This window comes from Tursiops truncatus, chromosome X (assembly GCF_011762595.2).
Source record: "Tursiops truncatus isolate mTurTru1 chromosome X, mTurTru1.mat.Y, whole genome shotgun sequence".
Taxonomy (NCBI): Eukaryota; Metazoa; Chordata; class Mammalia; order Artiodactyla; family Delphinidae; genus Tursiops; species Tursiops truncatus.
The window spans coordinates 73,900,575-74,040,293 of record NC_047055.1 but is presented as its reverse complement, the minus strand read 5'-3'; the positions used below and the strand labels follow the sequence as shown (position 1 = coordinate 74,040,293).

General features: G+C 38.6%; 1 protein-coding gene and 1 pseudogene across 4 annotated transcripts; both read left to right on the top strand.

Annotated features, from left to right (window-relative positions):
- The first annotated feature begins 18,147 nt into the window (after window positions 1–18,147).
- Window positions 18,148–87,158, top strand: EDA2R (ectodysplasin A2 receptor). Of its 4 annotated transcripts, none has more exons than XM_019949090.3 (7): window positions 18,148–18,314; window positions 33,370–33,466; window positions 79,593–79,771; window positions 80,326–80,411; window positions 82,053–82,217; window positions 85,025–85,417; window positions 87,022–87,158. In XM_019949090.3, exons 2-6 carry the CDS (start codon window positions 33,380–33,382, stop codon window positions 85,414–85,416), a joined length of 909 nt encoding a protein of 302 aa, XP_019804649.1. In that variant the 5' UTR covers window positions 18,148–18,314; window positions 33,370–33,379; the 3' UTR covers window position 85,417; window positions 87,022–87,158. The 4 variants fall into 4 exon arrangements, with proteins under 4 accessions (XP_019804649.1, XP_019804650.1, XP_019804648.1 ...); XM_019949091.3 differs by having other exon boundaries at window positions 86,674–87,158; XM_019949089.3 differs by having other exon boundaries at window positions 85,025–87,158.
- Window positions 30,073–30,894, top strand: LOC117310280 (centromere protein N pseudogene; annotated as a pseudogene).
- Window positions 87,159–139,719: the final 52,561 nt, after the last annotated feature.

Here is a 139,719-nt window from a genome sequence, read left to right as displayed (position 1 = left end):
CTGCTTGTAAAATTTGGAAATTAATCCTCTGTCAGTTGCTTCATTTGCAAATATTTTCTCCCATTCTGACGGTTGTCTTTTGGTCTTGTTTATGGTTTCCTTGCTGTGCAAAAGCTTGAAGTTTCATTAGGTCGCATTTGTTTATTTTTGTTTATTTCCATTTCTCTAGGAGGTGGTCAAAAAGATCCTTGATGTGATTTATGTCACAGAGTGTTCTGCCTATGTTTTCCTCTAAGAGTTTGATAGTTTCTGGCCTTACATTTAGGTCTTTAATCCATTTTGGAGCTTATTTTTTGTGTATGATGTTAGGGAGTGATCTAATCTCATACTTTTAAATGTAGCCTGTCCAGTTTTTCCCAGCACCACTTTTGAGACACTGTCCATCTACACTGGACATTCCTGCCTCCTTTATCAAAGAAAACGTGATCATATGTGCGTGGGTCTATCTCCGAGCTTTCTATCCTGTTCCATTGATCTACATTTCTGTTTTTGTGCCAGTACCATACTGTCTTGATAACTGTACTTTGTAGTATAGTCTGAAGTCAGGGAGCCTGATTCCTCCAGCTCCATTTTTCGTTCTCAAGATTGCTTTGGCTATATGGGGTCTTTTGTGTTTCCATATACAAATTGTGAAATTATTTGTTCTAGTTCTGTGAAAAATGCCAGTGGTATTTTGATAGGTATGGCATTGAATCTGTAGATTGCTTTGGGTAGTAGAGTCATTTTCACAATGTTGATTCCTCCAATCCAAGAACATGGTATATGTCTCCAAGTATTTGTATCATCTTTAATTTCTTTCATCAGTGTCATATTTTCTGCATACAGGTCCTTTGTCTCCTTAGGTAGGTTTATTCCTAGATATTTTATTCTTTTTGTTACAATGGTAAATGGGAGTGTTTTCTTGATTTCACTTTCAGATTTTTTCATCATTAGTGTATAGAAATGCCAGAGATTTCTGTGCATTAATTTTTAATCCTGCAACTTTACCAAATTCACTGATTAGCTCTAGTAGTTTTCTGGTACCATCTTTAGGATTCTCTATGTATAGTATCATGTCCATCTGCAAACAGTGACAGCTTTACTACTTCTTTTCCGATTTGGATTCCTTTTATTTCCTTTTCTTCTCTGATTGCTATGGCTAAAACTTCCAAAAACTATGTTGAATAAGAGTGGTAACAGTGGGCAACATTGTCTTCTTCCTGATCTTAGTGGAAATGCTTTCAGTTTTTCACCATTGAGGATGATATTGGTTGTGGATTTGTAATATATGGCCTTTATTATGTCGAGGAAAGGTTCCCTCTATGCCTACTCTGCAGGGTTTTTATCATAAATGGGTGTTGAATTTTGTCAAAAGTTTTCTCTGCATCTATTGAGATGATCATATGGATTTTCTCCTTTAATTTGTTAATATGGTGTATCACATTGATTGGTTTGTGTCTATTGAAGAATCCTTGAATTCCTGGAATAAACCCCAATTGATCATGGTGTATGTTCCTTTTAATGTGCTGCTGGATTCTGTTTGCTGGTATTTTGCTGAGGAGTTTTGCATCTATGTTCATCAGTGATATTGGCCTGTAGTTTTCTTTCTTTGTGACATCCTTCTCTGGTTTTGTTATCAAGGTGAGGCTGGCCTCGTAGAATGAATTGGGAGTGTTCCTCCCTCTGCTATATTTTGGAAGAGTTTGAGAAAGATAAGTGTAATCTCTTCTCTAAATGTTTGATAGAATTTGACTGTGAATCCATCTGGTCCTGGGCTTTTGTTTGTTGGAAGATTTTTATTCACAGTTTCAATTTCAGTGCTTGTGATTGGTCTGTTCATATTTCCTGTATCTTCCTGATTCAGTCTTGGCAGGTTGTGCATTTCTAAGAATTTGTCCATTTCTTATAGGGTGTCCATTTTATTGGCATAGAGTTGCTTGTATTAATCTCTCATGATCTTTTTTATTTCTGCAGTGTCAGTTGTTACTTCCCATTTTTCATTTCTAATTCTATTGATTTGAGTCTTCTCCCTTTTTTTCTTGATGAGTCTGGCTAATGGTTTATCTATTTTGTTTATCTTCTCAAAAAACCAGCTTTTAGTTTTATTGATCTTTGCTATTGTTTCCTTCATTTCTTTTTCATTTATGTCAGATCTGATTTTTATGATTTCTTTTCTTCTGCTAACTTTGGGGTATTTCTGTTCTTCTTTCTCTAATTGCTTTAGGTGCAAGGTTATGATGTTTATTCGAGATGTTGCCTTTTTCCTAAGGTGGGTTTGTATTGCTATAAACTTCCCTTTTAGAACTGCTTTTGCTCCATCCCATAGGTTTGGGTCATCTTGTCTCCACTGTCATTTGTCTCTAGGTATTTTTTATTTCCTCTTTGATTTCTTCAGTGATCACTTTGTTATTAAGTAGTGCATTGTTTGGCCTCCATGTGTTTATATTTTTTACAGATCTTTTCCTGTAATTGATATCTAGTCTCAGAGTGTTGTGGTTGTAAAAGATACCTGATACAATTTCAATTTTCTTAAATTTACCAAGGCTTGATTTGTGACCCAATATATGATCTATCCTGGAGAATGTTCCATGAGCACTTGAGAAAAATGTGTATTCTGTTGTTTTTGGATGGAGTGTCCTATAAATATCAATTAAATCCATCTTGTTTAATGTATCATTTAAGGCATGTGTTTCCTTATTTACTTTCATTTTGGATGATCTGTCCATTGGTGAAAGTGGGGTGTTAAAGTCCCCTACTATGAATGTGTTACTGTCGATTTCCCCTTTTATGGCTGTTAGTATTTCCCTTATGTATTGAGGTGCTCCTATATTGGGTGCATAAATATTTACAATTGTTATATCTTCTTCTTGGATCAATCCCTTGTTCATTATGTAGTGTCCTTCTTTGTCTCTTCTAATAGTCTTTATTTTAAAGTCTATTTTGTCTGATATGAGAATTGCTACTCCAGCATTCTTTTGGCTTCCATTTGCATGGAATATCTTTTTCCATCCCCTTACTTTCAGTCTGTATGTCTCTCTAGGTCTGAAGTGGGTCTCTTCTAGACAGCATATATATGGGTCTTGTTTTTGTATGCATTCAGCCAGTCTGTGTCTTTTGGTGGGAGCATTTAGTCCATTTACATTTAAGAGAATTACCGATATGTATGTTCCTATTCCCATTTTCTAAATTGTTTTGGGTTTGTTATTTTAGTTCTTTTCCTTCTCTTGTGTTTCTTGCCTAGAGAAGTTCCTTTAGCATTTGTTGTAAAGCTGGTTTGGTGTTGCTGAACTCTCTCAGCTTTTGCTTGTCTGTAAAGGTTTTAATTTCTCCATCATATCTGAATGAGATCTTTGCTGGGTAGAGTAATCTTGGTTGCAGGTTTTTCTCCTTCATCACTTTAACTATGTCTGACCAGTCCCTTCTGGCTTGCAGAGTTTCTGATGAAAGATCAGCTGTTAACCTTATGGGGATTCCCTTGTGTGTTATTTGTTGTTTTTCCCTTGCTGATTTTAATATGTTTTATTTGTATTTAATTTTTGACAGTTTGATTAATATGTGTCTTGGCATATTTCTCCTTGGATTTTTGCTGTATGGGACTCTCTGTGCTTCCTGGACTTGATTATCTATTTCCTTTTCCATATTAGGGAAGTTTTCAACTATCATCTCTTCAAAGATTTTCTCAGTCCCTTTCTTTTTCTCTTTTTCTTCTGGAAGCCCTACAATTCAAATGTTGGTGTGTTTAATGTTGTCCCAGAGGTCTCTGAGACTGTCCTCAGTTCTTTTCATTTTTTTTTTTATTCTGCTCTGCAGTATTTATTTCCACTCTTTTGTCTTCTAGGTCACTTATCTGTTCTTCTGCCTCAGTTATTCTGCTATTGATCCCATCTAAAGTATTTTTCATTTCATTTATTGTGTTGTTCATCACTACTTGTTTCCTCTTTAGTTCTTCTAGGTCCTTGTTAAATGTTTCTTGCATTTTGTCTATTCTATTTCCAAGATATTGGATCATCTTTACTATCATTGTTCTGAATTCTTTTTCATATAGACTGCCTATTCCCTCTTTATTTGTTAGCTCTAGTGGTTTTTTATCTTGCTCGTTCATCTGCTGTGTGTTTTTCTGTCTTCTGATTTTGCTTATCTTGCTGTGCTTGGGGTCTCCATTTCACAGGCTGTGGGTTCGTAATTCCCGTTGCTTTTGGTGTCTGTCCCCAGTGGCTAAGGTTGGTTCAGTGGGTTGTGTGGGCTTCCTGGTGGAGGGGACTAGTGCCTGTGTTCTGGTGGATGAGGCTGGATCTTGTCTTTCTGGTGGGCAGGTTCACGTCTGGTGGTGTGTTTTGGGTTGTCTGTGGACTTATTATGATTTTAGGCAGCCTCTCTACTAATGGATGGTGTTGTGTTCCTCTTTTGCTAGTTGTTTGGCATAGGGTGTCCAACACTGTAGCTTGCTGGTCATTGATTGAAGCTGGGTGTTGGCATTGAGATGGAGATCTCTGGGAGATTTTCGTCATTTGATATTATGTGGAGCTGGGAGCTCTCTTGTTGACCAGTGTCCTGAAGTTGTCTCTCCCACCTTAGAGGCACAGCACTGACTCCTGGCTTCAGAATCAAGAACCTTCCATCCACATGGCTCAGAGTAAATGGGAGAAAAAGTAGAGGGAAAGAATTAGTAGAAATAGGAAGAATGAAAGAAAGAAGAAAGGAAGGAAGGAAGGAAGGAAGAAAGAAGAAAAGAAGGAAAGAAGGAAAGAAAAAGGAAAGGAGGGAGGGAGTGAGGGATGTTGGGAGGAAGAAAGGAAGGAAGGGAGGAGGGAAGGAAGGAAGAAAGCAAGAAAGAAGATAAAGTAAAATAAAATAAAGTAAAATATAATAGTTATTAAATTCAAAAATAATTATTAAGATAAAAATTTTAAAAAAAAACAGACAGACAGAACCTTAGGACAAATGGTGGAAGCAAAGCTATACAGACAAAATCTCACACAGAAGCATACACACACAAGCTCATAAAAGGAGGAAAAGGGGAAAAAATCATAAATCTTGCTCTCAAAATCCACCTCCTCAATTTGGGATGCTTCCTTGTCTATTCATGTATTCCACAGATGTAGGGTACATCAAGTTGATTGTAGAGCTTTAATACAATGCTTCTGAGGCTGCTGCAAGAGATTTCCCTTTCTCTTCTTTGTTTTCACAGCTCCCAGGGACTCAGCTTTGGATTTGGCCCCGCCTCTGCATGTAGGTCGCTGGAGGGCGTCTGTTTTTTGCTCAGGACAGGGTGGGGTTAAAGAAGCCGCTGATACGGGGGCTCTGGCTCACTCAGGCCAGGTGGAGGGAGGGGCATGGAGTGTGTAGCGAGCCTGCGGTGGCAGAGGCCACTGTAACGTTGCACCAACCTGAGGCTCGCCGTGCATTCTCCTGAGGAAGTTGTCCCTGGATCACGGGAACCTGGCTGTGGCGGGCTGCACAGCTCCCCATAAGGGTGATGTGGATAGTGACCTGTGCTTGCACACAGGCTTCTTGGTGGTGGCACCAGCAGCCTTAGCATCTCCTGCCCATCTCTGGGGTCCGCGCTTTTAGCCGCAGCTCACACCCATCTCTGGAGCTCCTTTAAACAGTGCTCTTAATACCCTCTCCTCACACACCAGGAAAAAAAGAGGGAAGAAAAAGTCTCTTGCCTCTTCGGCAGCTCCAGAACTTTTCCTGGACTCCCTCCCAGCCAGCCGTGGCGCACTAACCCCTTCAGGCTATGTTCACGCCTCCAAGCCCAGTCCTCTCCCTGGGATCCTACAAAAGCCCGAGACTCAGCTTGCAGCCCCGCTGGCCCAGGCTGGTGAACAGACAAGCCTCATGGGCTGGTGAGTGCTGGTCAGCACCGATTCCCTGTCCAGGAATCTCCCCACTTTGCCCTCGGCACCCCTGTTGCTTCGGTCTCCTCTGCGGCTCCAAAGATCCCCACCTCCGCCACCTGCAGTCTCCACCTGCGAAGGGGCTTCCTAGTGTGTGGAAACCTTTCCTCCTTCACAGCTCCCTCCCACTGGTGCAGGTGTCGTCCCTATTCTTTTGTCTCTGTTTTATCTTTTTTTCTTTTGCCCTACCCAGGTACGTGGGGGAGTTTCTTACGTTTTGGGAGGTCTGAGGTCTTCTGCCAGCATTCAGTAGGTGTTCTGTAGGAGTTGTTCCACGTGTAGATGTATTACTGGTGTATCTGTGGGGAGGAAGATGATCTCCGTGTCTTACTCTTGCGCCATCTTCCCCTCCTCCCTCACCACAATTATTCAACATAGTTTTGGAGGTTTTAGCCACAGCAATCAGAGAAGAAAAGGAAATAAAAGGAATCCAAGTCGGAAAAGAAGTAAAGCTGTCACTGTTTGCAGATGACATGATAGTATATATGGAGAATCCTAAAGAGGCCATCTGAAAACTACTAGAGCTAATCAATGAATTGGTAAAGCAGCAGAATACAAAACTAATGCACAGAAATCTCTGGCATTCCTATACACTAATGATGAAACATCTGAAAATGAAATAAAGAAAATACTCCCATTTACCACTGCAACATAAAGAATAAAATATCTAGGAATAAACCTACCTAAGGAGACGAAAGACCTGTATGCAGAAAGTTATAAGACACTGATGAGAAAGTAAAGATGATACAAATAGATGGAAGATATGCCATTTTCTTGGATTGGAAGAATCAACATTGTGAAAATGACTCTACTATGCAAAGCAATCTACAGATTCAATGCAATCCCTATCAAACTACCACTGGCATTTTTCACAGAACCAGAACAAACAATTTCACAATTTGTATGGAAACACAAAAGACCCTGAATATCCAAAGCAATCTTGAGAATGAAAAATGGAGCTAGAGGAATAGAGCTCCCTGACTTCAGTCTATACTACAGAGCTACAGTAATCAAGACAGTATGGTCCTGGCACAAAAACAGAACAATAGCCCAATGGAACAGGATAGAAAGCCCAGAAATAAACCCATGCACATATGGTCACCTTATCTTTGATAAAGTAGGCAGGAATGTACAGTGGAGAAAGGACATCCTCTTCAATAAGTGGTGCTGGGAAAACTGAACAGGTACATGTAAAAGTATGAGATTAGATCACTCCCTAACATCATACACAAAAATAAGCTCAAAATGGATTAAAGACCTAAATATAAGGCCAGAAACCTATTAAACTCTTAAAAGAAAACATAGGCAGAAAACTATATGACATAAATCAGAGCAAGATCCTTTTTGACCATCTCCAAGAGAAATGGAAATAAAATAAAAAATAAACAAATGGGACCTAATGAAACTTAAAAGCTTATGCACAGAGAAGGAAACCATAAACAAGACCAAAAGACAACCCTCAGAATGGGAGAAAATATTTGCAAATGAAGCAACTGACAAAGGATTAATCTCCATAATTTTTAAGCAGCTCATGCAGGTCAATAACAAAAACACAAACAACCCAATCCAAAAATGAGCAGAAGACCTAAATAAACATTTCTCCAAAGAAGATATGCAGATTGCCAACAAACACATGAAAGAATGTTCAACATCATTAAGCATTAGAGAAATGCAAATCAAAACTACAATGAGATATCATCTGACACCAGTCATAATGGCCATCATCAAAAAATCTAGAAACAATAAATGTTGCAGAGGGTGTGGAGAAAACAGAACACTCTTGCACTGCTGGTGGGAATGTGAATTGGTACAGCCACTATGGAAACAGTATGGAGGTTCCTTAAAAACTACAAATAGAACTACCAAATGACCCAGCAATCCCACTACTGGGTATATACCCTTATAAAGCCATAATTGAAAAGAGTCATGTAGTAAAATATTCATTGCAGCTCATTTACAATAGCCAAGCAATGGAAGCAACCTACGTGTCCATCATGAGATGAATGGATAAAGATTTGGCACATATATACAATGGAATAGTACTCAATCATAAAAAGATACAAAATTTAGTTATTTGTAGTGTGGTGGATGGACCTAGATTCTGTCATACAGAGTGAAGTAAGTCAGAAATAGAGAGACAAATACTGTATGCTAACGCATATATATGGAATCTAAGAAAAAAAATGTCATGAAGAACCTAAGGGTAAGGTGGGAATAAAGACACAGACCTACTAGAGAATGGACTTGAGGATATGCAGAGGGGTAAGGGTAAGCTCTGACAAAGTGAGAGTGTGGCATGGACATATATACACTACAAAACATAGAATAGATAGCTGGTGGGAAGCAGCCACATAGCACAGGGAGATCTGCTCTGTACTTCGTGACCACCTAGATGTGTGGGATAGGGAGGTTGGGAGGGAGGGAGATGCAAGAGGGAAGAGATATTGGAACATATGTATATGTATAACTGATTCACTTTGTTGTAAAGTGGAAACTAACACACCATTGTAAAGCAATTATACTCCAATAAAGATGCAAAAAAATAATTAAAAAATAATGGAATATGAAAGAAAAAGCAATGGAGATAAAAGTAAAACGGACCTGGAGGAATCACATTCCCTGGTTTCATACTATACTACAAAGCTACAGTCATTAAAACAGCATGGTACTGGCACAAGAACAGAAATATAGATCAATGGAACAGGATAGAAATTCCAGAGATAAACCCACAAACCTATGGTCACCTTATCTATGACAAAGGAGGCAATAATATGCAATAGAGAAAGACAGCCTCTTCACTAAGTGGTGCTGGGAAAACTGGACAGCTACGTATAAAACAATGAAATTAGAACACTCCCTAACACCATACACAAAAATAAACTCAAAATGGGTTAAAGACCTAAATGTAAGGTCAGACACTATAAAACTCTTAGAGGAAATTGTAGGCAGAACACCCTTTGACATAAAGCAGAGCAAGATCTTTTTCCATCCATTTCCTAAAGTAATTAAAACAAAAATAAACAAATCGGACCTAAGTAATCTTAAATGCTTTTGCACAACAAAGGAAATCATAAAACAAAACACAACCCTCAGAATGAGAGAAAGTACTGCAAACAAAACAACCAACAAGGATTAATCTCCAAAATATAAAAACAGATCATGAAGCTCAATATCAAAAAAAACCAACAACCCAGTCAAAAAGTGACTGGAAGATGTAAATAGACGTTCTCCGAAGAAGACATACAGATGGCTAAAAGGCACCTGAAAAGATGCTCAACGTCACTAATTATTAGAGAAATAAAAATCAAAACTACAATGATGTATCACCTCACACGAGTCAGAATGGCCATCATCAAAAAATCTACAAACGTCTAATTCTGGAAAGGGTGTGGAGAAAAGGGAACCCTCCTACTTTGTTGGTGGGAATGTAAACTGGTACAGCCAGTATGGAGAACAGTATGGAGGTACCTTAAAAAACTAAAAGTAGAGCTACCATATGATCCAGCAATCCCACTCCTGGGCATATATCTGGAGAAAACCGTTATTCAAAAACATACATGCACCCCAATGTTCACTGCAGCACTAGTTATAATAGCCAGGACATGGAAACAACTGAAGTGTCCTTTGATGGAGGAATGGGTAAAGAAGACGTAGCACATACATACAATGGAATATTACTCAGCCAGAAAAAAAACAAAATAATGCCACTTGCAGTGACATGGATGAACCTAGAGATTGTCATACTGAGTGAAGTAAGTCAGAGAAATACAAACTGATACTGTTTTTATGTGGAATCTTAAAAAATGGCACAAATGAACCTATTAACAAAACAGAAATAGAGTCACAGGTGTAGAAAACAAACTTATGGTTACCAAGGGGGAAGGGGGGGAGAGATAAATTAGGAGATTGGGATTGACATATACACATTATGTCATATACACGTCATATATAAACATGACATATACACGTTTGCAGTATAAATAACATAGGTAACTAATAAGAACCTACTGTATAGCACAGGGAACTCTACTCAATTGTCTGTAATATCCTACATGTGGAAAGAATCTAAAAAAGAGTGGATATATGTATATGTATAACTGATTCACTTTGCTGTACAGCAGAAACTAACACAACATTGTAAATCAACTATACTCCAATAAAAATTAATTGAAAAAAACAAGAAAAAATATCAGTTGCAATCATCACAATTTTGAAAAAAAAAAAGTTAATATGTCCAAAACCACACACTTGATTTCCTACCCCCATAAAACTTGCTTCTCCCCCAGTCTTCTCATCTGAATAAATGTCATCACCATTCATCCACTTGCGTGGGCCTAAACCTAGGAATCATCATTGATCCCAATTTTTTCACACTGCCCAATCATGTAGAAAATCATCTAAATCTTAACTCCAAAGCAAATACAGAATCCAACTGTTTCTTAACACTTTCATCCAAGTCCAAACCAACATTATTTGTTGCCTTGGCTACTTCTGCAGCCACTTAGCATATCTCCTCATATCCACTCTTGCCCCATAAGGTCCATTGTCCACAGTTAAACCACAGTCATCCTTTTGAAATAGAATTCAAATAATATTTCTCAGACCAAAACCCTCCAGTGGCATCTCATCACACTTAAAATAAAATCCAAACTCCTTACCATGGTCTACAAGGCCCTTCATTATTTGCCAGTTTCTGACCTCTAAGACTGGCATTTTTGTTATTCTTTGAGCATCCCATCTCTAAGACTTTGCCTTTGCTTTTCACTCATCTTGGAACACTCTTTCCCCAGACCTTTTCATGGTTTGATTCCCCACATCATTCAGGTCACTGCTCAGATAGCACTGACTCAGAGAGGCCTTCCCTGACAATCCTATCTGAAATAGCTACTCCCCATCATACACTCCCTTTCCATATTTTATTTTTCTTCCTAGTGTTTATCAATACTTAAAATTATATTGTATGTTTGTCATTTGTTTATTTTTGCCTCTATTCACAATAATGATATGTACCCCTTGTTCACTCTCTCCTCTGTCATAGATATATGACAGATCTCAAGATGAGATTAGGCCCCACTCTCTTCTCTTCTATTAAGGAAAAGATATGGAGACCAGAAAAAAATCTACTTGAAACCAATGTCACACATGAAGGTGTCTGAAATATAGATTTCCATACCTCTTGTAATGTAAGCTAAGCTTAGAAAGCATAACAATTACAAGACTATTATTTCCCAAAACTATCAGAGACAAAACAATGTCAACAAGGAATACATACTTTCCTCATGTGGGACTAAACTCTGTCCTAGGAAAAAATTAATGCTCTGTTTGGTAAGGTGTGCTTCCTTCTTAGGTAACTAATGATGAAATTATCCATGGCTTTCACTGGTGGTGTGTATGAATTGGAATCAGAACACCCACCACTCACACAAAGGACCAGAGCCCACTCCTTTTCTTTTATGGTAGGCACAAGGCAGAAAATTTTTATTATCAACCAACCAAAGCCTGAGGTACTAGAATTTGCAAAACCAAAACAAGGGAATGAGATATAGAAAGGGTGGGACATCTGAACCAAAGATACAGTAAGTCCCCTACATACGAACGAGTTCCAGTCTGAGAGTGCATTTGTAAGTCCAATTTGTTTTTAAGTCCAACAAAGTTAGCCTAAGTACCCAAGTAAACACAATCGGCTATATAGTAATATACTGTACTATAATAGGTTTATCATACTTTCCACACAAATAATACATAAAAAACAAACACAAAAAATAAAGGAAACATTTTTGATCTTACAGTACAGTACCTTGAAAAGTACAGTAGTACAGTACAACAGCTGGCATACAGAGGCTGGCATCGAGTGAATAGGCAAAAAGAGTTACTGACTGGAGGAGGGAGGGGAGGTGGGAGATGGCAGAGGTGAAGGATCATCAGCACTAGGAGATGAAGGGCAAGCTGCAATTTCACTCACGCCTGACATTGATGGAACGCACGTTAGCATCTTTGAAAGTTCACAACTTGAAGGTTCGTATGTAGGGGACTTACTGTATTCCTAACATATTTCACATGAAGAAACTTGATCAAAGTCACAACTCAGGGTTTGAACTCAGAACTGTCCTCACTAAAGCTCATGCCCTTTCTACTGTATTTTAATCCCATTTCATTATTGATTGATAAGAGCCAAGATGCTTTAGTTGAAAGAACAAAGAATTTTCAGTCAAAAGCACCTTGTTCCAAACCCAGTTTTTTGTGCCTTCTCTCTTAATGACCTTAGACTTATCACTTTTTAAGTCTTAGTTGCATCATCCAAGAGGCAAAAATATCAACTCTGTCTCATGGTGCCATTGTATTAAATGAAATAATGTATGAAATGAAAGGGGTTAACGTAGCACAGGGCACATATTAGGTCCTTGATAAATGGACTACTACTAGTCTTACTACTATTTTCAAAATATACCTGGCATAATACATAGTATATATTATACAGTGATTTAATGGTAGTTAATGTTATTAAGGTGTTTGTTGTCAGAACACAGGCTATGTTTAAATCTTGATGTTGCTATTGCCTAACTGCATATCCTTACGTAAGTCATTTAACCTCTCAGAGCCTGGAGATAGGTGTACCTCAAGATTCCTTTGAGGCTTAGATAATTCAGACAAAGTACTTAACATAGTTCTAGACACTTGATGCTCAAAATTATAGCTATTACTGTTATTATCAGAATAATGCATCAAAAGGCTTCAAAGTTTATGCCATACACAGTGGGAAGCTGTCATGCAGGTTCTTGGGAACAGTAGTGATAAAGGAAGTGGGTGAATTCTTCTTCTCAATTCTTAAGTGTAGGGGCTCCCCAGCAGGGCTGACCTAACAAAAAATGGTGTTTTGGTGTTGAAGATTTGTTTCTAGGTGGATCAGGTTGGGGGGACCTCTGAGCTTAATGAGGCTAGTTTTCCATAGGTGGAAGGCTGGGATGAGGGAGTGAGGTTGTTAGAAGGAAGTTGTTGGGTGCAGGTATGCATGGGGTTATGGCTGGAGAATCTTGAAGTCTTTTGAAATAAAGAGAGGCATAGTAATTCATTAAGGAGTCAAGAGGGAAGGGTCTCTCCTCCACCAGTGGGAGGAATTCAAATATGTTTGTGGGTAGAGTGGCTGGATACAGAGGAAAGGTGAATAATAAAGATACCTGTGAGAGAGGGGTTAAAAATAAAGCATGGTCCATAGGGAACAGGGAAGGGAGAAGAGGCTCATGCTCTCCTCCTCTCCACCAAGAGGAAAGACCAGAATGGATGGAGAGAGAAACTTACTGGCATAAGGGAAAGTGGTGGAAGGACTTCATACCTAATAGCATCTGTTTCTTGATGATAAGGATAGGGGTTCATTTTCTGGACTGATAACTAGGTGCCAAAATAGGGACTTCAGGGAAAATGTAGAAGTTTAGAATAGCTGTGCAGGGAAGATGGGAGGACCCTCTAATTGGGAAGGAGAGAAATTATTTCACTTAGTGCTTTAGAACAGTGGTATTCAAACTTGAGTTGGAATCAGAATCACCCTAGAGAGCTTGTTAAAACACAGATTTCTGGGCCTAACACTGGAAATTTCTGATTCATGAGATCTGGGCTGGGACTAGAGAATTTGCATTGAAAAAATGTTTCCAGGTAATGATGATTCTGCTGCCAGAGACCTGAGTGAGAGTTCTTGAATCCATTGAGTTTTCTGGCTGTATTACCATGAACAAACTCCTTAGCCACTCTATCTTGATTTCTCATCTGAAAGTTAAGGATGATAATCATAGTACCTATCTAATAAAGCTGTTATGAAAATTAAATTAGAACAGGGCCTGATAGTAACTTGGGAGAAATATGTAGTATTCAAGAATAGTTGGAAATCCAAGAAGACTGGGCAGTTATTTTTTCTGGCAACTTCTTCTCTTTGCCCTACCCCTATCTCTAAGTCCAGGCCCTAAAATTGCCTTCACCTCCATCCTAGGTGCTGATTGGTTTCTAGGGATATATCTGTAGAGACCTGCTTCCTGAGCCTCAGTAGTAACTCTGCCTGTAGATTCTACACTTAAGCCTACATTCACTACCTCCTCTAGCCTTCCTGGTTTGCCTTGAGCTTTCTGAGCTTTCCCATAAGAGGCCAACTTGCACCTCACTCTGAGTGGAAGCACAGCCAAAGCCCACAAAGCCCTGCTAGAGAGAGGTCTTGAGAGATGGCTGGAAAGGAATCTTAGGTCTAAACTCTCCCCTAGAGGAATCACTCTGAATCCAGGCAGGCTGGAGACACACACTGAGGAAAATGACCTTAGCTGCCGACTCCAGGCTGGTAACATTATATTAGTGAAGATAAATGGGAAAGACTGTTATCTGGAGCCCTGGAGACTGACCTGACCCTTCACTGTGATTATTAGAAAACAATTCCTTATACTGAGTATAAATCTGTCTGCCTGTACATTCTACCCATGTGGGCTCATTTTCCCCCCTTAAGATACAAATCTCATCAGTTCCTTCTACCCTGTGACAGCCCTTCAGATGTTGGCAGAAAGTGACCAAGTCCTCTTGAGTCTTCTCAAACCAAACATAGTGGTGGGTGATGGCAATGAAATGAGTGTCTGGTTGTCTCACAAAAGCTAAGAAGAATAAGAATTTTAGAACCTGCCCTGTGGACACTAGATATATCTCTTATATGATTATGAATCTTTTATACAATTGTGTACCCCTTAGTGTTGCCATTCTTTCTCCTATTATGTATTTATTAATTAATTTATTATTTATTTATTTTTGTGCCAGGCATATCATGCTGTGAATTCCTTTTGAAATTGAACTGACCTAAACAATCCTAATATTTTGCAGAAATGCTGCTTCAAAGCCCTATGGCCCTCATCCCATAAGTAGAGTTTTAGAATGAAGTATCTAAATCTTTTTCTGCATCCACAGTGATAGTTTTCTGTCCCCACAAGGCTGTCTGTAGGTGAGAAATAGCATGGTATACTAAAAAGAGCTTCAGGGTTGGACTTAGAAAATTCAAGTTCAAATCTCAACAACTCTGCTTAGCAATTCTGTGCTCATTTGGATGTCACATAATGTTTTATATATCCAATTTATTTTTTTTATTTTTAAAATGGATGTAATAATCACCAGATCATGGAAGTGCTCTTGAAGGGTTAGTGAGATAACATATAAATTGCCTATCTCAGTGCCCGCATATAGTACACATCCAAGAGATGGTAATTCTTCCCTTTCCAATTAGTAAATTGACATGGTAATAGTAATGGCACCTTCCCATGGTTATAAGGATTGAATGAGATACCTGTGTAAAGAACTCTAGAGGACTATGCTACCTATTGTTTTAAAGTAATATTATTAGCAAATACATGTGTAGAAGAGTCAGAGTTGCACAGCCTTCTGGTTGGTGTGTGCTGAATTTCCAATCCTACGCCTGAGAAGGTAGGGTGTAGAGAAAACACAGGAGTTTGGCTAATTGCCTCAGTCGAAATTACATTCTCTCAGAGGAGGACTGAGTCAGGCAAAAACAAATAAAATTAGGAACTAGTGACAAGAAAATAGACTAATAAGGTTAGACTAACAATAAAAGGTAGGAAAATTAGTTAGGGGGAAAAGGTTGACAATTATAGTCCTCATTACCACTATCATTCTAACAGATCTCAGTTATTGTGTCTGGAACTGGGTTCGGAAGTCTATATATATATTCCTCTCAAATCTTCCCAGCAAGCTTGTTTCTTTCCACATTTTATAGGTAGGGAAACTGAATCTCTGAGAGGTTAAAGTACTTGTCTAAGATCACACAGCATGCAAATTTTAAGTGACAGATCTGGGATCCCAATTCAGACTCCAAAGCCACTCTATTGCTATGCCATGTCCTTACTCACTGGAACAAGACAGCATGATGTAACATGCTTAGAGTCAGGTACTAGTTATAGTTCTGGATTAAGCTTGTACTTGCTGTGTACCTTTGCACAATTCAGTTAACTTGTCTGATCCAGAGTTGCCACATGTATAAAATAAGGAAAATAATACTTATGAGTTGTTCTGTGGGATAAATGATATTGTATGTATAAAGTGTTGTGAGGGCCCCAGCATCACCAACATTATAGAATGAGATACTGGAGAATATCCAGTGACACAATCTGAGAAAGAAGGGTAAGAGAAACAGAGGGAAACCAGGAGCCGAGTAGTGTTTTCCAACACAAGAAAGAATGTTTCCAAAGAAAAGAGTGGCTAACACTGGAAAGAAACTGCAGATAAATACGAAAATGAGTGAAAATGTTCCCTAAAATCTGGCAGTAGAAAAGGTCACTTGTGATCTCAGGGAAAGAACATTGGGCTGGAAGGCAGGGTGCAATAAATTGGGAAGCTAATGGAAAGTAAAGACATGGAAACAGTGAGTGGAGACTACTCTGGCCAGAAATTTGGCTGAGGAAGGAAGAGAGATGAGGCTATTATTTTAGGAGGAGGCAGTGGGGGAGATTTTATTTTGCAGTGGGAAGAATTCAAATATGTTTGTGGGGTAGAAGGGTTGGACATAAGGTGGAAGGTAAATAACAAAGATACCAGTGAGAGAGGAGTTTTAAAATGAGGCATGGTTCTACTGAGTGAAGTAAGTCATAAACAGGAAGAGAAATATCATATGATATCGCTTATATGTGGAAACCTAAAAAAAAGTATACAAATGAACTTATCTACAAAATGGAAACAGAGTTACAGATGTAGAAAACCAATTTATGGTTACCTGGGGGAAAGGGGGGGAGGGATAAATTGGGAGATGGGATTGACATATATACACTACTATATATAAAACAGATAACTAATAAGGTTATAATAATAAGGTATAGCACAGGGAACTGTACTCAACACTTTCTAATGGCTTATATGGGAAAATAATCTAAAAAAGGGTGGATATATGTATATGTATAACTGATTCACTTTGCTGTATAGCAGTAACTAATACAACATTGTAAATCCACTATACTCCAATAAACTTTGTGTGTGTGTGTGTGTGTGTGTGTGTGTGTGTGTGTGGTACGCGGGCCTCTCACTGTTGTGGCCTCTCCCGTTGTGGAGCAAAGGCTCCAGACGCGCAGGCTCAGCGGTCATGGCTCATGGGCCCAGCCACTCCGCGGCATGTGGGATCTTCCCGGACTGGGGCATGAACCCGTGTCCCCTGCATAGGCAGGCGGACTCTCAACCACTACGCCACCAGGGAAGCCCCAATAAACATTTTTTAAAAATAAAAAATAAAGTTAAAAAAAAAAGAGAGAGAGAGACATGGCTCATAGGGAGCAAGGGAGGGGGAGCTCTTGAGGCTAGGGTTGTTGAAAGGCCCCTAATCCTGACCTTGAAGAATGTTCCCAACTTAGCTGGAAAGGACTTGTGTTGAAAAACTAAAAGGCAGCAGGGTTGTGTCAGGTGGGAGAGTACACCCAGGCTAAAGGGTCCCCTTGCTGCCAGCTCACATTTCTTCATCTGTAGGGCTCTTTGGCTAAGTTCAACATATTCAAAGTCTTTCTGACCTCTCCCATTTTGTCGTTTACACTTGGTTCTCTAGTTTATTTATTCCTCTCCTGTGTGCCAGACTCCTTCCCAGCCCTGTCACTTACTAGCTGTTTGACAATTGGGCAATCATTCTATGCCTTAGTTTTCTTATCTCTAAATTGTGAATAAAACTAGGGTAGTTATAAGGATTAAATGAGCTAATATATGTCAAATATTGAGAAGAGTGACTGGCAGATAGCAAGTGTTGCATAAGTGTTAGTTATTAAGTATTAGCTCATGATGCTTACCAATTAGTGGAAGGGAAAGGACAGACATTAAACAATCAAGGAATTTAATCAATAATTATTACAGATTACAATTCAGTGCCAGTAAGAAAATAAACAGAGTGCAGTGGACAGGGCAGGACTTTGATTAGTGAGGCTTATATGAGGAAGTGACACTCTGCCATGAAGACACCAATCCTCCCTTGACACCACAGATCTTAACTTCAGCTCCACAATCTCTCCTGCTTCCATTACCTCTCTCCCTGCTTCAGTCCCTGAAGCTTTTCAGTTCTTGCCAAAGGCGTGGCTTGGTCACTATTCACCCACTCTTCCCCAACTCCTCCCCCACTCTCACTGTCAGGGGTGAAACTTCTTTGTGTAGCCACACCTAGACACTCAAGTGGTCCAATGGCTGCTTCATGGGGGCGGAGAAGTAGGCGTAGCATGAAAGGAAAAGAGAATAGGTTCTGGCTGTTGTTGCTACATGTGGATGTGAAATGAGTCAGAGCAGAGCTTTGATTGTAACGAATTTCATCTACTGTGAGTGTAGTATGGAGACTGGCGGCTGAGAAGTGGGGGCTTGGTGGGATGTCTGGCCTGCACTGAGGTACGTTTGTCCAGGGATTCCGTCACTGGAGCAAGATCCATCCATACATTTATTTACAGGGTAAGTGTGGGAACACCCTCTGGCATGGCAAGGTGGCTTGGACCTGTGGGGCCTAGAGATGCAAGTTCAGGATCAGGTTAGGATGACCCTGCTAAGGTGCTACAAAGTCAGAATGGCTGGGAAGGTGTCCTGTGGCTGTCTGTCTGCCCATCCATCTGTATCCAGAGAGTGCTGTGTAGGGTGCCATGGACCTGAGCTAATACCCTGATGGCCTTGGTGAGCCAGTTCCCCTGGAGTAGGCTTGTACTGGACCATTATGGCCTCTGGGAACATGTGTGGACCCGCCCAAACACCCTGAGTATCTCCAGTTAGGAGATAAGGAAGAGAAAAGAGAAGGAGGCTATGAGCTTAGGGGAGGGAGGGAGGAGTTGGATCAGATTTGTGAAGCATCCCGAGGGACGTTGAGTGGCTGGCCTACCCACGTGGCCCCTGGGCAAGTCGGGGCTTGTGTAAAGAGTTTGCAAGCTCTATTTGGGGGCTTTCAGTCTCACCCATCCGGCTGGGTTTCACTTGATCCCTCACTCCTGGAAACTGAGCCCAAGGCAGTGATATTTTGATCCTGCTTTACATCAAACATTGGCCAAAAGGCCGAGGCAGCTGTGAGAACTGGGGGACAAGTAGAGACCCGCCAGAAACTAGGCTGGGGAAGCAGAGACTGCAAGGTCTTGTTTGGACAGGTGTTGGCAGTGCTGACCAGTATGAAACCATTACAGGGTGGCTAAGGCAGGAGAGTATGGGCATCTTCCCCTACATAACTCTCCTGTCCCCTCTTTCACCCCAACATACCTTCAATTAAACATAACAGACTCACTGAGCACCTACTCTGTGCCACCACTGTGTGAGACAGACAGATGCCTAAGACATAGTCTATGCCCACTGGGACCTCATCATGGGTATAAGAATAAATAAATATAACACAAAATAGCTTTAAAGGTCCAGTTAAAGTACGCTTTGGTATTGTCAGGTAAGGATCACATCTAGTTGAGCCAGAGTAAATCAGAAAGTGTTTTTTGATTGTTTGTGTTTTGACATTGTATCATCTTTCAGGGCTCCAGAGCCAGACTACTTGAGTTCAAATCCCATCCTACCATTTATTAACTTGTGTGACATTGGACAAGCATAATTACTTTTCCCTGTCTGAATTTTGTTTTAATCTAGTTTAAAATGGATATAAAAATAGAGCTTATTTTATCAAGTTTTTGTGAGGATTAAATTAGATAATCCATGTGAAATACTTGCACACACTTAGCACAGTGGCTTGACCAAAATAAGCACTCAATAAATGTTAACTATTATTATTATTTAAGATGGGCCATGAAACACAGATAGGATTTCAACAGGTGGAGGCAGGAGAGAAGGCAGTCCAAGCCAGGAAAAAAACAGGAACAACTGTTTGGAGGCAGGGAAACTCAGAGCATGTGAAAAGAACACCAGCTGAACTGGATTTTAGAGTACAATTACGTGGAAAGTGAAAGTTAAAGTTGACATGGTAGATTGATGAAAAACTGTGGAAGACTTTTGGATGCTAGATTTTCTGTTCAATTCGTCACACTGTGGAAAATCATTGAAAGTTTCTGAGCTAAAGAAAAAATATAAATCTCTGTTTCAGGAAGAATAATCTGGTAAACATGAGTTAACTGAATTGGAATAGGAAAACATGAGATGTAGATAAACTAGATGCAGAGAGGGAATGAGACCCTGAACTGAGGTGGTGACTATGGGAGTAGAAAGGAGGCAATGAATTTAACAATACATCACAGAAGTTGAATCTGCAGAACTTAGAAGTTGATAAATTATATGAGATTGAAAAGAGAGGAATATGAGAGAATCACTGTCTCTTGGGATTGGTTTAGACTTTAAAATGTTGTGTATTCCAATCCCAATTCCATCCATTTCTGTGGATGGTACAAATAGAAAGGATATCTACTTTCTGAGTTAAACACAGCTTATTCAAGTCCTGGGTCTGCTACGTACCTGCTGTCTGTGATCCTAAGCATATTATTTATCCATCATTCCCAACCAGGATCAATACGATATCCATAGGGCATTTAGAGATACGTGTTGAGAGTGGGATTTTTTTGCACAAAGAATGAAGTACTACTGAATTTAGTACCAACCAGGTTGAGACAGCAAACTATTGTTCTTCCCACCCACTTATTTTTTTTTAACATCTGTATTGGAGTATAATTGCTTTGCAATGGTGTGTTAGTTTCTGCTTTACAACATAGTGAATCAGCTATACATTTACATATATCCCCATATCTCCTCCCTCTTGCGTCTCCCTCCCACCCTCCCTATCCCACCATTCTAGGTGGTCACAAAGCACCGAGCTGATCTCCCTGTGCTATGTGGCTGCTTCCCACTAGCTATCTATTTTACATTTGGTAGTGTATATATGTCCATGCCACTCACTCACTTTGTCCCAGCTTACACTTCCCCCTCTCCATGTCCTCAAGTTCATTCTCTATGTCAGAGTCTTTATTCCTGTCCTGTCCCTAGGTTCTTCATAACCTTTTTTTTAGATTCCGTATATATGTCTTAGCATATGGTATTTGTTTTTCTCTTTCTGACTTACTTCACTCTGTATGACAGACTCTAGGTCCATCCACCTCACTACAAATAACTCAGTTTTGTCTCTTTTTATGGTTAAGTAATATTCCATTGTATATATGTGCCATATCTTCTTTATTCATTCATCTGTCGATAGACACTTAGGTTGCTTGCATGTCCTGGATATTGTAAATTGAGCTGCAATGAACATTGTGGTACATGACTCTTTTTGAATTATGGTTTTCTCAGGATATATGCCCAGTAGTGGGATTTCTGTGTCTTATGGTAGTTCTATTTTTAGTTTTTTAAGGAACCTCCATACTGTTCTCCATAGTGGCTGTATCAAGTTACATTCCCACCAACAGTGCAAGAGGGTTCCCTTTTCTTCACACCCTCTCCAGCATTTATTGTTTGTAGATTTTTTGATGATGGCCATTCTGACTGGTGTGAGGTGATACCTCATTGTAGTTTTGATTTGCATTTCTCTAATGATTAGTGATGTTGAACACCACTCACTTATAATACCAGTAGTAACCCCAGTGAGAAATACTGAACGTCTCCAAAACTCAGTCTGAAGGGAGATTAGTAGACATGTCATAGTTTTGTTGGAAGGATTAAAAGAAATAATCCCTGTGAAGTATCTAGCACAGTATCTGATGCATAGTAAGTAGAAAATTCATAGTAGAAAGTTCATGAATCATAATTTTCTTTCACCCCAATTGACTTCACCTTATAACATCTTTGCTAGTCTCTGCCTGAATACTTTCAAAGGGAGTGTACTTACTGATCTCTGAGAGAGTCCATTCCCTTCATAGAAAGCCTTGACTCTGCAAAAGTTCTTCCTTTTGTTAAACTGAACTCAGTTTCCCTTTGGCTTCCAGAGGTTCTAGTCATTCTCCCTGGGGCCACTCAGACAAGTCTGCTCATTCTCTTCCATGATAGTTCCTCAGAGATCTGAAAACCATAAAACAGATCCCCATTCATCTTTCATTCCCAAGTCAAACAGCCCAGCTTTTTCATCATTTCTCTTATAGCATGCTGTCAAGTCAAATAAGACTCTGAGGCTTTGAGCTATATAAGGTGGGGTGATGGTGGCACCTTCAAAGTGATCAGAAACACTGTAAAAGGAACAGGATGGGTGAATGTGACAAGTTCCTTTGTAAATTATTTCTTAAGTTCCCACTGTGTGCCAGGTACTTTCAAATCCATAATCCCACTGACTCCTTACCCCAACTAGGGAAGGTCCAGGTCCTCTTGTCTTAATTGTACAGGTAGCCAAATAGTCTCAAAGAAAATGAAACTTGCTAGAGATCATTTAGTTAGTAAGTGTCTGAACAAAACTAGAAACCAGATTTTTGTTACTCCAAGGTCAGTATTGTTTTGTTTTGTTTTGTTTTTTAATTTTGGCACTGGGCCCTAAATTTGGAGACTTTAGATTCTAGTCCTGGCTCTGTGCTGACCAACTATGTGAATTGGGGGAAATTTTATCCCTTCTAGAGGGGCCTCATATGGAACATCAAGGGAATGAGGTTAGGTTGTCTTGAAGAATCCTTTTGGGATTCCATGAGAATATGTTTTCAATTATCTGATGGTTTGAAGTTTTAGTCAGTTACCAAAGAGGAGAAAAAAAATAAACCATAATGAAATGTGCTGTCGTATGAGTACTGAGGTGTCTGTTACTCTACTTGAGGTGAGTTCAAGTAGATATGGATGATATTTCTTTATTGGGCAACAGGAAGCTGGGACTAAGATGAGTTTTAAGCTCCCATCTAAGATTGTACAATTCTAAACATTGTTTTATAGAATGTGCATTTACATATGCAATCATAGGCTTCTTGTTGTATCAGTTTCATCTTTTCCCCACTACCCCGCCACCTTTCTTTTTCTTAGGAAGTCTAAAAAATAAAAGGCAAGAAATATTTTGGCATCAATATCTCATCCTGTACAGACAGGCTTCATTCTATGGACTGATTCTCCCATTCAGATTGGAAGGATAAGTAGCCCTGAGCTGTGCTTGCAAATGCTCATCAGTTTGTATGTCTGTTTCTTTAGGATATTTCTGGCCTATGAGGAAGGGATAGTGTACATGATAGGGGGATACATGGGATCCCCAAGGATAGTGTACATGATTGCTGTGGAGAAAAGGCACTGTTCTTACTGACATCTTCAGAGAGATACAACTATTCCAGATAGTTGGTAAACTGGACAGGGTGGAGAGAATGTGGGGCAAGACCAAAGAACATTAATAAAAATCAGAAATGAGAGCACTTGACTGAGTTTTATCCAGCTCCTAGCCCTGTAAAGAAATCATACCATTAATCCAGTTTTCAGCTGGGAGAACTCAGTCAAAAGCATATCCTCTGTGGAAAGTCACCTAGTACTGCTGGCGATGTAACTAATTTTTGATGATACCACTAATTTCATTGTATCTTGTGGTGGTCAGTACATGAATGTGACTCACTTTGGCTAGGCACACTGTGGAACAATAGCAGGGGTTTTGGGTATTGGTTGTTTGGCCTGTAGCCTCTCTCCAATGTCCTTTGCTCCCAAACTCTGGGTGGAATAGAAACAACACTCATAGCAACCCCTCACATGTGTAGCACAATTTGGAGTTTCCAGAGCACTCTCACATACATTATCTCATTTTTCCCTTGAACATCATCCAGCATAGTTCCGTACCTTTGCTCCCACTTGGGAAGACTGTTTCAGCAATCATTAAAGTGATATTTTCCTCTCATAATCAGCCCAAAGATTGCTGGTCTTAATTATATCACCATATTCTTGGCTACACAGTTCTTTTCTCCCCTCCCTTTAACAATTTTTTTCAGCAGTTCCAGACACTAACTAAATATTTATATATTTTTTAGCTTTTTTTCCGCCTCAATTTACAGTCTTTTAAGTTATGTTTGTCTTTTCTAGATTTGTGCTTTTTTGTTGTGGATGTGTGTGCTTCCACGTGTTTTGAAGGAGAAAAATTTTAACTCACATGGTTAACATTTGCTTTTGGCTGAATTGAAATTGTCCAACTGGATATTAATTCTATCTGTACAGTGACAATTGTTTATAATAAAATTTTCTTTACTTTTCTACTCCAGCATCTTTATTCTTGCTGAGCCATTATCTGTTGCTCTGTACACCAGAATAAAGAACAAGGTAAATAGGTGTGACTTCCTTAATTTTGCACAGCTTCCTTCATTCTCCTCTGTTGATATACTAATCCTGACATTACTGGACCAAATGTTGCTATCACTAACAGTTGTATTTCTTCAGCCACTTTGGAAATGGAAAGAGAAGCTTGTTAAAAACTGTAACAACCACCTGTGGTCTCTGAATTATTTCTATTCCATGCACATATTGTGATATACTTGAATATTAAGACAATTTATTTTTGTCACATACCAACAAAATAATATATTTCCAGTCCTGATGCTCCTTCACCTCCCTGCACCAACAGCTGACACTGCTGCTCATCTTTTACTTCTTAAAACTTTGTCCTGTACTGTCCCATCTGAGTTCTATTCTTTCTTCCCTGGATTCCCCTTCTTGGTTACTGCTGGCTAATCTTCCTCTACCAGCTTCACATATGGATGTCCCTTAGTGTTTTGTTCTTAGCATTTTTCTTTGCTCATCTAAGCCTCTGCCATGATTTACCTAGGCCAATGGTGCTCTACCTTCTGAAGATTTTATTTAATTGGTCTAGGGAATAGGTATGTTTTAAAGTACTCCAGATGATTCTGATGTGCATCCACGAGCTGGTATTTTTATGCATTTGACTTATCTCTAGCCCCAACCTATGTTCTACATATTTTAATTGCCTGCTAGGCACCACAACTGACATGGTCCTTTGTTCCCTCAAACTTTTCATACTTAAAACAGTTTGAAAAACTGAGTGCATTGTCTCTTTTTTTCCTAACAAGCAACTCCCCTTTCACACTTTTTGCACCCTGAGTTTCTCCTGGTTTCTCAGGAAGAAACCCTCAGAATCTTCTCTGACTTACGTCTTTCTCTTGGCTCTCACATCCATGTAATTGTAAGGTCCTGTGAACTTACTTTGTAAGATCTGTATCTCCCACCATCACTTCCTTCCTGTTCCTACTGCTACCATCTTTGTCCTGGCCCTCGTATCCTAGGGCTTGAGCAGAAACCCTGTCTAGCCATTCTTTAAACACATATTAGTATTCAAAAAATACCTTTGTCCCAACCTAAAAGATTGCTGATGAAATAGTAAATTTAAGTGACAGCCTGGGAGGACCTCCATTCCCTATTTTAGAGTTCAATACTGCCTTGGAAAGCATGCCAAACTCATGAGTCTTAAATCACCTGTGAGTTCTGGCTTTATTTAATGCTAGTTAAATAAATTTAGAGGCATTTTTTTCTTTAAGCCACAGTTTTTAAAATCTATGAATTGGTGATAATAATCCATGGCTTATTCTCAGGGTTACTGGAAGGACATATTGAGCTAACTGATATTAAACCCTTTAAAACTGTGAAACCTTTCACTCAGAAGATTGTTACCGTTATTTTGTAAATTTTTACCATTCACTCATCCAACAAATATTTATTTAGTGCCTATTGTATGCCAGGCACTGTTCTAAGCATGGGGGATGAAGTAGTGACCACGACAGGACCATGATCTCATGGTGCTTACATTCTAGTTGGGGTAGAAACAGGCAATAAAGAAGTAAATAAGATAAAGTGTGTCAGATGGTCACAAGTGCTACTGAGAAGAATGAAACAGGAGAAGGGATAGGGAATATGGAGGGAACTTACAGTTTTGAAACAGTGGTCAAGAAACCTCACTAAGAAGATAATTTATATCAAAGAACTGAAGAAGATGAGGAAGGTAGCCATGTAGTTATCTGGGGGAAAACATGCCTGAATAAGGGAACAGCAAGTGTTAAGGCCTTAAGGTGGAAGCATTTCCTGATTAGTTTGAGGAAGAGCAAGGAGGTTGGCATGGCTGGAGTTAAGGGAATAATAGGAAGAATAGTAGATCATGGAGTCAAAGAGGTGATGGGGTGGTAAGCAGATCATCTAAAACCTCATTGACCGTTATAAGGACTTTAGTTTATTGAGTGAGGTGGAGAGGCATCGATGGATTTTGAGGTTGGAAATGACATGATCTAACATGTTTTAAAAGAACCATTCCACCCTCAGCCCTTTTAACTCTATCACCTATTATTTCCAGAAAAAAAATGGGTAGGCCCCAGGTTACTCCCTCACCAAGTTCCCTCTGAATATGGGGGAACAGAAAGACTTTTTTCTGACTGCACCTTATATTCAGGTGAAACATACAAGAGCCAAAAAGAGCCCTTAAAACAATGATTTTCAAAGTTGGCTGCACATGAGAATCACCTGGTGAATTTTTAAAATACATCAGAATCTCGGGAATGTGACCCAGGTATAAGTGTTTTTTTGAAGCTCCCAAGGTGCAGCCTATACTGAGAACCACTAATCAAAGAGATTGACCAAATCCTCATGATATGATTGGGACCTTGAGTTTGGAAGTGGGGAGGATCATGCTTCTGATGGCAGAGCTGGACCTGGGACCACTTACCATTCTGAGGAATGCAGAATTCACAAATACTTGGACAGGAGAAAGATAAGATGTTTCATAGTTTGGAAGCAGATTATGGGCAAGAGAAAGCTGAGATAGGAGTATCCCTGGGCCAGGCCAGGAAGGAGAAGGCTGAAAGCCAGCACCAAATGATAAAGCAACATCTGAATTATAGGCCAAACATCTGGAAATGATGAGGGCACTACACAGATTAGAAGCTTGATTTTCAAAGAAAATACTGTTCTCACGGCCAGACTGAGCAACTACTTTGATTTTTGCCAGTCCTCTGCACGTGGGTGACTGGGTAGGCTCACAAGGAGAGGAATGGGCAGGGCATGGACCAGCTGCTGTCTTTCTCATCCTCTTTAATCCCACACCTCCTGCACTGCCCAGGAAAAGCAAATATCTTCCATGAAGTCCTGAGTTCTTAATTTAGACCTGTCATCTTGTTCTGCCCACCCGTCCTAGAGACAGAATGTTTCATCCCACAGGCATGTGCAAGTTGAGAAGAGCAGCAATCGTAAGCTGTGGCCAGAGGCAGCTGCACTGGCAGTAGTCTGAGTATCTAACATCCAGGAGAAACTTATCCAACATCAATTTTTAAGGCACAGTGAGCTCATGTGGGAATTATTATTAATGTCAGCCTCATTACTTCTCCTTTTCCCTGTCAGGTTGCATTCTTATTTTTCTAGTTTATTTTTTTTAGTGGGGGAGTGGATCAGGACAGGGGGATGGACAGAGTGAGCAGTCACATGACAGAGACAGACAAAATAAAGAGATATTCTAGTCATCTTGCCACTTGTCAACACCTCTGGTTAAACCCAATCAATATACCAAATAGCACCTACTAGATAAATTTGGGGGAAAAAATCATTTGGAGGGCATATATAAGAATATTCATAGTAGCTTTTTAAAATTTTAATTTGGGGAATAAATTAAACAATGTCTATTAGAATGATACAGGGTAATTCACAGTATTAAAGAAAAAGCTGAAGAACTAGGTTTTTTAAAAAATTGAAACATAATTCACATACCATAAAATTCACTTTTCAAAGTGTATAATTCACTGTTTTTTAACATATTCACCAAGTTGTACAACCATCACTACTATCTAGTTCCAAGCCATTTCCTTACCCCAAAATGAAACTCATATCCATTAAGTAGCTATTTCTTATTCTTTCCTTTCCCCAGCCCCTAGCAATTACTGGCTTACTTTCTGTCTCTATGAATTGCCTATTCTGAACATTTCATATAAATGGAATCGTATAGTTTTCCTTTTGTGTGGCTTCTTTCACTTAGCATAATATTTTCAAGTTTCAACCATGTTGTAGTCCTCATCGAGTACTTCATTCCTTTTTCTGGCTGAATAATATTTAATTGTATTGATAGACCACATTTTGTTTATCCACTCAGTTAATTTACATTTGAGTTGTTTCTACATTTTTGACTATTATGTATAATGCTGCTAGGAACATTCATGTACAAATTTTTGTGTGGATATATATTTTCAGTACTTTTGGGTATATACTAAATATTGGAATTGCTGGATCACATGGTAACTTTATGTTTATTATTTTGAGGAACTGAAAAACCATTTTCCAAAGGGACTGCACCACTTTACATTCTCACCAGCAATATATGAGGGTTGCAATTTATCCACATCCTTGCCAACACTTAATCATCCCCTTTTTGTTATAGCCACCTTAGTGGGTATGACGTGGGATTTCATGGTGATTTTGAGTTGCATTCCCCTAATTGCTAATGACGTTGAGCATGTTTTAATATCCTTATTGGCCACTTTTTATATCTTCTTGGAGCAATATATATTCAAGTACTTTGCCCATATTTAATTAGGTTATTTGCATTTTTATTGTTGAGTTGTAAGATTTCTCTATTTTATATATATATATATATATATATATATAAAATCAGTTCTCTATAATTTATAGGGTTTTTTTCTCCCATTATGTGGGTTGTCTTTTTATTTTCCTGATATTGTCCTTGAAGCACAAAAGTTTTAAATTTTGATTAAGTAAAATTTATCATTGTTTTCTTCTTGTTGCTTTCTTTTTGGTGTTGTATCTAAGAAACCATAGCCTAATCAAAGGTCACAAATATTTATACCTATATTTTTCTTATAAGAAAGAAATATTTAATTATAAACATTTTTATGTTTTCTTATAAAGCTCTTTTAAGAGTTTTATAGGTTTATGTCTTTCATTTAGAGGTTTGGTCCATTTTGAGTTAATTTTATATATGGTGTGAGGTAAGGGTCCAATTTGATTCTGTTTTATGTGGATACCCAGTTGTCACAATGCCTTTTTTTGAAAAGCCTGTTCCTTTCCCATTGAACTGTCTTGGCACTCTTTTTGAAAAGCAATTGACCATAGTATAGCAACTTTATTGTAAATGGTTACAAATTAAAAACAGTTCAATGTCCATTAACCAAAAAAATGCATAAATAAATTGTGGCATATCCATATAATGGGGTACTACACAGCAATGGTAAGGAATGAATATTGCTACATACAGTGTAATGGATAAATCTCACAGACATTACATTGAGCAAAGAAAGCCAGAAACAAAAAAGTCCTCTTTTTTTGAAATATTTATTTATTTATTTATTTGGCTGTGCAGGGTCTTAGTTGTGGCACATGGGATCTTCTTTTTTTTTTTAACATCTTTATTGGGGTATAATCGTGGGATCTTCTTTTACCACGTGCGGGATCTTTTAGTTGTGGCATGTGGGATATTTAGTTGCAGCATGTGGGATCTAGTTCCATGACCAGGGATCAAAACCGGGCCCCCTGCATTGGGAGCATAGAGTCTTAGCCACTGGACCACCAGGGAAGTCCCAAGAGTGCTCTTATATGAATCCAATTTATATGAAGTTCAAGGACAGATTAAACTAATGATTGTGACAGAAGTCAGAATAGAAATTACCTGGGAGACGGGGATGGCATTGACTGGGAAGGGGCATGAAAGGGTCTACTGAGGTAATGGAAAGGTTTTTGTATTTGTATCTTTATCTGGATAGCATTTGTATGAGTATATACATATGTCAAAATCTTATAGGTCTGTCTATATTGCTGTCTTATACAGCAGTTTGGAAGATTCAGACATCTTCTGTGACATTTTAGAAGAGTGTTAGCTGCAGTTATAGGATGCTTCAGAGTAGCTCTGATTTTCTCAAAACCTAATTATTCTCTCTCACCTTCTCTTAAAATAAAAAGGCAGTACATCTACCACAGGACACTGCTGACCACAGGGAAGAACTTTACATAAGGTCTGAGTTTGTCCCTGGGTAATAATTTAACCATTCTTAGACAATTTTACCCATATGCCCTGACTTCTTCAAAACAGATCAGAGTCTATGTGGCTTTCTTCTCTTTTAAAAAGGCAATTTGTTAAACTTATAATGAAAGACAGTTTAATTTGTATGCTTTGGATAAACAGTTTGACAAAAGAGGGGGGAAAAGTCCTTTGTTCATCCCCTGGGACCTGATATGGGGATTTGGCAATACGCCCAACTTGCCTAGACACAGGTCTCAAAGCCAAAGTTAGAGGGACATGTTAAAATTCATGCCACATGCCAGGGCGGCAGGAACTGCAATTGGTGGCTTTGAAGGTGCAGCAGGCGGGAACATCTGATGAGAGAGCCGGCCGGCGATGTGTGCCAAAGAGATGGATGAAACTGTTTCCGAGTTTTTCAGGAGGACCATCTTGAAAATCCCATTGACTGAAATGATGACAATACTAAAAACCTGGAATTTTTTGTCTGAAAATCAACTGTAGACTGTAAACTTCCGGCAGAGAAAGGAATCTCTTGTTCAGGACTTGGTTCTGCTTTGTGAGGAAAATCGTGCAAGTCTCAAGATGCAGCCCTTTTAGACATCATTTATACTCAATTTCATCGGCATCAGAAAGTTTGGGATGTTTTTCAGATGAGTAAAGGACCAGGTGAAGACACTGACCTTTTTGATATGGAACAATTCAAAAGTTCATTCAAGAAAATTCTTAAGAGAGCATTAAAAAATGTGACAGTCAGCTTCAGAGATGCTGAGGAGAATGCAGTATGGATTCAAATTGCCTGGGGAACACAGTATAGAAAGCCAAACCAGTACAAACCTGCTTACGTGGTGTATTATTCCAAAACACCATATGCCTTCACTTCTTCCTCCCAACTGAAAAACAATCTACCCCTTCTGGGTCAGGCACTGACAATTGCTAGCAAACACCATCAGATTGTGAAAATGGACCTCAGAAGCCGGTATCTGGACTCTCTTAAGGCTATTGTTTTTAAACAGTATAATCAGACCTTTGAAACTCACAACTCTACTACACCTCTACAAGAAAGAAGCCTTGGGCTAGATATAAATAGTATGTGTGTTTTAAGATAAAAACTGAAATTTGGAAGGACATTCCTTTTCAGATTTCTGTCACCCAGGAAAACATTTATGTACCAGGATGTGATTCAAAAGTATTTACTGTTTTCAGAAAATTGAAAATTACATTTCTGTTGAAGTGGGGAAGCTAAGCTACCATAATCTCTTTTAGAATTTACTAGACTGGCATCTAATAATAATCAGAACAAAAACAAAAATTAACTAACAGTTGTTGAGCATTTCTTCTGTGCCAGGCACCATACTAAGGTGTTTATATGAGTCATTTCCTATTTCTTCACAGCAGTCCCATGAACAAGCTCTTTTCATCAGGAAACTGGGTTTCAGAGAGGTTTAGTAACTTGTGAGGCAAAATCACATAGCTAGGAATCGGCAAAGCCAGGAGTGAAATCCGAATCTGAGTCTGGAGCCCAGGCTCTTAATGCTTCCTGAGTACTTTATTGCATCTCACAGGTATTGCGTTATTTAAAATTGAAGGTCTGTGGCAACCCTGCATTGAGCAAATCTCTCAGCGCCATTTTTCCAACAGCATTTGCTCATTTCACGTCTCTGTGTCACATTTCCATAATTCTCACAATATTTCAAACTTTTTCATTATTATTATATTTGTTATGGTGATCTGTGATCAGTGATCTTTGATGTTACTACTGCAAAAAGATTACAACTCCCTGAGGGCTCAGATGATGGTTAGCATTTTTTAGCAATAAAGTACTTTTAAAAAAAAAAATCATACCACATGTTTATTACATGGGAGGGGCTCTGGATACCAAACAGAATAGGCTGTCTCAGACACCCAAAGGCCAGAAACAGCTGCTATGGAGATTTCAGATGCCTATATAAGGAGCTTATCTCAAGGGCAGGACTGCTCTTTGGCTCCTGACAATGTTTTTCTGTTTCTGTGAGCAAGAGAAGGATACAGGGGAGTTGTCCAGACCAATATGCTGGCCCTGTGCCCATGACACTTAATTCCCTTGTCATGAGGGCTGTGAGACCACTGATGGTTTTTGTTCTTAATGAGAAGATGGGGTAGGGAGGGGAGCGTGCGTACTGAGGGTGACACTATGGGCCAGTAATCGAAACACATAGTAGGTAACATCTTCAGCTTGTGCAAAAATGGATTTTGTAGTCCACTTTCTTCTGAATGAATGCATGGGAAAGAATGGCCCAGTTGATGGTGGGAAAAGGTGCATTCAAGCAAAAATGCCAGACAGGATGACTTATCCCATCGCTATTGGGGACTTTTGAAGGGAGGAGTGATGGTCTCTCAAGGTGCACATTCACACCCTCCTCTCTTCTGACTGGAAGTACATACTTAGGACTTTCAGTACTTTGAGAAGCCACCTGAAGTTCACCTTGGCATGAAGTTAAGGAGTGCACAAAAGAATCTCACCCCACCTTTCTCTTTGAGTAGTGCAAGCTCCATGTATCAGTTACTTACATTAAAATTCACCTTTGTATAAAACTCTCTGTCTACATACTTAACTCTGTCTTATTTTGTATAGCTTTTCAAATCCTTCAGAATGCTTTTATGGACCTTAGCTCATTTAATCATTCCAAGACCTATATAAGGTAGGTGAGGAATATACTTCCCCCTTTCTTCAAATTAAGTAACTAAGGCCAGAAAAAATAAAGTGACTCATCCAGGATCATAGGTTGAATGAAGAAGAGCCAAGTAAGTTGACCAACCATCCCAATTTACCTGAGACTGTCCCAGTTTTAACACTGAAAGTCTCATGTCCTGAGGAAGCTTCTTAGTCCTAAGCGAAACTGGATGATTGGTTACCCTATATCCAGGATAGAACCCATATCTCCCAACACTCTGACCAATACTAGTGCCACTGCCCTATGCCATTTGTATTATGAGAACTGTTATGTGACTAGTGTTTCCTTTTATCTACACCTTAGTGTACCAGCACATTTCTTCATGCTGCGTCATTCTCCCCTCCTACCCAGACAAGGACAGAAGCAATGACAGCTAGTTCTCCTCAAACTTAAAGACAGTTTTGGCAAAAGGGAACCATGTTTCAGCTTTCTCATCCACAAAGGAAGGATGATAATCTCTATATTGCTTACCTCACATGGATGTTGTATGGATCAAATATAATGGGTATTAAAGTGCTTTCTAAACTGTTAATAGCTGGTAACATGTGAGAGATTGTGGTTATTCTCTACTCCCTAGGCAGAAGCCAGCTCCTTGTCTTATTCTCTTTCCAGTTCAACAAGTGTTATAGCCACTAACTGTGTGAACTTTGGTGAATCCCTTGGTCTCTGTGCTTCATTTTCCTCATATGCAAAATTAGGCTAATAATAATTATTTGTATGGTTGTTTTAAAGGTTGAATTATTACTTGTAAACCATTTAAGAGTTCTTGGCACATGGTCAGTGCTATATATGCATTAGCTGTTTTGGGTTGCCTTTCTCAACCCTTATAACCCAGGACCAGAGACTAGATTAAGAAGCCCATAAACCAATTGACATGGAAGGCACTACTTACTTTGAAATCCCTTTCCGCTAGTTCCCTAATTGTTGTGTTGTGTACCCATAGCATTCCCACCATGGATTGCCAAGAAAATGAGTACTGGGACCAATGGGGACGGTGTGTCGCTTGCCAACTCTGTGGGCCTGGACAAGAGCTCTCCAAGGTAAGTCCCCCTGGTCAGGATACTTATTTCTGTCACATCTTAAGAACCAGACTGGCAACCAAGAGAGTCCAAGATTAGCAGAATCATCCCCATCTGTGTCTAATCAGTTTAGTAGATAAAACAAACCAAAGATTATGACAGGGGACTTCTCTGGTGGTCCAGTGGTTAAGACTTCACCTTCCAATGCAGGGGGTGCGGAATCCATCCCTGGTCAGGGAGCTAAGATCCCACATGCCTCAGGGCCAAAAAAACCAAAACATAAATCAGAAGCAATATTGTAACAAATTCAGTAGACTTTTTAAAAAAATGGTCCACATCAAAAAAAACAAAGATTGTGACAATAGCAGTCACAACTCCATTAAGAAGTCAACCTGGCAACATCAGGGGCAGGGGAGGATTCCATGAGATAGTGGGGTATTTCAAGAGTAAATGTGTAATGCAAAGGCCTAGGAAGGCTGTTTGGTATTAGGGACATATGTCAACTAAAGAAGGGCCCACTCATTTGCGGTTCAGGAGCCAGATATCAGGTCTTGGGAATTGGAAAGAGAGAAGAACTGAGTAGTCTGAAATGTGGCCTCTGTCTAGAGGGACTGGGCCACTGAGGAAGCTGCAAGAGAGGCTTCATTGATGGGGAACTAGGGAGGGTCTAGAATCCCAATTAGTGGTAAGGGTCAGAACAAAACCACCCACAAAGCAGGGATTTTATACACAGCCCTGGCTTGCAGAGCTGGAGCTGCTTAATTGTTCCTGCTTCAGGTCGCTATTGGTCCCAAAACCTGGGGGTGGTATTAAATTTAGGCTGCAGCTGGGAACACAAAGGCTGGGAACAGACAGTCGGCAGATTTTTTTTTCACACTCACATATTTTATGCAGTTGTTCATTAATTCAGCAATTACTTATTGAACACCTACAAAGTGGCAGGCATGGTTGTAGCCACTGTGGGTATGGTAAAACAGACAAAATTCTTTGCCTTCATGAACCTTACCTTTTAATTAGTGGAGCAAACAATGAACAAGATACATACATAGATATGGAAGTATGACAAGAATTATTTACAGTGACCTGATACAGAGTGACTGGGTGGCTGCTTAGATCAGGTAGCAAGGGAAGGCCTCTCAAGGAGGTGTCTTCTGGGGAGAGAATACAGCTAGTGCACAGTTCCAAGGTGAGAATGAGCTAGGCATGTTCAAGAAAGAGGAAGAAGGTAAGTGCAGCTGGTGATTGGTGAGTGAGAGGTAGACTAGTACATAATGAGGTCACAGAGGGAAGTATCGGCCAAACCATGGGAATCTTTAAGTTTATGATGAGAAATTTTAATTTTTTAAAAAGCACACCAGGAACCCTTTGGATGGTTTTAGTTAGGAGAGTGACATGATACTCTGACTGAAACAAAATGTATCAATTATTTAGCCGGCCTCCTTCCTACCTCCCTATTTCACAAATGAAGAGACTAAGGCCCAGGGATATTAACAGACAAGCACTAACTCTAATTTTAACTCTTTACACATAGCATTCTATACCACAGTGGGGTGCCCACATGGTTAATAAGGGATCCCAAGACCAAGGAAAAGTCTTCAGAAGTTAGGTCATGCTAGACATTAGGATGGACCAGATGGAATAAGCTACTTAGCTTGACAAAATCTATTTTAAATATCACATTCATCTTCATGATCAAAAGGCTTGGCACTCCTATAAGAACAAGCTCTGAGAAATGTTCCTGTCATGTACATGGCCATTACCTTTAAAACCATCCATATTTACAAACCTGAACTTCTCCAAGGGAGAAAAATAGGTCTTTCTGTTAAACTGCTGTTACCAAATTCTCAAAAAGTGGCCCATGATGAAATGTGCATTTGTCTAAGCACCTCTTTGGTTGTCATTTATTTCAGCACCACTAGAAAGCTCAGAAAAAATGAATGAACTGCAGTATTGTGTTCCTGCAACTGCTTTATGTAAAAACAGCTTGTACTTGTATAGCAGTCTGTACTTTGTAAAGAGTTTTCATGTGCATTATCTCATTTGGCTCTCGAGTCTCACCAAGAAGGTATTATGAGCCCCATTTTAGATGTTGAAACTGAGACTCAGAGAGCGTATGTGACTTGCTCAAAGTCACAGTGTTCAGTAAAAATTGAATACACATGGGTTTGAGTCCCAGCTTTGCTGTGGGCAAATTAATCTTTGATTAAATTAAGATGTACTAAGTTAAAAGTAACATAAAACTTACCAGTGACTTGAACCATAAACACATTTATTTATGTAATGAAATTTGGAAGCAGGGATCCTTGTGGTTGGGTGGGCAGATCAACAATATTGTCAAGGACCCAGGCTCTTTTTATCCTACATCCTGGGCACCTTGCTATTTTTTCCTCATGCTTGTGGTCTCTTGGTTACCATAACTCAAAGCATTACATCTTCACATCAGAGTCAAAGTCAGGAAGAAGGGGCAGAGACAAAGTAGCGTGACATTGTTAGTGAAGAAGTATTTTCCTAGAAGCTCCACAACAGATTTCCCTTTGTATGTTATGGGCCAGAGTTGGGCATTATAAGTATCTCAAAACTGCTGGGAATGCTAGGACATGAGTACCTGGCAAACAAAAATGGGATTTCCATAATGGACTAAGACCAATCACGAATCACTTCTTGGACTTCCCTGGTGGCTCAGTGGTTAAGAATCCGCCTGCCAATGCAGAGGACATGGGTTCGAGCCCTGGTCCAGGAAGATCCCATATGTCACAGAGCAACCAAGCCTGTGTGCCACAACTACTGAGCCTGCGCTCTAGAAGCCACAACTACTGAAGCCTGTGTGCCTAGAGCTCATGCTCTGCAACAACAGAAGCCACCGCAATGAGAAGCCCACACACCACAATGAAGAGGAGCCCCGCCTCGAGGCAAATAGAGAAAGCCCTCGCACAGCAACAAAGACCCAATGCAGCCAGAAAGGAAGGAAGGAAGGGAGGGAAGGAGGGAGAGTCAGTTCTTGAGGCTGGTCACTTTGCCACCCAGAATGAAATCAGTGTTCTGTTAGTAAGGAAGAAAATGGGCAATGACTTTTGGATAAGGAATTAACAGCATCTGACACAGGCTTGTTTTTATAATTTCTTTTATTTAGTTTTAAAGTTCACTCATATGAACCATAAACATCACTGTAAATAAAACTTTAGAAAAAATCAACACTCTTTCCTCAGGACACATTTTTAGAAGTATAATTGTCAAGCTAAATAATGCATACATTTTTAAGATTCCTGTAATATATTAGCAGATAACACTTGTGATAATTTTTACTAATTTCCACTATAATTACATTTATTTTCAACATTTCATGGAATTCTTATATCCCAGAAGCCTAACCACACATAAATAATGTGTGTTTCTATCATCTATTAATTTTGTCTTCCTTTGTAACATTAAATCACTAACATATGAGGACTTCACGTTCATTTTTTTTTTTTAACTTTTTACTATTTGATAGGGGAAAATATCACCTTTTGGTGTTTATTTGCAGTTTTGTGAACCGTTTCTGTTTGCTTGTTTTTTCTGTTCTATTCATTGTTTATTGTTCATTCTTCACTCATGTAAGGCACCTGAGTAGAAAAACAGATAGAAGAATATGGGGTATTTTAAAAATCATTTATATAATGTGTAATACTTTTAAAAATCAGAAATGGTCTTGAATTTTATTTCATTTTATCATTCATTATCTCTTGACTATTTTATGTATGTCCCTTTGATATATTAATTTGATGACATATATTAATAAATTCCAAAATTAAAGTATCTTGCATCCCAAGGATAATTTTATTGTGATTTTGGATTAAATGCCCTCTTATGTTTTATAAGTTAATATTTTATTTATAATAAATAAGTACTCAGCGCTATCAGCATCAAAACTTATTTAAGAACTGTGCTAGCTTGGTAAAATTAATTAAGAAGATCAATGTTTTTCTGGTTATAAAACTGGTTAGTAGCAAAAGAGTTTTGGGGGACTTGATCATTTGAACAAATTTTCTTTGCTTCCTCATTAGGAAAGAAAAATTTCAATATAAATTTTTCATGATAATTTCTTCCTTTTTAATTTCTTAAGAAATGAAATATCTATTTATTCAAGGAATTCTTGTTGAGGACAATTTGATAGTGTTTATCCACTATGCCAATCTCTGCTCTTAATTGGTGTACTTAAACCATTTATATTTAAGGTAATTGTTGATATGTTAGACCATTTTATCATTTTATTTTTTTGTTTCTTATTCTTCCGTTTGTCTTTTCTTGCCCCGCTGTGGGTTACTTGAACATTTTTTTTAGGATTCCATCTTGATTTATTTGTAGGGTTTTGGTACAGTTTCCTTGAAATCATTCTGGGTACAGTAAGTCCCCTACAAAGTTCAAGATGCGAACTTTCAAAGATGTGAAAATGCATTCCATCAACATCAGGCGTGAGTGAACTTGAAACTTGTCTTCCATCTCCTATTGTTGATGATCCTTCAGCTCTACCATCTCCCACCTCCTCTCCCTCCTCCAGTCAGTAACTCTTCTTGCCTGTTCACTCTATGCCAGCCCCTGTATGCCAGCTGTTGTACTGTACTACTATACTTTTCAAGGTACTATACTGTAAGATTCAAATGTTTTCTTTACTTATGTGTTTGTTTGTTATGTATTATTTGTGTGAAAAGTATTATAAACCTATTACAGCACAGTACTATATAGTCGATTGTATTTGTTGGGTACCTAGGCTAACTTTGTTGGACTTATGAACAAATTGGACTTAATGAACATGCTCTCAGAATGGAACTCCTTTGTATGTAGGGGACTTACTGTATTACAATATACACATGTGACTTCACACTCTCCACTGTTATCAACATTTTACCATTTTTTACCATTTTTAGTACAGTATGGAAACATTACTTCTACTTAGGTTCCTATACTTTCCTCACTTTCAAATATCATTGCTTTGACTATCAGGTAATTTTATGATTTTTTTTTTTTTTTTTTGCGGTACGCAGACCTCTCACTGTTGTGGCCTCTCCCATTGTGGAGCACAGGCTCCAGATGCGCAGGCTCAGTGGCCATGGCTCATGGGCCTAGCCGCTCCGTGCCATGTGGGATCTTCCCGGACTGGGGCACAAACCCATGTCCCCTGCATCAGCAGGCAGACTCTCAACCACTGCGCCACCAGAGAAGCCCTTTTTCTTTTCTTTTTTTAAGTGTTTATTTCTTTATTTCTTATTAGTCATCCATTTTATACACATCAGTGCATACATGTCAATCCCAATTCATCACACCACAACCCCCACCCCCCGCTACTTTCCCCTCTTTGTGTCCATACATTTGTTCTCTACTTCCATGTCTCAATTTCTGCTCTGCAAACCGGTTCATCTGTACCATTTTCTAGGTTCTACATATATGCTCTAATATACGATATTTGTTTTTCTCTTTCTGACTTATTTCACTCTGTATGACAGTCTTTATACGCATACACATCTCTACAAACGACCCAATTTCGTTCCTTTCTATGGCTGAGTAATATTCCATTGTATATATGTACCACATCTTCTTTATCCATTCCTCTGTTAATGAATGTTTAGGTTGCTTCCACGTCCTGGCTATTGTAAATAGTGCTGCAGTGAACACTGTGGTACATTACTCTTTTTGAATTATGGCTTTCTCAGGTTATATGCCCAGTAGTGGGATTTCTGGGTCATATGGTAGTTCTATTTTTAGTTTTTAAGGAACCTCCATACTGTTCTCTATAGTTACTGTACCAATTTACATTCCTAACAACAGTGTAGGAGTGTTCCCTTTTCTTTACATCCTCTTCAGTATTTACTGTTTATATATTTTCTGATGATGTACATTCTGACCAGTGTGAGGTGATACTTCATTGCAGTTTTGATTCACATTTCTCTAATAATTACTGATGTTGAGCAGCTTCTCATGTGTTTGTTGGCCATCTGTATGTCTCCTTGGGAAAAATGTCATTTTAGGCATTCTGCCCATTTTTGGATTGGGTTCTTTGTTTTTATGATATTGAGCTGCATGACCTGTTTGTATACTTTGGTAATTAATCCATTGTCAATTCTTTCATTTGCAAATATTTGGTTGGCCAAGAAGTTCATTCGTGTTTTTCTGTACCATCTTATGGAAATCCCCAAACTGACATTTTGGCCAACCCAATATTTTTTGTCCCATTCTGAGGGTTGTCTTTTCATTTTGTTTATGGTTACCTTTGGGGTGCAAAAACTTTTAAGTTTAATTAGGTCCCATTTGTTTTTGTCCTTATTTTCATTACCCTGTGTGGTACGTCAAAAAAGATCCTGCTGTGATTTACAACAAGCAGTGTTCTGCCTATGTTTTCCTCTAAGAGTTTTACAGGGTCTGGCCTTACATTCAGGTCTTTAATCCATTTTGAGTTTATTTTTGTGTATGGTGTTAGGGAGTGTTCTAATTTTATTCTTTTACATGTAGCTATTCAGTTTTCTCAGCACCATACTTTGAAGAGACTCTCTTCTCTCCATTGAATATTCTTGCTGCTTTGTCATCTATTAGGTGACCATAGGTGTGTGGGTTAAACTCTGGGCTGTCTATCCTGCTCCACTCATCTATAGTTTTGTTTTTGTGCCAGAACCATACTGTCTTGATGACCATAGCTTTATAGCACAGTCTGAAGTCAGGGAACCTGTTTCCTCCAACTTCGTTTTTCCTTCTCAAGATTGATTTGGCTCTTTGGTGTCTTTTGTGTTTCCATACAAATTGTAAAATTTTTGAGCTAATTCAGTAAAAAATGCCATTGGTTATTTGATAGGAATTGTGCTGAATGTGTAGATTGCTTTGTGTAGTATAGTTATATTCACAGTATTGATTCTTCCAATTCAGGAACGTGGTATATCTTTCCATCTGTTTGTGTTGTCTTGGATTACTTTCATCAGTATCTTATAGATTTCTGAGTACAGGTCTTTTGCCTCCTTAGGTAGGTTTATTCCTAGTTATTTTATTATCTTTGTTGTGACTGTAAATGAGATTGTTTCCTTTATTCCTCTTTCTGATCTTTTGTTTTTAGTGTATAGGAAAGCAAGAGATTTCTGTGTATTAATTTTGTATCCTGCAACTTTACCAAATTCACTGATGAGCTCTATTAGTTTTCCTGTAGAATATTTATTAGGTTCAATGCATAGTATCATGTCATCAGCAAACAGGGACAGTTTTAATTCTTCTTTTCCAATTTGGATTCCTTTTACTTCTTCTCTGATTGCCATGGTTAGGACTTCTCAAACTATGTTGAATAATAGTGGCATAAGTGGACATCTCTGTCTTGTTCCTGATCCTGGAGGAAATGTTACAGTTTTTCACCACTGAAAAATGATGTTTGCTGTGGGTTTTTTTGTATATGGCCTTTATTATGTTGAATGAGGTTCCCTCTTTGCCAACTTTCTGGAGAGTTTTTATATAAATGAGTGTTGAGGGGGACCTTCAAGATGGCGGAGGAGTAAGAAGTGGAGATCACCTTCCTCCCAACAAATACATCAAAAATACATCTACATGTGGAAAAACTCCTACAGAACACCTACCGGACACTGGCAGAAGTCCTCAGACTTCCCAAAAGGCAAGAAACTCCCCAGGTGCCTGGGTAGGGCAAAAGAAAAAAGGAAAAACAGAGACAAAAGAATAGGGATGGGACCTGCACTTCTGGGAGGGAGTTGTAAAGGAGGAAAAGTTTCCATACACAAGGAAGCCCCTTCACTGGTGGAGACAAGGGGTGGAGGGAGGTGAGCCTTGAGGCACACAGGAGAACACAGCAACAGGGGTGCACAGGGCAAAGCAGAGAGATTCCCGCACAGAAGATTGGAACTGACCAGCACTCACCAGCCTGCGAGGCTTGTCTGCACACCCAGCGGGGCTGGTGGGGGCTGGGAGGTGAGGCACAGTGTTCGGAGTTCAGACCCCAGGGAGAGGACTGGGGTTGGCTGCATGAACACAGCTTGAAGGGGGCTAGTGCACCACAGCTAGCTGGGAGGGAGTTCAGGAAAAAGTCTGGAACTGCCTAAGAGGCAAGAGACCATTGCTTTTGGGTGTGCAAGGAGAGGGAATTCAGAGAACATCCTAAAAGAGCTCCGGAGACAGGCGTGAGTCGCGGCTATCAGCACAAACACCAGAGAAGGGCATGAAATGCTAAGGCTGCTGTTGCAGCCACCAATTAGCCTGTGTGCAAGCACAGGTCACTATCCACACCTCCATTCCCGGGAGCCTGTGCAGCCCGACATGCCAGGCTCCCATGATCCAGGGACAACTTCCCTGGGAGAACACATGGCGTGCCTCAGGCTGTTGCAACATCATACTGGCCTCTTCTGCCCCAGGCTCATACCGCATTCCATACCCCTCCCTCCACCCCGCCCAAGTGAGCCAGAGCCCCCTAATCAGCTGCTACTTTAACCCCTTCCTGTCTCGGGGGAGAACAAACACCCTCAGGTGACCTTCACACAGAGGTGGGGAGAAATCCAAAGCTGAAACCCAGGATATGTGCAAACAAAGAAGAGAAAGGGAAATTACTCCTAGCAGCTTCAGGAACACCAGAATAAATCTCCACAATCAACTTCATGTACCCAGTATCTCTGGAATACCTGAATAGACAATAAAGCAACCCAAAATTCAGGGGGTGGACTTTGGGAGCGAATGTAGACTGGGGGTTTGCATTCTGCATCTAATTTGTTTCTGGTTTTATGTTTATCTTAGTTTAATACTTAGAGCTTATTTTTACTTGTAGATTTGTTTATTGATTTCTTTGCTCTCTACCTTTATATATATAAACATATATTATTTTTCTTTTTCTCTTTCGGTGAGTGTGAATGTGCATGCTTCTTTGTATGATTTTGTCTGTACAGCTTTACTTTTGCCATTTCTCCTAGGGTTCTCTCTTTCCTTTTCTTTGGTATTTTTTGTTCGTATAATCTTTAGCACTTGTCACTGGTGGATTTGTGTTTTGGTTGGGTTGCTCTGTTTTTTTTTTTAATTAGTTTTTTATTTTTTGTTTTTAATAATTTTTAAATTTTAATAATTTTATTTCTTTTCTTTTCTTTCTTTCCTTCTTTCTTTTTTCTTCTCCATTTTCTTCTGAGCCGTGTGGCTGACAGGGTCTTGGTGGTCCAAATGGTTGTCAGGGCTGAGCTTCAGAGGTTGGAGAGCTGAGTTCAGGATACTGGTCCACAAGCGACCTCTTGGCCCCATGTAATATCAAACGGTGAAAGTTTTCCCAGAGATCTCCATCTCAATGATAAAACCCAGCTCCAGTCAATGACCAGCAAACTACAGTGATGGAAACCCTACACCAAACAACTAGCAAGACAAGAACAAAACACCACCCAATAGCAGAGAGGATGCCTAAAATCACAGTGCACAGACACCCCAAAACACACCACCAGACGTGGTCATGCCCATCAGGAAGAAAAGATCCAGCCTCATCCACCAGAACACAGGCATCTGTCCCCTCCACCAGGAAGGCTACACAACACACTGAACCAACATTAGCCACTGGGGACAGAAACCAAGACCAAGGGGTACTACAAACACACAGCCTATGAAAAGGAGACCCCAAACACAGTAAGTTAAATAAAAGGAGAAGATAAATATGCAGCAGATGAAGGAGCAAGGTAAAAACCCACCAGAACAAATGAATAGGAAATAGGCAGGCTACCTGAAACAGAATTCAGAGTAATGATAGTAAAGATGATCCAAAATCTTGGAAATAGATGGAGAAAATACAAGAAACGTTTAACAAGGACCTAGAAGAACAAAAGAGCAAACAAACAATAAAGAATGACACAATAAATGAAATTAAAAATTCTCCTGGGCTTCCCTGGTGGCGCAGTGGTTGGGAGTCTGCCTGCTGATGCAGGGGACGCGAGTTCGTGCCCCAGTCTGGGAGGATCCCACATGCCGTGGAGCGGCTGAGCCAATGGGCCATGGCCGCTGGGCCTGCACGTCCAGAGCCTGTGCTCCGCAGCGAGAGAGGCCACAGCAGTCAGCGGCCCACGTACCACGAAAAAAAAGAAATTCTCCAGAAGGAATCAATAGAAGAATAACTGAGGCAGAAGAACAGATAAGTGACCTGGAAGATAAAATAGTGGAAAAAACTACTGTAGAGCAGAATAAAGGAAAAACAATGAAAATAATTGAGGAAAGTCTCAGAGACTGCTGGGACAAGATTAAACACAAAAACATTTGAATTATAGGGGTCCCAGAAGAAGAAGAGGAGAAAAACGGGACTGAGAAAATATTTGAAGAGATTATAGTTGAAACCTTCCCTAATATGGGAAAGGAAATAGTCAAGTCCAGGAAATGCAGAGAGTCCCATACAGGATAAATCCAAGGAGAAACATGCCAAGACACATATTAATCAAACTATCAAAAATTAAATATAAAGAAAAAATATTTAAAGTAGCAAGGAAAAAGCAAAAATTAACTTACAAGGGAATCCCAATAAGGTTAACAGCTGATCTTTCACCAGAAACTCTGCAAGCCAGAAGGGAGTGGCAGGACATATTTAAAGTGATGTAAGGGAAATGCCTACAACCGAGATTACTCTAACCAGCAAGGATCTCACTCAGATTTGAAGGAGAAATTAAAAGCTTTACAGACAAGCCAAAGCTAAGGGAATTCGACATCACCAATCCAGCCTTACATCAAATGCTAAAGGAACTTCTCTAGGCAGAAAACACAAGTAAAGGAAAAGATTTACAATAACAAACCTAAAATAATTAAGAAAATTGTAATAGCATATGTATATGTATAACTGATTCACTTTGTTATAAAGCAGAAATTAACATACCATTGTAAAGCTTCAATAAAGTTGTTTAAAAAAAAGGTAATAGGAATATATATTGATAATTACCTTAAATGTAAATGGATTAAATGCTCCAACCAAAAGACCTAGACTGGCTGAATGGATACAAAAACAAGACCTGTACATATGCTATCTACAAGAGACCCACTTTTGTCCTAGGGACACATACAGACTGAAAGTGAGAGGATGGAAAAAGATATTCCATGAAAATGGAAATCAAAAGACAGGTGGAGGAGCAATTCTCATATCAGACAAAATAAACTTTAAAATAAAGACTATTACAAGAGACAAAGAAGGACACTACATAATAATCAAGGGATCAATCCAAGAAGAAGACATAACAATTGTAAATATTTATGCACCCAACACAGGAGCATTTCAATACATAAGGCAAATGCTAACAGCCATAAAAGGGGAACTCAAATGTAACACAATGATAGTAGGGGACTTTAAGTCCCCACTTTCACCAATAGACAGCTCATCCTAAATGAAAATAAATAAGGAAACACAAGCTTTAAATGCTACATTAAACAATATGGACTTAATTGATGATTATAGGACATTCCATCCAAAAACAGGAGATTACACTTTCTTCTCAAGTGCTCATGGAACATTCTCCAGGATAGATCATATCATGGATCACAAATCAAGCCTTGGTAAATTTAAGAAAATCGAAATCGTATCAAGTATCTTTTCTGAACCACAACTCTATGAGACTAGATACCAATAACAGGAAAAAAGCTGTAAAAGATACAAACACGTGGAGGCTAAACATTACACTACTTAATAACCAAGAGGTCACTGAAGAAATCAAAGAGGAAATCAAAAAAATAACTACAAACAAATGACAATGAAAACACGAAGACCCAAAACCTATGGGGTGCACCAAAAGCAGTTCTAAGAGGGAAGTTTACAGCATTAAAAACCTACCTCAAGAAACAAGAAACATCTCAAATAAACAAGCTGACTTTACACCTAAAACAATTAGAGAAATAAGAACAAAGAAACCCCCATGTTAGCAGAAGGAAAGAAATCATAAATATCAGATCAGAAATAAATGATAAAGAAATGAAGGAAATGATAGCAAATATCAATAAAACTAAAAGCTGGTTCTTTGAGAAGATAAACAAAATCATCAAACACTTACCCAGACTCATCAAGATAAAAAGGGAGAAGACTCAAATAAATAGAATTATAAAAGAAAAAGGAGAAGTAACAACTGACACTGCAGAAATAAAAAGGATCATGAGAGATTACTACAAGCACCTCTATGCCAATAAAATGGGCAACTGGGAAGAAATGGACAAATGCTTAGAAAAGCACAACCTTCCAAGACTGAACCAGGAAGAAATAGAAAATATAAAAAGACCAATCACAAGCACTGAAATTGAGACTGTTACTAAAAATCTTCCAACAAACAAAAGCCCAGGATCAGATGGCTTCACAGGTGAATTCTATCAAACATTAAGAGAAGAGCTAACACCGATCCTTCTCAAACTCTTCCAAAATATAGCAGAGGGAGGAACACTCCAAAACTCATTCTGTGAGACCACCATCACCCTGATAACAAAACCAGACAATGATGCCACAAAAAAAGAAAACTACAGGCCAATATCACTGATGAACATAGATGCAAAAATCCTCAACAAAATACTAGCAAACAGAATCCAACAGCACATTAATGGATCATACACCATGATCAAGTAGGGTTTATCCCAGGAATGCTAGGATTCTTCAATATACACAAATCAGTCAATGTGATAAACCATATTAACAAATTGAAGGAGAAAAACCCTATTATCCTCTCAATAGATGCAGAAAAAGCTTTTGACAAAATTCAACACCTATGTATGATAAAGACCTTCCAGAAAGTAGGCAGAGAGGGAACTTACCTCAACAAAATAAAGGCCATATATGACAAAACCACAGCCACCATTCTTCTCAATGGTGAAAAACTGAAACCCTTTCCACTAATGCTCCCATTCTGAGGGTTGTCTTTTCGTCTTGTTTATGGTATCCTATGCTGCGCAAAACTTTTAAGTTTCCTTATGTCCCGTTTATTTATTTTTGTTATTCCCATTTCTCTAGGAGGTGGGTCAAAAAGTATCTTGCTGTGATTTATGTCATAGCGTGTTCTACCTATGTTTTCCTCTAAGAGTTTTATAGTGTGTGTCCTTACATTTAGGTCTTTAATCCATTTTGAGTTTATTTTTGTGTACGGTGTTAGGAAGTATTCTAATTTCATACTTTTACATGTACCTGTCCTGTTTTTCCAGCACCACTTATTGAAGAGGCTGTCTTTTCTCCATTGTATATTCTTGCCTCCTTTATCAAAGATAAGGTGACCATATGTGTGTGGGTTTATCTCTGAGATTTCTTTCCTGTTCCATTTTTGTTTTTCTGCCAGTACTAAACTGTCTTCATTACTATAGCTTTGTACTATAGTCTGAAGTCCAGGTGCCTGATTTCTCCAGCTCCATTTTGCTTTCTCAACTTTGCTTTGGCTATTCAGGATCTTTTTGTTTCCATACAAATTGTGAACTTTTTTGTTCTAGTTCTGTGAAAAATGGCATTGGTAGTTTGATAGGCATTGCATTGAATCTGTAGATTGCTTTGGGTAGTATAGTCATTTTCACAATGTTGATTCTTCCAATCAAAGAACATGGTATGTCTCTCCATCTGTTTGTATCATCTTATTACTTTCATCAGTGTCTTATAGTTTTCTGCATACAGGTTTTTTGTCTCCTTGGGTAGGTTTATTCCTACGTGTTTTATTCTTTTTTGTTGCAATGGTAAATGGGAGCGTTTCCTTAATTTCTATTTCAGATTTTTCATCACATTAGTGTTTATGAATGCAAGAGATTTATGTGCATTAATTTTGTATCCTGCTACTCTACCAAATTCACTGATTACCTCTAGTAGTTTTCTGGTAGCGTCTTTCGGATTCTCTATGTATAATGTCGTGTCATCTGCAAACAGTTTGTTTTTCTCCTTTTTGGAATTGGATTCCTTTTATTTCTTTTTCTTCTCTGATTTCTGTGACTAAAACTTCCAAAACTATTTTGAATAATAGTGGTGAGAGTAGACAACCTTGTCTTGCTCCTGTTCTCAGTGGAAATGGTTTCAATTTTTCGCCATTGACATCGATGTTGGCTTTGGGTTTGTCATATATGGCCTTTATTATGGTGAGCTAAGTTCCCTCTCTGCCTACTTCTTGGAGTGTTTTTATAAAAATTGAGGGTTGAATTTTGTGGAAGGATTTTTCTGCATCTACTGAAATGATCTTGTGGTTTTTCTCCTTCAATTTGTTAATATAGTTTATCACATTGATTGATTTGGTATATTGCAGAATCCTTGCATTCCTGGGATAAACCCCACTTGATCATGGTGTATGATCCTTTTAATGTGCTGTTGGACTCTGTTTGCTAGTATTTAGTTGAGGATTTTTGCTTCTATGTTCATCAGTGATATTGGCCTGTAGTTTCTTTTTTGGGTCATCTTTGTCTGGTTTTGGTATTAGGGTGATGGTGGCCTCGTAGAATGAGTTTGGGAGTGTTCCTCACTCTGCTATATTTTGGAAGAGTTTGAGAATTATAGATAGGTGTGAGCTCTTCTCTAAGTGTTTGATAGAGTTCACCTGTCAAGTCAACTGGTGCTGGGCTTTTGTTTGTTGGAATATTTTTAAGCAGTTTCAATTTCAGTGCTTGTGATTGGACTTTTTATATTTTCTATTTCTTGCTGGTTCAGTCTCGGAAGTTTGTGCTTTTTAAAAAATTAGTCCATTTTTGCCAGGTCGTCTATTTTATTGGCATATAGTTGCTAGTAATAATCTCTCATGATCATTTGTATTTCTGCAATGACAGTTGTTACCTCTCCTTTTTCATTTCTACTTCTATTGATTTGAGTCTTCTCACTTTTATTCATAATGAGTCTGACTAACGGTTTATCAGTTTTGTTTATCTTCTCAAAGAACCAGCTTTTAGTTTTATTGGTCTTTGCTATCCTTTCCTTCATTTCTTTTTCATTTATTTCTGATCTGATCTTTATGATTTATTTCCTTCTGCTAACTTTGGGTATTTTTTTGTTCTTCTTTCTCTAATTCCTTTATGTGTATGGTTAGGTTGTTTATTTGAGATGTTTCTTGTTTCTTGAGGTAGAATTGTATTGTATAACCTTCCCTCTTAGAACTACTTTTGCTGCATCTCATAGGTTTGGGATTGTTGTGTTTTCATTTTCATTTGTTGCTAGGTATTTTCTGATTTCCTCTTTGATTTATTCAGTGAACATTTGGTTATTTAGTAATGTATCATTTAGCCTCCATGTGTTTGTATTTTTTACATATTTTTTTCCTGTAATTGATATCTCAGCTCATAGCATTGTGGTCAGAAAAGATATTTGATATGATTTCAAATTTCCTAAAATGGCCAAGGCTCCTTTTGTGACCCAGGATATAATCTGTCCTGGAGAATGTTCCATGAGCCCTTGATAATAAAGTATAATCTGCTGTTTTTGGTTGGAATGTCTTATAAATATCAACTAAGTCCATTTTTTTAATGTATCATTTAAGGTTTATGTTTCCTTGTTTATTCTCCTTTTGGATGATCTGTCCATTGGTGAAAGTGGGGTGTTAATGTCCCCTACTATTATTGTGTTACTGTCATTTTCCCCTTTTATGGCTGTTAGCATTTACTTTATGTATTGAGGTGCTCCTATATTTGGAGCATAAATATTTACAATCATTATATCTTTTTCTTGGACTGATCCCTTGATCATTATATAGTTTCCTTCTTTACCTCTTGTAATAGTCTTTATTTTAAAGTCTATTTTGTCTGATATGAGAATTGCTACTCCAGCTGTCTTTTGATTTCCATTTTCATGGAATATCTTTTTCCATCCCCTCACTTTCAGTCTGTATGTGTCCCTAGGACTAATGTGGGTCTCTTGTAGACAGCATATGTACAGGTCTTGTTTTTGTTTCCATTCAGCCAGTCTATGTATTTTGGTGGGAGCATTTAATCTATTTATATTTACGGTAGTTATTGATATATATGTTCCTATTACCATTTTCTTAATTGTTTTGTGTTTGTTATTGTAATTCTTTTTCTTGTCTTGTGTTTCCTGTCTAGAGAAGTTCCTTTAGCATTTGTTGTACAGCTCATTTGGTGTTGCTGAATTGTCTTAGCTTTTGCTTGTCTCTACATTTTTAAATTTCTCCTTCAAATCTGAATGATATCCTTGCTGTGTTGAGAAATCTTGGCTGTAGGTTGTTCTCTTTCATCTCTTTAAATATGTCCTACCACTCCTCTCTAGCTTTCATAGTTTTTGCTGAAAGTTTCACTGTTTACCTTATGGGAATTCCCTTGTATGTTAATTGTTGCTTTTCCCTTGCTGCTATTAATATTTTTTCTTTGTAGTTAATTTTTCATAGTTTGATTAATATGTGTCTTTGTGTGGTTCTCCTTGGATTTATCCTGTATGGACTCTCTCCACTTCCTGGACTTGACTGACTATTTCCTTACCTATATTGAGGAATTTTTCAAGTATAATCTCCTCAAATATCTTCTCAGTCCCTTTTTTTCTCTTCTTTTTCTGGGACTCCTATAATTCGAATATTGGCATATTTAATGTTGTCACAAAGGTCTCTGAACTTGTCCTCAATTCTTTTCAATTTTTTTCTTTATTCTGCTCTGCAGTAGTTATTTCCACTATTTTATCTTCCAAGTCACTTATTCGTTCTTTTACCTCAGTTATTCTGCTATTGATTCCTTCTAGAGAATTTTTAATTTCATTTATTTTGTTGTTCATCTTTGTTTGTTTGCTCTTTAGTTCTTCTCGGTCCTTGTTAAATGTTTCTGTATTTTCTCCATTCTATTTACAAGATTTTGGATCATCTTTCCTACCATTATTCTGAATTCTTTTTCAGGTAGACTGCCTATTTCCTATTTATTTGTTTAGTCTGGTGAGTTTTTACCTTGCTCCGTCATCTGCTGTGATTTTCTCTGTCTTCTCATTTTGCATAACTTACTGCATTTGGGGTCTCCATTTTGCAGGCTGCAGGTTCATTACTTCCCATTGTTTTTGGTGTCTGTCCCCAGTGGCTAAGGTTGGTTCAGTGGGTTGTGAGGCTTTCTGGTGGAGGGGAGTGGTGCCTGTGTTCTGGTGGATGAGTCTGGATCTTTTCTTTCTGGTGGTCAGGAACACGTCCTGTGGTGTGTTTTGGGGTGTTTGTGAACTTTTTATGATTTTAAGCAGCCTCTCTTTTAATGGGTGGGTTTGTGTTCCTGTCTTGCTAGTTGTTTGGAATAGGGTGTCCTGCACTGTAGCTTGCTGGTCATTGAGTGGAGCTGGGTCTTAGCCTTGAGAAGGAGATCTCTGGGAGAGCTTTCACCATTTTATATTACATGGGACCAGGAGGTCTCTGGTGGACCAGTGTCCTGAACTCACCTCTCCCTCCTCAGAGGCTCAGGCCTGACCCCCTACCAGAGCACCAAGATCCTGTCAGCCACACGGGTCAGAAGAAAAGGGAGAGAAAAAGAAAGAAAGAAAGAAAGAAAGAAAGAAAGAAAGAAAGAAAGAAAGAAAGAAAGAAAGAAAGAAAGAAAGAAAGAAAGAAAGAAAGAAAGAAAAGAAAAGAAAAGAAAGTTATTAAAATAGAAAATAATTATTAAAAATAAAAAATAATAATAATAAAGAAACAGAAAGGAAGAAGAGAGCAACCACACCAAAGAACAAATCCTCCAATGATAACAAGTGCTAGAAACTATACTAAAAAGAAAAAAGAATAAATAAAAATAATGGACAGTCAGAACCCTAGTACAAATGGCAAAAGAAAAGATTTTGGGAAGTCTGAGGTCTTCTGCCAGTATTCATTCGGTGTTATATAGGTGTTGTTCCACATGTAGTTGTAATTTTTATGTATTTGTGGGGAGGAAGGTGATCTCCACGTCTTACTCCTCTGCCATCTTGAAGGCTCCTTCTTCAAATCCAAACACAGCCTCTCTGCACATTCTGAGTTTGTATACTGCAGGGAGGTATTCCCTGTTCCTGGTATCTGTGCCCCTTTTCAAGTTTTCTCTTTTTTAATAAAGCATATAAATGCTGGGTGATAAGAAAAAAATTTGGAATTCAACTTTGACAGTAGCCTGCTAACCCAATAAAACCTCATAATTGACACTTAGTTTTAGGTTTTGGGAACCTCAGGTTTCCATAAAGCCTACATAGATCCAAATGTAGTCCTTGTTCAGAGATCATGTGCCCTAAACATCCAACCTGAGTTTGAGCAAAGTGCAGTTGTTCTTTGGAGACTTTATGGTTCCTTTAAGGCCAAAAGTTTTAACAGATGGACGCTGTCTTCGTGTGAAGAGGTTTGAGAAGGAGAGCATAGAAGCAAATCATCTATATATTGTAACAACTTCAAACCTGTAGAAAACTTTGTATCATCCACATCAGCTTTCAGGATTTGTGAAAATTAAGAGGGACTTACTGGGAATTCCCTGGTTGTCCAGTGGTTAGGACTCCATGCTTTCACTGCTGAGGGCATGGGTTCAATCACTGGTCCAGGAAATAAGATTCCACAAGCCACATGGTGTGGCCAAATAAAGAAAAAAAAAAGGAAACCCTGACACATTACTGTCCAGATGTATTGTCATCCTTCCCAGGTGAAGGCAGAAACATATTGGCTAGCCTTATCAACTGGAATACTGAAAAATGTACTGCATAGATCAATTATGGTGAAAAATTTGCCTTCTGTTACAATGGATGTTAGTAATGTATGGGGGTAGGAAGAGCAGTGTATTGAGCGATAATGTTGTTTATTGCTCAGAGATCCTGGACATACCTCCTTGGGTTTTCTCAAAGGTAAAATATGAGTATTACAGAAACTAGTACAAGGGATAATGAGGCCCTGAGCCTTGCAATCTTCTTTTATGGGCTTTATACCTTGAAGTGCTTCTTTACTTATAGGGTATTAATTAATTCTGGGGAGAGGTTTTGAAGGATCTATGTGAGTCTTGATGGGAGATGCACTGTGTATTTTGGCAATCTCAGTTGGATATTTTACCCATAAGAAGGGTTGGAATTGGCTCAATAATGACAAATTATCAGTGTCTCCAGAACCAGCTCAAGTACCATCAGAGACAGAGAAAATGAAAGATGTTGAAGGGTCATTTAATTTATCTGGTTGGGTATTTTCATTGCTACTGTCAAATTCTAGAATTATTTCCCCCTTCTGGTAGAAAGAAATTCCAGCATGATACTTTTCTAAGAAGTCTCACCTGATAAATGGATAGGGGTGGAGGGACTAAGGAGAAAACAGTGGTTATCTCTCAAGGGGCTTAATCAAGATGGAATGGGTTCAGAGACAGGAACCTTTTGTGGTTCACTAGAAATCTTCCTTATTTGAACTCTTTTAGTATTCTGAGGCAGCAGCTGCTTTATAGCAGTGGGGTTGAACACTGACAGTGTGACTCCAGTGTCAATAAGGACAGTAAAAGATTCATTCCCAGTGTGGAGAGTTGTTTATCTGAGCCAATTAAGAGGAAGGATTGGGAGGAGTCCCTGTAGATCCTTGGAGCCCCAATTTTTCAGAAATGGGAGGGCACTGGAAATTCTGGTTAGAGGGCTGAAGGCACCTAAAGTGCTTAAGTTTGTGATTATCTTTTTGCCAATGTCCTGGCTCTTTGCAGTAATAGCTGAAACTAAGAGGTTTTTTTGTTTGTTTGTTTTGTTTAGGGCCCTTCATTTGTCAGAGTTGAAAATTAAGAATTGTAGCAGTTTTTCATTTAGTGACACATCTAGGGTGCAAGCCAGCTGATTTTCCAGATTAACCTAATCTAAGGTAGACATAGTTTCCCATTCCACCCTGCTCCTTTTAACTAAAAGGGAAAGATCCTGTTTCAGCCCTTAGTAAACACACAGTTAAAGCCTACCCAATTATATTTAACACCTGAAAGAAGCCCAGAATTTCCTTTGAAAATAGCCTTAAGTAAATTGTAATAGTCGTGAACAGGTTCACTAGATTTTTGTCTGCAACCCTGAATTTTATTTTAGTCAATAGGCTTAGGGAAAGCTACTGTAATTGCTCACTGGAGTTCTCCAGCAAATGTTTTAGCCTCTTGCCAAAAGTTAGGGGCTTACTTTTCTAAATCCCTTTCAAGATTTTACCATCTGGCAAGTTTATCCAGTGTTTGGCTTGACCCTCACCAACAAGCATGTGGACTAACTGATACAAATCTGAAAAACCAGGTTAGTAGGTTTGAATAACTATGTTAAATTCATCAGCAAACCTTGGGGGTTTGTTTGGATCAGAAGACTTAACTTTAAAGGGGCAGGTTCTAATAGGTTCAGGGGAGGAAGGAGCAGGGAGAGGTTTAAGAAAAACGGGAAGTTCAGTGAGAGAATTAGAAAGAGGAATCTGAGGATATAGAGGAAATGGAGGCAGTCCATAAGGGAAGGAGGAAGATGGCACCAGAGATAGGATTTGAGCATAAGATGGCTGCTGCACGTCCAGGGATGGAAAATGGAGGAGGGGAAAGAGAGGTCTTAGAAGCCATTTTGTCGTTCTTCAATAGTTTGTTTGCCTCAGTTATTTTATAAATTTTATTTTGCAGTGAGGCAATTTTAGACTCCTATGATCACATTTGGAAGCTTCAAAATGCCAGTTAAAATAGGTGTGCTATTCATTTTTGACAGTTTTAGAGCCATGGCTTTCAATTCCATTTTAAGAAAAGTATGTTTGGGGAGTTCAAAAGTCCCCCATAATGGCCATCGGTGTTCTCAATTAAGTTGATCCATTTAGTTAGAAATGCACATGAGGAGGGACTGCAGTTTTTAAACATTAAACTGGCTAGGATCCCTGAAGTAGGGGCATACTCAAAGCATTATATTACTGAGATCCCATTTCATAGAAATTTTTTTTCTCTAAAGCAAAGGGGAAAAAATCCTAAACAGCACAGTTCTAATAGGAAAAACAGCCCAGTTCCAAAGGAACTGGACCAAAGGCTTAGCCACACAGTTCCAATAGGAACAGCCTGGTTCCAAAAGGAATTAGAGCAAAAGCTAGCACAGTTCTATTAGGGACAGCCTGATTGCAAAGAGTCAGCCCAAAGTGCCAAACAAGTGCTAACAGAAAGGCCAAAGCCTTTAACAGAAAAATCAAAGCTTTCAACAAATATTTCTGTATAGTAATTTTGTATCCTGCAACTTTACTGAATTTATTGGTGAGCTCTAATAGTTTTTTGGTGGCATATTTAAGATTTTTGATATATATATGTTATCATGTCATTCGTATACAGTGACAGTTTTACTTCTTCCTTTCCAGTTTTATTTCTTTTTCTTTTCCGATTGCTGTGTATAGGACTTCCAATACTATGTTGAATAAAAGGAGTGAGAGTGAGCATCCTTGTGTTGTTCCTGATGTTAGAGGAAAAGTTTTCAGTTTTCACCACTGAGTATGATGTTAGCTGTGGGCTTATCATATATCACCTTAATTGTGTTGAGGTATGTTCCCTCTCTACCCATCTTGTTAATTTTTTTTATAAATGGATGTTTAATTTGTCAAAATGTTCTTCTGCATCTATTGAGATGATCATATGATTTTTATTCTTCAATTTGTTACAGTGTTGTATCACAGTGATTGATTTGTGGATACTGAACAATCCTTGCATCTTGAAATAAATCCCACTTTATCACAGAGTATGATCCTTTGAATTTATTATTGGATTCAGCTTACTAATATTTTGTTGATGATTTTTGCATCTATGTTCATCAGTGATAGTGGCCTGTAATTTTCTTATTTTGTGTGATATCTTTGTCAAGTTTTTGTATCAGGGTGAGTTTGGCAGCTTTCCTTCTTCTGCAGTTTTTTTTATAGTTTAAGGACGATACGTGTTAACTCTAAATGTTTGGTAGAATTCACCTGTGAAGACTTCTAGTTCTGTACTTTTGTTTGTTGAGTTTTTTTTTTTTTTTTTACTACCGATTAAATTTCATTACTGGTAATTGGTCTGCTCATATTTTCTATTTCTTCCTGGTTCACTCTTGGGGGATTGTAAATTTCTAAGAATTTGTCCATTTCTACTAGGTTGTCCATTTTATTGGGGTATAGTTTTTCATAGTCATCTCTTATGATTCTTTATATTTTTATAGTGTGGGTTGTAACTTCTGCTACTCCATTTCTGATTTTATTAATTTAGGTCCTTTCTCTTTTTTCTTGATGAGTCTGGTTTATCAATTTTGTTTATCTTTTCAAAGACCATCTCTTAGTATCATTGATCTTGTCTAATTGTTTAGTCTCTATTTCGTTTATCTCTGTTCTGGATTTCTTTCCTTCTACTAACCCTGGGTTTTTTTTAAATTAATTAATTAATTTTATTTTTGGCTGCATTGAGTCTTCGTTGCTGTGCACGGGCTTTCTCTAGTTGCGGCGAGCAGGGGCTACTCTTCATTGTGATGCAGAAGCTTCTCATTGTGGTGGTTTCTCTTTGTTGTGGAGCACAGGCTCTAGGCACATGGGCTTCAGTAGTTGTGGCTCACAGGCTCTAGAGAAGAGGCTCAGTACTTGTGGTGCATGGGCTTAGTTGCTCCACAAAATGTGGGATCTTCCCAGACCAGGGCTGAAACCCATGTCCCCTGCATTGGCAGACAGATTCTTAACCACTGTGCCACCAGGGAAGTCCCAACACTGGGTTTTGCTTTTTTTTCTTTTTCTAGTTCCTTTAGGTGTAAGGTTAAGTTGTTTCCTTGAGATTTTTCTTGTTCCCTGAGGTAAGCTTGTATCATAAATTTCCTCCTGAGAACTGATTTTGCCACATCCTGTAGATTTTGGATCATTGTGTTTCTGTTTTTATTTGTCTCCAGGAATTTTTTTATTTCCTCTGATTTCTTCAGTGACCCATTGGTTGTTTAGTAACATATTGTTTAGCCTCCACGTGTTTGGTTTTTGCAGTTTTTATCTTGTAGTTGTTTTCTAGTCTCATAGTGTTGTGGTTGGAAAAGTTGCTTGATATGATTTTAATTTTCTTAAATTTACCAAGGCTTGTTTAGTAGCCTAGCATGTGATCAGTCCTGGAGAATGTTCCATATGCACTTGAAAAGGATGTGTACTCTCTTGCTTTTGGATGGAATGTTCTATATAGATTTATTACATTCATTTGGTGTAATGTGTTGTTTAGGGCCAGTGTTTCCTTATTGATTTTCCATCTGGATGATATGTCCATATATGTATGTTGTGTGTTAAAGTGCCCCACTCTTTCTCTGTTACTGTCGATTTTTCTCTGTACTTCTGTTAATATTTCCATTATGTATTTAGGGGCTCCTATGTTAGGTTCATATATATTTTCGTTATATCTCTTGGATTGATCCCTTAATCATTTTGTAATGTCCTTCTTCATCTTTGCTATAGTCTTTGTTTTAAAGTCTATTTTGTGTGATATAAGTATTGCTACCCTGGTTTTCTTTTCATTTCCCTTTTCATGGAATATTTTTTCCATCCCCTCACTTACAGTTTCTGTGTGTCTTTAGATCTGAAGTGAGTCTTGTGAAACCAGCATATATATGGGTCTTTTTGTATTCATTCAGCCACTCTATGTCTTTCGACTAGAGCATTTAGTCCATTTAAATTTGAAGGGTAAGCTGTGACAAAGTGAGAGAGTGACATGGACATATATACACTAACAAAGGTAAAATAGATAGCTAGTGGGAAGCAGCCGCATAGCAAAGGGAGATCAGCTCAATTGTTTGTGACCACCTAGAGGGGTGGGATAGGGAGGGTGGGAGGGAGGGGGATACAAGAGGGAAGAGATATGGGAACATATGTATATGTATAACTGATTCACTTTGTTATAAAGCAGAAACTAGCACACCATTGTAAGAAATTATATTCCAATAAAGATATTTAAAAATAAATAAATAAATTTGAAGTAACTACTGACAAGTGTGTAATTATTTTCATTTTGTTAATTATTTGGTGTTCTTTTCATATTTCTTTTTTTTTTTCCTTTCTTCTTCTTTTGCACTCTTCCCTTGTGATTTGATGCCTATCTTTCATGTTATGTTTGGATTCCTTTCTCTCTTTTTCTGTCTGTGTTCTATTATAGATTTTTGGTTTGTGGTTACCATGAGGTTAACAGAATTTGCTATATATACATGATTATTTTAAGCTACTGATCTCTTAATTTCAAATGTTTTTAAACAACATTGCATTTTTACTACCCTCCTCCCACATCAACTGTTTTTCACATATTTTACATCTTCTTTTTGTTTGTGTCTCTTAATTACTCATTGAATATAGTTGATTTTACTCTTTAATCTTTCTACTGGCTTTTTGTGTTGTTGATTTACTACTACATTTACAGTATATTGCCTTTACCAATGAGATTTTTCTGTTCCTGCTTTTAATATTTCTAGTTGTGGCCTTTTTTGTTTAAAATTAGAGAATGCCCTTTAACATTTCTTGTAAAGCTGGCTTGCTGTGGATGAACTTTTAGCTTTTGCTTGTCTGTAAAACTTTGGGTAACCCTATTAAATTTGAATTAAATCCTTACCAGGTATAACATTCTTAGTTATAGTTTTTTTCCTTTCATCATTTTAAATATATTGTGCCACTTCCTTCTGGCCTGCAGTTTCTGCTTAAAAGGCAGCTGATAGCCTTGTGGGATTTCCCTTGTACAAAACTTGTTGATTTCCATCTCTGCTTTTAATATTCTCTCTGTACATTGAACTTTTGCTACTTTAATTGCAGAGGGTCTTGGTGTGGTCCTCTTTGGATTGAACTTCTTGGGAACTCTCTGTGCTTCATGGACCTAGATGTCTGTTATACATTACCTCTTCATATTTTCTCATGTCCTTTCTCTCTTGCTCTCTTTTCCTTCTGGGACCCATATAATGAGAATGTTCGTTCATTTAATATCATCCCAGAGGTCTCTTAGACTGTCCTTGTTTCTTTTCATTCTTCTTTACTCTTTTCCATGGCAGTGATTTCCACCATCTGTCTTCCAGGTCACTTATCCATTCTGTTCTTCTGCCTCAGTTACTCTACTATTGATTCCTTCTAGTGTATTTTTTATTTCAGTTATTGTATTGTTTATCTCTGTTTGTTTGTTCTTTAGTTCTTCTAGGTCTTTCTTAAACACTTCTTGAATCTCCTCAATCCTTCCTGCCATTCTTTTTCTGAGGTCTTTGATCATCTTCACTACCATTATTCTGAACTCTTTTTCTGGCAGGTTGCCTATCTCCACTTCATTTAGTGGTTCTTCTGGAGTTTTATCTATTTCCTTCATCTGGGAAACATTCATCTGCAATCTCATTTTGCCTGACTTTCTGTGATTGTGGTTTCTGTTCCATAGGCTGCAAGATTGTAATTCTTCTTGCTTCTGCTGTTTGCCCTCTGATGGATGAGGCAGTGGAGGGACTCCACTAGTGGGTGGAGCTGGGTTTTCTCCCTCTGGTGGGCAGGGCCATGCTCAGGAGAACTTTAAGCAGCTGATGCTGATAGGTGCAGCTCTCTTCCCACCTTGTTTGTTGTTTGGCCTGGGGCATCCCAGTACTGGAGCCAACAGGCTGTTGGGTGGAACTAGTGGCAGCCTCTGGGAGGGCTCACACCAATGAGTACTTGCTAGAACTGCTGCTGCCATTTTCTTTGTCCCCACAGTGAGCCACAGCCACCCCCCACCTCTTCAGGAGACCCTCTAATGCTAGAAGGTAGGTCTTGCCCAGTTTCTTATGAGGTCACTGCTTTTTTCCTCTGGGTTCTGGTGCACATGGGACCTTGTGTGCACCCTCCAAGAGTGGGTCTCTGTTTTCCCCACTCCCATGGATTTCCTGTGATCAAACACTGCTGGCTTTAAAGCCAGATTCTCTGGGGGCTTCTCCTCCCAATGCTGGACCCCTGGCTGGGAAGCCTGACATGGGGCTCATGACCTTCACTCCTTTGTGAGGGTCTCTGTGGTACAATTGCTCTCCAGTCCATGGGTTGCCTTCCTGGCAGGTATGGGGTTTGATCTTATCATAATTGCACCCCTCTTACTGTCTCATTTTGGCTTCTTCTTTAGGGTATCTTTTTTTGATAGGTTTCAGTGTTTTTCTGTCATTGTTTGTTCAGCATTTAGTTGTGATTTTTTTTCTGTAAGAAGGGGTGAGCCTACATCCTTCTACTCCACCTTATCGAGCTCAAGCTTGTCTTCTTTTTTTTTTAAATGTTAAGCCTTTTTTAATTAATTTTTTAATTTATGGCTGTGTTGGGTCTTCATTTCTGTGCAAGGGCTTTCTCTAGTTGTGGCAAGTGGGGGCCACCCTTCATCGTGGTGCACAGGCCTCTCACTCTCGTGACCTCTCTTGTTGTGGAGTACAGGCTCCAGATGCGCAGGCTCAGTAATTGTGGCTCACTGGCCTAGTTGTTCCACGGCATGTGGGATCTTCCCAGACCAGGGCTCGAACCCATGTCCCCTGCATTAGCAGGCAGATTCTCAACCACTGTGCCACCAGGGAAGCCCCCCTTTTTTTTTCTTTTTTTTTTTTTCTTTTTTCTGTTCAGCTTCAGTGATTTCCACTGCTTTGTCTTCCAGGTCACTGATCTGTTCTTCTGTGTCATGTAATCTACTGTTCATCCCTTCTGTTGTATTCCTCACTTCTGTTGTGTCATTTTTCATCTCCTTTGTTGTTCTTTATATTTTCTAACTTTCTGTTAAAAACTTCTTAACTTCTCATGCTGTTTATACCATCTTCTCCTGAGTTCTTTGAGCATCTTTATGAACATTATCTCAAACCCTTTATTGGGTAGATTGTCTATGTCCACTTCACTTAGTTTTTCTGTAGTTTTATCTTGTTCCTTCATTTGGAACATATTCATTTTGCCTAATTTTCTCTTTTCATTTCTATGTGTTTGGTAGGTTGGTTATGTTGGAGAAGTGACCTTTTGTGGGAAATGTCCTATGCACCCCAGCATTGCACTTCTTTCTGGTTATCAGAGCTAGGGTTGTACCCCATGTGGGTTTGGTGGGTCCTTCTATAGTGTCAAGATGACTACTGTGGGTGGTCTGGTGGGTGTGTCTCACCCCCATTCCAGTTGGTGGCTAGGCCCTTCCTTGTGAAGAGGCTGCCTGTCACTGATTGGTACGGCCAGGTCACCAGGTAGCTGGCTGCAGAACCCCCTGTTTTCCCAGGGCTAGTGCTGGCCCCCTGGTGGGTGGAGTCAGGTTCTGCATTGGGTGACTGCAGGTCCAGGGTTCAAGATCTGTTTTTGTTTTGCTGCCAGGCCAGGCCAGATCCTGACATAACTGGGTGTTGTGTCTGGGGTGTCCGAAAGCTTGTGCTGGCCCACTGGTGAGTGGATCTACATCATGGGTCACCTGACTAAGGGCCCAAGGTATCTCTGGGCAGTTGCCCACCCACTGGTGGGTGAACTCATGTCCTGAGGCTAGTGGTGGCCCACTGGTGGACAGAACTGTGTCCTGAGGCCTCTGGCTACAGGGCCCAGCCATCCCAGAGCTTGTGTTGGCCTTCTGGTGGGCAGGGCTGAGGCTCAGGGGTTCTCAAGACTATTGCCAGCTCAATGGTGGTGGAGCTGAGCACTAGGTTCTCTGGCTGCAGGACACTAGGGATCTAGTGTTGGTGTTTCAGATTGCTGGTGGGCAGGACTGGGACTCAGTGGGTCCTGGGACTGGTTTCTGTCAACTAGTGGGTGAAGCTGATCTCAGAGCTAATGCCAGTCCAGTGGTGAACATAGCCAGATTCCAGCATCTCTGTCTTCAAGGCCCTTGGGTTCCCAGGTCTAATGCTGGTGCACTGGTGTGCAGGCCAGAGTCCTAGGCCCTCTGGTGGACTGAGTTGGGTTTCAGGTTGTCTGTGGGCTCAAGGGATCTTAAGGAAGCTATCCTGATCATCAGTGGGTTTGTGTCTCTCCCTGGTGGCTAGTTGCTTGGCTGTAGGTGTCCCAATACTGGTGCTGACAGCCTGACAGGCAGGGCTGGCTCCCTGCACTAATAAGCTAGAAGGAGGATTCCAAAATGGCACTTACCAGCACCAGCATCTTCATGGTAGAAGCAGCTCACAAAAAAATTACTGCAACTAGTGTCTATATCCCCAGGGTGAGTTCCAGTTTCCTGTGTTCTCTCCAGGAGACTATCCAAGACCAGCAGGTGGGTCTGACCCAGGCTCCTATCAAATTACTGCTTCTTCCCTGGGTCCTGGAGTGTGTAAGATTTTGTGTGCACCCTTTAAGAGTGGTGTCTTTATTTTTCACAACCCTCTGGCTCTCCTGATATTAAGCCCTGCTGGCCTTCAAAGCCAAACGTTCTGGGGACACATGTTCCCAGTTTAGGACCCCCAGGCTGGAGACCCCATCGTGGGGCTCTGTCCCGTCACTCCTTGGGGAGAACCTCTGCAATTGTAATCATCTTCCCATTTGTCGGTCACCCACTTTGGGGTATGGGTCTTGATGATACCCATTTCAGCCCCTCCTACCTGTTGTGGTTCCTTCTTTATCTTTAGCTGTTGAAGATCTTTTCTGCTAATCTTCCAGCCTTTCTCATCTATAGTTGCTCTATAAATAATTGTAATATTGATGTGCGCATGGCAGAAGATGAGCTCATATTCTTCTTATTCTACCATTTTGGACACTCCCCTCTTCAGTTAAATTTATTTCCAGATATTTTATGCATTTAGGTATTATGAAATATAATTGCTTTTTAATCTCCTTTTTGGATTGTTTCTTGCTGGTATATGGAAATGCACCAGACTTTTGTGTGTTTACCTTGTATCCTGAAACTTTTCTGACTTTGTATATGTATTACTTTGCTAGGGCTGCTAGGCTGCTATAACTATAACTAGAGCTATAACTATAACTATATATATATATATATATATATATATTATATATATGCAGTGAAATTTTACTTTCTAACAGTTCTTGAGGTTAGAATACTGAGATCAAGGTGTAGACTGTCTTTTGTTCCTTCTGAGGCCCTCTTTGGCTTGCATATGTCTGCCTTCTTGCTGTGTGTTCACATGGTTGTCTCTCTATGCATATATAAGCACGTGTTTGGTCTTCCCCTTTCTCTATGTCCTAATCTCTTCTTCTTGTAAGGATACTAGTCATATTGGATTAGGACCCACCTTAACTATCCCATTTTAATTTAATTATATTTGTAAAGGTCCCATCTCTGAAATACAGCCACTTTCTGAGGTACCAAGAGTTATGGCTTCAACATATGATTTAGGGGTGGGAGATAATTCAGCCCATAAAAATTTATTTCCTCTACTAGCTTTCATGTGGAGTAATTAGGATATTTTCTACATAGGAATATGTTATCTATGAATATAGTTTTACTTATTTATTTTTTGGCCATACTTTGCAGCATGTGAGATCTTAGTTCCCCAACCAGGGATCAAACCTGAACCTACTGTATTGGAAGTGCAGAGTCTTAACTACTGATCTGCCAGGGAATTCCCTAGTTTTACTTCTTTACTTCCAATTTGTATCCATTTTATTTCTTTGCCTTCTGTAATAGCTCTGGCTAGGATTTCCAGTAAGATGTTGAATTGCAGTGGTGAAAGTGGCCATGTTTTTTTTGTTTCTAAACATAGGGGGAAAGGTATCAGTCTTTTACCATTGAGTATGATTTTAGCTGTGGATTTTTCATATATGTTTTTTACCATGTCGAAGAAGTTCCCTTTTATTCCTAGATTTCTTTGACAATTGATATAAGCATGTGTTTTTTTCCCCTTTATTCTATTAGTGAGCTATATTAACATTGATTTTCTTATGTTAAATCATCCTTGCATTCTTATGATAAACTCTTCTTGGTATAAAATCCTTTTAATATGCTATAGGATTCATTATGTTTGTATTTTGTTGAAGACTTTTACATGAATATACATGAGGGATATTGGTGTGTAATTTTCTTTTCTTGTGATGTATTTTTAATCAGGTTATTGCTGGCCTCATAACATGAGTTAGGTATTGAATTAAATTTATTTTTTTGGTAAATTTTGAAAACATTAAGAGTAATTATTTTAAGGTTTGGTAGAATTCACCAGAGAAGCCATCTCTTCCTGGATTTTTCTTCATTGAGAGATTTATCATTACTGATTCAATCTCTTTACTTGGTATAAGTCTGCTGATATTGTCTATTTCTTCTTGACTCAGTTTAGGTAATTTGTGGATTTATAGGAATTTATCCATTTCATCTAGATTATCTAATTTGTTGCTATATAACTGTTAAAACATTCTTTTATAATTTTATTTAATTTCTGTAAGGTTGTTAGTAATATCCCCACATTCATTTCTTTTTTATTAATATTTATTTTATTTTGGAGTATAGTTGATTTACAATGTTGTGTTAGTTTCATGTGTACAGCAAAGTGGTTCAGTTATACATATACATATATCTATTCTTTTCTAGATAATTTTCCCAAATAGGTTATTACAGATTACTGAGTAGAGTTCCCTGTGCTATACAGTAGGTCCTTGTTGATTATCTATTTTATATATACTAGGGTGTATCTGTTAATCCCAACCTCCTAATTTATCCCTCCACCCACCATCCCCCTTTGGTAACCATAAGTTTGTTTTCTAAGTCTGTGACTCTCTTTCTGTTTTGTGAATAAGTTCATTTATATCATTTTTTAGATTCCACATATAAATGATATCATATGATATTTGTCTTTGATTTACTTCACTTAGTATGATAATCTCTAGGTCCATTCATGTTGCTGCAAATGGCATTATTTCAATCTTTTTATGGCTGAGCAATATTTCATTATATATATATACCACATCTTCTTTATACTTTCATCTGTCAGTGGACATTTAGGCTGTTTCCATGTCTTGGCAATTGTAAATAGTGCTGCAGTGAATATTGGGGTGCAAGTATATTTCCAAAGTATGGTTTTCTCCAGATATATGCCCGGTATTGGGATTGCTGGATCATATGTTAGCTGTATTTTTAGTTTTTTTAAAGAACCTCCATACTGCTCTCCATAGTGTTCTGTACTAATTTACATATCCACCAATAGTGTAGGAAGGTTCTCTTATCTCCACATCCTCTTCAGCATTTATTGTTTCTAAAATTTTTGATGATGGCCATTCTGACTGCTGTGAGGTGGTACCTCATTGTAGCTTTGACTTGCAATTCTGTAATAAATAGTGATGTTGAGCTAATGTGCTTTATGGCCATCTGTATGTCTTCTTTGGAGAAATGTCTACTTTGATTGGGTTGCTAGGGTTTTTTGGATACTGAGCTATTTGTATATTTTGGAGATAATCCCTTGTCCACTGCATCATTTGCAAATATTTTCTCCCATTCTGTGGGTTGCCTTTTCTTTTTGTTTATAGTTTCCATTGCTGTGCAAAAGCTTTTACGTTTGATTAGGTCCCATTTGTTTCTATTTGTTTCTATTTTATTACTCTAGGATGTGGATCTAAAAAGATATTGCTACAATTTATGTCAAACTGTGTTCTGCTTATGTTTTCCTCTAAGTTTTATATTATCTGATCTTACATTTAGCTCCTTAATCCATTTTGAGTTTATTTTTGTGTATGGCGTAAGAGAAGGTTCTAATTCTATTTTTTTTACATGTAGTTGGCCAGTTTTCCCAGCACCATTTATTGAAGAGACTGTCTTTTCTCCATTGTATATTTTTGCCTCATTTGTCATAGATTAATTGACCACACATGCATGGTTTTATTTCTAAGCTTTCTATCCTGTTCCATTAATCTATAAGTCTATCTTTGTGTCAGTACCATATGTTTTTGATTACTGTAGCTTTATAGTATAGTCTGAAGTCAGAGAACTTGACTCCTCCCGCTCCATTTTTCTTTCTCAAGATTGCTTTTACTATTCAGGGACTTTTGTGTTTCCATACAAATTTTAAGATTTTGGTTCTAGATCTGAAAAAAATAGCCATTGGCAATTTGATAGGGATTGCATTAAATCTGTATATCACCTTGGGTAGTATAGTCATTCTGACAATATTTTTTCTTCCAATCCAAGAACATGGTATATCTTTCCATTTGTTTGTGTCATCTTTGATTTCTTTCATCACCATCTTATAATTTTCAAAGTACATGTCATTTGTCTTCTTAGGTAGATTTATTGCTAGGTATTTTATTCTTTTTGATGCAATGGTAAATGTTATTGTTTCCTTAATTTCTCTTTCTGATCTTTCTTTGTTAGCATATTGGGATGCAACAAATTTCTGCATATTAATTTTGTATCCTGTAACTTCACCAAATTCATTGGTGACCTGTAATAGTTTTCTGGTGGCATCTTTAGGACTTTCTATGTATAGTGTCATATCATCTGCAGACATTGACAGTTTTACTTCTTCTTTTCCATTTTGGATTCCTTTTATTTCTTTTTCTTCTCTGATTTCCATAGCTAGGACTTCCAAAACTATGTTGAGTAAAAGTATTGAGAGTGGACATCCTTGTCTTTTTCCTGATCTTAGAGAAAATTATTTCAGCTTTTCACTGTTGAGTATGATGTTAGCTGTGGGATTGTCATATATGGCCTTCATTATGTCGAGCTATGTTCCCTCTATGCCTGCCTTCTGGAGAGCTTTTATCCTAAGTACGTGTTGAATTTTATCAAAAGTTTTTTCTGCATCTATTGAGATGATCATATGGTTTTATTCTTCAATTTGCTAATGTGATGTATCACACTGATTGATTTGTGGATATTGAAAACTCTTTGCATCCCTGGAATAAATCCCACTTGATCATGTATGTATGATTTTTTTAATATATTATTTGATTCGGTTGCTAGTATTTTGTTGTGGATTTTTGTCCCTATATTCATCAGTGACATTGGCCTGTAATTTTCTTTTTTGTGTGATATCTTTATCTGTTTTTAGTATCAGGGTGATGGTGACCTCATAGAATGAAATCTGAAGTGTTCCTGCCTCTGCAATTTTTTGGAAGAGTTTCAGAATGATAGTTGTTAACTCTTCTCTAAATGTTTGATAGAATTCACCTGTGAAGTCATCTGGTCCTGGACTTTTGTTTGTTGGGTGTTTCTTTAATCACACTTTCAATTTCAGTACTCATGATTGGTCTGTTCATATTTTATTTTTCTTCCTGGTTCAGTCTTGGGAGATTGTACCTTTCTAAGAATTTGTCCATTCCTTCTTTGTTGTCCACTTTTTGGCATATAGTTGCTTGTAGTAGTCTCTTATGATCTTTTGTATTTCTGTGGCATCAGTCTTAACTTCTTTTTCATTTCTAATTTCATTGACTTGGGCCCTCTTCCTTTTTATCTTGATGTGTCTGGTTAAAGGTTTATCAATTTTGCTTATCTTTCAAATAACCAGCTTTTATCATCATTGACCTTTGTCTATTGTTTTTTTAGTCTTTTGCATTTATTAGTGCTCTGATCATTATTTCTTTCCTTCTGCTAACTTTGGGGTTTGTTTGTTCTTCTTTCTCTAGTTTCTTTAGGTGTAAAAGCACCTAGGTTGTTTACTTTAGGTTGTTTACTTGTGATTTTAATTGTTTCCTGAGGTACGATTGCATTGCTGTAAACTTCCCTCTTAGAACTGCATATGCTGCATCCCATAATTTTTGGATCGTCATGTTTTCATTTTCATTTGTCTCTAGGTACTTTTTAATTTGCTTGTTGACTTCTTCAGTGATACATTGTTTAGTACCATGTTGTTTAGCCTCCAATTTTTTTTTACAACTTTTTTTCTTGTAGTTGATTTCTAATTTCACAGCATTGTGGTTGGAAAATATGCTTGATATGATTTCAGTTTTCTGAAATTTATATTGAGGTTTCCTTTATGGCCCAGCATGCTATCTATCCTGGAAAATATTCCATGTGCACTTGAGAAGAATGTGTGTTCTGCTACTTTTTGTTGGAATGCCCTATAAATATCAGTTAAGTCCATATAGTCTAATGTGTCATTTAAAGCCTGTGTTTCCTTATTGATTTTCTCACTGATGTAATTGGGGTGTTAAAGTCCACCACTATTATTGTGTTACTATTTCTCCTTTTATGGCTGTTAGCATACACTTTATATATACGGGTGTTCCTATGTTGGGTGCATATATATTTACAATTGTTATATCTTCTTGGATTGATACCTTTTTTAAATTTTTTATTTTATTTTTAACATCTTTATTGGAGTATAATTGCTTTACAATGGTGTGTTAGTTTCTGCTTTATAAAATAGTGAATCAGCTATACATATACATACATATATATATGTGTGTGTATATATATATATATATATATATATATATATATATATATATCCCCATATCTCCTCCCTCTTGCATCTTCCTCCCACCCTCCCTATCCCACCCATCTAGGTGATCACAAAGTACCGTGCTGATCTCCCCGTGCTATGCGGCTGCTTCCCAATAGCTATCTATTTTACATTTGGTAGTATATATAAGTCCATGTCACTCTCTCACTTCGTCCCAGCTTACCCTTCCCCCTCCCCGTGTCCTCAAGTCCATTCTCTACATCTGCATCTTTATTCCTGTCCTGCCCTGAGGTTCATATAACCATTTTTTTTTTAGATTCCATATATATGTGTTAGCATACAGTAATTTTTTTTCTCTTTCTGACTCACTTCACTCTGTATGACAGACTCTAGGTCTATCCACCTCATTACAAATAGCTCAATTTCGTTTCTTTTTATGGCTGAATAATATTCCATTGTATATATGTGCCACATCTTCTTTATCCATTCATCTGTCAATGGACACTTAGGTTGCTTCCATGTCCTGGCTATTGTAAATAGAGCTGCAATGAACATTGTGGTACATGACTCTTTTTGAATTATGGTTTTCTCAGGGTATATGCCCAGTAGTGGGATTGCTGGGTCATATGGTAGTTCTATTTTTGTTTTTATAAGGAACCTCCATACTGTTCTCCATAGTGGCTGTATCAATTTACATTCCCACCAACAGTGCAAGAGGGTTCCCTTTTGTCCACACCCTCTCCAGCAGTTCTAAGAGGGAAGTTCATCGCAATACAATCCTACCTCAAGAAACAAGAAACATCTCAAATAAACCACCTAACCTTACACCTAAAGCAATTAGAGAAAGAAGAACAAAAAACCCCAAAGTTAGCAGAAGGAAAGAAATCATAAAGATCAGATCAGAAATAAGTGAAAAAGAAATGAAGGAAACAGTAGCAACGATCAATAAAACTAAAAGCTGGGGGCTTCCCTGGTGGTGCAGTGGTTGAGAGTCCGTGTGCCGATGCAGGGGATGTGGGTTCGTGCCCCGGTCCGGGAAGATCCCACATGCCGCAGAGCAGCTGGGCCTGTGAGCCATGGCTGCTGGACCTGCATGTCCGGAGCCTGTGCTCCGCAGTGGGAGAGGCCACAATAGTGAGAGGCCCACATACCACAAAAAAAAAAAAAAAAAAAAAAAACTAAAAGCTGGTTCTTTGAGAAGATAAACAAAATTGATAAACCATTAGCCAGACTCATCAAGAAAAAAATGGAGAAAACTCAAATCAGTAGAATTAGAAATGGATTGATGTAGTGTCCTTCTTTGTCTCTTGTAACAGTCCTTATTTTAAAATATATTTTTTCTGATGTAAGTATTTCTACTCTAACTTTCTTTTGATTTCCGTTGGCATGGAATACCTTTTTCTATCCCCTCACTTTCTGTGTGTGTCCCTAGATTTGAAGTGGGTCTCTTGTAGACAGCATATATATAGGTCTTGTTTTTGTATCCATTCAGCCAGTCTATGTCTTTTGCTTGGAGCATTTATTCCTTTTACATTTAACATACTCATTGATACTTATGTATTAATACTATTTTGTTAATATTTTGGATTTGTTTTTTAGGTCTTTTTTCTTTCCTTCCACTTTTGTTCTCTTCTCTAGGTATTTGATGTGTATCTTTAGAGTTCTCTTTGGATTCCTTTTTCTCTCTCTTTTTTTTTTTGGATATCTATTGCAGATTTTTGTGGTTCCCATGAAGTGTTGGCATGCAACCTATATATATACAAGATTGTTGTAAGTTGCTGGTCTATTAATTTCAAATGCATTTCCAATATCCTATATTTGTATTCTCCTCTTCTCACCATTGCTGGATTTGATAATATGTTTGTGTGTGGATGATTTCCTATCTTTGCTGTATGTTTACATTTACCATTGAGCTTTCCCATTTCATAATTTTCTTGTTTCTAATTGTGGCCTCTTATTTGCTACCTATAGAAGCTCCTTCAGCATTCATTGTAAAGCTCATTTGGTGGTGTTGAATTCTCTTAGCCTTTGCTTCTCTGTCAGGCTTTTGATTTCTCCCTCAAATCTGAATGAGAGCCTTGGTGTGTAGAGTATTCTTTGTTGTAGGTTTTTCCCTTTCATCACTTTAAATATACAGTATAGTGCTACTCCTTTCTGGCCTGCAGAGTTTCTGGTGAAAACTCAACTGATAACCTTATTGGGATTTACTTGTATGTTATTTGTTGCTTTTTCCTTGCTGCTTTTATTTTATTTTTTTTATCATCTTTATTGGGGTACAATTGCTTTACAATGGTGTGTTAGTTTCTGCTTTATAACAAAGTGAATCAGTTATACATATACATATGTTCCCATATCTCTTCCCTCTTGCGTCTCCCTCCCTCCCACCCCCCATATCCCACCCCTCCAGGCGGTCACAAAGCACCGAGCCAATATCCCTGTGCCATGCGGCTGCTTCCCACTAGCTATCTACCTTACATTTGGTAGTGTATATATGTCCATGCCTCTCTCTCGCCCTGTCAGAGCTCACCCTTCCCCCTCCCCATATCCTCAAGTCCGTTCTCCAGTAAGTCTGTGTCTTTATTCCTGTCTTACCCCTAGGTTCTTCATGACATTTATTTTTCTTCAATTCCATATATATGTGTTAGCATACTGTATTTGTCTTTCTCTTTCTGACTTACTTCACTCTGTATGACAGACTCTAGGTCTATCCACCTCATTACAAATAGCTCAATTTCGTTTCTTTTTATGGCTGAGTAATATTCCATTGTATATATGTGCCAAATCTTCTTTATCCATTCATCCAATGATGGGCACTTAGGTTGTTTCCATCTCCGAGCTATTGTAAATAGAGCTGCAATGAACCTTTTGGTACATGACTCTTTTTGAATTTTGGTTTTCTCAGGGTATATGCCCAGTAGTGGGATTGCTGGGTCATATGGTAGTTCTATTTGTAGTTTTCTAAGGAACATCCATACTGTTCTCCATAGTGGCTGAACCAATTCACATTCCCACCAACAGTGCAAGAGTGTTCCCTTTTCTCCACACCCTCTCCAGCATTTATTGTTTCTAGATTTTTTGATGATGGCCATTCTGACTGGTGTGAGATGATATCTCATTGTAGTTTTGATTTGCATTTCTCTAATGATTAATGATGTCGAGCATTCTTTCACGTGTTTGTTGGCAGTCTGTATGTCTTCTTTGGAGAAATGTCTATTTAGGTCTTCTGCCCATTTTGGGGGAAAACTGGACAGGTACATGTAAAAGTATGAGATTACATCACTCCCTAACACCATACACAAAAATAAGCTCAAAATGGATTAAAGACCTAAATGTAAGGCCAGAAACTATCAAACTCTTAGAGGAAAACATAGGCAGAACACTCTATGACATAAATCACAGCAAGATCCTTTTTGACCCACCTCCTAGAGGAATGGAAATAAAAACAAAAATAAATGGGACCTAATGAAACTTCAAAGCTTTTGCACAGCAAAGGAAACCATAAACAAGACCAAAAGACAACCCTCAGAATGGGAGAAAATATTTGCAAATGAAGCAACTGACAAAGGATTAATTTCCGAAATTTACAAGCAGCTCATGCAGCTCAATAACAAAAAAACAAACAATCCTTGTTGCTTTTAATATTTTCTCTGTCTGTGATTTTTGTCAATTTTATTATTGTGTGTTTCAGTGTGTTCCTCCTTGGGTTTATCATGTATGAGACTCTCTGTGATTCCTGGACTTGGGTGATTGTTTCCTTTCCCCTGTTAGGGTAGGGAATTTTTCAGCTATTATGTCTTCAAATATTTTCTCATGTTTTTTATCTCTCTCTTCTCTTTCTGGGATCCTTGTAATGTGAATGTTTGTGTGTCTCAGAGGTCTCTGAGATTGTCCTCACTTCTTTTCATTCTTTTTTCTTTATTCTGTTCCTCGGCAGTAATTTCCACCATACTTTCTTCAGCTCACTTATCCATTCTTCTGCCTCATTTATTCTGCTATTGGTTCCTTCTAGTGTATTTTTCATTTTCACTATTTTATTCTTCAACTCTGTTTGGTTATTCTTTGTATTTTCTAACCTTTTGTTTAAAACTTCTTGTAATTTCTAGCTCTGTGCAACCATTCTTTTCCTACCTTCTTGGATCATCTTTACAGTCATTACACTGAACTCTCTGTTGGGTAGATTGCCTATCTCCACTTCACTTAGTTGTTCTGGGGTTTTATCTTGTTTCTTCATCTGGAACATATTCCTCTGCTATCTCATTTTGCCTAACTTTTGGTGTTTGTGATCCAAGAGGCTGCAGGATTGTAGTTCCTCTTGTTTCTGGTTTCTGCCCTCTGTTGGGTGAGGCTGGTCTAAGAGGCTTGTGCAGGCTCCTTGTGAGAGTGACTGGTGCCTGCCCACTGGTGGGTAGAGCTGGGTCCTGTCCCACTGGCTGGCAGGGCTGTGTCAAGAGGTGTGTTTAAAGGTGGCTGTGTTCTCAGGAAAACTTTAAGCAGTCTGTCTTCTGATGGTTGGTGCTGTGTTCCCATCCTGTTTGTTGTTTGGCCCTAGGCATCCTAGCACTGGAGCCTAAGGGCTATTGTGTGGGACCAAGCCTTGGTGTCAAAATGGCAACCTCAGACAGCTCAAACCAATGAGTACTCCCTAGTACCTCTGTCACCAGTGTCCTTGTCCCTGAAATGAGCTACAGCCGCCCCCCTCCCCAGGAGACCCTCCAAGACCAGCAGGTAGGTCTGACCCAGGCTGCTATGAAGTCACTGTTTTCCCCCTAGGTCCCAGTTTGTACAAACCTTGTGTGTGTCCTCTAAGAATATTCCTTCTATTTCCCCAAGTCTTGTGGAGTTCCTGCCATCAAGCCCCACTGGCCTTCAAAGCCAAATGCTCTGCGGGCTCCTCCTCCTGATACCAGACCAGCAGTCTAGGGAGCCTGATGTGAGGCTCAGAAATCTCACTCCTGTGAGAGAACCTCTGCAATATAATTATTTTAAAGTTTGTTGGTTGCCCACCTGGTGGGTACAGGATCCTATCATCTCATTGTGACTTCTTCTTTGTCTTTGGATGTAAAATATGTTTTTTGGTTGTTTCTGGTCCTTTTTTTGTCAATGGTTGTTCAGCAGATACTCGTGATTTTGGTGTTTTTGTGAGAAGAGGTGAGCTCAGGTCCTCCTACTCTGCCATTCTGTCAGAAATCCCCCACTTTCCTTTCTGATTTTAGTCATCTTCATCTTCTCTCTTTTTTCTTTGTAAGTATAGCTGAAGGATTGGAAGGATTGCCAATTTTGTTCATCTTTTCAAAGAATCTAGTTTTCATTGATTCTATTGTTTTTCTACTCTATTTATCTCCACTCTAATCTATTATTTCCTTCCTTCTGCTAGCTTTGGGCTTACTTTGTTATGTTTTTTCTAGTTCCTTGTGGTATAAATTTAGATTATTTATTTGAAATCTCTTTTCTTTTTTAATATAGGCACTTACAGGTATAAGTTTTCCTCAGACTACTACTGCCTTGCTGTATCCCATACATTTTGGTATGTGGTGTTTTTTTATTTTCATTCAGCTTTAAGTAATTTACAGTTTCCCTTAAGACTTTTTCTTTGACCCACTAGTTTTTTAAGAATGTGGTATTTAATTACACATGTTTGTGTATTTTCCAATTTTCTTTCTGTTATTGATTTATATCATCATTGTCTTGTGGTCAGAAAAGACACTTTGTATAATTTCAGTCTTTTAAAATTCATTGAAACTTGTTTCATAACCTAACATATGTGGTCTACTTACAGAATGTTTCATGTGCAATGGAGAAGAATGTATATTCTTCTTTTGTTAGGTGTAGTGTTCTATAAATGTCAGTTATGTCTAGTTGTTTTATAGTGTTGTTAAAGCCCTCTACATTGTTATTGCTATTCTGTCTAGATATGCAATCTTTTATTGAAGTTGGTATTCAAGTCTCCAACTATTTTTTAGAACCACTATTACTCACTTAAATTTTGTCAATGCTGCATAGATTTGGGGGGATTTGTTATTTGGTGTATGTATGTTCAGAGTTGTTATATCTTCTTGATGTATTGACCATTTATAAATATATAACGTCCTTCCCTTTCTCTTGTAAAAGTTTTAACTTAAAGTCTATTTTGTCTGATATCAGTGTAGACATCCCAATTCGCTTCTCAGTACTATTTGCATGGAATATGTTTCCTGTCTTTTACTTTCAACCCATTTGTGTCTTTGGATCTAAATGAATCTCTTCATATAGTATATAAGTGGATTATGTTCTTTTTATCCAACCCATCAATCTGTACCTTTGGAGAGTTTAATCCATATACATAAAGATTAGTACTGATAAGAGAGTACTTCTGACATTTTATTATTAGTTTTATGTATTTCTTATGCCATTTTTATTCATCATTTTCTTCCTCATTGCCATTTTTGTGCTAGTTGATCTTTTGCAGTGAAAAGTTTTAATTCCCTTATCATTTCTTTTGTGTGGGGTTTTCTTTTTAAATATATTTTCTTTGTGGTTACCATGTAGATTCCCTTTAACGTACTAAATTTTATTTATTTTTTAAAAAAATTCATTGGAGCATAGTTGATTTACAATGTTGTGCTAGTTTCAGGTGTACAGGAAAATGAATCAGTTATACACACACACACACACACACACACATATATATATACATACACATATATATATATATACACACTCTTTTTTAGATTCTTTTCCCACATAGGCCATTACAGAGTATTGAGTAGAGTTCCCTGTGCTATACAGTAGGTCCTTATCAATTATCTATTTTATATATTACATACTAAATTTTAACAATATATTTTGCATTAATACCAAGTTAATTTCAATAACATACATAAACTCGACACATACAGGGTTTTTTGGGGGTTTTTTTGTTTTTCTTTGTTTTTGTTTTTGTTTTTGTTTTTGTGGTGCACAGGCCTCTTACTATTGTGGCCTCTCCCGTTGTGGAGCACAGGCTCTGGACGCGCAGGCTCAGTGTCCATGGCACATGGGTCCAGCCACTCCGCAGCATGTGGGATCTTCCCGGACTGGGACATGAACCCGTGTCCCCTGCATCAGCAGGCGGACCCTCAACCACTGCGCCACCAGGGAAGCCCACTTATACAGTTTGATATCACCTTCCTCTATGTTATTTTTGTCACTTTTGTTTTTATCTTAATCATTGTATGTGCAATAACATAGATTTATTATTATTATTGTTACTATTTTATTAATTTTTCTTTTAAATAATATAGGAAATAAAAGGCAGAGTTCCAAACCAAATATTCAATAATGCTGCCTTCTGTATTTGCCTGTGTATTTAACTTTACCAGGGATATTGACTTCTTTTTATGGCTTTGAGTTACTATCTAGGGTCCTTTCATTTTAACCTGAAGAACTCCCTTTAACATTTATTGAAGTACAAGTCTAGTAGTATCAAACTCCTTTAGCTTCTTTTATTTATCTAGGAATATTTTAATTTCTCCCTCATTTTTGAAGGATTTTTTGCTGGGTATAAAATTGGTTAATAGTTTATTTCTTTTGAGACTTAAATATGTTATCTTATTGCCTTCCAGCTTCCAGGTTCCGAAGAGAAATCAACTTTGCATCTTATTGAGGATCCCTTGTATTTGACAGATTGTTTCTCTCCTTCTGCTTCAAGATTTTCATTTTGTCTTTGGCTATCCACATCTTGTTTATGTCTCATATGGGTCTTTTTGAGTTTTTCCAAATCAAAGTTTGTTGAGCATTGTGGATGTGTTATTCATGTCTTCTGTCAATTTTGAGAAATTTCAGCCATTATTTATTCAAATTTCTTTCTGCTTCTTTATCTTTCTCTCTCTTTTACTTTTGGGACTCCCATAATGTGTATATTGGTCCATTTGATGGTGTCTCTTAGGTTTTGTTTACTTACTTCATCCTTTTTAAATTTCTGCTCCTCAGACTTAATAATTTCAACAATTTCAACTGTCATGTTTCAGGTTTCATCATTTGTTCTTCTACTTGTTCAGATCTGCTGTTGAACTCTTCTAGTGAATTTTTAATTTCAGTTATTTTACTTTTCAATTCTAGTATTTCTGTTTGGTTACTTTTTACAATTTTTCTTTTTTGATATTACCATATTTTTCATACATTTATTTTCTTATATTCTTTAGTTCTTTGTTTATGTTTTACTTTGAACATATTTAAGACAGTACTTTTTTGTCTTTGTCTAGTAGGTCTGATGTCTGGACTTCCTCAGGAACAGTTTGTCAATTTTATTTGTTACTGTAAGTGGGCCATACATTCCTGTTTCTTTTTATGCCTTGTGTTTTTGTTGTTGTTGTTTTTGAAAACTGTTTTAATTATAATGTGGTAACTGAAAATCAGATTCTCCCCCTTCCCCATATTTAGCTGTTTTCTGTTGTTGTTACTTTATTTGATGATGGCTATAGTAGTCCATTTGTTTAGTTGTTTTAACCAAATTATTTATGCAAACTGTATTCTTTGTCATATGTGATCACTGAAGTCTGTGTGGCTCTTTTTCAGCTAATAGTTTGACAGGAATTTCCTTGAGTGCCAGCAGTTAAAAGTAAATAACAACAGTAGCAACCAAAAAACCAACATACCTCTCCCAATCTTTGAACATTGGCTCTGTGCTGAAGCACTCCTTCAACACTTAGCCAAACTGGCACTTAGCCCATGTATCAGTCCGGTGTGCAAGCTTTGGGTCTTCTCCATATTTTTCTAGTCATGTGTCTTTCCCTGGACATACATGGGCCTTTCTAAACTGGCCCCATATATATTGGTGCTTTTGAATGTCCTAATTTCCCAAAGAATCTTCTCCAGCTTTTGCTCCAGACTTAAGCAGTCTATTATATGTCTCCACCCATAATTTCTTGTCCCAGGCATCTCTGGTTTATTAGTTTGCTTTGCAAAACATTTTAACAAATGCCCACTCATTTTCCAGCCTGCATTTTGAATTGAGTGAAACAGAGATGAGCACCTTGTATCTGTCCTTCAGATAACAGGTTAAAATAGACATACACAATAATTTTTGAATAAGTTTTGCTTAGCTCACTCTGGACCTAGGGGTGAGGGTTTCACACTAGGAACTCAGGCTGCTGCTACTTTAAGACTGCCTTCACTTTAGGACTGTTACTGGGGAGAGGGGTGCAGTAAGGGCAAGTAAAAATGGCACAAATCTTTCCTATCATTTTCAAGATGCCTTTTTCTTGGTTCAGCATTTGCTTCATTGTTGTAAATGTTTGACTATTTCCCAGAGTTCTGACAACATTGATTCCGACAGTTTCTGTTTGTGTTGCTACACTTCTGTGAGAGAATGAAAGCTCAGAGCTGCTGCCACCTCCATATCCCTGATGTCCTCTGTCGTTTTTAATATATTGATTCCAACATCTCCCTGGGTGTCCCTGTGTGCCAGAAGATCAAAGCATAAAGAAAATTAAGGATACTTTAATTATAAAATAAGTATAAAGAAAAAAGACAGTTTTTTGTTGAGCCAGGCCTGAGAGATGCATACATCATTTAAACCATATTCCATTGGCTAGAAATTAGGCACATGTCCCTACAGACTTGTGTGGGGTTAGAAAATGTTGACAAGTGGTATTCCCAGGAAGAAAGGTGAATGAGTTTAGTGAACAACCAGCCAACTTCTCCCACAACAAACAAATAACTAATATCCATTGTTAAGTAGAGTTGTGTCTTTGACAAAGAGCTATGATATAACAGGCAGGAGCCTCGTTCCTAGGTTAGAATGCCAGAGCTGGAAGAATATTTAGAGACCATTTATTTTAATATCCTCAGGTGTTGGGGACTCTGATGCTTGGAAATGGAGAGAGGCTAGCCAAAGTTACACTGAGTCAATACCAGACCTGAGACAATATCCAGCTGGATCACTCATCTCTCCTCTATACCACCTTTATTCAAACATGTTTGAGCATTTCCGAGAGTAAGATTCAATCTTAAAAGATTGTATATTTCTAGAAATGTATCCATTTTTTCTTGGTTGTCCAATTTGTTAGCATATAATTGTTCATAGTATTCTCATGATTATTTGTATTTCTGTGATATTGTCTGTAACTTGCACAGCAAAGCACATCAACAAAACAAAAAGGCAACTTACTGAATAGAAGAATATATTTGCAAATAAAATATCCACTAAGAGGCTAATATCCAAAATATACAAATAACTCATAACAGTCAACATCAAAAACACACAAACAACCGAATTAAAAATGGGCAGAGGACCAGAATAGACATTTTTCCAAAGAAGACATATATATGGCCAACAGACACATGAAAAGATTTTCAACATCACTAATCATCAGGGAAATGCAAATCAAAATCACAATGAGGTATCACCTCACACCTGTCAGAATGGCTATCATCAAAAAGACAAGAAATAACAAATGTTGGAGAGGATGTGGAGAAAAGGGACCCCTCATGCACTGTTTGTAGGAATATAAATTGGTACAACCATTATGCAAAACAATATAAAGGTTCCTCAAAAAATTAAAAATATTACTACCATTTGATCCAGCAATTCCACTCTTGGGTATTTATCTGAATAAAATGTAATCACTAATTCAAAAAGTTATATGCATCCCAGTGTTAATTGAAGCATTATTTTAATAGCCAAGATGTAGAAGCAACCTAAGTGTCCATCAACAGATGAATGGGTAAAGAAGATGTGGTATATGTATGTGTATATATATATATATATATATATATATATATATATATATATATACACACACATATATATGTATATATATATATATATATATATATATACACACAATGAAATATTACTCGGCCATAAACAATAATGAAATCTTGTCATTTACAACAACATGGATGGATCTAGATGGTATTATGCTAGGTGAAATAAGTCAGAGAGAAAGACAAATACAGTATGTCTTCACTTATATGTGGAATCTAAAAATACAAAACAAACAAATAAATGTAACAAAACAGAGACAATCACAGATGTAGAGACCAAACTAGTAGTTGCCAGAGAGGAGAGGGGTGGAGTAATAGGTGAAATCAGACAGGGAATAACAAATACTATATGTTTTCATTTATATGTGGAATCTGAAAAACAAATAAACAAATATAACCAAACAGAAACAGGCTCACAGATACATAGAAAAAACTAGTCATTGGCAGAGGAGAGGAGTGTAGGGGTAAGGGCAAAATATTAGCTTGGCCAAAACGTTCATTCAGGTTGTTCCTAACATCCTGCAGAAAAACCCAAACGAACTTTTTGGCCAGCCCAATAGGTGAAGGGAATTAAGAGGGACAAACTACCAGTTATAAACTGAATACACCACAGAGATGCAATGTACATCACAGGGATTACAGTCAATAATATAATAACTTTGTATGATGTGTAATCTATAAAAATATTGAATCACTGTGTTGTACTCCTGAAATGAATATAATGTTGTGAGTCAACTGTAGTTCAGTAAAATGTAAGAAATAAAATTTTCATCACAACCCAACACATACTTACATATTTCATCTGTAAAACTTCTATAAAACAATACTAAGATAGGTAGTGATTAGCATTCATTGTCAAATATTTCCAGTTCCCCAGCTCTGGCACACTATAGAATTATACTTTCTTTTACTTTTGTAGTTAGTAATGATCAGGTGATGTGTGTGGTGAAGGACGTGAGCAAAATGAAATGAGTTATTTCTGGGGGAAGATTTAAGAGCCAGTGCACAGATCACAATATTCTCTTTTCTCTGATGCTCCAATCATGGTAGCACAAAGATGAAGCCTCCATCACTCTGGGTAACCCAGTAAGTATAACGTAAAACAGAGCCCCCAGGAAATCTCTGGTAAGCAAAATGGTGTGAGTGAGAAATAAATTTTTGTTCTTTTAAGGCACTGAGGTTTGGAGTTTACTTTTTTACCATAGCATAACCTAACCTATGCTGACTGTAAATTGATGTCATGACTCAGTAATGGGTTGCAACTTGCAGTTTGTAAAATGCTACTCCGTACAATGTCCACTTGTCCCATAGCTAATCCTCTCTCCAAGTTTCTGTAGAGTAATGTTAGTGACTCCCATTTCACTGAAGGATTGTGGTTATGGAGAAGGTGGAGATGCATACTGCGCAGCCTGCCCTCCCCGCAGATATAAAAGCAGCTGGGGCCACCATAGATGTCATACTTGCATCACCTGTGCTGTCATCAATCGTATCCAGAAGGAGAACTGTACAGCTACCTCTAATGCCATCTGTGGGGACTGTCTGCCCAGGTGAGCCTGCTACATAAGGCCAAGCTCTTCTGGGCATTCTGTAGCCCTTGGAGGTCTCCCTCATCCTTACCTCTCAGGGCCTAGTTGAAGTATTCTAACTGTCCATATCATGATGAGTTTAAGCTCCCCTGAGGGAGAAGCATTATTTTTTCAAGATACTTCTATAAAGTACTTAGCACGCAGTCAATTACAGATGAGTACTAAACAGCTGTTTTATCATGCTGGCATGCTTAGCTCAGGCCCAAGTTTCAAGGTAAATCTCACTGTAGACCTAGAAGAGATTAGGAAGCAGTTGGTGTCAAAGCAGTGTTTCCTTCTCTTGTGAGACTAGTTCCCCTTTTGGTTATAGGGTTTGGTGAATGGGGGAAGAGGTGGAGCGTCTGGGACTCTTGAGTCAGAATCAGACATAGAGGCAGAGAACTCACGAGGGGTCAGAGTGAGTGATGGCTTCCTGGAGGACAAGACTCTTAGAAGCTGCCTATGGTTCAAGAAGGACCAATCCAAGTACATTGCTTGTTTGATCATCTTGCCATTTTTTATTGCTCTGACTACAGGTTCTACCAAAAGACACGTATTGGAGGCCTGCAGGATCAAGAGTGTATCCCATGCACGAAGCAGACCCCCACCTCTGAGGTTCAGTGTGTGTATCCAGTTCTCTTCTCCCCTTTCCCCCCCCAATCCATTGGGTGACAGCAAGACAGCATAGTAAAGACTTCCCCTACCCCCTCATACTCCTTCCTATAGGGTAGATTGGCAAGGGAATTGGTTAGATTTGAGTAATAGTTTTGCAATATATTATCTGTGTAACCTTCTATAAATTATTGAATCTCATTGAACCTCATTTCCCTCACCTGAAAAAAATGTAAGTCATGAAAATCATTGTTCTTCATACCTTATGGGATTCTGCCTAGTTCTAGTGAGATAAGAGGTTAGAAAGCATTTTGTAAATTATAATATTTGTACACTTGTGTATTATTTATTTGAAGTTTATAGGAGTCCCTAATGCTTAGGACTAGTAAAAGGCTGAATGAAGCACTAAGATCTAGTCTGTGCCCATATCACTATCCATTTATCTGTCTATTATTTTTGTCTATCTACCAACTATATGTCTACTCACTTATTTTTTAATTTATTGATATCTTTTTAAAACATGAAGTATTTCAAATATGTAGAAATATTTTAAATGCAGAAAAATATAAAAAGAAAAATGCTCAGTTACACAACATCAATGATTAATAAATCTTAAAATTTTGCATATTTGCTTCAGATTTTTTTTAAATGAAGATTCCACAAGTTTAATGGAATCTGTGTTTTGATCCTTTCTGAGTTCCATTCTCTCCTTACCTCCCCAGAGGCAACCACTATCATGAAATTGTGTGTATCTTGTTGGTAGGTTATGCTACAGTAACAAACCCCCAAATCTCAGTGATTTCATGCAATGAAAGTTTATTTTTCATATGCAAAGATCTTACTCTATCTTGTAACTATACCATCAAACCATGTGGTTTCCAGGTTGATGGGACAGGTTAAGAGATAGAGGAGACATACTGGCTTTTAACTACTTCAGTCTGCAAGTGACACACATTACTTCCACTCACAGTCCATTGGCCAGAAGTACTCTTATGGCCTTACTACAAGGGTGTATGGGAAATGCAGAGAAGCATGTGGATAACTTGTGAGCACTATGACTCTGCCAAACTCTCCACCCATGTTTTGATACTTGTATTCTTTTATATATATATATATATATATATATATATATATATATATATATTCATAAGCAATGTATTCTATATGCTATTTTTTATATTTTATAATGTTTTATGTAAGTGATATCAAGTTATATACTCTCTCTCCAATTTGCTTTTCCTCTCTGGATTATTTAAATTGATCCATACAGGTCTTTTATTTTAAATGCTATATAATAATATTACATAATAGAATTATATCATGATTTATTTATCCTGTGCCCTACTGATGAACATTTTAGTTTGTTTCTATTTGTCTAGGTTATATAACTGTATGTGACATGGAAAGACCACAGGATATGTGCATCTTCAAATAACTATACTAATTTATACCATACCAGCAGTATATGCTAGTTCCTCCACTTTATTCGTTATACTTTCCCCTGCTCTACAAAGAAGTAGAACCAGTTTAGCAGCCCTAGTTGAGGAAGACCCTGGGGAGAGGGTGCTGGCCTGAGGAAGTCCAGGCCCAGTGTCAGGGTGACTATTGACTACCCACAGTGACTGACCTCCCCCACTTTCTTGTCTCACAGGTGCCTTCCAGTTGAGCTTAGTGAAGGCAGATGTACCCACAGTATCCCCTCAGGAGGTCACACTTGTTGCACTGGTGAGCAGTCTGCTCATGGTGTTTACCCTGGCCTTCCTGGGGCTCTTCTTCCTCTACTGCAAGCAGTTCTTCAACAGAAATTGCCAGCGTGGTAAGGGTAGCTGCTTCACGTATTACATGAATCAGGAACAAGGTTCTAACTAGCAGAAGAGAGGAATTTCCTGGGGTTGAGAGTTAATGGACCTTCCCTACAGTGCTGAAATATCTGGGGTGGCAATAGAATGCACAGGACTTCAGAGATGATTGAGGCTGACCCTATGAGTTTATAGGACCTGGTTCTTTAAGGTGTGGTGATTCATAAAGGGCTACAACATTATGGGAAAACCCTTGGGAAAGGCATCTGAAGTCCTAGTCCAATCTACCTCTAAATCATTGTGTAACTTTAGATAAGTCATCTAGCTTCTTTGGACCTCTTTCTCCTTAATCTTTAAAATGAGAGATGAAGTTGATTTCTAAGTTCTTTTCCAATTAGTTATATCTACTAATAGGTATAGATTCTGGAGCATGTCAGGAAAAGAGGAAGGCTGGCTGGAATGAGACATGACTATAATAAAAGTGGGTGAGGTCTCAGGCAATGGTTATCAGTATAGTAGTATACCAAATGTGGTAACTGAGAGCCCAATGTCCAGAGGAATTGGCAAACTTAGACATTTTTCCTCAGACAATAATGATAACCAGAGCTCTGGCCCAGCCCATAGGAGATGGCCATGTGAAATTTTAGATGGAATGTCATATTTAAAATCAGGAGTAACATCATGATCTATTTTCAGCACAAGTCCAGCCATTAGCCAAGAATATGAGACAAGAATGCCGGGTCACTGAGGGAAGATATAGGGGAGGTGAGATGGTGGCTGGCCAAGACCAGAGAAGGGTTTAGATCTTTAGTCAATAGTACTGAGGTTCAGTGCAGCTTCAGTGCCATCAAGGGAGCTGAGAGCTGGACAGAGACACCAAAATAGGAACCCAGGCTAGTAAGCAGAGTTGATTTAGTAAGGAAAGAGGAGGACACATTCTACTAGATACACAGGTGCTAAGGACTCCTCCTCAGCCCACTGTATATTGGGTCCAAAGCAACACAACTTTTTTCAACCTCTCTGTTTGTGTAGAAAGATTCTGCTTATATAGGCCTACCTTGGTTACTTTGGATCTAGGGTCTGCCAGATGATCTTCAAAAAGCTTAGAAGATATGTTTGGCTCTACCTCTCACTTAAGTGGAGGTGAATCTAGGATTTCAGGGGATGCAGGGCACAAGGGCAACACTGTTACCCCTTTATGACCCTTCTCAAACTCTAATTCTCTCTCCTCTACTCTCTGGTGTCTCCTGGAACATTGTGGCTCAGGGTGGATCATCCTGTCTCTGACTTTGGAGGCCAGTTTCTCAGATAAAAGCTGTTGCCCAGTCCCTGGGCATGGGCATGAAACATGGGAAATGAAGCATTTGGGCCCCAGGGCCCGGAAAGAAGAAGATGAGGCAACATCTGAGAGCTGCCTGTCTCCCTCCTCCTGCCTCAGGAGAAGAGAAATGGGTAACGCTTCTCTGCTCGTCCTCTGTCCTCAAGATAATAATGCAGTACCCTTTTCTGGGGATACGAGGGCAGGCAGCTCCCTCAGGGTCTCCACAGGGGAAATAAGATTAGACATTTTCTCATTTATCAGGAGGTGTTTTTCAGGAGTCACTGACTTACATGAATACAAGGGTTGTATAAGGGAGATGAATATGTGAATTGGATCCAATATAAGGTTCATTAGAGAGGAGTAGAGACTGTGGCAAACTGACTAGTTCATCCCCTGTCTAAAGAGGAATCTACTACTCAGTTTCAGCTGTTTGTTACCATGTAGGAATATTCAATGTTTCAAGATCTTCTGAATTTTCAAGAGAAGCCAAAACTCTGGATTTTTATATGAAATAGTTTTAAGTTATGGCAATGAGTTATAATTAAAAAGTACCACAACCACAATGCAGGGGTCAAACAAACACACATCCCATAGGCTCTCAGTTTGTAACCTGATGTTGAATCAGACTTATGCATGAAAGGTGTTTTAATTTTCTATCACTGCCAGAACAAACTACAACAAATTCAATGGCTTAAAACAACACCCATTTATTATCTCACCATTTCCATAGATCAGAAGCTTTGTAAGCTTGGCTGGATCTCGACTCAGAGTCTCACTAGGCTGAAATCAAGGTGTTGCCGAGGCTGCATTCATTTCTGGAAGATCAAGAGGTTAATCCATTTCCTTGATCATTCAGAAAGGTGGAAGAATTCAGTTCCTTGCAGTTATAAGGTTGAGGTTCCATTTCCTTGCTGACTGTCTGCTGAGAACCATTCCCAGTTTCTAGACACCACCCACTCTTTGACTTATGACCCATTTCCATTTTCAAAACTAGCAATGGTGGTCAAGTCCTTTTCCTTTCACATATCTGATACTCTCTCTGACTCTTCTGCCTTCATCTTCCCCTTTTAAGGACACATGTCATTACATTGGGCCCACCTGGGTAATCCAGGATAATCTACCTATTTTAAGGTCCATAATCTTAAATCCACCTGCAAAGTGCCTTTTGCCATATAACACAACATATACACTGGCATAACACCAGGGAATAAAGATCATGTCTGGTGTGGGTGTTGTTAAAATCCTGCTTCCCACAAAGGATTTCTCTTTCTCTGGAGAAATTGACAATTTTCCCTGATCCACCACCAGGTAACCTTAATCTGATACCCCAATGTAAATATGTTTCTCAACTGTGTCACCTCAGCCTGGTGCTAGGTGCTCTGGTCCCCAGGGATGGGAGGGGGAGCACTAGTTCCCAGATCTTTCCTGATTTTGTGCTCAGGACCAGGTACCCCGCTAAGAAAAGCCCTGCCTTTGGGTGACTCAGTGGCTTTCTGCTTCAAGTTTCAGGAGGTTCGCTGCAGTATGAGGCTGACGAGGCAGCGGAAGAGGAATCTCTCTTCCCCATGCCACCTGGCCAGGAGACCAGTCCTGAGTCCCCACTGAGTGAAAGCATCTTTGAGACCCAGGAACTTAACCCCATCCTGGATGACGACTGCAGCTCGACTCGTGGCTTCCCCACACAGGAGTCTTTTACCTTGGCCTCCTGTGCCTCAGAGAGCCACTCCCACTGGGTCCACACTCCCATCGAATGTACAGAGCTGGACCTGCGAAAGATTTCCAGTTCTGCTTCCTATACTGGAGCTGAGACCTTGAGGGGGAACACAGCTGAACACTCTGGAGACAGACTGGAGCTCACTGTACCCTTTGAAGTACCCAGCCTTTCACTCTACTGAGGTGAGCTGGAAAGGTAGGGTAGAAAGACCAGAAATTGGGGACCACCCCCAAAAGGAATTATCCCTTGGAGTACTGTTGTTCAGTAGGGCTAGTGTCAGAGGAACAGCAAGCTAGGAACACTGGTGGATGGAGGGACAACTGTGATAATGTTAATCTTTTAAGCCAGTCAGTCATACATCATACATCTGGGCCTACAGCTGTCAAGGAACTGGCCAGGTTGACATGACACCAGTTTTTCTATCCTGGCCTTTTGCAATCTCTCTCAGAGCCCCACTGTCTAATAGTTATATTCAGTTATCTCCCATCATGTATTCAAGCACCAAGGTACAGTGGGAAAATATACAAACCTTGGCATCTGGAAGCCTTATATTTCAAATCTACCTCCATTCCTTAATATTTGTGTGAAGCTTGTGTAAATCCCTTCACCTCTCTGAGTCTCAGGTCCTTAATCTGTGAAAAGTAGGAAATACTATTCACCTTATATTGTGAGAGTTGAATGAGAAATGCATGTGCAAGTGCCTTTTATAGTGTCTAATGCATTAGAGGTGTTTAAACCATGTTAGTTTGTCTTTGCCCCCAGTCACAATTTATATTGGGTTGGCCAAAAAGTTTGTTCGGGTTTTTCCATAACGTCTTATGGGAAAACCCAAATGAACTTTTTGACCAACCCAATACATCCATACATATACACTACACTCGTCTGGTCTTCATAACATACCTTTATGGTAAGAAGGTTACACTTTATAGAGGCAGGAACTGAGACACAGAGAGGGAAAGTGATTTGCTTAAAGTCACAGAGCATTTCAGTGGCAGAACTGGGTTAGAGCACAGGTTTTGGAGCTCCATGTAAGTAACAAGGGGCAGTATGAAGCATGAGGGTGGATTCCTATTTTTCAACTAACCAATTACTTTCACCACCCATTTCCATATTTCTCCAGCTATGATATTGTCCAGGTCCCCCAATGACTCCCGCTCCCTATATCTTACCTAAGAAAATATAAACAATATGTAGGTGAAAGCCAAGACTCCTATTAAACCAGTCATCCTAGATACCTTAAAGGTCATCTAGGCCAACCTCTCTTCCAACTCCTCCAATCCATTCTTGAGTCCCTTTTATAATATCCCCAAGAAGTGTTTGTGTCATCCTTGCTCACATACTTACAGTATCAGAGAGCTCACTACTGCCCAACATGTATTGCAGCTATGACTGGTGGATTTGAGCTCAATGTAAAGAAAACCTTTCTGTCTTCTTATAGTAACCACCCTTGGGTCCTGCTCTGCTCCTCAGGCCACACAGACCTCATCTGCTTCCTGTGTCTTGTGATAGCCCTGAAGAAGTCTAAAGATAGCATCTCCTCTCTGGAAAGTACCACTTTGGGTTCCGTTAAAGTATGGGGGGCTTAAAACTGAACCCAGTTTCATGAGGAATTGTCTCACCAACATAGAGTAGGGTAGAACTGTCATCATGTCCACCCCACACAAGTGATGTTTTTCTGCTATTATACCTTAACCACTGGCCTAAAACCATTTTTTGAGGGATGGGAAGAGGAAGGAGCTAGTGAGATTGCCCCATAGGTTTCTAACTTGCTCTGCTCCCTCCCTAGGTCTCTTGGGCTCCTGGCAGCCCCGTCGTTCTCCCTGGACTCTCCTGCCTTGTTCCTATACCACAACAGCAGCAGGGGCATAGGATGTGGTATCCACAACAGCCTGTACTCTACAGACGGGGCACATCCTATCCCATCCCACCAAAGGATTGATCCTTCATAATTTTCCCAAGACTGACCAACAGCATTTTTTGCTTTCCTATCCTAGATAGCCTGGAGAACCAGATTCCCCAGTCATGGGACTACCGGACATATTCCTAGCTCAGCTTGATTATAGAGAGGAGGGAAGGGGATGGCAATGAATGGGGTAGAGTTTTACTGCCTGCATCTTTGGTCAGGTGAATCTGAAGGGGGAGCCTCTCAGTACCCTATTGATACATCTACCTAGCACTTTAGGGACAAAATCAAACTCTTCCCTCTTTCATTCCTCTGCACTGCCCCCCCCCCTCCCCAGTACACACACACACACACACCTACACACATCTTAGGAGAGGCCTGAAACCTTGATTCCCCACACATCTCTTAGACTTCTGTGGCTGTGACAATCACGGAGCTAACCCCTTTGCCCCCTGGGGTCTTCCTCTCCACTTATAGGTTTCTTACCTTCTTTAGTGGGGATACAACTAAGCATCTTTTTGACTCTTAAAATGGTACTTCCTAAAGTTCCTTTTATCTTATTTCTCTTCTTTTCTTGCCTCTTTTGTCCCTTCCTGGTACCTTGTCTTCTTAAGCCCAAGGCTGAGCCTCTAGATCCCAAGGGCCAAATTCAGAGCTCAGAGCTTTCATCTTTGGGGTGACCATGAAATCCCTGAGATCTAGTGGGGGACACTTAGGAGCTAAGTGTCTGGTGTGGGTGTTGTTAAAGCCATGAAGCCTGCCCTAGGGTTGCTCAGGGACCATTGGTGCTTTCTTGGTTTAGAGAAAAACAATCAATTGCTGAGCCCTCACCACCAGTTTCACATGCTTCTCAGAATAAAGTGGAACTTCTCTCTCCATGGCTGATGCCACAAGGCAGATGAGAACATCAAGGCTCAGATGTGGGCACCATGGATTGTTTTTAAGTCTCCCTTATGTCCATAATGGGCTACTTGGGCTGATACCCACTTCCTCACTGTGGGTCATATTTTGAAAGAAAAATTGCCCAGATGAGCAGAGCAACTCTCTCCTTTGTTTGGGAGCAACCTATATACTTCAGAATGTTGGATGTGACTTAATTTGTGAAAACCAAGACTGTATCTTAGGGTGGGAATGCTGGAATTTACTACGTATATGTGCTACACTTTACAGTTTGCAGTGTGTATTCACAGCAATCATCTCATTGGATCTTTATACACACCCTGAGGTGGGCAGGGCAAGAATTACCATCTCCAGGTTGCAGATGATGAAACTGAGGCTCAGAAATGGAAGGTGACTGCACTCAGTAATGTATGGGGTAATTATCAAGGCTAGGGTCATCTCCAATATCTTGAAATCTTCATTTTCTAGAAGACAGTGTTTTAAAGTAGTAGCTTTTCTGGCATATCTGTTCCAGAAAACAACACTTTTTGGAAGCAAAAGGGGTGGAGGGACAAATAAGGCCTTTATGCCTGAATGTGAATGAGGTAATATCCTTGCCTACAATACCAAACCTATCCTCTCCCCCTCCCATCAGCTCCCCTACTCCCACCCTGTAGCCAACCTGGATGTATATTCTCTGCCAGATCTGACCCCAGTGGAAAGGTAAGAGACTTTCCATTCAGCACTGTCTCTCAAGAGATCAAAAAGTGAGAAGAGCTGCAAGGTCAGACAAAACCCTTTCTATCTGTCTATCTTATCTCCTTTTGCCACTGGGGGTAAGAAAGAAGGTATAAAGGTTGGAGCCAGTAGGAGTATCCATCCTACTTGTCCTCCCTCCTGTATTCCTCTGTTCAACTTAAGAGTCTCTGATCTTAGTTTGGGCAATGACTTGAGACTTTAACTTTAAAGGTGGGAGGGGGACAAATATCCCATCTTTAAAAGCCTCTCCCAGGTAGATTACAGATATTTGAGCAAATCTTTCAATTATAACACTTTAGTGTTTTACATTCTAAAAAAATTCAGTCATACATGCCTAATTTAAAGATGAGGAACCTGAGCCCTAGATAGGAGTAGTAACTTACCCAAAGCAATTCATATTTTGGAAAGGCAGCGTGCTCCACACTCCCAACCCCAGACTGAAGTGTGGATTCCATGGCTGAGGATAGAGCCAGGGAAGGACAGTTTGAGCAGAAACTGCTCTTGGCTATGGCAGAAGGACAGGCAGAGGTGTTGGAGGGCACTAGTTATTTCTATCCACTAGACACTGCCTAAATAACCCTTAAAATATCATTAAGGAACATAGGGAAGAGCAGGAGATTGAATAAGGCAATTCATCTCCACCGCCAGAAAAAACAGCTGGCCCCATAGTCTAAGTGCTACGGAGGCAGCAGTGTAGTCTTCCACTGAAAAGTAGCACATGAATTCATCCACATCCAGGATGGAGAGGGTTTCTTTGTTTTTTTGTTTTTTGGGGGGTCTTTTTTTGGCTTTACTCTCCCCTATAGCTCTTACCTCCTATGGCCTACAAGTTTCCCCCTCCCTTCTTCCAGATCCCTCTGGACTCACCACACTCCCTGGGTTAGCTGGAAGATCTTATGCATGTTTGAAGAGTGATGGTCCTGTGATGCAGCACAGGCCAGAGCAAATAATTTCCCTGTGGATCTCCTGGGCCTCACCCTTTATTTGAAGTGCTATAACTCTCCACCTCCGGCAGGGAGCCGGGCTGGAATTTGCCTTATTGGAACCTTACGGAAAATTTCTGAGCCAAGGTGACCTTCCCTCTGGGGCCTGATTTCCCCAAATTACCTCCCAGCAGTCCTCCAAAGATACCCTCTAATATACTTAGGAGTAGCTGAGTGGGGAGAGGAAGGGAGCCTCACTGCCACTTTCTACTAACATGTCAGTTGGATCCCAGATTTCCCACCACCCCTTCCCATTTGATTCTTTCTGAAGTTTGTTTTTGCTTTAATTCCTACCTATACATCTCATGACCAGGAAGGAACAAGCAACTTGGAGGCTGTATTCTTCTTTATTATCTGGCTATCTTTTTGAGGACTGTACAGCTAGTTCTGTCCCACAAGTACTTGGTGGTTAATTAAGTACATTAAATTGCATGTGCACTTCATTAGGACCTAGCCCTGGCAAATGAATGCTCTCTACCACAAAACCTCTGCTTTCAGGATTTTATTAAATGCATCTTTGGGGAGAGTTCATCTACAAATATTGATTAAGGGCTCCGGGGACAGCCCATTGGTCAGGGTGCTAAAAGCACCTGGGAAAAAGTAAACAGGCCCCATTGTACTGGACTGGGGATTAGAAGCAATTGAATTACTAGCCTGCACCAAGCAGCCTGACTTAACACAGGTATTGGCAAATACGTGTGAGCCAAGTGTTTAGGCCTTGATCTTTAGGTTCTCTGTTCTTTTCTTTCTGGGACAGTTTATTCTTATCTCACTGGCTCTAATTAGTCATGTCTGCAGCTTCTGGTAGGGCAAGAACTAGTATCCAAACAGAAGATGATTCAGCTTGGGCAGGCCTTAGGTGTTCAAAGGTCACCATGTGCCTGGCAGTGGTTCAAGCCCAAGTCTAAGATTGCTGTATCTATGGCAAAGGTAGTGATTTTGTCACAGTCATAATGACAATAATATTATGATAAAATGTTACAGCCAGCTTTATTCATTGTTCCTGCTCTAGACTTTATAATTTACAAAGTTCTTTTATGTTTATGGTCTCATTTCATCCTCACAAACCCCTGAATAAGGTGTTATTATATCCCTTTTGAAGAAAAGTAAAACAGCTCATATTAGATATGTGGCTTGTCAGGCCAGAGATCAGTCTGACCCAAGTCTCCTGATCCCCAGACCAGGGCTTTCTCCAGTGTTTCCCCTTAACAACTGCTTTAAGATGGTACAGTTACTATAGTGGCACTGAGGGCAACATTGCAGAAAAAAACAGCAACAATGTAGCAAAATTCCCCAACGGTATATCCATAAACACAATTACTGCAAAGCTCACTGTGAGCCCCATACAAGACAAGAAACTTCCTGGCTAGAATACCCAGCCCAGAATAACTTCTTAGCAATGATATTTTCTGTAGCAATTAAGACAACAGCCTTGGTTGCTGGGGCTACCCCAGTGCACAGGTGTGCCAACCAGGAGCAAGGTCCTCATGGTATGAACATTGTGTGACCATTCCAAGTCATACCCAGCATCACCTTGCTTCTAACTTTCATTCTGAAGTTAAAAAATTGTAGTTAGCAATTGGACTAAGGAAATGTTTTACTTTGCTTTTTAAGATATCTTGGGTAGAGGTGAGGTGAAGCATACTTGTTTTCCTTATAATTGCTGCTTTGCCATGGCAAATGTCACACTCAAGCATTTGTTCCTGGGGAGTGTTTTTAAATATTTCATTGCTTTTAAAGTATGGGCATCTTTGAGTGCCTTGGTTTCATGTATTTTTTCTATTTGGGGGTTATTGGTCAGTGGAAGCACAAAGGACATGTGACAGAAAAGTTTTCAACATGTCCCTAAGACTAGAAAATAGTGGAGTTGTCTATATTTGAACTAGCACAAGAAAGTTGTTCTTGCTTGTAAGGGAGGGGAGGTATTTACTGAGGACGAGTTTAGTTTTTCAGTTTTGTATTTTCTTCTCTGTATATCTGGATTTGGATTTTGACAGGGAGGAGCCTAGGAGAGCAACTTTCTCCTCCAAGGTTCTCAGATCCAGGCTTGGTAACAGTGTCAATACTGTAGCACCCTCTCCACAACACAAACCCTACTATACTGGGAAGATAATCTCTTATGCACCTAATCCCCTGCTCGCCTCACTAAGAAGGTCTCTGGTGTTTTACATTGAATGTAGGTAAATTTTAATTACTTTTCCCTCCTAAATTGGTTATTTATAGAGATTTTGTTCAATCTTGAGCCATATGCATATGTGTCTACTGGCAGAGTTATGTTTTATTTCTGATGGTCTGGAAATATTTCATATTAGCCAATAAAGAAAAATACATCCAAATACCTTGTTTATTCCTCTACTTTCAAATAGCAAGGTGCCTCATTTGGCTGGTGTGTCTTTGCTCAGTGAGTACAGCAAGGAAATGTGTTTCTTCTCAATGGATCCATCACCAGGGATAGTAGGATCCACTGACTTGCCACCCAAGAGGTCTGGGTTATAGTCCAAGCTCTCCTTCTATATTTTTGAATTGCTTATGACATTTATCTTTTATTCTGGGCTACAGATCTACTAGAACTTCTTGTGTTCTAAACTAATATTTCTTAAAACAGTTTCCATGTCCTAAGAGGACTGTGCACATGTCTTGTGAGGTCTGCAAAATCTCTCAGAGATTGTGTGTATTTTCATTTTGACTATAATATTCTTTTAAAAAATACAAGCATATTCTCTTTAGACCATCTGGATTATTATCTCTTAAAAGTACTACCTGGCCATTTCAGAGTCTGTGTTTACAATCTCGTTCGATTTAATGAAGCACCTAAGTAGATAATATTTAACTTTGAATGTTGTGCTTTACTATAATCTTATTTAAGAGCTAGAGAAATCAAGTTCCTCCCATCTTTAATATGCTATGATCCTGACAACAAAACATATTGGCAAGGATGTGGAGAATGGGACCTCTCATACCTTGCTGGTGGGATTGTAAAATGGTACACCCACTTTTGAAAACAGCCTGGTAATTCCTCTAAAAGTTAAAGTTAGAATTACTATATAATCCAATAACTCCACTATGTATGTACCCCAAGATAATTAAAAATATATGCACACACAAAACTTTTACACAAATATTCATAGAAACATTATTTATAGTATCCAAAAAGTAGAAAAAACCTAAATGTCTATCAACTGATGAATGCCTAAACAAATTTTCAAGTATACATATAATAGAATATTCAGTAATTAAAAAGATTGAACCGACACACAATATGTCATAAATTAACCTCAAAGCAAGCTAAGTGAAAAAGCCAGACACAAGAGACCACGTATTGTATGATTCCATTTATATAAAATTTCCATATAAGCAAGCTAATAGAGACAGAAGGTAGATTAATGGTTGCCTCAGGCTGGGGGGTGAGAAAAGGGATTAAAAATGGTCCCCAATTTATGATGATTCAATTTACAACTTTTTGACTTTATGATGGTGTGAAAGTGATAAGCATTCAGTAGGAAACATACTTCAAATTTTGAATTTTGATCTTTTCCTGGGCTAGCAATATGTGCTCTAATACTCTCTTGTAATGCTGGGAGCCACAGCTCCTAGTCAGCCATGCAATCACAAAGGTAACCAACTGATATACTTATAACCATTCTCTACCCATACAACCATTCTGTTGTTCACTTTCAGTGCAGTATTCAGTAAATTACATGAGATATTCAATACTTTATTATAAAATAAGCTTTGTGTTTGATGATTTTTCCCAACTGTAGGCTAATGTAAGTGTTCTGAGCACATTTAAGGCAGGCTGTGTTAAGCTGTAGTGTTTGGTAGGTTAAGAGTATTAAATGCATTTTACACTTAGGATATTTTCAAATATGATGAATTTATCAGGATGTAACCGGTTGTAAGTCAAGGAAAATCTGTAAATGTAAATAGGCATGAGGGATCTTATTTGGGGATGAAAATGTTCTAAAATTGAGTTATGATGATTGCTGCATCACTCAGTAAATAAAAATTGTTGAAATGCACACTTGAAATGGATGAATTTTATCATATGTAAAATACACCTCAATAAAACTGTTTTAAAAAATATTCTGTGATCATCGATCTGAGTAGACTGGTGTTGGTTTAACAATTTGATTACTTTCCAAACACCTGCATTGCCAGAAATAATCTCTCTCTCTCTCTCAGACAGACAGACAGACACACACACACACAAACACGACCCAATTACTCAATTAGGACAAAAGAAAGAAACAGAACTAGAGTCCTATTTGGTTCTTTTCATTTTGAACTCTCTACATAGCCTCAAGGAAAGAGAAAAGATGCATCTAGAAGGAACTTACAGGAGGCATCATTCAAAACAAAAGGAGGAAGAACAAAGGAAACTATTATAGATTCAGGGGTGGGTATAGGAAAAGAGATATTGGGAGATACCATCACAGGCTACAGAGGAGTTTTTTGAGGGAACCATCACAGAATAAAGGAGGAGTAACTGGGAATTACTTGGCAGGTAAGAGGCCAGGACTTGTGGTGAGTCTGTCCTGCCTTTGTGTCAGAAAAGAACTTTTTGCCCAACCAGGCCTCCCATTCTTACTCGAAATTTTGAATGCTAGTACAGTGGGAGAGATTTAACCCTCTAATTTATGGATGGTGATTAAGGCACAGTAAGTGTTAGCACTTATCTGTTGGAGTCGATGTCAGTGTGTGCTTGTACCAGTCATAGGGCAGTGAAGTCCTACTCCTTACCCAAGAAGGACATGGGAAAATCAGAGCTCTGTAAATAGATGGATTAAAGCACAAACAAGTCATCAGACTATCAAATAGGGGATTATTAGGTGATTGTTAATAACCCTTTTATTAGGGACTAGGAACACTTGCTATTTCTGCTGGTATGATGATCTTTCACTTTATGTTCACAACATGATTGGCAAGTTTCTGTATGCCCAACAGTTAGTCCTTTAAGGCCTTAGAAACTGTGTGTGTGTGTGTGTGTGTGTGTGTGTGTGTGTGGTGGTTCAAATGCTGCCTGCCTGGAAAAAATGGATCCCCAGTGAGAGCAGCTGCCTAATCACATGATTATATGGCCCCAAACCTTTTTTCCTTGTGGTTTCTAGTGCCAGTAAATTCCCTTCCTTAACATCTCTTTCCTAAGGAATAGTGCAAAAGTGAAATAGAAGGGAAAGTAGTCAATATTTAGTGGTTATCTCTCATGTGTTTTCTCACTTTCATATTTTGTCTCATTCAATCCTCATGATGTCCCTAGGTGGTAGGTGCTCTTTATAACCTTCATTTTACAAAAGAAGATCACAGATTTAATGATTTTTCTATGGTTATACAGTAGTAAATGATGTGCTAGAATTCCAGTCTAAGTTTATCTGACTCTGAGGCACAGACACTTCCCACCATGCCTCAGCTGCCTCCCTAAGACAGACCTCAGGAAAGAGAATAGAATTTATCCCACTGGATCTCTCATAGTTCCCAGCTTGGGAGGCTACATCAGAGAGTCTCCCTAGGAGACTCTCTAAGTCTCTCTAAGTATCATATCACATAGTAGTGTCAAAGTATTATCAGCTCATGATATATTAATCATTCCCATGTAATCAGAAGGACCACATTGATCATGCTATCTCCTTGGACACAATGTTGTCATTGAAAGAGCATGCTGGAGATATGAGTTATTTATTTTATTTTATGTATTTATTTATTTATTTATTTATTTATGTATATATATTAACATCTTAATTGGGGTATAATTGCTTTACAATGGTGTGGTAGTTTCTGCTTTATAACAAAGTGAATCAGTTATACATATACATATGTTCCCATATCTCTTCCCTCTTGCGTCTCCCTCCCTCCCACCCTCCCTATCCCACCCCTCTAGGTGGTCGCAAAGCACCGAGCTGATCTCCCTGTGCTATGCGGCTGCTTCCCACTAGCTATCTACCTTACGTTTGGTAGTGTATATATGCCCGTGCCTCTCTCCCACTTTGTCACAGCTTACCCTTCCCGCTCCCCAGAGATATGAGTTCTTATTTCACCTTCATCATCCCCTAGATGGAGTATGAAAAGGGTAATTTCCTTGGCCTCAGTTTCCCCCATGGTACACTAAGGAGATTGAACTCAATGATCTCTAAGAGCCTTCCAACATTGATGTGCAATAAACTTACAAGACCTAGCTTTGCTATAGACTCTTCATAGCAGGAGATCTCAAAGGAGAGGAAGGACAGAGAATATAACCAGAAATGGTAACTAGAATATGACTGAGTAAATAACAGGGGCTTAATTTTTTAACCTATGGGCTTTATTGATGTTTTCTATTCCATTTTGGAATCATCTCCATTAAACGCGCCTCTAGGGATTATTTTCAGATCCTCCAGATGCATCTGAGAAAGTAAGCTTTCCATAAGTAAGAACGACAAAGAGACAGACCATGATACACTTTTCTTCTCATTTACATGCTCTATATAACACTAGATCTCTTGTTAAAGTAGTAAATCAGTAACAGTATTGAAAAATATTATATTATATTAAACAACACATATGGGTAAAGATTAAGACACCTGTGGTTGGTTAGAGACCCTTTCTCCAAGAAGCCTTACTTGTTGACAATCACTGATTAATCTTTTCTTCATTCTACCTTCCCAATGTCTTGTATGGGATGAGTTTCTTCTTAACATTAGTTGAACCTTCTTACTCTAGTCCAACACCCCTACAGCAGTGATTCTTAACCTTGGCTTTATACTGGAATCACTTGGGGAGATTTAAAAATGCTGATGCATAGACCTCAGACCTAGAGATTTTAAGTTAATCATTCTGAAATACAGCCTGAGTATTAGAAGAAAAAAAAACAAAACAAAACACGTCCCCAGGTGATACTAATGAGTAGCCAGGGTTGAGAACTTCTTCCCTATAGAAACATTCTCCTACTCATGGCTTTCCTTATCATGGCCACAGGTAATCTATTTACTCTGTTAAAAGGCCCTTTTAAAACTTCCATCAACTGTTTGTTTCCTGCCTCTCCATACATCTCTTAAACTTAACTCTTTTCCCTTTGAGGTTTAAACTAGTATTCTTCCTAATCTATATTAACTAATCCCTTAAAAATCATCCCAATTACAGGATCAAGTGTAAACTTATGCTCAAATACAGATGGTTTCTAATATGTCAGCTTCCTGGGCAGAATCTTCAGGCTGTGAAAGCAAGCAACATCCAAAGCTCACTTTAAAAAAGGGTTTCAGGTTCCAGACCACAGAGGAAGAGATGCATTTCTCTACCACCACCCCCTCCTAAGCACAGCTAAAATCCCTGGACATTATATTTAAAACAAATATGACTATAAAACTCTTAGAGAGAAACATAGGCAGGACACTCTATGACATAAATCACAGCAAGATCCTTTTGACCCACCTCCTAGAGTAATTGAAATAAAAACAAAAATAAAAAAATGGGACCTAATGAAACTTCAAAGCTTTTGCACAGCAAAGAAAACCATAAACAAGATGAAAAGACAACCCTCAGAATGGGAGAAAATATTTGCAAACGAAGCAATGGACAAAGGATTAATTTCCAAAATATACAAGCAGCTCATGCAGCTCAATATCAAAACAACAAACAACCCAATGCAAAAATGGGCAGAAAACCTAAATAAGCATTTCTCCAAAGAAGACATACAGATGGCCAACAAACACATGAAAAGATGCTCAACATCTCTAATCATTAGAGAAATGCAAATCAAAACCACAATGAGGTATCACCTCACACCAGTCAGAATGGCCGTCATCAAAAATTCTACAAACAATAAATGTTACAAGGGAACCCTCTTGCACTGTTGGTGGGAAAGTAAATTGATACAGCCACTATGGAGAACAATATGGAGGTTCCTTAAAAAACTAAAAATAGAACTACCATATGACTCAACATAGGGAGGGTGGGAGGGAGGCACAAGAGGGAAGGGATATGCAGATATATGTATACATATAGCTAATTCACTTTGTTATGCAGCAGAAACTAACACAACATTGTAAAGCAATTATACTCCAATAAAGTTAAAAAAAATACATGTACCTCAGTGTTCATTGCAGCACTAATTACAATAGCAAGGACATGGAAGCAACCTAAATGTCCATCAACAGATGAATGGATAAAGAAGATGTGGCACATGTATACAATAGAATATCACTCAGCCATAAAAAGGAGCAAAATTGAGTTATTTGTAGTGAGGTGGATGAACCTAGAGTCTGTCATACAGAGTGAGGTAGATCAGAAAGAGAAAAACAAATACCATATGCTAACACATATATATGGAATCTAGAAAAATGGTACTGATGAACCTTGTGGCAAGACAAGAATAAAGACACAGACATAGAGAATGTACTTGAGGACATGGGGGAGAAGGGGAGGTTGGGAAGAAGTGAGACTAACATTGACATATATACACTACCAAATGTAGAATAGATAGCTAGTGGGAAGCTTCTGCATAGAACAGGGAGATCAGCCTGATGCTTTGTGACGACCTAGAGGGGTGGGATGGGGGGGTGCTAGGGAGGCTCAAGAGGGAGGGAATGTGGGGATATATGTATACATATAGCTGATTCACTTTGTTGTACAGCAGAAACTAACACAACATTGTAAAGCAATTATACTCCAATAAAGATGTAAAAATAAAAATTGATAAATAAAATAAAATAAAATAATAAAATAAAACAAATATGAGAAAGCCCTGAAAAGTGGAGAGAAGTCAAACCATCTAGAGGCTATGGAACCTGATGAGTGATACAGCAGTGAGTTCTCTGGGTTTTCTTTTTGTTGCATACATCTCAGACTGGGTGGAAGAAAATCCAGTGACACAGAAATGCCAATGAGCAATAAATGCCAATAAATCCCCCAAGGAAACCCTACTCTTTCCAGCTAAAAGACAAAGAGGCAAGATAGAAACCTTCTAGCTAATAACTGCCCTAAATTGTGGAAATAACTGTGACCCCATCACCATCTTTGTCAATAAAAGCAGTGCGGAGAACCAAGATTTCGACGCTTTCCCTGCTCTAATGAAGTATTCCTTCCCTTCTTGCCAGGGTGGTATCAGAGAAGACAAAATGAGGACTGGGAACTTTACTGTCTTGTGGTAACAAGCATCCCTCCATAGTATCAGTCGAGGCCTAGTGTGGGGGGGTGGAATTCCTCCCCTCCCCAATGATAACAAGGCATTCTTCCCATTCCCCACCAGTGTCAGTGAAGGATGAGTGGGAATCCAGAATATTCACTACCATCCAGAAGTAACAAAGCATCTCCCCACCCAGAGATGTCAGTGGAGGCCACATGGGGAGCAATAAAATGGTGCCACTCCTCCTCCTAGCCAGGATGGTACCATCAGACCCCCAGTGAAAATCTGAAACTCCCACCTTTTCCCAGCAGTAAGGAGTCACCCCTTTACTCTAGGGTGTCAAGGAAAGCTAGTGGGAAACCTGAATTTCTACTCCCCACCTGTCAGTAATGAAAGAGTGACTCTCCTTCTCCCACTGGTGTGATGTCAGAGGAGGCCTGCTAAACAGAATATATTGAAAATACCCAAGGTCTTATAATATAATACACAAAATGCCCATATAAAATAAAACATCATGTTCATAAGAAGAACCAAGAAAATTGCAAATGAAAAAAGACAACAGATATCAATGAAATGACATAGATATTATTATCTCACAAAGATTTTGAAGCAGCCATCATAAAAATTGTTCAGTGAGCAATTATGAATTTGCTTGAAGCAAATGGAAAAAACAAAACAAAACAAAACAAAAACAGTCTCAGCAAAGAAATAGAAGGACCAAGTAACTTTTAGAACTGAAAGATGCAATATTTGTAATAACTCAAAGATGCAATACTTGTAATAACTCAATGGATGGACTCAAGAGCACAGTGAGGAAGAGAGAAAAGATCACTGAACTTGAGTATACAATAATACTAATTATCCAATTAGAACAACAGAGAAAACTAAACTGAAAAAAAAAAAGTAACCAAGATACTGGCAATGAATAACTGGAATTTGAAAATTTTTCACAAATTTTTATTTACACTAGCACCTCCCCCAAAGGAAATACTTAGGTATAAGTCTAACACAATATGTACAAGATCTTTATAAGGAAAACTACAAAACTCTGATGAAAAATAAAAAAAAAAACTAAGTAAATGGAGAGATATTCCATGTTTATGGATAGGGAGGCTCAATATTGTCAAAATGTCAGTTCTTCCTAATTTGATTTATTGATTCAATGCAATCCCAATCAAAATCCCAGTAAGTTATGTGGTGGATATTGACAAGCTGATTCTAAAGTTTATACAAAGAGGCAAAAGACCCAGAATAGTGAACACAATATTGAAAGACAAGAACAAAGTTAGAGGACTGATATTACTGTTATCAAACTCAGGTTTGGCTGCTTGCTACTTGAAACCCAACACTCGAAAGACAAACGTTGGTAGGAAAGGAAAGATTTCTTTATTCAGTAGGCCGGCAACCTAGTGAGAAGGTGGACTCACATCCAAAAGCCAACTTCACACTATCAATCAGGGAGAAAGAGCTTTTAAAGGGGAGTTTCAGGAATGTATAGGTGGAAGAAGGGTGCTAGGTGCAGAACAGCACAGTCAGCTCCAACAATCATCTTGAAATTGCTCATGCAGTGGTCTGATCAGCATCATCTTGATTGTTTTAAGTACAGTTACTCTTCAGTTCCAGGGTTGGTTTGTTCCCATTTCCTTGAGGCCAGTTCTAGAAATTGTGCAAGATGAAGAAGCTTATATTATGGCTACGGGCTGGACATAGTGTAGTTAACTTTTTCCACCTGGTGGGGGTTTTCAGTACCTGTAAAACAATCCAAAGGAGATGGCTCAGAATATTATCTATAGCCCTTGAGGAGGAACTCAATGGCCTTGATTTTGTTTAATGACTAAGCTATTATTATTTTGTCCTGCTTGACTGCTTTTCTTTTCTCCTGCATTTTTCTACTTCTATGATTAAATTTATTCTTTGCCTAAAGTTTTTCTACAGACAAGAGGCAGTCAGAAGATTTGGGTGGTGGGAGGTCTGTCCTGGGAAGGCCCCATAGGGTCCTGCTCCATTACACTGCTTGAATTCAACACTTACTATAAATCTACAGTAATCAAGACAGTGTGTCTAGAGGAGGCTGTGGGCTCAGGAAGTCTTTAGGTAGCCTGCCAGTGGATGAGTAGAACACTGTGCTTGCCCTGTTGTTTGTTTGGGCTGATTCAACCAGCACTGGAGCCTACAGACTGTTGGGTGGGGCCAGGTCTTGGTGCCAAAATGGTGGCTTCCTGGAGAGTTCACACTAATGAATATTCCCCAGTACCTCTGCCACCAGTGTCCTTTTCCACACAGTGATCCACAGCCACCCACTTCCTCCTCAGGAGACCCTCCAAGCCCAGCAGTTAGGTCTTGCCCAGGCCTCTATGAAGTCACTGCCTTTGCCCTGGGTTCCAGTATGCAAGAGACCTTGTGTACACCCTCTAAGAGAGGAGTCTCTGTTTTCCCTCATTTTGTGGAGCTTGTGCAGTCAAGCCCTGCTGACTTTCAAAGCCAAATTATCTGGGGGTTCCTCCTTCCGATGCTGGACTCTTAGGCTGGGCAGCCTGGAGTGGGGCTCAGAGTTCTCACTCCCATGGGAGAACTTCTGCAATATAATTATTCTCGTTTGTAGGTCCAGGTGGTATGGGATTTGATTATATGGCAAGTGCATACCTCCTACCGTCTCTTGGTTCCTTCTTTATGTCTTTGGATATAGAATATATTTTTTGCTATATTACAGTCTTTTTTACTGATAGTTTTCCAGCAATTAGTTGTGATTTTGTTGTGCTGGTGAGAGGAGGTAAGCTCAAGGTCCTCCTACTCTGCCATATTATCTCCCTTCCTCAAAACTAATTTCTTTTAAATGTGGCTAGACTGAGAGCATAAGGAGAGAAGTCAAGAGTCAGATTTTACATACCAAGGTCAGTTAAGTAAAAATATGTTCCAGTCATTAACATATAAAAGCTTAATTTTTAGCATATTTGAACAGAAGGAGATTACTTTCTGAAACACCCAAAGAGAGAGAGCTCATGCATCCAACCAAATTGACATACATGTTATTATTATTAGCCCCACTTGATTTCTGGAGGCTTTTCATCAGTGTGAATGCTTGTTATAAGTGCTTTAATTCTTTTGGTACCGTTCTCAGAAGAGTCTCCTAAGTGGACTAAAATTGAATTTATCCATGTGAAATTGATGAATGGCTCCTACTTTCTTTTTTTTTTTTTCTATTTTTCATTGAGGTAAAATTGGTATATAACATTATATTAGTTTCAGGTGTACAACATGATAATTTGATATTTGTATACACTACAACGTGATCACCACAATGTTTAGTCAGCATACATCCACAATGTACAATTAACTTCCTTCATCCAATTCTCCCATCACCATTTTGTTATTTGTAGATGAGTTTTGTTTTGTTTTCTTTCAGATTCCATATATAAGTGAAATTACACAGTATTTGTCTTTCTCTGTCTGACTTATTTCACTTAGTATAATACCCTCATGTTCTACCCATGTTGCCATAAATGGCAAGATTTCTTTCTTTGTTATGACTGAGTAGTATTCTATTGTATTTATACCACATTTTCTTTATCCATTCATCCATCAATGACACTTAGGTTGTTTTCATATCTTGGCTATTGTAAATAATGCTGCAATTAACATAGGGGTACATATATCTTTTTGAATTAGTGTTTTTATATTCTTCAGATAAATACTTAGAAGTGGAATGGCTGAATCATATGGTAGTTCTATTTTTAATTTTTTGAGGAACCTCTATACTGCTTTCCATAGTGGCTGTACAAATTAAATTCACACCAACAGCATACAAGTGTTCCCCTTTTCCCACATCCTCTCTAATCTTGTTATTTCTTGTCTTTTAGATAATAACCATTCCAACAGGTGTGAAATGATACCTCATTTTGATTTTGATGTGCATTTCCCTGATAATTAGTGACACGAAGCATCTTTTTCTGTGTCTATTGACCAGCTGTATGTCTTCTTTGGAAAATGCCTATTTAGATACTCTAGAAGGGCTACTACTTTTAAACTATTCCCAAATCTATTCATCCAAAGGAGCCATATGAGGAATCAGTTGGACTTTGCAGAAGTACCTACAAAACCTGGCTCAAAATAACATGACTCATCTCAAGACATAGCTAAAGGATTAATGGCCCTTATGTCAGTGGCACCACCCCTCCTCAACCAAGCTTTTCCTCCATATTCAACGGCCTTAGCGCCTCTGTAAAACACTACTTAACCCTAACACTGTACTCCCATTGGTAGTCCAAATTCATGCTTTTATCTTTTGTAGAAAAGTGGAAGGGGCAGAGAGAAAAGTCAGTGACCTGCCTGGCTGTTACTATTGAATCTCTTCATTCTCCCACTTAAACTCATTGTCAATATCCAAGTAATCCAGGAAGAAGTATGTGAAAGGTGGGGTAGGGTAGGGTCTGGTGGCTGGCCATGCCTTTCCTAGGCTTCTTTCCTTTACTTGGAGAGTAGACCTATAGTTTTGAACCATTGGTAGGTTACTAAATCAATTTACTGGATGGAAACCTGTACTGAAAACATGAAACATTTATTGTGGTGATCATTTCATAATGTATGCAAATGTCAAATCATTATGTGGTACACCTGAAACAAGCATAATATTGTACATCAACTGTAGAAAAGGAATGTTGCCTGCCATTCCAGTAAACAATGAATGTTGCCCACCATCAAGTCATCAGCCACTGCAGCCACCCCCTTGATTGTGCACTCTGAGAGGGATTCGGGATGGAGCAAAACAGGAAAGATTTTGTGCTCTAGATATTGGCCCTAGATAGTTAAGATGCACGTCTAAGGAATAATTTCAATGAGCTCAGACTCTTGCATCTTCCCATACGTAGAAAAACACTAAAATCTTTAATTTGAGATTGTCTGGTTATTGTGATTAGCAATAATCTTTTGATGTTCCATTACATTCTTTTTTCAGCAAAAATTCCTATATACCCTGGCTCCTCCCTTACCTCTTTGGAGCAATTCCTCAGAGCTATCTGAGAGGCGGTCTCTCAGGCTATAGTCTTCAATAAGTTCCCAAAATAAAACTTAACTTGCAACTTTTAGGTTGTGCATTTTTCTTCAGTTGACAAACTGTAGTTCAGTTAAATAAATAAATGAAAATCAATTTAGCTAATAAATGTAAAGACAAAAAGAACACAAAACAGAATAAAATATCAGAATACTTCATTTCTAATGAAGCTAAATAAGGAAAGGTAGTAAAATATAGTAGCACAGCCTCTGAAGATGCACTAATTGGTAGTCAATCCCAGTTCTGGCAATTACTTATTACTTGACTTGACTTGTCTGTGATTCAATTTCTCCTGCTGCAAAAGGGAATAGTTATTGCCATTACATCATATTTGTAATTACTAATTATTTTTACATAGTTAGATATATAATTTAAATTATATATATATACATATATATAATTTCATAGTTTCAACTGCATAGTGGTCATTGTGTGAATTAAGGAATTGAGTTACCATATTTAAGGTACTCGGAACAGTACTGAGCACAAGATAAACATAGATAATAGATGTTTCTCATGAAACTTTGGCTTCAGACATGTTTTTAAGTGTGAATACTGGTCTAAATAATCTAAAATGTACTACGTACTATGGCTAGAGATTGAAAAACTCAGTTCCTGTTTCAGGAACTGTGACATTGCCATACAGATATTACCTGCTACTCCTCTGGTCCTCTAGCTACAGTGTTAGCATAAACTTGTTAATGAGTTAATGAAATTTAATTAAAATGGCATCACCACTCAATCATAGCTTGAGTGAAATGAAAGTTGACTGGACATCAGGGATGGGGGTGCAGTCCAAGGCCATGTATAAAAAGCTATAGTCAGAATTAATACTTCTCTCCTGGCCCCATGGACTCTCCTTCCCATCCCCCATCTGCATCCCCCTGCTTTCTAATTGACAAAAGAATAGGACTAAATGATTCTGGGCAGATAACTTCCCTCTTCACTTCAGTTTCCACACCTTTATATTAATGGTTGGTTGAAGATGTCAAAGAAATACACACAATGTGAAAGTTGTGAGTTGAGTTTTATTCAGAGATCTTACTGAGGACTATAGACTGGGAAACTATAGCCCTCAGTAACTCTGAGGGGACTGCTCTGAATTGGTAGGGGAGGAGCCAGTGTATATTATGAATGTTTTGGCTGGGAAATACATGTAGTCAAGCATATATCTTGGTACAAGATTACTGTTAATCACAAAGAACCGATCTCTCAGGTTAATAATTTTAGTACTTTTCTATGTATGGGAGTATTCAAGAATCTTGGGTCATTGAAATTCTTCCTTAAACATGAACCTTAACTATCTAGGGACCCATATATCCAAAGCAAAGAATGCTTCATCCTGTTTTTCCCATCCTGAATTCCCCTAAGTGTGCACTGTCAGTGGATGACTGCAGAGGGATGAGACTTAACCCTTTGTATAATGGGATGATGATTGATACTCTTTGTTCTCTTTGTTTACAGGGGACAGGACTGTATGATTTTGAGGGGCCCTTCCACCTTCAGATCTACATTTTAACACTAAGCACATTCAGAATGAGCTCAGGGTAGGGACAAAAGTTGCCCTTAAGCATTTGGGTAGACATTAAAGTGGAAGTACATAGGGAGGGATATTTTTATAATAAAGTATATTGGGGTGACTTTTTGCCCAATCTGAGCCCTAGCATCCCCTTGAAGACCAGAGACAGTTCTGGAACAAATCACTGGTCACTGACCTCCTAGACCTGAAATCAGATATGGGTATTAGTGAATCCAAAGACTGGATCTCATCTTCCCAGTTGCTTTGAGCTCTCCAAACAAAACATCATACACATGGAACAAGCAGGTAAGATTCTACCTTGTGCCCAACTTCATGCAAGGCCCAGCTCAAGGAAGGAGACAGGCAAGGCATGAGCACCAGTGTGACTCTGCAAGCTCAACTTCCCTCAGTGCAGTGAGCCTTTTTAAAACTGGAACATGTCCAAATCCCTAGGTTCAATTTGGATTCACCAAAGACACAACGTATCCCACCACACAAACCCAGTGGCTCACCATAACTGTCTTAGAGCAAATATGGCCCATCTGATGTGCAAAAGTAGTCACCAAGAGAGCAGGGCTCTAGAGTGCTGATGTGTGGGTGACAGGTATTCTGTGTCTTCACACTACCCTGAATTAGTAAAAAGAAAACTATTTCCAGGAGTGTTCCACTGAATCTATCACTGTCCTCATTGGCTGTCCTAGCAGGAAAGAATCTGTAACACTAGTTATGTTTAGTCTCAGCCTCTTTGCTTTTGGGAAGAGAAAACTGAAGCCCCAGAGAGGATGAACAAGGATTTGCCCAAGGTCACATAGCAAGTGAATGCCAGAGCCTAAAATAAGACCTTGGTCTCCTTCCTTCCAGGCTTATATTCTTGGCATGAGTCTCTGGTTTGGAGTTAGAAGTTGTATTAGTTTTCCTATGGCTGTTGCAACAAATTGCCGCAAACTTAGTGATCTAAACAACACAAACTTACTATCTTAAAGTTTTAGAGATTAGAAGTCCAAAACGAGTCTTATGGGGTTAAAATTAACGTGTTGGCAGCAGGGTCGGTTCCCTCTGGAGGCTCCAGTGGAAAGTTTGCTCCTTGCCTTTTCCAGTTTTTAGAAGCTGCCTGTATTATTTGGCTTATGACTGCATAATTCCAACCTCTCCTTCTGCTGTCACATCTCTCCTCTCTGATATTCCTGTCTCTCTTTTTCTCTTACAAGGACCCTTGTGATTACATTGGACCCACTTAAAATAGTCTAGGATAATCTCCCTATCTCAAGATCCTTAATTTAATCACATCTGCAAAATCCTTTTGGCCATGTAAGGTAACATATTCACAGGTTCTAGGAATTAGGATATGGGCATCTTTCAGAGAGTTTATTCTTACTGCCACAGGAATTTTCTCCTCAGACAAATGAAAGGAATGAATGAGCTATCTTTTTAGTTCTTGCTAGTAGTATGATAGGAGGCAAAATATAACTCAAACACAGTAAAAGTTCCATTATAAAATGCCTGACTATCCCATAGATTAGTTGTCTTATGAGTCAGCCTATGTCCTGTGCAGAAAGTGAGGAGCAATGCATTCACTCTCTGTATTGTGGAAATTATTCTCCTTGGGGAAATCTGGAGACTTCAAGATTGCATTATTCTTTCACAGAAATAAAAATTTTTAAATGAAATAAAACTGTCTCAGCAAGTTATCTATTTGCTCAATCCACAAATTTTCAAAAGTTCTCACCAAGAGCTATTTCTCTTCTCTGTCACCTCTCTCTTAAGTCTTCTATATTCAAATCTCTCATCTATCTCCCACAGGCTGCTGTCTTCTCCCTATTTTCCTTTCCTTGCTATCTCTACCACCTACTTTTTAATATACTATATACTGAGCTAGGCTATTTCAGCTTGGGGAATAAGAAAACAAAGTTTTTGGCCTAAGAGCAGCTTTCACCTGTAGTCAGAGAGGCATGTGGCTCAAGGAAGCAAGCTTTTCCTACTCCCAGTTTCTTTCCCTCTTCAAGAGAGTATCTACCCATTTCTTCTGGTCTTTCTCTTTCAAGCTCCTCTTCAGGAAAGCTAGGCCATCAGTCATTTAATCCTCAGTCTAAATGAGTTTCCCTGACTTGGTTCTCTAATTAAAACATATTTTAAAGACTTTGTGTTAATTCTGTGGTCCTCAGCTAACATTTTTCTCTAACTAGGGAATGCAAATTATTGTCCCTTCCCTCCCCATGCTCTTTCTTGTAATAAAGTATCTCTCTCTGCTTGCCAGATATTAACATATGCTAGGGGTGCTATGTAGGAAATTTTCACACAGCCCCTTAAATATTATGGGAAGCTGAAAATAAATAGTTTTGTTTCAGCTTATCATGCATTAGCTTGCCAGTGAGCTGCCACCAGCTGAGAGAAGTTTATGGATGAGATATTCTCTCCACTACTAAGTATTCTCCAGGGCATACAGATCAAGTTTCCTCAACCTCTCCTATCTTGGGAGTGGGGAGCAGGACTGTGGGATATAGGTTGGGGTGGGAGAGAGAAGCTGTTCTTATCTCTGACTTCTCCAGTGCTGCTATTAATCAGATCCATTTCTATTTAGAACCCCCTTTTCCCCACCCATTCTTATACCCAGGGGAGAAAACTTTGTTACTCTCATTTTCTCCAGTATCTGGATGAGCTAACAGAGGAGGCAGGATACAGGAAGGGATTTGGGTGCAATGTATGAGAAAGCTATCCACAGTAAACCACTAACACAATTATTAAAAGGTCACTTCCCACTATGTAGGACTTCTTGATAAATATACATTCATCTACCAGGGACTAGGACCCTTGAAATATCTGATATTTATAGAGTAAATTAGTTTCTCTGAATCTTCCCTCTTTTCCTTGAGGGCTCTAATGTTTGGCATTAGGAGAGCACACAAAATAGATGTGGTAATCAGGGGCTATATTTAAAATATTTAACTACAGGGTCCAGCACAAACTGACCTATCACAATAGATACAAACACTCTTTCCTCTATTGAATTACATTGGCACATTGTCAAAAATCAATTGATGGATTTCCTCTTCCCTTTTCCAAGCTGCCCCAGCATCCTGCCAACCCTACGTCTTTTAGTAGTGCTTCTGAACGCTTGAGAGGAAGACTCCAGGAATCTGTCCAGAGGAGAACACCCTGCATGTCTCAAGCTGTTGCAATGTTACACCGGTGTCTGCCACCATAAGCTCACGCCACATTCCAAACCCCTCCCTTGCCCTGGCCTGAGTGAGCCAGAGCCCCCTAGTCAGCCACTCCTTTAACCCCCTCCTGTCTGGGGGAAGAACAGATGCCAGAGGGCAACCTACATGCAGAGGCAGGACCAAATTCAAAGTTGAACACCAAGAACTGTATGAACAAAGAAGAGAAAGGGAAATTCTCCATGTAGCCTCAGGAACAGAATATTAAATCTCCACAAACAACTTGATGTACACTGCATCTATGGAATACATGAATAGACAACAAATCATCACAAAATTGACGTGGTAGACTTAGGAGCAAAGGTAGACTTGGGGTTTCCTGTATGCAACTGACTACTTTCTGGTTTATATGTTTATCTTAGTTTAATTTTTAGTGCTTCTTATCATTGGACAATGTGTTAATTGGTTTGGCTTTTCTCTTCATTTTTTATATTGTTATTACCTTTTTAATTTTTATTTTAATTATATTTTTTAATTTTTTAATTTTAATAACTTTCTTTTCTTTTCTTTCTTTCTTTTTTTTTCCATTTCTACCGACCCTTGTGGCTGACAGGGTTTTCGTGCTCCAGCTGGGTGCCAGGCTTGAGCCTCTGAGGTGGGAGAGCCGAGTTCAGGATATTAGACCACCAGAGATTTCCCAACCCCACATCATATCAATCAGCAAGAGCTCTCTCAGAGATCTCTGTCTCAACACTAAGACTGAGGTCTACTCAAAGACCAGCAACCTCCAGTGCTGGACACGCCATGCCAAACAACTAGCAAGAGAGGAACACAACCCCACCCATTAGCAGAGAGGCTGCCTAAAGTCATAATAACTTCACAGACACCCCAAAACACACCACCAGACTTGGTCCTGCCCACAAGAAACACAGGATCCAGCCTCATCCAACAGAACACAGGCACCAGTCACCTCCACCAGGAAGCCTACACAACCCACTGAACCAACATTACCCACTGGGAGCAGACAAAGAAAAAGAAAAAGAAAAAAACAGGAACTACAAACCTGCAGCTTGCGAAAAGGAGACCCCAAACACAGTAAGTTAAGCAATATGAGAATACAGAGAAATATGCAGCAGGTGACAGAGCAAGGTAAAAACCCAATAGACCAAACAAATGAAGAGGAAATAGGTAGTCTACCTGAAACATAATTCAGAGTAATAAGAGTAAATATGATGCAAATCTTGGAAATAGAATGGAGACAACACGAGAAATGTTTAACAAGGACCTAGAAGAAATAAGGAGCAAATAAACAATGATGAACAACACAATAAATGAATTTTAAAATTCTCTAGAAGGAATCATTAGCAGAATAATGGAGGCAGAAGAACAGATAAGTGACCTGGAAGATAAAATATTGGAAATAAGAACCACAGAGCAGAATAAAGAAAAAAGAACAAAAAGAATTGAGGACACTCTCAGAGACCTCTGGGACAACACTGAATGCACCAACGTTCGACTTATAGGGGTCCCAGAAGAAGAAGAGAAAAGGAAAGGGACTGAGAATATATTTGAAGAGATTATAGATGAAAACTTCCCTAATGGGAAAGGAAATGATTTCAAGTCCAGGAAGCACAGAGAGTCCCATACAGGATAAATCCAAGGAGAAACACTCCAAGACACATATTAATCAAACTATCAAAAAATAAATACAAACAAAAAATATTAAAAGCAGCAAGGGAAAAGCAACACATAACATACAAGGGAATCCCCATAAGGTTAGCAGCTGACCTTTCAGCAGAAACTCTGCAAGCTAGAAGGAACTGGCAGGGCATATTTAAAGGGATGAAAGGGAAAAACCTACAACCAAGATTAGTCTACCCAGCAAGGATCTCATTCAGATTCAAAAGAGAATTTAAAACTTTTACAGACAAGCAAAAGCTAAGAGAATTCAGCACCACCAAAGCAGCTTTACAACAAATGCTAAAGGAATTACTCTAGGCAGGAAACACAAGAAAAGGAAAAAACCTACAATAACAAACCCAAAACAATTAAGAAAATGAAAGTAGGAACTTACATATCAATAATTACCTTAAATGTAAATAGATTAAATACTCCAAAAAAAAGACATAGACTGGCTGAGTGGATACAAAAACAAGACCTGTATATATGCTGCCTACAAGAGACCCACTTCAGACCTATAGACACATAGAGACTGAAAGTGAGGGGATGGAAAAAGATATTCCATGCAAATGGAAATCAAAAGAAAGCTGGAGTAGCAATTCTCATATCAGACAAAATAGACTTTTAAACAAAAACTATTACAAGAGACAAAGAAGGACACTACATAATGATCAAGGGATCAATCCAAGAAAATATAACAATTGTAAATATTTATGCATTCAACATAGGAGGACCTCAATACATAAGGCAAATGCTAACAGCCATAAAAGGGGAAATTGACATTAACATGATCAGGGTAGGGGACTTAAACACCCCACTTTCAGCAAAGGACATATCATCCAAAATAAAAGTAAATAAAAAACAAAAGCTTTAAATGACACATTAAACAAGATGGACTTAATTTATATTTACAGGACCATGCATCCAAAAACATCAGAATACACTTTCTTCTTACCTGCTCATGGAACATTCTCCAGGATAGATAATATTTTGGGTAACAAATCAAGCCTTGGTTAATTTAAGCAAGTTGAAATTGTATCAGGTATCTTTTCCAACAACAGTGCTATGAGACTAGATATCAATTACAGGAAAAAAATGTAAAAAATACAAACATAAGGAGGTTAAACAATATACTGCATAATAACCAAGAGATCACTGAAGAAATCAAAGAGGAAATCAAAAAATATCTAGAAACAAATTACAAAGAAAACACAATGATCCAAAACCGTTGGGATGCAGCCAAAGCCGTTCTAAGAGGGAAGTATACAGCAATACAATCCTACCTCAAGAAACAAGAAACATCTCAACTAACAACCTAACCTTACACCTAAAGCAATTAGGGAAAGAAGAACAAAAAAATCCCAAAGTTAGCTGAAGGAAAGAAATCATAAAGATCAGATCAGAAATAAATGAAAAAGGAATGAAGGAAACAATAGGAAAGATCAATAAAACGAAAAGATGGTTCTTTGAAAAGATAAACAAAACTGATAAGTCAGACTCATCAAGAAAAAAAGGTAGAAGACTCAAATCAATAGAATTAGAAATGAAAAAGGAGAAGTAACAACTGGCACTGCAGAAATACAAAGGATCATGACAGATTACTACAAGCAACTATATGCCCATAAAATGGACAACCTGGAAGAAATGGATAAATTCTTAGAAATGCACAACATGCTGAGACTGAACCAGGAAGAAATAGAAAATATGAACAGACCAATCACAAGCACTGAAATTGAAACTGTGATTAAAAATCTTCCAACAAACAAAAGCCAGGGACAGGATGAATTCACAGGCAATTCTATCAAATATTTAGAGAAGAGTTAACACCTATCCTTCTCAAACTCTTCCAAGATATAGCAGAGGGAGGAACACTCCCAAACTCATTCTAAGAGGTCACCATCACCCTGATACCGAAACAAGAAAAAGATGTCACAAAGAAAGAAAACTACAGGCCAATATCACTGATGAACATAGATGAAAATATCCTCACCTAAACACTAGCAAACAGAATCCAACAGCACATTGAAAGGATCATACACCATGATCAAGTGGGGTTATACAAGGAATGCAAGGATTCTTCAATATACGCAAATCAATAAAAGTGATTCCCCATATAAAAAATTGAAGGATAAAAAATAAATGATAATCTTAGATTCATATAAAGCTTTCAACAAAATTCAAGACCGATTTATGATAGAAACTCTCCAGAAAGTAGGCATAGAGGGAACTTATCTCAACATAATAAAGACCATATATGACAAACTCACAGCCAACGTCATTCTCAATGGTGAAAAACTGAAACAATTTCCACTAATTTCAGGAATAAGACAAGGTGGCCCACTCTCACCGCTATTATTCAACATAGTTTTGGAAGTTTTAGCTACAGCATTCAGAGACAAAAAAGAAATAAAAGGAATCCAAATCGGGAGAGAAGAAGTAAAGCTGTCACTCTTTGCAGTTGACATGGTACTATACATAGAGAATCCTAAAGACTCTACCAGAAACCCAATAGTGTTAATCTATTAATTTGGTAAAGTAGCAGGATACAAAATTAATGCACATAAATCTCTTGCATTCCTATACAAAAATGATGAGAAATCTGAAAGAGAAATTAAGGAACCACTCCCTTTTTAGCACTGCAAAAAAACGAATAAAATACCTAGGAGTAAACCTACCTAAAGAGCCAGAAGACCTGTATGCAGAAAACTATAAGACACTGATGAAAGAAATTACAGATGATACAAACAAATGGAGAAATATACCATGTTCTTGAATGGGAAGAATGAACATTGTGAAAATGACTCTACTACCCAAAGCAATCTACAGATTCAATGTAATCCCTATTAAACTACCAATGGCATTTTTCACAGAAGTAGAAGTAAAAATTTCACAATTTGTATGGAAACACAAAAGACCCTGAATAAACAAAGCAATCTTGTGAAAGTAAAACAGAGCTAGATGAATCAGGCTCCTGGACTTCAGACTATACTACAAAGCTACAGTCATGAAAAGAGTATGGTACTGCCACAAAAACAGAAATATACATCAATGGAACTGGATAGAAAGCCCAGAGATAGACCCACACACATACGGTCACCTTGTCTTTGATAAAGAAGGCACGGACATACAATGGATAAAAGACAGCCTCTTCAATAAGTGGTGCTGTGGGCTTCCCTGGTGGCACAGTGGTTGAGAATCTGTCTGCCAATGCAGGGGACACAGGTTTGAGCCCTGGTCTGGGAAGATCCCACATGCCATGGAGCAACTGGGCCTGTGAGCCACAACTACTGAGCCTACGCGTCTGGAGCCTGTGCTCCGCAACAAGAGAGGCCACGACAGTGAGAGGCCCGCACACCACAATGAAGAGTGGGCCCCGCTCGCCACAACTAGAGAAAGCCCTCGCACAGAAATGAAGACCCAACACAGCCAAAAAATATATAAATTAATTATTTTTAAAAAAAGTGTTGCTGAGAAAACTGGACAGCTACGTGTAAAAGAATGAAATTAGAACACTCCCTAACACCATACACAAAAATAAACTCAAAATGGATTAAAGACCTAAATGTAAGGCCAGACAGTATAAAACTCTTAGAGGAAAACATTGGCAGAACACTCTATGACATAAATCAGAGCAAGATCCTTTTTGACCCGGCTCCTAGAGAAATCAAAATAAATACAAAAATAAACAAATGGGACCTACTGAAACTTAAAAGCTTTTGTGCAGCAAAGGAAACCACAAATTAGACGAAAAGACAACCTTCAGAATGGGAGAAAATATTTACAAATGAAGCAACTGAAAAAGTATTAATCTCCAAAATATAAAAGCAGCTCATGCAACTCAGTATCAAGAAAACAAACAACCCAATCCAAAACTGGACAGAAGACCTATTAAATAGACATTTCTCCAAAGAATATATACAGATTGCCAACAAACACATGAAAGGGTGCTCAACATCGCTAATCATTAGAGAAATGCAAATCATAACTACAATGAGGTATCATGTCACACTGGTCAGAATGGCCATCCTCCAAAAACCTACAAACTATAAATGCTGGAGAGGTTGTGGAGAAAAGGGAATCCTCTTGCACTGTTGGTGGGAATGTAAATTGATACAGCCACTATGGAGAACAGTATGGAGGTTCCTTAAAACACTAAAAATAGAACTACCATATGACCCAGCAATCCCACTACTGGGCATATACCCTGAGAAAACCATAATTCAAAAAGAGTCATGTACCGTAATGTTCATTGCAGCACTATTTACAATAGCCAGGACATGGAAGCAACCTAAGTCTCTATTGAGAGATAAATGGATAAAGAAGATGTGGCACATATATACAATGGAATATTACTCCACCATAAATGGAATCGAAATTGAGTTATTTGTATTGAGGTGGATGGAACAAAGTCTGTCATACTGAGTGAGGTAAGTCAGAAAGGGAAAAACAAATACCATATGCTAACACATATATATAGAATTTAAAAAAATATATAGTTTCTTTAAAACCTAATGGCAGGACCGGAATAAAGATGCAGACATTGAGGATGGACTTGAGGACACGGATAGAGGGAAGGATAAGCTGGGGAGAAGTGAGTGAGCGGCATTGACATGTATACACTACCGAATGTAAATTTGATAGCTAGGGAGAATCAGCTGCCTAGCATAGGGAGATCCACTCGGTGCTTTGTGACCACCTAGAGGGTTGGGATAGGGAGGGCGGGAAGAAGGTGCAAGAGGGAGGTGATATGGGGATATAGGTATACCTATAACTGATTCACTTTGTTATACAGCAGAAACTAACACAGCAATGTAAAACAAATACTCCACTAAAGATGTTTAAAAAAAAATTCAATTGACCGTGTTTGTGTGGCTCTATTTCTGGAAAAAATATGGTAACTGGAAGACAGAGACCAGCTTTGTGTTTGAAGCAATTTCCCTTCTACTAGTACAACTAGATTCCACACTTACTTTAGAAGTCCTCTGCCCTACTTCCCTCACTTCCCATGTGCACCACCTAGTTTCAGCAAATATCTGTTGGAGAAAATTGTCTTTGCCGTTGGGGCACTACAAGTTTCTACTCTTCCAAGCTACTCCCATATGACCACCAAATGTTTCAATTGTTTCTCCTTCCCCCAGGAGAGCCCCTCTGTGTAAGCCAAGACTAACACTTATTTTATATCCGTAATATGTAAATAACCCCAGGGGAAGTGGCTCACAATTAATGTCCCACCTGTGAAATACTTTCCTCTCTCTCAAAATCCAATTTATCCAGTTTTTGTTGTTTCCATACCTTCCACACCTCTATCATATCTTTATAGTAGAATGTTTTCAATGCATCCAGATTTTTCTAGTCTTTGCACCAGGAACATTGGGCTATTGAGATTTACTGTATCCTACCAAGAAAGAGGAGTTTCCCATCCACTCTGCTGCTTTACTGATAATATAGAAAAAGGAAGGGGCAAGAATAGAAGAATGGAGATCAGTTAAGAGGTGATTGAAATGACATATGATGGAGGCTTGACTTGTCGAAAGAGTCTGGATTTAAGATAAAAATCATCTAAAGCAGGGATTGGAAAACATTTTTTCATAAATGTCCAAATAGTAAATATGTTAGACTTTGTGTGCCATATAGTTTCTCTCAAAACTACTCAACTTTGTTACTGTAGTGCAAAAGCAGCCATAGACAATATGCAAATGAACAAGCATGGCTGTCTTTTAGTAAAACTTTATTTACAAAAATAGACTTGATTTGGCCTGTGAACCATAGTTTGCTGTCCCTTATCTAGAACTTTTACCTTTCCTCCTGCTTTTCAGTTGGAAGTTCTACTGAGTGTCTTTCTTTTATAGTAAACTCTTCATTGAGGGTGTAATGTGCATAGAAGTTCACAAATGATAAATATATAGTTCAATAAATTGTCATGAACTGAAATACCTTGTAATCATGACCCCAATCAAGAAAGTGAACATTAGCAGCAACCCAGAAATCCTCTCATGTATCCTCCCAGTCAGTACCAGAAACAACTCTCCTAACTTCTAACATCATAGGATGGTTTTGCTTATTTTTGAACTTTATATAAATAGAATCTTATAATCTGTACTCTTTATCTGACTTCTTTTACTCAACATTATGTTTGTGACATTGATTCACCCATGTTGTGGTATGTAGCAATAATTCATTAATTCTCATTGCTGTATGGTATTCCATAGTGTGAATATACCACAACTTATTTATCCATTCTACTATTGATCGACATTTGGATAGTTTCTAGTTTGGGACTATTACAAATGCTATTTCTATGAATATTCTTTTACATATCTTTTGGTGAATATAAAAAAGCATTTCTGTTGTGTATATATGTAAGAATGTAATTTCTTAGTCATAGGATATGCATGTGTTCAGATTAAATAGATATTGAAATCTTTTACCTAAGTGTCTGCACCATTTTTACTGAGGTTGTTGACAACACCTGTGCCAACAGACAGAGAGTGCTGGAGAGAAACAGAGGGGAGAGGTGGTCATTGGTTAGTTTCATCCTGAATGGAAGGAAGTTCTAGCTGTCTGGGTCAGGGGTTTTTCCTCACGAGCCACACCCTTTAAACACTTTATAGAGTTAGACTATTTGCAAAATTGGCTTCTAGAGAGAGCTTTCAAGGATTAGATGGCTCCTAAGACCCTTTCTCACCTTTGGCATTGTCCTAGCAATCCCTTCCACTGTTACCAAAAAAAATTAAGTCATGACTGGTGCTATTTATCTTAACTCTTATGCAATCTAGATGCATTAAAGGCCAGCATAGGAATGAATATCTAGGTGAGAGGCAGAGCACTGACTATGCTGGACAAGCTGTAGTATATGTCATAGCAAACTGGTCTGTTAGTGGGGCTGCTTTTTTATGTGTTGCTGTATGTTCATAGCTCAATTTGACTGGTGGTGGGGGAGAGAAAAGAAAAGAAACACATAGTAAGAAATCTGGAATGAAAGTTCTTTTGCAAAACCCTAAACACAGAGGTTTATTTGTCTCTCAGAGGAGATGTAGAGGTGGAGCGCCTAAAAAGAGTTTTGGGAAAAGGGAGGGAGACGAGAAGGAAAAAAAGGTAGGGGAAAGTCAAGGAGAGAGTATGTGAGAAAGAAAGAGAAAATATGCTAACACATACATATGGAATCTAAAAAAAAAAAAGGTCATGAAGAACCTAGGGACAAGACGGGAATAAAGACACAGGCTCACTAGAGAATGGACATGAGGAAATGGGGAGGAGGAAGGGTAAGCTGGGACAAAGTGAGAGAGTGGTATGGACATATATACACTACCAAATGTAAAACAGATAGCTAGTGGGAAGCAGCTGCATAGCACAGGGAGATCAGCTTGGTGCTTTGTGACCACCTAGAGAGGTGGGATAGGGAAGGTGGGAGGGAGGGAGATGCAAGTGGGAAGAGATATGGGGATATATGTATATGTATAACTGATTCACTTTGTTATGAAGCAGAAACTGACACACCATTGTAAAGCAATTATACTCCAATAAAGACGTGGAAAAAAAAAGAAAATTAATGAGTGGAGTGAAAGGAAAGAATTGAAATAAGTGACATAAATAAGGAAGTGGAGGAGAAGGTCAGAATAGTGTATTGAAAGTACACTATATAAAGAGCATGGTATAGGATTGCTATTGATGACTAATAACATTCCTCATCAGAATTCTAATGGAAGACAGGTTCTGTACTAAATGTATTTCTATATGCTGTCTCACCTAATGATTATAATAGCTCTGTGAGGATGATGTTATTCCTATTTGCAGACGTGGAAATAGGCTTTGTCTCTGAATCAGGAGTTCTTAATCTGCTGTCCACAGGGTTTGTAGAAGTCAGAGGGTTTATGAACGTGGGTGGGAAAAATTAAATCTTAATTTTTACTAACCTCTAACTAAAATTTAGCATTTTATCCAATGATGACAATAGGCAAAAACCATAGTAGTATTTACATTACTTGAGACTTTGTCACCAATAGAAATCACATATAGTTTCACATCATATTAATTATTCCAGATATCTCTAAATAACATTTAAGCTCATCATTATGCCAAAATGAAGGTAGTTACAGGACTTGATGCTAAATCTTGTTATGTATGCATTAAAGAAGAAATACATATATCACATATTTGGTTTACAAATATTTTGATAACTGTTTCAATATGCAATCATAATTTTTTTTCATTTTATGCATTTAAAAACATTATTTATCAAAGGGGTTCATAGGTTTCATCACACTGCCAAAGGGGTTCATAGAAAAAAGAATATTAAGCATCTATTTTACCTCACGTGTGACCTTGAACAAGTCTTTTTCCTTCTTCTATCTCAATTCCTCTGTTTGAACTTAAATCATCTCCAAGGCCTTGGCCAGGCTTGAAGTTTTAAGTTTTAGATGAGAAGAGTAGGAAACATAAGAAAGAAGACCATCCCAGAGGTTGTCTAGCCAGAGCCTTCCTAGCCCACAGGACACATTCAGAGTAAGGATGTATTGCAGGATATCTAACCAGAAATCCTGCACTTGAATTTTATTGAGGTAACATTGGTTTATAATATTATATAAGATTTATGTGTACGACATTATATTTGAACTTCTGTATACACTACAGAGTGCTCACCACCAAAAGTTAGTTTCCATCTGTCACTATGCAGTTGACCTCCTTTACCCATTTCACCCTTCCCCCACCTCCCCTCTGGTAATTACTACTCCGTTCTCTGTATATACATGTTTGCTTTTGTTTATTTTGGTTTGTTTATTTATATTCTTTTTGTTTGTTTGCATTTTTAATATTCCACATATTAGTGAAATCATATGGTATTTGTCTTTCACCATCTAATTTTGAGTAAGCTGAAAAAATATCACTCCAGTCTAGAAGGCCTATCTGACCAAAAGTGATGGTGTTCCATGGGCCTCTAAACTGCAGATATTTGAAAGGAATTTTAAAGAATCAGGTATAACTATCAGCTGAGGAAAATTCTAAACCTGGTATAAATGATTAACTGCAAAGCGTCTTTTTTTTTTTTCCCCTCCTGGAACAAATTGTAGGGGCATTGAATCGTAGGGGCATTGATAGCTTGAGTCAAACTGACAGGCTGACTGTCCATTAGAAAACCACACAAAGGAAGGCTTTGGCTAGATAAAAAGTGGTCTTTCAGTCTTAGAAGACATTCTCAAGACGTACATTAAGATGTGTCAAAATATTTCTAAAATTAACAGAAAAATGTATCAAAGTATTTTTGCATAAAACATTGGTTTCAAAAGTACACTATTAGCTCATAGTCCTGTTTACTGAACTAGCCAATTACTGGGCTACTATAAGGTAATGGTAGATCTTTAGTTTTGTTTCCTTGTTTTTTTTTCTAAATATTTTAATTGTATTAATATAAAATAGTATTGTATTTTTAAAAATTTTATTGGAGTACAGTTGTTTTACAATATTGTGTTAGTTTCTGCTGGACGGAAAAATGAATCAGCAATACATATATATATATATATATATATATATATATATATATATCCCCTTTTTTCCATTTCCTTCCCATTTAGGTCACCTCAGAGCATTGAGTAGAGTTATCTGTGCTATACAGTAGGTTCTCATTACTTATCTATTTTATACATAGTATCAATAGTCAATAGTATCAATAGTATCATAGTATCAATATGTCAATCCCAAACACCCAATTCATCCCACCCTCCCTTTCCCCCTTGGTATCCATACGTTTATTCTCTATGTCTATGTCTCTATTTCTGCTTTGTAAATAAGATCTATACCAATTTTTTTCAGATTCCACATATCTGTGTTAATATGCTGTATTTCTTTTTCTGAATTACTTCACTCTGTATGACAGTCTATAGGTCCATCCACGTCTCTACAAATGACCCAATTTGTTCCTTTTAATGACTGAGTAATATTCCATTAGATATATATACATCTTCTTTATCCATTCATCTGTTGATGGACACTTAGGTTGCTTCCATATCCTGCCTATTGTAAATAGTGAGGCTATGAACACTGGGGTGCATGTGTCTTTTGAATTATGGTTTTCTCTGGATGTGTGCTCAGTAGTGGGATTGCTGGGTCATATGGTAGTTCTATTTTTATATTTTTAAGGAACCTCCATACTGTTCTCCATAGTGGTTGAATCAATTTACATTCCCACAAAAAGGGCAAGAGGGTTTCCTTTTCACCACACGCTCTCTAGCATTTATTGTTTGTAGATTTTTTTGATGATGGCCACTCTGACTGGTGTTAGGTGATATCTCATTGAAGTTTTGATTTGAATTTCTCTAATGATTAGAGATGCTGAGCATCTTTTCATGTGTTTGTTGGCCATCTATATGCCTTCTTTGGAGAAATGTCTATGTAGGTCTTCCACCTGTTTTTTGATTGGGTTGTTTGCTTTTTTGATATTGAGCTGCATGAGCTGTTTGTATATATTGGAGATTAAACTTTTGTCAGTTGCTCCATTTGCAAATATTTTCTGCCATTCTGAGGGTTGTCTTTTTTGTGGTTTCCTTTGCTGTGCAAAAGATTTTAAGTTTAATTAAGGTCCATTTGCTTATTTTTACTTTTATTCTCATTACTATAGGAGGTGGGTCAAAAAAATATCTTGCTGTGATTTGTGTCAAAGAGTGTTCTGCCTATGTTTTCCTCTAAGAGTTCAATAGTGTCTGGCCTTACATTTAGGTCTTTAATCCATTTTCAGTTTATTTTTGTGTATGGTGTTAGAAAGTGTTCTAATTTCATTTGTGCATGTAGCTGTCCAGTTTTCCCAGCACCACTTATTGAAGAGACTATCTATTCTCCATTGTATATTCTTGCTTCCGTTATCAAAAATAAGATGATCATATGTACATGGGCTTATCTCTGGGCTTTCTAACCTGTTCCATTGATCTATATTTCTGTTTTTGTGCCAGTACCATACTGTCTAGATTATGGTAGCTTTGTAGTATAATCTGCAGTCAGGGAGTCTGATTCCTCCAGCTCCACAGTTTTTCTGAAGATTGATTTGGCTATTTGAGGTCTTTTTTGTTTCCATACAAACTGTAATTTTTTTCCTTCTAGTTCTGTGAAAAAATACCATTGTTAATTTGATAGGGAATGCATTGAATCTGTAGATTACTTTGGGAAGTAAAGTCATTTTCACAATATTGTTTCTTCCAATCCAAGAACATGGTATACCTCTCCATCTACTTGTGTCATCTTTGATATCTTTCATTATTGTCTTATAGTTTTCTGCTTACAGGTCTTTTGTCTCCTTAGGTAAGTTTATTCTTAGGTATTTTATTCTTTTTGTTGCCATGGTAAATGGGAGTGTTTCCTTAATTTCTCTTTCAGATTTTTCATCATTAGTGTATTGGAATGCAAGAGATTTCTGTGCATTAATTTTGTATCCTACAACTTTACCAAACTCTTTGATTAGCTCTAGTGGTTTCCTGGTAGCATCTTTAGGATTCTCTATGTATAGTATCATGCCATCTGCAAACAGTAACAGTTTTACTTCTTCTTTTCCAATTTGGATTCCTTTTATTTCTTTTTCTTCTCTGATTGCCATGGCTAAGACTTCTAATACTATGTTGAATAATAGTAGTGAGAGTGGGCATCCTTGTCTTGTTTCTGATTTTTGAGTAAATGCTTTCAGTTTTTAGCCATTGAGAATAAGGTTTCCCATGAGTTTGCCATATATGGCCTTTATTATGTTGAGGTAGGTTCCCTCATTGCCCACTTTCTGGAGAGTTTTTATCACAAATAGGTGTTAAATTTGGTCAAAAACTTTTTTGCATCTATTGAGAAGATCATATGATTTTTATTCTTCAATTTGTTAATATAGTGTGTTACATTGATTGATTTGCGTATATTGAAGAATCCTTGCATCCCTGGGATAAATCACACTTGATCATAAAGTATGATGCTTTTAATGTGTTGTCGGATTCAGTTTGCTAGTATTCTGTTGAGGATTTTTGCATCTATGTTCATCAGTGATATTGGCCTGTTATTTTCTTTTTTGTGTGATATCTATGTCTGGTTTTGATATCAGGGTGATGGTGGCCTCATAGAATAACTTTGGGAGTGTTCCTCCCTCTGTAATATTTTGGAAGAGTTTGAGAAGGATAGGTGTTTGCTCTTCTCTAAATGTTTAATAGAATTCACCTGGTCCTAGACTTTTGTTTGTTGGAAGATTTTTAATCACAGTTTCAATTTCATTACCTGTGATTGGTCTGTTCATATTTTCTATTTCTTCCTGGTTCAGTCTTGCAAAGTTGTACCTTTCTAAGAATTTGTCCCTTTCTTCCAGTTTGTCCATTTTATTGGCATATAGTTGTTTCTGGTAATTTCTTATACTTTGTATTTCTTCAACAGTTGTAACTTCTCCTTTTTCATTTCTAATTTTATTGATTTGAGTCCTCTCCATTTACTTCTTGATGAGTCTTGCTAAAGGTTTTTCAATATTGTTTATTTTCTCAAAGAACCAGCTTTTAGTTTTATTGATCTTTACTATTTTTTTGCTTCTATTTCATTTATTTCTGCTCTGATATTTATGATTTCTTTCCTTCTGCTAACTTTGGGTTTTCCTTCCTCTTTCTTTAGTTACTTTAGGGTAAAGTTAGATTTTTTTATTTGAGATTTTTCTTGTTTCTTGAGGTAGGATTGTATTGCTATAAACTTCCTTCTTAGAACTGCTTTTGCTGTATCCCATAGGTTCTGCTTCATTGTGTTTTCGGTGTCATTTGTTCCTAGGTATTTTTTGTTTTCCTCTTTGATTTCTTCAGTGATATCTTGATTATTTAGTAGCACATTGTTTAGCTTCCATGTGTTTGTGTTTTTTACAGTTTTTTTCCTGTAGTTCATTTCTAATCTCATAGCATTGTGGTCAGAAAAGATACTTGATATGATTTCAATTTTCTTCAATTTACCAAGGCTTCATTTGTGACTCTAGGTGTGATCTATCCTGGAGAATGTTCCGTGTGCACTTGAGAAGAAATTGTATTCTACTGCTTTCAGATGGAATGTCCTATAAAATCAATTAGGTCTATCTGATCTAATGTGTCATTTAAACCTTGTGTTTCCTTATTAATTTTCTGTCTGGATGATCTGTCCATTGGTGTAAGTTCATTTTAAAGTCCTCCACTTTTATTGTGTTACTGTTCATTTTCCCTTTTATGGCTGTTAGTGTTTGCCTTATGTATTGAGGTTCTTTGATGTTGGGTGCATAAATATTTACAATTGTTATATTTTCTTCTTTTGTTGATCTCTTGATCATTATGTAATGTCTTTCCTCGTCTCTTGTGAGTGTCTTTATTTTAAAGTCTATATTTTCTGTCATGAGTATTGCTACTCCAGCTTTCTTCTGATTTCCATCTGCATGGAATATCTTTTCCCATCTCCTCACTTTCAGTCTGTATGTGTCCCTAGATCTGAAGTAGGTATCTTGTAGACAACCTATATGTATGTGCTGTTTTTGTATCCATTCAGCCAGTCTGTGTCTTTTGGTTGGAGCATTTAATCCATTTAAATTTAAGGTAATTATTGATATGTACATTCCTATTACCATTTTCTTAATTGTTTTGGGTTTGTTTTTGTAGGTTTTTCTTCTATTGTGTTTCCTGCCAGAGAAGTTCTTTTAGCATTTGTTGCAAAGCTGGTCTTGTGGTACTAAATTCTCTTAGCTTTTGCTTGTCTGTAAAGCTCTTGATTTCTCTGTCAAATCTGAAGGAGAGCCTTGTTCTGTAGAGTAATCTTGCTTGTTGGATTTCCCTTTCATCACTTTAAATATATTCTGCCACTCCCTTCTGGCCTGCAGAATTTCTGCTGAAAAATCAGCTAATAACCTTATGGGATTCCCTTGTATGTTATTTGTTGCTTTTCCCTTGCTGCTTTTAATATTTTTTCTTTGTATTTAATTTTTGTTAGTTTGATTAATATACGTTTTGTCTTGTTTCTTCTTGGGTTTATCCTGTATGGAACTCTCTGCACTTCCTGGACTTGGGTGGCTATTTCCTTTCCCATATTAGGGAAGTTTTAAACTATAATGTCTTCAAATATTTTCTCATACACCTTCTCATTCTCTTATTCTTCTAGGACACCCTGTAATTTGAATATTCATGCATTTAATGTTGTCTCAGAAGTCTCTGAGACTGTCGCCAATTCTTTTCATTCTTTTTTTCTTTATTCTGCCCTGCAGCAGTTATTTTCACCATTCTGTCTTCCAGTTCACTTATTCATTCCTCTGCCGTTTATTCTGCTATTGATTCATTCTAGTATATTTGTGTGTGTGTGTGTGGTACGCGGGCCTCTCACTGTTGTGGCCTCTCCTGTTGCAGAGCGCAGGGTCTGGACGCGCAGGCTCAGCAGCCATGGCTCACGGGCCCAGCTGCTCCGTGGCATGTGGGATCCTCCCAGACTGAGGCACGAACCCATGTCCCCTGCATCAGCAGGCGGACTCTCAACCACTGCACCACCAGGGAAGCCCTCTAGTGTATTTTTAATTTCAGTTATTATGTTGTTCATCACTGTTTGTTCTTTAGTTCTTCTAAGTCCTTGTTAAATATTTCCTGTATTTTCTCCCCTCGATTTCCAAGATTTTGGATCATCTTTACTATCATTACCCTGAATTGTTTTTCAGGTAGATTGCCTATTTCCTCTTCATTTATTTGATCTTGTGGGTTTTTATCTTGCTCCTTTGTCTGCAACATATTTCTCTGTCTTCTCATTTTGTCTAACTTACTGTGTTTGAGGTCTACTTTCTGAAGGCTGCAGGGTCATAGTTCCTCTTTCTTCTGATGTTTGCCCCCCATGGGTGAGGTTGATCCAGTGGTTTGTGTAGGCTTCCTGGTGGCGGGGAATGGTGCCTGTGTTTTTGTGGGTGGAGCAGGATCTAATCCCCCTGATGGGCACAGGTGTGTCACGTCATGTGTTTTTGGGGTGTCTGTGGGCTTAGTACAACTTTAGTCAGCCTGTCTGCTGATGGGTGGTTTTGTGTTCCTGTCTTGTTTGTTGTTTGGCATGGGGCATTGATTCAGCACTGGAGCCTTCAGATAGTTGGGTGGAGCCTGGTCTCAGAGTTGAGATGGAGACCTCCAGGAGAGCTCTCACCATTTAATGTTCCCTCAGGCTGGGAATTCTCTGGTATTCTAGTTTCCTGGGCTCAGCACTTCCACCCAGAGTCTCAGGCCCAACCCCTGGTCTGGGCACCAAGAACGTGCAAGCCACACAGCTAGGCAAAAAGGGGGAAAAGAAAAAGAAAAGAAAAAAGAAAAACAAAAAGAGCGGGAAGAAAATGAGTCAAAACAGACAAAATAAAACCCATGACCAATAGCAAAGGACTTCCCTAGTGGCACAGTGGTTAAGAATATGCCTGCCAATGCAGGAGACATGGGTTCAATCCCTTGTCCAGGAAGATCCCACATGCCATGGAGCAACTAAGCCCATGCACCACAACTACTGAGCCTGCACTCTAGAGCACGTGAGCCACAACTACTGAGCCCCTGTGCTGCAACTCCTGAAGCCTGCATGCCTAGAGCCCATGCTCCACAGCAAGAGAAGCCACCACAATGAGAAGCCCACACACCACAACAAAGTTTAGCCCCTGTTCGCCGCAACTAGAGAAAGCCAATGCACAGCAACGAAGACCCAAAGTAGCCAAAAATAAATAAAATTTTTTAAAAAATAGCATAGACAAAATCAAACAAACATCAGCAACAACAATTAAAAACAAACAAACAAAATCCCTGACAAATAGTAAAATCAAAACCAAACAAACAAACAAAAGCAACAACAAACATACACACACATACAAAAGAAACAAACATAAAAACAGAGAAAACAAAAAACAAGAGAACAACCAGACAAACAGAAGAACACCAAAATGATATCAAAGAATTAAAAACAAAACTAACAAAAATAAAAAACAAAACAAAAGCAGAATTTAAACTGAAGGAAAAAGCAAAAAAGCAAAACAAGCTCACAAAAAGATTTTTTAAAGTTAAGAACAAATAGAAGAAAGGAAAAAAAGATAAAAAACAAAATGGAACAAAGAAGTGGGATGAATTGGGAGATTGTGATTGACATATATACACTATTGATATTATGTATAAAATAGATAACTAATGAGATGCTACTCTCTAGTTTAGGTAACTCTACTCAGTGCTGTGTACCGACCTAAATGGGAAGGGAATCCAAAAAAATAGGGGATATATGTTTATATGTAGCTGATTCACTTTGCTATACAGTAGAAAGTAACACAATATTGTACAGCAACTATACTCCAAAAAAATTTTGTTAAATATAGAACAAAGCAAAGAAAGAAGGAAAAAACACAGAACAACACAAAAGTAATATAGAAATAGAAATATAAAAAAATTAAAAATATATTAAAAATTTAAACTACATAAAAGTAAAAAATAAAAACAAATAGTAATAAAAATCAGCAGAACAAAACATTAAAAAGTAGTAATAATTATAATTCCTGGGGTCTCAGCTGTCAGTGTCCTTGCCCCCACCCTGAGTCACAACCAACCTCCACCTCTCCAGGAGCCCCTCCCAAACCTCTAAGTATGTCTCTGGACCCTCTGTGGCCACTGTGGGGGCAGCTCAGACTCTGACCTGGCCCACTGCTGCATGTATTGTTCCCCAAAGTCCACAGCTGCTATAGCTAGACCGGTTTCATTTGTGGGAACACTCATTGTCCATTCAGATATTCCATAGACGCAGGGTTTACCAAGCAAATTGTGGGGATTTAACCTGTGGCTTGTGCAGCTGCCCAGAAATATTTTTGTTCCTCTTCCTTAGTCGCACCACCCCCTGGGGCTCAGCTGTGGTTTTAGCCCATTTCCCACAGGAGTCTGCTCCCGAGGCTGCCCTGGAGCACTCGGGTCTGTCCCAATGAGGACAAGCAATGGAGGTGGCATGTCTGCCTGGATTACGGGGACCCTGGCAGTGATGGGTGCATGGGAAAGGCAGCAGCTGTGGGGGTAAGAGTTCTGGCCCTAGCACCTTGTGGCTAGCGTGAGAAGTTCAGCCCTGTTGGGGGCTTTTCTTAGTACCTGGCAGGGCGGGGGCTCAGTGAGTGGAGACAGAGGCTACAATGGCAGCTCCACCCCCTACACATCACTCAACAGTGGCACCATGCTTCTATGGCAGTCTTGGTTTCCTCCTCAAGCATTCCCAGTTGCAGATTTCTTCCCTCGCATCCCCTCAGGCTGTCTCCTTGCAGCCAACAGCAGTCCTCCTCCTGGTTCGCACATGGTCTCAGTCCTTGTGTGCACCAACAGACACATGTCCCAGTCTGGAGCATGCAGGGCTATAGCACGGATAATCTATGTAGGTCTCACTCTGTCCTTTCTGCCACAGACTGACCATTTCACCCTCCTCTGACAGCCTCAGATGCTCTCTTTCTGTCCCAACTGATTGCCCCATTGGCGATGGGACTTCCTGGATGCAGGAACCTCTCCTCTGTTTCAGCTTCCCCCCAGGACACAGATCCCATCCCGCTTCCTCTCCTCTTCTTTTTCCCTTCTTTCTCTCATTTTACCCAGTTATGCAGGGATCTCTCTTGTCCTTTTTGGTGTCCAAGGTCTTCTGCTAGTATTCAGCCAGTGCTCTGTGGGAATTGTTCCATCTGTAGATGTATTATTGATGCATTTGTGGAAAGAGATGAACTCCATGTCCTCCTACTCCACCATCTTGGTGACCTAGCTCTTTAGTTTAATTTAAAGGTGTGAAGCTAAACCAAAAAAAGATCAAAAGCATATTTTAGTACAGTATTGATATTAATCACAAGCATCTCTCAATTAGATTATTGCCACAAACCACCAAGTGATAGAGCCATCAAGATGCAAAGAACTCAGAATTTAGAGAAGTTAAAGGTTGTTTTTTCCCAGTCAGTACCAGATTACTCCTAGTCCATACTCAAAATGATACCCCCTTAGGCCATGTGGTAGGGCACATTTATCTCTTTACTGTCCTCTTGATATTGCAGGTTCTGTGAAGCTTCTTTGAAAGACATCCAAGTGGGATGGGAGGAGCCACTATGGGCTTGCCTGGCAACTGGATCAAGGTTCAACCCTGGATCCAATCCCTATTTTACTGTGGGAACTTGGATAAGTGAGCCCAACTCCTTGAACCTGTTTCCTTATCTATGGGCTGCCCCATAGAAAGTGTTTGGAAATAGCAGGAGCCCACCAAATTTCAATTCCCTAAGCTTCCATGTTCTCTTGAATGTCATTCTCTGCTCTCCTCATCCTAGCCAAATCCTGCAAAATCTGCAAATGCAGGTATTTTCTTTGTTTTGTTTTGCTCACTGGTGTATCCACAACACTTAGAACAATGTCTGACTGGCTTATAATAGAGATGCCTAAATATTTGTTGAGAAAATGAACTCTCACTGCCTGTAGTTTGGTTATTGCAAAGACAGTAGTGAATCATGCAAGGCTGAGAATGCACAGTGCTCTGATTGTGGCAGTATTCCATGATCATAACATATAGATGTATAAACTGCACAAAGTCACCCTACCAGGAAGGACAGCTGGGGCTGAAATCTAGAGGGTACTCTCCTTGCCAAGGTCTACATCTACTCAACAAGGCACATTTTTCCTTATTTACAAACCGAGACCTGCTCACAGGGTGTGTTTGTCAGGAAGAGATGCCTTTTTCTAATCTTCACAAAGGTACTATATAGGCTAGCAGCCACCCTATATGGGGTTATTTTCTCTTCTTTCTCTATATTGTGTAGCCTTGTGCAGAACTAGGTATTTAGTAGATGTCCAGAAAAAACCTGTTAGTGGATGTGGGAAAGGGTTTACAGTGTCATCTTTTATCCCTTTGACTGCTCATTGCCCTTTCCATCTGATAGTGCTTTTGGAAACAAGGTGATCCAGCGAGGTGGGAAACACAACATAGCTACTCTTTCCAGAGTTGAGACAAATGAAAACACACCTAACAGGTTTCCAGTGTTGTCATCCATTTGCCAAGCTAACCTGAAAATATAAACTTTTCCCACCATCAGTGTTAGCAAGTGCACTAGCCATCAGTACACCATCCTTAAAAAGCTTATTTCATACAAATGAAATAAGCCATTTAAGTGAGCAAAAGGCTGTAATGTGGAGACCCACATGGCTAGCTTTTCTTTGCCTTTCTGGAAAGATAAAAGTACTGAGAAGCAAAAGCTTGTTAAGGTAAATGAAATTGTTTCCAATTCACAATCTGCTGAAGTATTATAGAGTTAGAAAGTATTTTTGAATTGAAATTTTTAAGCAAACTAAATATAATCAATTTGGATTCTCTATATGCCATACTATTTGACCTTTTTTAAGCATTTGCCTTTTAAAAAGAAATAGATGTTTGTCTTCAAAGGAGGTGTGTCTTGCTAATGTAACTTAGCATTAGGCAAAGATGTGTATGATTGCAAATATATTTTCCTGATCCTTTGTGGAGTAAGGAGACTGATGGCCATTTCCAAGGTGCTGAGTGGCCCAGTATTAAAGCTCTCTACTGGTATACCAATCACCTCCCATTTTATTTCCTGGAGTTAGGGAAGCTAGAGCTAGAGATGACATACAAACATAGATTTTGGAGTAAAAGATTTGTGAAATCTGAACTGTAGGTAAAATAATTTTAAGCTCAAAGGTTAGCTAGTTGAAGAAAAATTAACAAGTGTAGAAGGATTGACTCAGCAACTCAGAGGGCAATGAGTTGTGATGCTTTGTAATAAAGGCAAATAAAGAAAGTTGTACAAGAAGTTCACTTGGAGCTCAATTCTAAGATAACACAGAGCCATATTCATAGTGTGCTTTAGCCAGTTAAGAAGAGGAAACTTAGTAACTGCTTTCAAGTGCATGAAGGGCCATTATGTGGACACTTCTCTCCCTTGCAGAGCCCCAACTTTTAAAACTAAAAGAAAATTTAGAATCTTAAAGATAATAAAAAAGATTGTCTTTAGAAGTGAAAGAAACTGAGATTATTTCTCTCTAAAGAGTACAAGACATCAAGGGATAAAGGATTGGAGATGGAGAGACAGGTGGAAAAAATAGAATGGATAAAAAACAGTCTAGGCATAACCAGTGAAAACATCTCCAAAGGCAAAATTTTCCAACTTGCAGGCAGACCAGCAGTATACCTTGATGTAATTGCCCAGCCAGAAGACTAGAGCTGGTGGGATCTTGCAGTAGCATTATATGTCAGTGAGGTAATGTATGCTTTCCCCTAGCAGAAACACATGTTAATTTTCCTTCCCTGCCTACTTTATAATAAAGATTACAAATCTATAGTTTAAAATCTAACTTTTCACTGAAGATCCAAGCTCATGTTTCTAATGACTTTCCAGTCCCTGAAAATCAGCCCATCCAAACCACGTGCATTTTACAAATGAGGAAATGGCTACTCAGAGAAGGGAAATCGTCTGAGATCCTACTGCTCAGATTCAAGCCCACATCTGTCTAACTTTTAAACTTTAGGCCAAATGCTGTAATCCAGTCTACCTGTTGCCTCTTTGAGTCTTAACTCTTCCTTGCAGTCTTGTCCAACTATATTTATCTCCCCTCTTTTGAATTCAATCAGCATTTAGCATCTCTGACACATAAGTTGTCACTTTGTCATGTGCTGGCTTGTATAGTTCAATAATTATTTTGTGTCTAAATCTTGTACTCCCAACTAGATGGACAGGCAGGAACATGCCATGTCTTTCTTTTCTTCCATGGCTCCTGGTAAGGTGGTGGAAGATACATAAGATAGTTCATAAACACTTACACACTTGACTAGAGAAAATAGAGGGGCTACAATGTTTCTTTATCTTTCCTCTTCATTTTCCTTTCTGTCTTTCCTTCTTTCTTTCTTTTTCTTTCTTTCTTTCTTTGTATCTTTCTTTCTATTTCTCCCTTCCTCCCTCCCTCCCTCCTTCCCTCCCTCCTTCCTTCCTCCTTTCCTTCCTACCTTCATTCCTTCCTTCCTTCCTTCCTCCCTCCCTCCTTTCTTTCCTCTCCTCCCTTCCTTCCTTCCTTCTTTATTTGTTTCTTTCCCTTCCTTCCTTCCTTCCTTCTTTCCTTCCTTCCTTCCTTCCTTTCTTCCTCACTGTTTTTGTCACTTGAAATACCCAGGGAGGTGGAGGCTAGAATATCACCAAATTTTGAGGAGAAGACCTGGATATGAGGAGATGGTACTATAATTAGCTCCAGGAAGCATATGCAGCAACCAAAAAGGAGTGTTTGCTCCTCCAACCAGTTGCCTGACAGAGTCAGTGGATTAAAGATTATACCTTTATATATTGGAGCAATCAGCAGGTTGTACTTAGCAGAATTGAGGTAGGATTAAAGGAATGCTTCTAATTCATGTCAGAAGATGGGGAAAAATCCATTAAAGTAACATAAACATGAAAGTGTAATCTCATATACAGCAATAGAGCTTTTGGTTACTGAACCTGGAACCCTCCCTTGTAAGTTAGCAACTACTGGGAGGTCCTGCAATACCTAGAAAGAGCTGGGGGTGCTGTGGGGGGTGAAGAGTGGAGTTTAAGTACTTTTCAAATACAAGAATTGAAATGGTTTCAAAATAATCTCACCAGATGTTAGAGGAAAGAGATTAATAAATTCCTTCTGCTCTTCATGTCTGGTGCTTCCCTAAGCTCTGAACTGCTGTTCCCCTTGAAGGCCTCCTTCTGGCTATCCCTCTACCCCTCTGTCCAACATATGAGTCAAGGTAATAGAAAATAAACTTTGCAGCTACTTAACTGACAGCATATAGATAAAAGAACTGGTAACAAGTATATATCTGTCTTTTCATCTTGCTTTTATCTTCTAGGTCCTCATCCATATGGACTGAACAAAAGCACACAACCTAAAAGTTGTGAGTTATGTTTTATTTGGGCAACGTACTGAGGACTATAGCCCAGGAGACAGCCTCTTAGATAGCTCCGAGGAACTCTTCCAAAGAGGTAAGAGAGTAGCCAGGATATATAAGTGGTTTTGCTGAAAAAAAATGTAGTGAAACATCAAAAGATTACTGCTAATAACAAAAACAAGTTAATGATTTTAGTGCTTTTCGATGTATGAGAAGATGTAAGAGTCTGGGCTCATTGAAATTATTCCTTGGATATGTATCTTAATTATCTAGGGCCATTATCCTCTTTTTCTCCTTCCTGAATTCCCCTTAGGGCACACTGGCAGGGAGGTGGGGGTGGCAGTTGTAGTGGCTCATAGCTTGATGGTGGGCAACATTTGTTGTTTACTGGAATGGCAGGCAACATTCTTTGTTTACTTAAATGTGTTGCAACATTTTTGTCTTCATCCACCACCCCACATTGGTAGTTTTTGATAACAAGAACTAGAAAAAAGCCATTATCAGAACGTACTAAAAATAACCTTGTTACGGCATTGTAGAGAAAAAACATGAGTAGTTGTCAGTTTGTCTCTTGATAAACAATTAAAAGAGGGAAGACCACAGGCTTTGCAGTCAGGCCAACTTAAGTTCCAAGCCAGGTTCCACCACTTAATGGTTGTTTAACCCTGGGAAATTTAACTTCTCTGAGTCTCCGGTTCTCATTTGTGAAATGGGAGGTAAAAACACCTATCATTCAAGGATGTTATGAATATTAAAACAAAGTATGGGGACTTCCCTGGTGGTGCAGTGGTTAAGAATATGCTTGCCAACGCAGAGGACATGGGTTTGAGCCCTGGTCCAGGAAGATCCCACGTGCTGCGGAGCAACTAAGTCCATGTGCCACAACTACTGAGCCTGCACTCTACAGCCTGTGAGCCACAACTATTGAGCCCACGTGCCACAACTACTGAAGCCCGTGTGCCTAGACCTCATGCTCCACAACAAGAAAAGCTACTGCAGTGAGAAGCCCACTCACCACAGTGAAGAGTAGCCTCCTCTCACCGCAACTAGAGAAAGGCCATGCTCAGCTACGAAGACCCAATGCAGCCAAAAATAAATAAATAAATAAATAAATTTATACATATATAAAAAAGTATGGTGATGAAGTGTCAAGCACTTATTTAAACACCTTATCCATTCCTCGCAACAACATTAGGAGATAGAGACAAGCATTAACTCCACTTTACAGGTGAGTACACTGAGTCACAAGGAGTTTAAATAATTTGCCTAAGCAATAGAATAAGTGGTCAAGATGAGATTGTGAGCCTTGATCATCTGACTGTAAAACTAAGTTCTTAATCACTATATTGTGCTGAAAAAAGTTCAGAGATATAAGACAGCTGCTCCATTCTCATCACACACACCAAACAACTAGGACAAAAGTTAGTACTAGGGTTTCCCTGGTGGCGCAGTGGTTGGGAGTCCGCCTGCCAATGCAGCAGACGCAGGTTCGTGCCCTGGTCCGGGAGGGTTGCACATGCTGCGGAGCGGCTGGACCCGTGAGCCATGGCCGCTGGGCCTGCGCGTCCAGAGCCTGTGCTCTGCAGCGGGAGAGGCCACAACAGTGAGAGGCCCGCGTACCACAAAAAAAAAAAAAAAAAAGTACTGAAGCACTTGGCATCAATTTCAAATGCAGTGAAGGTTGAGAGAAAATAAAGGTCTTTCAGGGTTAATTCATATTAGAATGAAGACTTAAAACTATATGCAGAATTTCATAGTTTGAAGATCCATAAATATTCTCCCTCATCTTAAACGGAAGGAAAATGAGGCCCAGGGAGGCAAAGTGTCTTTCTTATGGTCACACAACTAGTTAATGATAAAACCATAATAAAACTCAGTTTGGCTATAAAAATGATTGATTTTATGAGTATAAGAGCAACATGGAGGTTCTTGGGGGTCATACAGCCAGAATAACTGAAGGAGTGAAGATGTTTCAGAATCAAAACTTCTTCAGCTAATGAGGCAAGATCACTTAGTAGAAGCAGTGTATTGCCAAATGTATGACAACTAAGTGTATGTATTGGTACTAAAAGAGGGATCATTATCCTGAACACCAATTTAACAGTGATTTTTACCCTCTCACTACCACTAACCTGATATTAAGCCTTGAAGGACAACTTAAAATCAGATAAGTGACTAGTTGCAAAGTGTGGGAAATCCTGGTATGTGGGACATGTAGGTTTATAAGAAGTGGAGAAAAAGCATTATTAAAGGCAGAGAGTCCACTATAACCATGTCACATGTAGTAAGTGATGAAAAGACAAGTGTTGGACAAATGTGGCCCCAGCAGAAGGAACCAGGTCAGATGAGTTTTCTTTCTTTTTTTTAAATTTAATTTTTATCTTATGTGGAGTATAGTTGATTTACAATGTTGTTTTAATTTCAGGTGTACAGCAAAGTGATTCAGTTACACATACACATATATTCATTCTTTTTCAGATTCTTTTCCAATATAGGTTATTATAGAATATTGAGTAGAGTTCTCTGTGCTATACAGTAGGTCCTTGTTGATTATCCATTTAATATATAGTTATGTGTATATGTTAATCCTAAACTCCTAATTTATCCCCCCCCACTTTTCCCCTTTGGTAACCACAAATTTGTTTTTGAAGTCTGTGAGCCTGTTTCTGTTTTGTAAATAAGTTCATTTGTATCATTCTTTTAGATTTCACATATAAGTGATATCATATGATATTTGTCTTTGATTCACTTCACTTAGTATGATAATCTCTAGGTCCATCCATGTTGCTGCAAATGGCATTATTTCATTCTTTTTTTATGGCTGGGTAGTATCTTTAATTGAAAAAGTTACTTATTTCATTTAGTGTAATTCCCTCAAGTTTCATACATGGTATTGCAAATGGCAGAATCTCCTTCTTTTTATGGCTAAATAATATTCCATTTTATACATACAACACATTTTCTTTATCCATTCTTCACTTAGGTTGTTTCCATGTCTTGGCTGTTGTAAATAATGCTATAACAAACATAGGGGTACAGATATCTCTTTTTTTTTTTTCTGGGGACATTTACAACTCTTATTTATTTATTTTTTTTAAATGGGTTATAGTTGCTTTACAATGCTGTGCTAGTTTCTGCTGTACAACGTTGTGAATCAGCAATATATATACCTATATCCCCTCCCCCTTGGACCTCTCTCTCACAACCCTCATCCCACCCATTTACGTCATCACAGGGCACCGAGCTGAGATCCCTGTGCTATACAGCAGGTTCCCACTAGCTATCAATTTTACACATGGTAGTGTATATATTTCAATACTAATCTCCCAATTAATTTCACCCCCTTCCCCCCATGTCCACACATGTGTTTTCTACATATGCATCTCCATTCCTACCATGCAAATTGGTTCTTCTGTATCATATTTCTAGATTCCACAGATATGCATTAATATACGATATTCGTTTTTCCCTTCTGACTTACCTCACTCTGTATGACAGACTCTAGGTCCATCCACCTCTCTAAAAGTGACCCAATTTTGTGCCTTTTCATGGCTGAGTAATATCCCATTTTATATATATACCACATCTTCTTTATCCATTCATCTGTTGATGGACATTTAGGTTGCTTCAATGTCCTGGCTCTTGTAAATAGTGCTGCACTGAACATTGGGTTACATGTATCTTTTTTATTATGGTTTTCTCAGGGTATATGCCCAGTATTGGGTTGCTGGGCCATATGGTAGTTCCACTTTTAATTTTTTGAAAGGAAGCTCTATACAGTTCTCCATAGTGGCTGTATCAATTTCCATTCCCACCAACAGTGCAAGAAGGTTCCCTTTTCTCCACACCCTCTCCAGCATTCATTGTTTGTAGATTTTTTTGATGATGGCCATTTTGGTAAGTGTGAGGTGATACCTCATTGTAGTTTTGATTACAGTTCTCTGATAATTAGTGATGTTTAGCATGTTTACATGTACCTCATGGTGACCTATATGTCTTCCTTGGAGAACTGTCTATTTATGTTTTCCACCCATTTTTTGATTAGGTTGTTTTTCGTGATATTTACCTGCATGTAAATATACATACAAATTTTTGTATATTTTGGAGATTAATCCTATGCCAGTTGCTTCATTTGCAAATATTTTTCTCCCATTCTGAGGCTTGGCTTTTCATCTCGTTTATGGTTTTCTTTGCAGTCTAAAAGCTTTTAAGTTTAGTTAGGTACCATTTGTTTATTTTTGTTTTTATTTTCATTAGTCTAGGAGGTGGGTCAAAAAAAATCTTGCTGTGATTTATGCCAAAGAGTGTTTTTCCTATGTTTTCCAGTAAGAATTTTATAGTGTCCATTCTTACATTTAGATCTTTAATCCATTTTGAGGTTTGCTTTTTAAGCACTTTAAATTTTTTTTAATTTTATTTATTTATTTTTGGCTGTGTTGGATCTGTTGCTGCATGTTTTCTCTAGTCGTGGCTAGCGGGGTTTCCTCTTTGCTGTGGTGTGAGGGCTTCTCATTGTGGTGGCTTCTCTTGTGGAGTACGGTCTCTAGGCATGCGGGCTTCAGAAGTTGTGGCACACAGGCTTAGTTGCTCTGCAGCAGGTGGGTTCAACCCCAACCAGGGCTCAAACCTGTGTCCCCTACATTGACAGGTGGTTTCTAAACCACTGCACCACAAGAGAAGTGTCTTGAAATTATCTTTGTGTATGGTGTTAGGTAGTGTTCTAATTTCATTCTTTTGCATATAGCTGTCCAGGATTCCCAGCACCACTTATTGAAGAGACTGTCTTTTCTCCATTGTATATTCTTGTCTTCTTTGTCATAGATTAGATGTCCATAGGTGTGTGGGTTTTCTCTGGGATTTCTATCCTCTTCCATTGATCTATCTTTCAGTTTTTGTGCCAGTACCATACTATCTTGATTACTGTAGCTTTGTAGTATAGTTTGAAATCAGGTAGACTGATTCCTCCAGCTCCCTTTTTCCTTTTCAAGATTCTTTTGGCTATATGGGGTCTTTTGTGTTTCCATACAAATTGTAAAATTTTTGTTTTAATTCTATGAAAAGTGCTTTTGGTAATTTGATAGGGATTGTAGTGAATCTGTGGATTGCTTTGCGTAGTGTAGTCATTTTCACAATATTGAGTCTTCCAATCCAAGAACATGGTATATCTCTCCATCTGTTTGTGTCATTTTTGATTTCTTTTTTTTAACAACTTTATTAGAGTATAATTGCTTTACAATGGTGTGTTAGTTTCTGCTTTATAACAAAGTGAATCAGTTATACATATACATATGTTCCCATATCTCTTCCCTCTTGCATCTCACTCCCTCCCACTCTCCCTATCCCACCTCTCCAAACGGACACACAGCACTGAGCTGATCTACCTGTGCTATGCAGCTGCTTCCGTCTAACTAACTACCTTACATTTGGTAGTGTATATATGCCAATGCCTCTCTCTTGCTTTGTCACAGCTTACCTTCCCCCTCCCCATATCCTCAAGTCCATTCTCTAGTAGGTCTCTGTCTTTATTCCTGTCTTACACTTAGGTTCTTCATGACATTTTTTTTCTTAAATTGCATATATATATGTGTTAGCATGCGGTACTTGTTTTCTCTTTCTGACATACTTCACTCTGTATGACAGATTCTAGGTCTATCCACCTCATTACAAATAGCTCAATTTCGTTTCTTTTTATGGCTGAGTAATATTCCATTGTATCTATCTGCCATGTCTTCTTTATCCATTCATTCCATGATGGACACTTAGGTGGTTTCCATCTCCTGGCTATTGTAAATAGAGCTGCAATGAACATTTTGGTACATGACTTTTTTGAATTATGGTTTTCTCAGGGTATATACCCAGTAGTGGGATTGCTGGGTCATATGGTAGTTCTATTTGTAGTTGTTTAAGGAACCTCCATACTGTTCTCCATAGTGGCTGTACCAATTCACATTCCCACCAGCAGTGCAAGACTCTTCCCTTGTCTACACACCCTCTCCAGCATTTATTGTTTCTAGATTTTTTTAAACATCTTTATTGGAGTATAATTGCTTTACAATGGTGTGTTAGTTTCTGCTTCACAACAAAATGAATCAGTTATATATATACATATATTCCCATATCTCTTGCCACTTGCATCACCCTCCCTCCCACCCTCCCTATCCCACCCCTCCAGGCAGTCACAAAGCACCGAGCCAATATCCCTGTGCCATGTGGCTGCTTCCCACTAGCTATCTACCTTACTACGTTTGTTAGTGTGTATATGTCCATGACTCTCTCTCGCCCTGTAACAGCTCATCCTTCCCCCTCCCCATATCCTCAGGTCTATTCTGCATCAGCTCTGTGTCTTTATTCCTGTCTTACCCCTAGGTTCTTCATGACATTATTGTTTCTTAAATTCCATATATATGTGTTAGCATACGGTATTTGTCTTTCTCTTTCTGACTTACTTCACTCTGTATGACAGACTCTAGGGCTATCCACCTCATTACAAATAGCTCAATTTCTTTTCTTTTTATGGCTGAGTAATATTCCATTGTATATATGTGCCACATCTTCTTTATCCATTCATCCATTGATGAACTCTTAGGTTGCTTCCATGTCCTGGCTATTGTAAATAGAGCTGCAATGAACATTTTGGTACATGACTCTTTTTGAATTTTGGTTTTCTCAGGGTATATGCCCAGCAGTGGGATTGCTGGGTCATATGGTAGTTCTATTTGTAGTTTTTTAATGAACCTCCATTCTGTTCTCCATAGTGGCTGAACCAACTCACATTCCCACCAGCAGTGCAAGAATGTGCCCTTTTCTCCACACCCTCTCCAGAATTTATTGTTTCTAGATTTTTTGATGATGGCCATTCTGACTGGTGTGACATGATATTTCATTGTAGTTTTGATTTGCATTCCTCTAATGATTAATGATGTTGACCATTCGTTCATGTTTTTGTTGACAGTCTGTATATCTTCTTTGGAGAAATGTCTATTTAGGTCTTCTGCCCATTTTTGGATTGGGTTGTTTGTTTTTTTGTTATTGAGCTGCATGAGCTGCTTATAAATTTTGGAGATTAATACTTTGTCAGTTGCTTCATTTGCAAATATTTTATCCCATTCTGAGGGTTGTCTTTTGGTCTTGTTTATGGCTTCCTTTGCTGTGCAAAAGCTTTCAAGTTTCATTAGGTCCCATTTGTTTATTTTTGTTTTTATTTCCATTTCTCTAGGAGGTGGGTCAAAAAGGATCTTGCTGTGATGTATGTCATAGAGTGTTCTGCCTATGTTTTCTTCTAAGAGTTTGATAGTTTCTGTCCTTACATTTAGGTCTTTAATCCATTTTGAGCTTACTTTTGTGTATGGTGTAAGGGGGTGACCTAATCTCATACTTTTACTTGTACCTGTCCAGTTTGCCCAGCACCACTTATTGAAGATGCTGTCCTTTCTCCACTGTACATTCCTGCCTCCTTTTTCAAAGATAAGGTGACCATATGTGTGTGGGTTGATCTCTGGGCTTTCTATCCTGTTCCATTGTTCTATCTTTCTGTTTTTGTGCCAGTACCATACTGTCTTCATTACTGTAGCTTTGTAGTATAGTCTGAAGTCAGGGAGCCTGATTCCTTCAGC

What these genes read in the sequence shown, in the direction of transcription:
- EDA2R (XM_019949090.3), top strand. Translation starts at nt 33,380, where the DNA reads ATGGATTGCCAAGAAAATGAGTACTGGGACCAATGGGGACGGTGTGTC. An exon ending in CTGGACAAGAGCTCTCCAAG is followed by an intron (nt 33,467 to 79,592) that starts GTAAGTCCCCCT and finishes ATTTCACTGAAG; the next exon opens with GATTGTGGTTATGGAGAAGG. An exon ending in CCCCACCTCTGAGGTTCAGT is followed by an intron (nt 80,412 to 82,052) that starts GTGTGTATCCAG and finishes CTTGTCTCACAG; the next exon opens with GTGCCTTCCAGTTGAGCTTA.